This window comes from Girardinichthys multiradiatus, chromosome 6 (genome assembly GCF_021462225.1).
Source record: "Girardinichthys multiradiatus isolate DD_20200921_A chromosome 6, DD_fGirMul_XY1, whole genome shotgun sequence".
NCBI lineage: Eukaryota > Metazoa > Chordata > Actinopteri > Cyprinodontiformes > Goodeidae > Girardinichthys > Girardinichthys multiradiatus.
This window is the reverse complement of record NC_061799.1, coordinates 22619800-22763978: the sequence shown is the minus strand read 5'-3', so window position 1 is coordinate 22763978 and position 144179 is coordinate 22619800. Positions and strand designations below refer to the sequence as shown.

The 144179-nt window shown below is 39.6% G+C and overlaps 2 protein-coding genes across 2 annotated transcripts; both read left to right on the top strand.

The window, feature by feature from the left end:
* Positions 1–37025: 37025 nt before the first annotated feature.
* On the top strand, positions 37026–77458 carry eif2b3 (eukaryotic translation initiation factor 2B, subunit 3 gamma). Its single transcript, XM_047368854.1, has 12 exons — positions 37026–37329; positions 39298–39463; positions 42359–42516; positions 51885–52044; positions 53288–53399; positions 64380–64469; positions 67402–67538; positions 67717–67907; positions 69312–69374; positions 69515–69663; positions 73424–73527; positions 77234–77458. The coding sequence occupies exons 2-12, from the start codon at positions 39316–39318 to the stop codon at positions 77284–77286; spliced, it is 1365 nt and encodes a 454-aa protein (XP_047224810.1). The 5' UTR covers positions 37026–37329; positions 39298–39315; the 3' UTR covers positions 77287–77458.
* A 15276-nt stretch (positions 77459–92734) lies between these two features.
* Positions 92735–122268, top strand: ptch2 (patched 2). The gene is made up of 23 exons (XM_047368800.1): positions 92735–93274; positions 94350–94542; positions 103201–103390; positions 103474–103543; positions 103644–103735; positions 105842–105950; positions 106205–106291; positions 106391–106512; positions 107429–107576; positions 108309–108440; positions 108530–108685; positions 109610–109702; positions 109794–109919; positions 110681–111068; positions 111167–111691; positions 112891–113033; positions 113124–113304; positions 113395–113675; positions 115446–115583; positions 115975–116117; positions 119150–119555; positions 119666–120227; positions 120326–122268. Exons 1-23 carry the CDS (start codon positions 93128–93130, stop codon positions 120358–120360), a joined length of 4467 nt encoding a protein of 1488 aa, XP_047224756.1. The 5' UTR covers positions 92735–93127; the 3' UTR covers positions 120361–122268.
* The last annotated feature ends 21911 nt before the right edge of the window (positions 122269–144179 follow it).

Sequence of the window (144179 nt, the reverse complement as noted above, 5' to 3'; positions counted from 1 at the left end):
TCCCTTTCGCAGGCACAAAAACATCTGCAAACACATGTGAACTTGATCAACAAGCAAAGCAACTCAAACCACAGAGGTTCATGAAGATAGATCTGCACAAAATGTCATAGTTTAAATACTTTTACAACCATAAGAAGCAAATTATTAGCAAAGCCAATCTGTTAACTGACTGCTGCAGTAGTCAAACTTCCTTTTAAATATAAAAAGCAATTTTTCATTACAATTTAGTTGGCTTCATTTGATGTTTTATTTTCTACAGTTTACGTCTTTGTCTTTGCTATATATATATATTTTTTTTGTTTGTCATCATTTCTGCTTACTTTGATAATTTCTTGTATTTGAATTTCATCTGTTGGATAGTATTTAGATTCCTTAGCTCTTTGTATTCTTTTTTAGTTCATCTCTCATTCTTTTATAATACGTTTTCTCTATAATCATCCCATATATACACATGCAGTTGAATAGATGACCTTATTTTGAAAAACTCCAAAAGTAACATAAAATGCTAGATAACAATTGGCAAATGCTCACAGGGACACAGAATTTTATTTTTGGAGACATATTCAATGGTCAATGATAAAAGTAAAATTGAAGTGCTTGAGCACAATGACTATTGTCAAGACTCCAAACAATGTAGGGTTTAAGATGAGAAACAAACATCTTAGTTGAATGAAGTTTGTCTAAATCTGACAGGGATATGAATAGCTTTGTGCTTAACTTTACCTGTCTTAAAATGTCAGGTATTTTGTTAGCTGTCTGTTTTGTCCTTCACTCACCTTTTGTACTTTACTTATCTGATTATTTTACATGAAACGATGAACAGATTTAAATGATGGCTTTTTGTGAACTACTTACATCCTTAACCTTGTATGTTTAACTAATATTATATTTCTTTCAATATTATATTTCTTTCAACTTCCATGTAAGGTTATGACAGTGTAGAGATTGAAGAGAGCTCTTAGATGACCTCTTACTGAATTATTTTCAACAACAAATCTTCAAGAAATACATTTGTTATATTATTTCAAATAATTATTTCTGTCATCCATAAATGAATGCTTAGGATTCAAGAAGGCTTTGATGACACACATTGCATCAATTACATCTTTAGCACTATTTATGCATCTATGTGAGAGCCATGGAGACAAACGAGATGAAACAAATCAGACTGACAAACAAACTGATAAAACAAGGAAATGACTTGTCATATACAGTACTACTGATATAAAGTGGTTTTATGCCTACAGGTGATAACTGTCTCTGACCAAAGATGGTCTGAAGTGCATCATCGCTATACAGCGAACTTTAGCTGTTTCAAAAGCTACACTGTTCTATTTATTGCCCCTTTTCCATTAGTACCTACTCAGCGCAGTCCATCTCGGGTCAGTTGTACTCTACATGGTTCCCTTTCCATTATAATCGATTCCCATTATGATTGATTACCATTTCATTGTGGGTAAGAAGTCCGAAAAATTAACCTGGTGTAATTTGTAGTAACAATAGTCTTGTTGTCAGACTCAGAGTGATAGAAGAGATTAACAGAAGGCTGTGGGCGACAAGCGAAGCACTCTGGAGAAGCACAGGACAGAGAGGGAAGCCATGAAGCAGTATTAAACTGAAGGGTACAAGCTAGAGTACATTTGTTGGCAAGCTAGTGCTACCTAATGCTAGCTGGCTATTGTGCTCATATACACAAAATACCAAGCATACAACAATTTAATGGTTGAAGATATTAGTTAGTTATTATAATATGTATGCTGTAAATAGTCACGCCGCCCCCTACCCCATTAGTGACCAATAGTCTTCTGACATCAACTTTTCAACATGGGTCAGCTCACTTAGAACATAATTGTTCCTAATGGAAAAGCCTAAAAAGCAAGTAGAGCCGTGCCAACCCACGCTGAGTAAGAACATTTCGAAAAGGGGCATATAATGAAGGAAGGAAGGAGGAAGGATTCTTCATAAAATAAAGAACATTATGGAGAACCCTGAGCATCCTCTTCATGAGACTGTCCTACAACAACAGAGTGTCTTCAATCAGAGGCTTCTTCAGATCTGCTGTAAGGCAGACCGCTACAGGAGATCCTTCCTGCCCACAGCCATCATCATCTACAACGGTTCTTTGAAGAAACCTACATAATATGAGCTACAACAACATTCAATTTCCCTTTGGGATTAATAAAGTATTTTAATTGAATTGAATTGATAATGGGTGAAATAAAAACATACTGTGCCATGCAAAGAAAAAACGTCAATCTGGTCAGTCGAATTGAAATTTAAGCTGTGAAAAGTTATGTGTGGTTGTGTTGAGGTGTGCAAACATAACAAAATCATCTTTCCAAAATGGTTTGGGTGTAAAATTGAAGTGATGCACTGTCTAAATAAGGAATACCTCAAAATAAAAAGTAAAAATCTCATTAAAGCAACATTTTCTGGTGCCTTTACTTTTTAAATAGGAGGTTCAATCAGGGACATTAATTATCATTAATTCTTCAACAGATTCAAATGGTTACGTATTTTGGGACATGCTCTGGCTAAGTTGATCCAAATGTAAACTTTTTCCTACCTTCCTACCTTTGCTTTCTTAAGTTTAAAAGTACCTCAGAAGTAGTAACCTCCCCTGTATGGTAACAGGAGAGGTTGATAAAGTATGATGGAGTATGATCAAGTTATATAAAGTATTTACCCAGTTAAAGATTTCTTCTGTTTTGTCATACTTATCACTGGAAGTGATTTAATCAAGTGCTACGTTATTGCATGATGAACAAATACAGGGATGAAGAGACAGATGAAGAAAGATTAGGAGGGCCAATGGATTAGGAAAAAAGAGTAAGAGGCAGAGAAAACATGAGACATCAAGAGATGAGACAGAACCAATTCAGACTAAAGGAGAAATCAGGGGAGAAAGTGTAAGTGTTAAAGTTCGACAGATGTGGGGGGGTTTGTGAAATGCATAATGATGGTTTGGGCCAAGACGTTACATCTTGTGTGTGTGTGTGTGTGTGTGTGCTTGCAAGGAGGTGTGCACATATGCTTGGTATCATCTTCAATGCCTGCGTCATTACCTTGATTAGAGTGTACAAAGGGAAGAGGTGAGGAAACCCCAACCTTTTTCCCCTCCTCTTCATCTTTATCCTTTTCTGCTTCATCTATCTCTTAATCTTTCTCTCTCTCTGTCTCAGTCTGAGTCTGACACACACACATTTCATTTTATAGTAAATGATTCCTGTAAACTTGAACCATTGTTTTTTTTTTCTCCTGCTCATCTCATTTTCTGTTTCGCACAAAAACACTCATGATACTTGTCAAAGCCCCTAGATAAGATAAGGAGATGACTTGAAAAACACCACAAAATCATTAAACTATTGATCAGTCGGGGTGTGTTTACTAGCTGCTGTAAAAAGCTCACAGGAAGTCTAACTTTGTCCTGTGACATGCTTCTGCGGTTGCATTTAGCAGCATTGCATTGGTGTGTGTGAGTGTTTGTGATAGTGAGAGACTTTGTTGTCTGGAGCCTATCCAAACTGAACACGTGTTAGTCAGACATTGCTGTGTTAAAAAAAACAATCCAGAAGAGTGACCTTTGAAAGCCTGTCTAACAATAATTACAATATAAAACAGACTATTTGTCATATGGCAGACTCAGATAAGGTAAAGTAGGTCAGTGAATGAATGTCTACAATAGATTTGATCAATTTCTAACATGTAGGCTATACAAAAATGGAATTTACACTCACCAGCTACCTTATAGGTACACCTTTTCAATTGCTTGGTAATACAAATAGCAAATCAGTCAAACACATTGCAATGACAAAACAGCTAGAATTATCAATCACAATTCAGTATGTAGACCTCTGGACAAGGTGAAGTTTAAACTGAGCATTAGAGCAGTGAAAAAGGGGTATTCAGGTGACACCACGTGTTTTTAACCATTTAGGAGTGTGCTGATGTTTATTTCATGTGTGATGCTCTATTTCAGCCCTGATGAGACCCAATCCTGCCTCCCTTGGTTCCAAGATGACCGTTTGATGTTTTAAAGCTCACATGTGACCAGAATATTACCGTCTTGATTTGTAATTCATTAAAAATGTCCAGAGGCAGCTCAGGGAGGGCCTCATTTTTGTGGGTTTGTGATGGAACTGTTTTATGAAGCAGATGTGAAAAAGCTGGAAGGCTGCCAAAACCACCACATGACCTTATACATCCTGCCTTCTCTATCGCATCATTGCATGTCACCTTATCAACCTTCTGTTATGGAAAAACGCTTGACAATAAACTTTTGTCTCATTGCTCATCATCCTGTTTTGTCTATGTCATGGCAACATGTTGAAAGTGATATTCAGCTTCAGTTTGTTGTCCCCTGTAACCCCTGTAAACTCCACCCACTCACTCTCACTTTCAGATTAATATCGTATAGGAGAAACCATTTCTGTCTGTGGCTATGACAAGCCAAGTTTTATTGCAAGACGACTACTCTTCCCACTGAGCCACAGTCGCATATACAGATAGTAGATATATACACAATAAGCTGCAAGTAATACCATTTAACGTTGACCTTACTCTGTGATTATACATTGCCTACCACTTTGTGGCTTATTTACTCCTAATAACTTCCACTTTGTTATCACACCACTAAAAGCTGACTGTGTAATATTTAGTGGAGAGAACATTTCACTACCGGACGTTAGCTGGAGTTAACATGGGAGGATGCAGGGAGGGCTTATTTTTTTGAACACTGAACTCGACTCAACTGTGTGGATCCTAAGTCTGACTTGTGACCCAGATCAATTGCCGGTATGAAGTGCATATACAGAAAAGTCCTAACTTTATTAGAATCTGAATTTGTGAAAAAGAAAATTCCCAAAGTGTTTTGTAGGTGGAGGTTTTTTTTCTTTTACTCCACCACAGTCTAATCAGTTTCTGTTTGTAAGAAACCTAAGTGAGGAAAACAATCATACAAATGAGTATGCCACATCAAAAGTAATGTGAAACCAGTGATTCTTTTAATAAGCCCACATGGAAAATGCTCACCATTTTACCTGCTTGAAGAACTGTCAATTATAAAGAATGTGTTCTCGAGAACCTGGTGAGCCACCTTAATTATTGTTTAACTACCTTGTCACAGGTCTCTAATATGAAACCATTGGAAATATTGTACAAACAAGCCATTAAGGTAATGGAGTTTTGATGAAAATTCAAACTGAAAGACTCACCTCCACCCCTCGGCCGTCCTATGACTCTACCGTCTCTCCTCCATCCAATCATCATCAGATGTGTCTTCAATCCATCATCCTCTGAGGCTTCACTTTTAGGGACCTCCAGTCACGGATTCCCCGCTCTTCAGCTGAGCTTCGTCCCTCCTCCGCTTCACCTCCACCATCTCCCTTCCATACTCCTCCCGGCTCCCTCACCTTCTTAGGCCTTCACTCCACCACCAGTATCGGATCCCAAGACTCATATAATTCTAAGCTTAAGACGTTCATTCAAACTCATGTCATTCTCAGCAGTCATGTCTTTCATGTCTTCCTCCGGGGTCCGAGTGCCAAATATATTAACTTTTATCAATTAACCTCTCTAATCGCCATCTTTGTGTTTCTTATTCTAAGTCTTTTCAGGTTGAAATGGATATAAAACCAAGATGCTAACATCATTGTGATATATTAAATAAGTAGGGTTTTCTAAACTCAACAGACCTTCACATATTTCCAGATTTATGAGTTGTTTATAAGGTAATTCATAATTTATAACCAGATCCTCTCTAAGAGTTCATCATTCAGAGAAACAACAGTGAGCATGTGACTAGAGGCTGTGTAAGAGGAGACTGTGTTATCCCTCTGAGGAGGAGCGTCTTTAGTCAGTCAGCCTGGTTTGTGAGAAGTCCCCGGCAATGGAACACAGTACCAGAAGAAATCAGACAATTAACAACATATAAGGCTTTCACTAAACATCTGAAAAAATGGCTTGTTGATTCATATACCTGTCAACTAATAGAAATTGTATATGTTGTGCTGTATTGTATTTGTATTGTATTGTCTCCGTTTTCTAAGCAGTAGTGTTTTGTTGTTTGTTCAGTGTCAGGATTTGTTTGGTCTAATTTCGTGTCCTTGCTAATTGTGTGTCTGTGTTGTACTTATATTCTTGTATTTTACTGCTTTTTTAACATCATGCTGGGGGACAACAAGACAATTTTGCAAGCCATTCACAACAAAACTAGCTGTCCAACATGCAGCTACACTACCTTCTGGAAAACAAACACATGGTACACAACTAGTGTTGTTGAGTATAGTCAGGTACTAAAACAATGATAAATTAAAATGCCTTGATTGAACTCTACTTTTTGTAATCAGATTGGGACATTCCTAATGCAAACCAGTCAGAACAGACACATTTTTTTTTTAAATGCAACCAAATGTGAAGAGAACATAGATTTAACTCAGTTTTCTTTTGGGCATCTTTTTTCTTATTCAAATGACGGGTAGTCCATCTGTGAAGGATACAGTGTAATCAGATGCTCAGCTTGCTGAGACTGTTTAGCTTTACATTCTTTCACTCATTGCAAACTATCCATTTTGTTAACTGTTAGCCACCTCTTCAAATATATATCAGTATATGGCTGCTTATGTTATCTGCATGCTTGTGGGTTTGAGAATCTGTGTTTCACAGATACCTGTATAATGTTGAGTGTTGTTGCCTGAGAGAGCTTCTTCAACTTAATGTACTTATTTCACTACACAAATAATGGATTGGCTTTTACCGTTTCATCTTTCAGCTTCATCAGAAAGTGTCATCACTGTTTGTGTTTGCAAGTATTTTCAGTCTTATGTTAGTGACTTGTGCTTAAATTTTAAAATAAGGATGTGCTATTATCTTTTATTGCAACAATATGAATACACTTTAAACCAACACTGTGTTTAGTGTTGTCCTGGTGGAAGGTGAACCGCAGTTGCAGTCTCAAGTTTCTTACAAGCCTCCAACAGTTTTTTGTCCACGACTGCCCAGTTTTTAACTCCATCCTTTTCCCTAGCAACTCTGATCAGCTTCCCTGTCCCTCTGGAAGAAGAACATCTCTACATCATGACACACCACCATGTTTCACCATGAGGATGTGCAGTGTTAGTTTTCCCCAACACAGCATTTGGCATGTAGGCATCAAAAGCTAAATATTGGTTTCACCTGAGCAAAACGCCTTCTGACATGACTACTCTGTCTTCTATATGGCTCGTGACAACCTGCAAATGAGACTTCATGGTTTTCTTTGTCTTTTATCCTTGCCCCTCTTTTATAAAGGCCAGATTTGTGAAGTGTACAACTAATACTGACTGATGTGTGGCGTCTGTCTTTTAGAGATAAAGCATGTTTAGTGGTGCCGTTTGACGAAGCTTCTTCTTATACACTTCACTTCTTTCATTATGCAACAATATAGTTTACAGTTCTTATTTTATCTTAAATAGCTTTATCAGAAGTGCTAGCTCTCCATTGACATGAGCAAGTGTTTTCTTAGTAGACTATTTTGAGCATTATTATAATAGTTTGTGTTATCTTGATGTTTTTACATGAAGTCAGAAAGGGACGGATCGCACCTTTGGTTATTTCACACATTATTCTCACCATCAGCCCAAAGAGAAAATATCTGACTTTTCTTACAAGCAGACCTCCCCTGGTGTAGTTAACCAAGTGTATAGGAAGATTTTCCAAAGTGAAAACTGCAAAACTCATCTTTTATGTGTTGCTCAGTGACTTAAGAAATTTAATGTGGGGATTTTCTTCTTCAAGAGTAGCTATTCTGGGCTAAACGGCCAGTGATTAAGGCCACATTCAGCAAACACAGATAGTCAATGGTAAATTATACAGTTCCTAGAATTGATCATTAACAGCATTTTTACTTGTTAGGCCTTTTTTGAGCAATGGTATTCTCATGGCATGGAAATTTAATGTAAGTAAACAAGGAGAGACCATGGCTATCAGGTTTATTATAAAAGAAACATTTGCACACAAACACTGGCATATCGCCAGACCAAATTTAGCTCAGATCATTTCAAAAAGGTCTCTAAAACAACTGTCTATAAGCATTTGACAAAACTGCTGTGCTCTGGATTATATAATCACGCTACAGAGGAAAATGAGTCATCATGAGGTGGATCTAGGGCATGTAACACATGAGGGCACTGTAACCTCTTTTTACTTATATTGAAATCTATTTTACAGTTTTTTCCACAATATAAAATAAAATATTTAGCTTTGTTTTTGTTGTTGTTGTTTGACTCAGAGTTTATAATCAGTGAATATCAAGTGAAAATATTTTTCAAAAGAGGATGAATCAAATTCTTAGCCTTAGAAAGGCATTAACATAAATCAGGAGGATACCATTTTAGTGTGCTAATTGTCAACACATTTCAACACATACAGTGCTTTGAAAAAATAATTCCCCCCTTACTGATATTTTCTGTATTTGTTTTTTCGTTACACCTAAAGATTAAAGTTCAGCAAGCAGCTTTTAATCTTAGACAAAGATAATCTGATTACATTCTAAAAGCTGTTTTTAAATGCTAAAATAGATGATAAGATCTGTAGAATCAAGCAGTCACTTCAACAGAACCTGTCTGACGCCATGAAGTAGGCCAAAAGATCATAAAAAGTAACTCACCATGCCCTAATTGAAAGAAACAGATAGGAAACACAGTAATTGACATTTACCAATCCAGAAAATGCCACAGTCATTTGTTAAGGCTTTCCGACACCAGCGAACCACAATTAGAGGCATTATCCAAACATGGAGAAAACAGGGAAACATGGAGAATGTTCCTGGGAAAGGCCGACCTATGAAAATCACTCCATGACACAACTGATTATTTATCAGCTCCCAAAAGAACCCAGAACAGCATCTAAAGAACTGTAGGCCTTAGTTGCCTCAGTTGCCTAATGATCCCCAAGAATTTGCGAAAATATTATGTGTTATCTGTGAGCTGAAGATACAAAAGTGGAACTTTTTGGAAGGTGACGTCTGGTTTAAAACTAATGCAACATTTCAGAAAAAGAACGGCATACCTACAGTCACACTTTAGTAGTGGTGGTGTGATGCCTTGGGTCTGCTATGCTCCTTTAGGACCTGGGCAACTTGCTGTAATTGATGGAACCAATAATTCTGCTCTAACAGAAACTTCAGGACACCAGGACAATGATCCAAAGCACAGCAGAAAGTCAACCTCAACAACTCAAAAAAAGAAAACAAACTGTCTGAGTGGCCTAGTCAAAGTATATTAAAAAATGACCCTACAACATAATTAGAGATGGCTAGTAGTTTTAGTGACCAAGGATGGCACAACCAGGTATTAGGTAAATGGGGGATATTATTTTGTTGGATAAGGCCAGGTTCCTTTCGATAGCTTTCCTACTTTAATAAATCAAATCTTTATTTGAAAATTGGTTATTGAATTTAATCAGATTATCTTTAAAATTACTTTGATACAGCTGTGTGGAAAGAAAAAAAAAACTAAAGAAAATGTGAGAGAACAAGTGAGAGCACAGTTACATTTATTAAATGAAAACATTAATGAAAGGTTCACCTTTTTCAGCAACTCAATTCACTAAGTGAAACACATTATATAGATTAATTACACATAAAGTGATCTTTTTAAGCCTTTATTTTTATTAATCATGATGATTTTCCAAATACGGCTAATGAAAACATTTAAGATTAAAATATTACGTTAGACCGATAAAAACAAAAATACTATTTAAAATAATGAAAAGTATGTTTAATACCTGCCTGAAGGTTGTTATTTTCAAAAGGTACTTCTAATCTGACAAACGAGACTCATTGGAATACATACTGTAACTAATTGAAATCATGACTAATCTGTGAGGTTTATTTCTTAAAGTAAGGTGAAATAAAACAAGCATAAATCCCAGTGAGGACTCTTTTCACAGACAACCCCCATATTTCAGCGAAACACAACAAAGTGTGAACCATAGAGAAGTAAAATTCTCTGAAATTTCCAGAGTACACTCTAGTCACTTCCTGTTTCCTTTTAAACCTGTCAATGCAGCAGCCGCCTCAAACCTCGCACTGTATCAACAAAGATGAACTGATTTTTTCATTGTCTAATATGTCTTAGGTCAATAGTGTTACATTTCTTATTAGCATATGTCACATTTTACTTTCTTTTGGGGTTTTTTCCCAATTCTTGCACAAATCTAAATTCACTGGTTAACAAATGTAAAAATAAATGTATCTGTGTGTGAACTATGACTCATTCTAAAGAAAACAGTTCTACTATCTTTTTATTTATATATAGAAACTAGGGCTTCTTTGATGATTACTGTGTCATAATTAACCCTGATGTGATTTCACAATGGAGACAAACTGAACAATAAATCCTGTTAAACTTTCCAAATTAAATGTTTTTCCTATTAAATGTCTGTCTGTTTCTGCTATGTGTATGTGGAATAGCAAACAGACCTTTTGGCCTCTATTCAGCTTTCACAAGCTTTTGTCTCTTTAAATCTGTGTTAAAGTGTAGCTTGTCTTTGCTTGGGTGCTTCCAGTGTAAATGCCAGAATAATGCATGAGTAAAAGTGGGACATTGACGCAGGACATGAATAGATTAAAAGTAGAAAGGAAAAGATGAGTCCAACACACAAAAGGGAACAGTAATAGAGTTTAGACGCATCATTGCATCACAGTGCAGTGAGTCTGCAGATTAATCTGCAGGCATTCCTGCATCTGGACACTTTCAAGCTACACACTGTCCAGTTTAAAATACAGTGCTTTGCTGGTTTTTGTTATATTTGATGACAAAACTATTTTTGGGACACAGGTGATTCCTGCATTTTGCATAAGCTAACAGTGGCTGTTAAAGGCATGTTTTGGACTCAATGTTCATGCTTAAAAGCAACAACCAGACTACTTTCATAGCAGGTGGCTGACTGAATGCAGCTATTTTAGCACATGTGCATCACCTAAGTGCTCAACAAAGTCTTCTAAATCAGGAAAGAGAGGTTTTAACAGAAACGACACAGTGGCACAAAACAACAGCAGGGGAAGAGATTAAAACACAACACCACTGAAAAAATCCTTTCTCATTCAACATTATATACAGTGTCTCACAAAAGTGAGTACAGCCCTCACAGTTTTGCAAATATTTTATCATATCTTTTCATGGAACGACTTTGATATGATGTAAATTAGTCAGTATACCGCTTGTATGACAGTGTATATTTGCTGTCCCCTCAAAATAACTCAACACACAGCGATTCATGTCTACACTCCTGGCAACAAAAGTGAGTACATCCCCAAGCAAAAATGTCCAAATTGTGCCCAAAGTGTCAATATTTTGTGTTGCCACTATTCTGGCCACTATTTCCAGCACTGCCTATGTGCTCACAGAATGTTTCATTGCTCTTCATGTTCTTCCTATTCTTGTATTCTTACAGTTTTCCTATGCAAATCATCAGGCATCAGCTGTTTTTAAAGTGAGGGTTTTAAACATCTAAAATCATCTAAAATTGTATGTTTTTTTTAAGATTATCAGAAAATCAGTGTTTGTGTAGGTATTGAATTTCTGCTTTTCGTGACAGTTGCTGAAAACACTGAACTGTTGAATAATAAATGTTTGATTGTGGTAAAGCATGCAAATTGGGCAGTGCATGCACACCAGTTACGCAGCCACATTAATTAAAAAGAATGAGGAGAACAGTCGGTTGTGACATCAGGAGTGTCCAGGGTGTTGTGATAGTGTGCATGTATTATCACTGGTTGTTCCCAGCTGAATCCAGTTTACCAGCATCGTCTTTTCTTGGACGATCTCAGCTGATGCTGTTTGGTCCTTCATGAATGGCATGAAGACCCCTTTGGGAACAAGACTACATGATATGAATCATCTTAAAAGGTTGTGTTTTCCAATCCTTAAACTATTACTGTCCTCAAAATGGAGCATCTGTTTCATCACATCCATGTGCTTGTTCTAAAAGCAATTCAATCATTTGACATTTTAACAGAAAGAAATGAGTCAGGAAAATTCAAAAGGTTGGAGTCAAGCAGTACGTTTGCGTCATCATGAAAAATATGATGTACAAAATGAAAAAGGACTAACGCTAACCTCAACAAGCATGATGAAGAACAAAAACCAGAAGCATTTGATGATATGTTTCTCTGTTTTCCTGCTTTGCGTCATTTTACATCTTCATCACTGCCTATAATAACTCACACAAAGTCACTGTTCAAGTGTGGATTAAGTGAGACACGCAGCTCATCTTTTCATCATATCCCCCATCAGGAATAAATAAACTGTTAAATGATTAAATCAGTTCAGCTTGAATCATTTATAGAAATAGTACATGCGACATGATTTGTGATCTACCCGAGATGCAGCTCACTACTTTCGCTTAAAATTATTTAGTCTCACACTGACACCTGCTGGACTAACTTTACATTTCACTTAAGACTTTTTTTTTCACCCTACGAGCATGGATGCATTTTTGGTTTTTGTCTGCCACATTCTGTAACAACTACAAAAAAAGCGATGATTGTGTGATTACTATATTAAGTTTATATATTAGCATATGTCTTGAGATAGAAATTATTATATTTTCCATAAAAGATTTGGCATAATTGTGATACTAGAAATTTAAAAAGGTTAATCTAGTTCGATTTACCTGCATAAAGCTTAAGTACATACATATTTGTCAAATAATCCAGGCATTAGTGTACTTCCTTGCTTTGAATATTTGTATAAATCTTTAAAATAGTTTATTTCTCTTCTAAGCAAGAACGTGCCAACTCAGTGTACGGACTATCAAGCTCAAAGAAAATGTTTGACTGTGACAAATCACTCAAATATTTGTGTGAGTGAGATTTCCTGAATACATTAGTTGACTTTGGTCTATAAAACATAAAGCCTGTAGGTCTGAGTAACTCACAACGCGTGATCAATGACAGGGCAGGGTGGACAAGGGATTAAACATAAATATGGCATGCTCTATTGTTGATTGATGAACTGCTGCTGAAATGACACATATTCTACAATGAATGAATGTCTTTTTCTATGTTAAAGGTAAGTGTCCTGGAGTTTTTTTTCTCATTCCTTGTAAATTATGTCTAAAAGGAATCTAAGGTGGATACAGACCTCACCAGTTACAGCATATTGTGTAGACATTATTTAGTTTCAAGAAACCAAAACGTTTCACAGTCTCTGACTCATGTTTTAAAAACTACATAGAAAACAACTCCGGTTTGAACCATCTCCCTACAGGTTACAAAGAGATACATTATCTGGTTGAGTTTAATTTAGTACCCCTTCATTTTAAAATGTATCTTTATTAATGAAATTAATTATTTTCCTATTCTGCTCTGTGTGTGTTCTGCTGACTCTAAGCTGGAGTGAGAAGTACATTGGGACGATGTAATAGTATCAGTTTCAACTCAGATGAACCTAATGCTAGAAGGAATGCTTCCACATTTCGTTAAATGAACCCTAAACTAAACAGCGAACCAGAACCTGTCAACAAAACATCAGGACTGATGAAAATAAACGAGTCACCGAAATCATGGGATTTATTTCTTAAAGGGGACAAAGTTTCTGATCTTCTGTCTGCTAAATGATCTCAGGGTTACCTAAAAACATTTTAATATTCATAGATTAAAACACTTTGCCTGTCTTGATTTGGTTTTTAACAAACCTTCACTTGTGTTTTGTTTCAAACCCCTTTTACTTGTACTCTTTTTTTCTTATTTCCATTTTGTCCTTTTAATGTAATCTACGGGTTCTTAGAAAACTCCTGACCTTTGTTATTAAATAAAGAAGATTTGTGTTAAGAGAGTAGAATCGTTTATTGCACACCTTTTTATCTATGTTTTCTTCCTCATTAATTGATAATAAATAAATATAGCGTATAATAAACAAAAAATATGTGAGTGTCCAGAACAACATTTAATGTCAAAATTCCCTGTTTACCAAGCAACATGAAATCATGACATTTAGGCCTGTCAAATCCCAAAACTGTTACAGGAAGTTTTATTATTCATATTTGATCCTTCAAACATTATCTGAAAAAATGCATTTTTAAAGTGATAAAATTAACAGAAAATTATGAAAGCTGATGGAAAAAACATTTCAAAAGCAATAAATAAATAAAAAAATTAGGAATACTTTGGTGGCCCCCAATGGGGAAAAGGCCACTTATCTATCCAACTTGTTAACTTCTCAAAAGTGCTGTTTTTACTACTGTCTGTTATTTTATTCTGTTCCCTCAACTCGAATGCAAGCTTGATTTGTCCTTTTCACTGTACACACTTTCAGGACAAAGCATGAGCCACTGGTATATTATTGAATCATCCTATTCTTAGGATTGTTAGCAGTTCCTGGAGGGCAAAGAAGGTTTAGCACATGCAGACAGAAACATTATGTCACGGATTTTATAGCAGTTTCTAGAAGCTCACTAGAGACCTACTTCCTGTATCTGCATGCATTGTTCTTATGAGGTTCGGAGGGCGGATGGCTGGTGCATTTCTTTAGCTCAGGTTAGGACTCAAGCAACAAAACAACTTTATTACCAGACAGAAGCTTGATCCTTTCAATAATGTTTTATATCTGCATTTCAGTAGCTCCTTTTGAATGGCATTCATATCTGAAATAATTGCCAGACTGATGCAACATATTTGGACTTAGAAAATATGTTAGACAGTTTTGGGACAGGCCAGGAACTCTTTTCCTTAAGTTGTTAAGCACCCAATGATCAAGCACCATCTTATATTAAAGATTTTATTATTTCCAACAGAGAACTCTGATCTCAGACTAAAGGTTTGCTGGTAGTTCCCTTCTAAAAGTAGAATGGGAAGCAGATATTTTAGCTGTCAGGCTCCTCTTATGTGGAAACGGTTCTCGGTTGTGTTTTTTGCACCAGTCAGACACCCTGTCTTCTTTTAAGGTTAGGCTTAAAACTTTCCTTTTTGATACTGACAGTGGTTTATGTTACCCTTAGCTATCCTGTGGTTATACTGCTATAGGCTTAGGCTGCTGAAGGACATGCTGACCACTTTCCGCATTCTGCCACAGTCTACCGTTACTCTATATTTATGCATTGACCACAATGATTGCTGATATAAACCTTTTTCCTCCGTGTTTTCTTTCTATACAAGATATGCCTGATCAAGAGATTTTGTGTTTAACCTTATCTCTTACCTAGACAAACACTGAACCACTGCTGTTAGTAACTATATGTGTTCTCTTTTTCAGCCTTTATATACAGGTGGGTTTCTCTCCTAGACAAAGTCACTAACAGACGTGCTGCTGCCAAACTTTTGGTGTACTCAGATATTGTGTGTTGTTTTTATTTTTTTCTGTGTCAACTTTTTGTCCTCTCAACCCCAAGCCGATTGCAGCATATGTCCACTCATACTGAGCTGGTTTCTGCAGAAGTTTTACTCATGTTCTCTTCCGGTGTTGCTGCATGTTCTGGAAGGATTGTTTCACTTGATACAGTTGCCGTGGCTTTTTCAGATGGACGATATTTTACACTTGCAATAACTTTTTTTATATTCTATAAAACTATATACACACGACCGGTCAAACGTTTTAGATACACTTTCTCACACTTACTCTTTATTTTCATGACTAATTAAACTGTCTCTTGACTCACCAAAGGCAACAAAACTGTGAATGACACACATGGAATAATGTAGTAAACAAAAAGTGTAGAATAACTCTAAACATTTCTATATTTTAGATTATTCAAAATAGCCACCCTTTGGTTTGATCACTGCTTTGCTCTTTTAGTATTCTCTCCATGAGCTTCATGAGGTGGTCACCTGAAATGGTTTTCCAAAGAGTCTTGAAAGACTTCGCAGACGTTCATTGAGAGATGGCCAAAGGTTAATATTTCAGTCATCACAGTAAAGGGCGGCTACTTTAAGGATCTAAAATATAACATATTTAAAGTTCTCTTACAATTTTTTGTTCGCTACATAATTCCATATGTGTTCATTCACTGTTTAGATGCCTTTAGTGAGAATCTACACACAACGTAAATAGTCACAAACATAAAGAAAACCATTAAATAAGAAAGGCGTTCTAAAGCTTTTGACTGGTGTATATTATTATATATACACAACAAACACACTACTTACTTGTAAGGCATCATGGAAAAATCTAAATGAATCACCCAAGATATCAGGAAGACAATTTTGGACCTCCGCAGGTCCAGTTCATCATTGGGTAAAATTTCCAGATGTCTGACGATCCCATGTTCATCTGTTTAAACGGTTATATGCAAGCTCATTAAACAAATAATCTGTTATTGAATAATGGGTACTAGAGAGAATTCAATTTCATTGAAGTGATCTCAAACAAAACAATAAACTATCCATTTCAGTGGTTAGTTTATCAGTCTCATTTTAATCCTGTAACCAGCACACACAAAGAACCACAAAAAGAAGGAAGTGGATGCATGCTGAAAGCTAAATTGAAACATCTCTCTGTCAGGATGCAATGGCTTGTTATTGTTTCCAGGCCCAGAGAGTTCAGGCAGCAGAATGAGAGAAGTGAGATGAGATGCAGGAATAAGGGGAGAAAAGAATGACCTTTCCACCCACTGGCAGAGAGAAGTGTAAGAAAGCTAATATTAGGCGGTCTGTTTTGAAAACTAGTAGACAAGTCTTTGCATTTGCTCTGTCTCTCCCTCTGCCTCATTTTCCTTCTGCCCACTTGCCCTCCCTCCACCCCCAGCTGCGTTACCCCACTCCCCCTCCTACCTCTCCCCTCCCTGGGAAAACAGGGACAACAAATTAGCCTTCTTTTCTCGGCCAGGCCCGGGGAGGAGGACACTTGGACGGGCCTCAGAGTGTCCGCCTGGAGTTCCCATGGACCCCTCTTGCCCCTTCCCCTTTCAGCCGCCGAGGAAACAGTCATTGTGCCAGCACCTGTCTCTGAGGAAATTGGTAAAATGATGGCTTTGTTAGCCATTTCCGTGGCAACCAGGAGAAAAGAGTGGGGGTCTGGTTAGTTGGGATCCAGGCAGTGACTGTGGTGGTGTGAGGAAAAAAAGTGGCAAAGGGAGGGAGGTTAAGGGGGATTCACAATGCAGTGAGCAATTGCAACGCCTTAGCCTTGCCAAGCCTGTCTGTAGATATGGTGGTGTGTATGGTTTGTGTTTATCTGTGCATGAGCATCTGTGTCTGTAGTTTCCCTCTTCACTGTGGGTGACACAGTAACATCCACCCATGAAGCAAGGCTCGACTGTGACAATAGTGCAACATGTCAAGTATCCACCTTCAGAGCAAAAGACAAACATTTTTAATCATCAAACTGAAACTTTCATGCCAAATGGGACATTACTAGGTGTCCAGTCACAAAACTGGAACATATCAGTTTAGGTTGCAATTGGCTGCAATGAATGAACAGTAAACGTACGAAACTAAATTCTTATTGACCTTAGCACTGAGCAGTTTCTAAACTCAAGAAAATGCTTGGGAAAAAATCTGCTATGTAGTTGAGCACAATTATTAATGTGCTATTAAAAAGTTTTACAATGACCATGAAGCGAGAATTGCATTGATAATCAACTTTTTTCGATTCAAATAAATTGTCATCCATTTATTTACTAAGTCAATAGTAATACATAGATTTGACCAGCAGGTGGTGCTGATTCACTAGATGATTGATGCTTCTTTCTTGGCACATCTTTCACAGTACAAGCTCAGGGCATTACTACAACTCATTTGTGTCCCTTTAAATATGGAGATAGGAAAAAGGCTTCATCACCAAAAGAAGAATGGAGAGAGGAAAGATAGACTAAATAAAAAACGTATTGTGCAATATGATAAAAAAAAAAGATCTGCAGGTACATTATACTCACTAGCTACTATGGTAGTTACCTGTTGCATAGCAACATCTCACTGTATTTAGAAATATACACTACTAGAAAAAAAGTCTGTACACACCTTATTCTATAATGGTTTGTCTTTATTGTTTCCTACATCTAGGAACACTGACTGTTGGAAAACCATTTCAGGTGACTACACCATTAAGTTCATTGAGAGGATGTCAAGAGTGTGCAAAGTAGTAATCAAACCAAATGGGGACTATTTTGAAGAATCTAAAATAAAAAAGATTTATTTAAGTTATATCTCAATTTTTTGTTTGCTACGTAGTTCGATATACTTTTGTTTCATAGTTTTGATGTCTTCACTATTCTTCACTGAAATGTAGAACGTAAGAAAAATAAAGAAAAGTCACTAAATGACAAAGGTGTGTCCAAACCTTTGTCTAGCAGTGAAGATGTGGTGAAAATGATGTCAAGTGTCAGAATTTGAGGTTTGTGAGCTGGACCAAAGCGTAGACTGGAACTTGAAAGCAGCATAAAGATAAAAGATTTAATATAAACAAAAAGGCAAAAACGTACAGCATGACACAAAGTGAACAGGACATGGAACATGGGCAGCAAAACGGAAAACTCACGAGCATGGAAACAGATTACAGAAGCCAAAAACAATTGAGAAGAAACAGGTATCGAAATGAAAGCAAAAGAAGAATTTAGTGAAAAACATGAGAACCTGTGTGTTTATATACTGAGGGAAGTGTGGTGAATGACACAGTATGCAGGTGTGTGAGTAATCAGGGGATAACGAGGAACAGCTGAGACAGAAGGCAGGCAGAGAGGCTGTGGGAGGGAGGCTAATTAATTAAGAAAGACCTGAACAGAGATAGAAAGAGACCCAAGAAATATATCTAAAAGAAAATCACTTAAAGTACAAATAACACAAAAATAGACTTGGAAGTTAAGCACATACAAAATGAACTAATAGGAAGAAACATAACAACAATGAACACAGAGAAATGAATATAACAAGGAGATTATCAAAATACACAAAAGAAAATCAAAACCCAAACACCTCAAGATTGTGACATGAAGTTCAAACCGAGCATCAGGAAAAAAAGGGGAAAGAGGACCTAATTGCCCAAATCTGTGGCAACTAAATGATTATTTCTGAGGAATGTTTCCAACTCTTCAGTGAATCCACACAATGATGAATTACAAAAATGATATATGACCGATATAAACTTCCTCTTCCCCTGAGATGTGGGGCCTCTGCTTTTGTGCTGCAGTCTCACCTGATCTGTTATCTCATCAATCCATGGCTGAAAAAGACCAGCAGGACTCTCACAGCTTGCCTGATTGTCCAACCAGACCTCTGTAGTTAAGCTCTCCTTCCATTGTGCTCTCTGTGGATTAATGTTACTGACTGTGAGCCCCAGAATTACCTACTTGGATCTTACCTCAATCCTCCACTGGTGTAAAGCTTGGACCATCAAGCCTTTTCCAAGTCAGACCAAGCTATCATTACATTACCTGGAAGCCTACTTATATGAACAAGAATTTACTCCTGGTCCTTTTCTTTAGTCTTACCTGTCCTAACTCCCCAATACCTGTCAAACATTCAATTCAATTCAGTTTATGTATATAGCGCCAATTCACAACACATGTCGTCTCAAGGCACTTCACAACAGTCAGGTACATACATTCCAATTAATCCTAACCATTGAACAGTGCAGTCAGATTCAGTTATTTATTCAAATTGGATAAAACGTTTTTCTAACTAACGAAACCCAGCAGATTGCATTGAGTCAGAGACTTGCAGCATTCACTCCTCCTGGATGAGCATGTAGAGACTGTGGACAGTCACTGGCGTTGACTTTGCAGCAATCCTTCATACTGAGCATGCATGTAGCGACAGTGGAGAGGAAAAACTCCCTTTTAACAGGAAGAAACCTCCAGCAGAACCAGGCTCAGTGTGAGCAGCCATCTGCCACGACCGACTGGGGGTTTGAGAGAACAGAGCAGAGACACAAAAAGAACACAGAAGCACTGATCCAGAAGTACTTTCTATGGGAAGGAAAAGTAAATGTTATTGGATGTAGCTCCTTTAGTCGTTTTATCTAGAAAAAGAGAACAGATAAACTCTGAGCCAGTTTTCAAAGTTAGAGTCTGAAAGAGAGCACACATAATTAGTATTGTGACTATGAATCTGAAAATATTATTTAATATTTAATATTAATATTTTATCAAATAATATTTCGGTCTGTTAAGGGTTATTCTGTGAATACCAGCCCAGTAAGGCGGTGGTATTAGGACAACATAGAAAATGGTGAGCCAAGCTCTGACATTATTGAACAACAAAACTCTGCACACACATGGAATGAATTCACACAATTTCTTAAAACACAAGAATTTATTAACAAAAATAAGTCAACTCAAAGTCAAACATATTTCAATCAACAAAATCTTCACTGTGCTACAACAATCCAACTAAACTACTAAGCAGAATTAGAGAATAAAAAAGACTAATGGGTTATGTACAATATAAACAAGTTGATTAAAGATGATTGAAAATGACCAAAAGAGTGGTGCAACATTACTATGCAATGTTTATGTTTGAGAACCAAGTATTATCTTGAAGAATCTGGAAGTGAAGTTAAGTTAGTCTTGGAACTAACTTAGACAACCATTCACAATGCAAGATCAGATAAAATATTATTTTAATAAAATAATGTTTTAAAGAATGATCTGCTGAATAAAACCAACCTTCTGGATGACTAATTCTTAACGGTGTCTCATTAGCTGCCTTTGTTTATTAAAATAAATATTAAGGAAATGGTAAAATATTTAAGGAAATATTTTGGAAAAGAGCCAAATCTTTCTGGAGAAATGGGGCTTAATGATGTTTACTTAGTTATCAAGTTTAGTAAAAGAATGTTTAGGGAACTATTATTTACTGGATTGAAAACTAACAACCTTTCTGGGTAAATATTTTTAACAGGCAATCACATGTTCTTAGCTGTTAGCAGTTAAAGCTAACAAAAGAAGCTGATAGCTTAGCACCAGAATCAAACACACACCTTTAAAAATACCGTCAATAAAATGGTTAAAATGCATAAGCGCAGACTGCGCGTTAGGATCAATCTTCTGTGTTAAAATCACCGCTTAAAAAAGTTTGTCTTAACTTTAAAAACACACAAACACAGAACACAAAACTGAGCACGTGTGCTGCAGATAGCCTGCTAGCACCAAGATAGCTGAGTTTCACACAAACAAAACCAAACTTCATAAAATGAAAAACGTTTAGATCATTTCATCCAAAATCTCTCTGCCCAAACCTAACCTCTGAACCGTGTTGAGGAAAAGCTTTCCAGGGCGGCGAAGTTTGAAGAAACCTCCACAATCAACAAACGGTTAGCTACAGCTAACCTGCTTAGCTGTGGGGAGTGGCTCGTTCTGTCTTGCCACCAAACTGCACGTTACCGTAACCACGGTGATGCGGCTTTCAACAGTAATTCATCAGTACTTAACTCAGTGCATATGATCGATGATCGTGTGACACTCTCGGATCCAGTTGAAGAGTTACGTCTGTTTGCCAGCAAAGAGACATTAGCGCGCTGTCCCTCCCCGTCACGGTCGTCACCGTCGTGGAAGAGAGCGACTTGTGGGAGAAGTGGGGATTTTATACGGGCAGTGGCATCATGGGAAGTCCACTGTTTGCTTGGCTGTGCCGGAAGTAGGTTACATGCACTTTATTTAGAAAGTTCCAGAAAAGTTTGTACCGGATTTTAATGTTGCAATCCATAACTGTGGGTCCCAACATTAGTTACAGTAAAAGCTCAGTCAATTGCTATGTCTAGGAGAGAGAAAGTGTTAAACACTGAAAGACAGGGCATCATCGGTAGAGGGTGAGCAATAAGTTGTTGCCAGCAGAAGCTTGGACGATGCCCCCCTCCAGAAAGGTGCCACGGGTAAACGCAGAGTCAGGCCAGGTGTAGCTTCTAGGAAGAGAAAAGAGAGAGAACATAAAGTTAAAAGCTGGAATAACAGCAAATAATGCAAAATTGGAGAGTAGTGTAGCGAGAGTGAAAGTGGTCATTATGTCCTCCAGCAGCCTAAGCCTATAGCAGCATAACTACAGAGATAGCTCAGGATAACCTAAGCCACTCTAACTATAAGCTTTATCAAAAAGGAAAGTTTTAAGCCTAGCCTTAAAAGTAGACAGGGTGTCTGCCTCACAGACTTAAAACTGGCAGCTGGTTCCACAGGAGAGAAGCCTGATAACTAAAGGATCTGCCTCCCATTCTACTTCTAGAGACTCTAGGAACCACCAGTAAACCTGCAGTCTGAGATCGAAGTGCTCTGTTAGGAACATATGGAACAATCAGATCTCTGATGTATGATGGAGCTAGATCATTAAGGGTTTTGTATGTGAGGAGGAGAATTTAAAATTCTATTCTGGATTTATCAGGGAGCCAATGAAGGGAAGCTAAAATAGGAGAAATATGATCTCTCCTTTTAATTTTCATCAGAACTCTTACTGGAGCATTTTGAATCAACTGAAGGCTTTTAACTGCATTTTGTGGACATCCTGATAGTAAAGAATTACAATAGTCCAGCCTTGAAGTAACAAATGCATGGACTAGTTTTCAGCGTCACTCCTGGATAGGATATTTCTAATTTTGGCAATTTTGGCAGAAGAAAATCCTAGAAACCTGTTTAATATGGGATTTAATTACCTGTCCTGGTCAAAAATAACACCAAGGTTTTTTATTTTATTACCGAAAGTCAATTTAATGCCATCCAGATTGAGTGATTGACTTAGCATTTTCTTTTTTAAAGACTCCTGTCCAAAGACGACAACTTCTGTCTTGTCTGAATTTAGAAGCAGTCATCCAAGTTTTTATGTCTTCAAGACATGCTTGTAGTCTATCTAACTGGTTAGGCTCATCAGGATTTATGGATAAGTAAAGATGAGTATCATCAGCGTAACAGTGAAAATCTATCCTATGCTGCCTGATAATATTACCTATTGGAAGCATATATATATATATATATATTAAAGAGAATTGGCCCAAGTACTGAACCCTGTGGTACTCCACAATTAACCCTGGAGTTTAAAGACGATTTATCATTTACATGAACAAACTGGAATCTGTCAGACAAATAAGATTTAAACCAGCCTAGTGTTGTTCCCCCGATCCCTACAGCATATTCCAGCCTTTCTAAGAGAATATTGTGATCGACTGTATCAAATGCAGCACTGAGATCTAACAGGACAAGTACAGACACAAGTCCATTATCTGAGGCCATAAGAATATCATTAGTGACTTTCAGCAGAGCTGTTTCAGTGCTATGATGGGCTCTGAAACCTGACTGAAACTCTTCAAACAGGTCATTGCTGTATAAATGCTCACACATTTGATTAGCAACAATTTTCTCAAGAACTTTAGAATGGAAGATTGGATATAGGTCTGTAATTTTTCTAGTCATCTCGATCAAGCGAAATGTTTCCAAAGTAAAGTTTTAATTACAGCTACCTTAAAAGCTTGTGGTACATATCCATTTACTATGGATACATTAATCATATCTAAAATGGGGCTGGTAATCAGAGGGAACACTTCCTTAAATAATTTGGTTGGGATTGGGTCTAACATACAAGTTGAAGGTTTAGATGAAGCTAATATTTCTGATAACTTAGGAAGCTCCACAGGATCAAAACAGTCCAAACACAGATCAGGTTCTACAGTTACTTCCAATTTTCACTTCTCACTTGCTGAGGATGAAGTAATCATCTTCAGGAGTATGTCAAAGATTTCATAAGAGGCGACTGTGGCTCAGTAGGAAGAGTAGTCCTGCCATATGTCGATGTGCCCCTGGGCAAGGCACTTAACCTCAAGTTGCCTACCGATCTGCGTATCGGTGTATGAATGTGTGAGCGTTAGTGAGTGTGATTGGGTGAATGTGGCTCTAGTCTAAGGCGCTTTGAGTGGTCTGTATGACTGGAGAGGCGCTATATAAATTCAGTCCATTTAATGGAATCAATTTTATTTAATAAGAATCCCATAAAGTCATGACTGCTGAGAGCTAAGGGAATGGATGGCTCAACAGAGCTATGACTCTGTGTAAGTTTAGCAACTGTACTAAAGAGAAACCTAGGATTATTCTTGTTCTCTTCTATTAATAATGAGAAATAAGCTGTTCTGGCTTGGCGAAGTGTCTTTTTATACAACAATAGGCTATTTTTCCAGATTAAGTAGGAATCCTCTTGGTGTGTAGAGCGCCATTTTCTCTCCAATTTCTAACATTGTGCTTTAAAGTATGCAGCTCTGAATTAAACCAGGGAGCTAGCCTCCTATGAATAATTACCTTCTTTTTCAAGGGGGCTGCATTCTCTAATGCATCACGCAATGATGAAGTAACACTATGAACAAGAGAATCAATTTGTGAAGGGGAAGAAACAAAATTATTGCCCTCCACTGTGTATTTCTGTGATGAGGAAATGAAAAGTGGAACAGATTCTTTAATGGTTGCTACAGCATTTTCTGATAATGACCAACTATAATAAAAAAAAATTTCAGGTGTGGAGTACTCGGTTAAATTAAACTCAAAGGTTATTAAGAAATGGTCAGACAGGACAGGGTTATGAGAAAATATTGTTATGTCTTTACACTCAATGCCATATGTCAGCACAAGGTCCAGAGAATGAAGACAAAGGTGGGTAGATTTGTTAATGTTTTGAGCAAAGCCAATTGAGTCTATGATAGCATTAAAGCCTATATTTAGGCTATCACTTTCAATGTCAACATGAATGTTAAAATCCCCCACTAAAATAACCTTATCTGTATTTAACACTAAATCAGATAAAAGGTTGGAAAACTTTAGAGTAAGGGCCTGGTGGACGGTACAAGACAACAAACAGAAGTGGTTTTAGTGCTTTAAATATTCAAAAGAGTTGTAGCTATTGATTGGTCTGGGGCTAATCAATAAATCGGACTGAAAGATGGTTGCTACTCCTCCTCCTCACCCAGTAATTTGAGGAATGTGAAAATTTAAATAATTAGCAGGAGTTGACTCATTTATAGTAACATAATCCTCTTGATGCATCCAAGTTTCTGTGAGGCAAAATACATCAATCTGATTGTCACAAATCAGGTTACTAACTAGCAAAGTCTTTGAAGAGAGAGATCTTATGTTCAGTAAGCCACATTTAATTGTTGTATTTTTCTTTTTAGTCTGAGTTGTGTTTATTTTTATGAGATTTTCATGATTTCCTCCTTTTAGATTTTTTTTTTATCTATTCAGTTTTGGCCGTGGGCGAGACACTGTCTTAATAGGGTAATGGGTGGGTAGCAGTACAGAAGCTGCAGAGAGGAGTGTTAAACTACGTCCCTGCTTCCTGGTCTGAACCCTGGGTTGTCAGAGTTTTGGAAAACTAATATATTCGGCCAGATTCGTAGAAAGAGGAGCTGCTCCATCCAAAGTGCCGTCTCTCTGGATCAGACCAGGTTTTCCCCAAAATGTTTGCTAATTATCAATGATAACATTAATAGAGATCAGAGTCCTTATCAAGTATCTGAATCACTAACATCTCACAACCAAGGTGTCTGGCAGTCTATCAACTGCTTGATAAGTAGCAAATCCCAGATAATATTAAAACCATACTATTAAGACATATGAACCATTCTTTGAGCTGCACTAATCCCTTCACAGTCTGTTGTTAAAATCACAAACTTCTTAAAGAGATCTTAACCATATTTACCAGCTCTTGGTGTGTTTGTACATTTGGGACAAACAGAACTGTCAAGTCATGACATACTATGACAGCCTCAGGTTGTTTTTTAGTTGGTTACCAAAGTAAATAAAGCAAATAGATGTTTAAAACAGGTAACCATAGGATCATCACTCAGCTGCCTTGACTCTGTATGTATGTGTGTGGTACTTTGTATTCCTAGAAATCTCCACATATATGTGCTTTTCTTTCTCAGTTGACTTGTATCATTGTGTCTAAATGCAAACAACTGTTATTTTATAGTGCCTGATGGAACAAATATTTGTAAACTTTCGGAGTACGGTGATTGGCTATTTATCTATTTTTTTACAGAAGAGTTTTAGAGGTTATGAGGTTGGGTTACTATTGTTTGTAATTATTTTATACCAATAACAATGATATGAGATATATAGTTTCTAAATCACGTTCTTGCTTCAGTCTCTTTGTTAACCAATGTTAAATATCATCACCCATGTGTGTGATAACATATTTCACTCTGGACATATTGTCAGTCCATTACAGGATAAAGCATGCACTAAGAATAAATTAAAATAAAATTCACACCTATAGTACATGTTGAACCCTGTGATGGACTGGAGACCTGTGAAGGGTGTAACCCGCCTCTCGCCCAGTGAACGCTGGGACACCTCCACCCCTGTCCTGATCTTGAACAGGAGAAATGTGAGTTGAGTGTAGAAAATGGATGCATATAGGTCATGCTGAACTCTTTTCACCTCATGTTTGACTTGAGGAACCTGGCAGAGAGCCTGAAGAAACACTGAAGAGTTCAAAAAACTCCACAATGTAAGCAGACTGCAGTAAAGGATATCTTGGATGTGAGAAGGCTATCATTAAGCTGCTTCTTTTAAATTTTCTTTTAAATTCTTAGTATTAAGTTTTGCACTTGGAATTACACATTGCTGCAGGCATTTCTGAATAATGACAGTTTTATGACCAAACGTCACAATTATGTGATGAGATTATTTTGTTTAAAGTAAGACACAATATGTTACAGTGTTGTAAAATGGTGCTTTAACATAAGGTGTATAATATTCATAACTTACAGTGGCAGAAACTTGCATCCGGAAATGTATAATTTTGTCAAAACGTATTATTTGTGTTCTAAATTAATGGCAAATGTGAATTTGATAGATCCTCGTGTTAATGAAATATGTCACATAAATCTAACTGAATATAGCTACAATTATATGCCCCCTCTCTGTTGATGATTTTCTTGTCACACACAAAGATAACCTGAGTAAATATAAAGAGCAATTTTAAAGTAATGGAAAAAGGCTGTCTTAACCATTTTACCTCTATAAGAAAGACGAATATGAATCATTTATTAACTGTAGTTAGGCTTATTTCAAGTTCACTAGCCAGTGCGTGGTCTGCTTACTGCCAGACAAGTAGATCAAGAAAACACTTCAACAGAACCGGTCTGACAACATGAAACAGACTAAAAGATTTTGAAAAAGCAACACATCATGCCCAGATCTAGAGAAATTCAAGAACAGTTGAAAAACAAAGTAACTGACATCTATCAGTCTGAAAAAACAGATTCAGATGTATTTCTAGAGCTTTGGGAAACCAGCAAATCACAGAGGAAGTCATTATTATTTGAAAAGCTGTGTCCCAGTTAAATGAAACCCTAGGGCTGCCTAAAAGGTGTTGTCACACATATTACACCACAAAACAGATATAAATGAACAAAAATATCTAAAACAAACACATATATAAAATGTTGCTGAGTTTGGGCGAGGATTTGTTTTTTTCACAATTATGAATTAAGTGTCAAAATCTCTAACCTCTACCATGTATGAACAGTGATATCATGGGATGAAGCACATAGCACAAGGTGATGTGTGGAGGGTTTCTGACATTTTTTTGCATCTACTAAACAGGAAGAGATAAATAATATTTCCAAATTGATAATCTTCATTACTTACTAATACATTTTATCAGTATTTTGTAACTTAGTACCTTTTGTTACAGCTAGCTTAATGTCGAATTCAAAGCAGCTCCTCAGTCTTTTGGTTTTATGGCAACAGAGTTAATTGCCAAATCTAGAATGTTTAGTAATTTTCAGGATATATGTAATTACCCCTGAGATACTGACATTTCTTTTGTTTTCTTGGTCCTGCTCTTTTATTCAGAAAACCTTCAGCAGCAAACAGATAAATTCACACACATGCACTCCCACATGGAGAGACAGCATGGACACCGACATGCTCACACGCCAGCAGAAAAACACCTTAACCTCAAACCACATGCTAGGTGCAGACAGGACCACACATACCGTCTTGCACACAAAATGTTTGGAATGCTGTAAACATTTATCGCGGTTGAAAAGAAGATTTTTCGGTGTGTATGTGCAGGCATGGGTGTGTGTGTGTTTATCTGTATATACAATGTGTTATTCAAAAGGGAAGGAAAGTATTTCTACACATGTGGGCCACCAGATAGAGATCAAACAGGGGTATAATTTAAGCTTGTTGTGCATTAAATGGGATGGGTTTATGTAAATAAAGCAGCTAAGTCATTGCATGTCTATGAAATTTACCAAAGCATCTTGGAATTGTGTCGTTGAGCCTATTAGGAGAATTAGCCAATTAGGAAACAGAGTTTCTCGGTTTTAGAGAGCATGAAAAAAACATTTCTGTTTTGTGGAACTATGTTTAAAATGTGAATTTATGACCATGTGATAATACTTTGGGTTGATGGTGTGTTTTTTAACCATCCCATGTCTTTCTACATACTTGATGTATACTGAAGACACAGGTAATAAAGTTGCAAAAATAGTTACACTATGCTTAAATGTTGTGTGCTTAGCAAGACTGAGCATGTTTGGCTTGTGTGGTTCAGGGACCTCCCAGACAGTCTGTCAAACAGAATCTGACCAAGAAAGGACACACAGAGAGCTTGCTGGGGGTGAAACATGTGGTCAAACTCTGTCTTCTCTTGCTCAATGTTTCCTTTTTTTATGCCTCCCCATGCATGGTCCTGAAAGGAAAAAAAAAAATACCATGTAATTATCTTTCTGTAGTGCAGTCTTTATATACAGTTCCTTGCAGAAGAGAAGATTTATACCCCTTGGTGATAGACCAACACAAGGAAGTGCATGGGTTAGGCTATAAAACAATATCCCAAGCTTTGAACATCCCATCGCACACTGTTTAATTCATCATTACAAAATGAAAAGAATATAGCATAACTACAAATCTATCAAGATATGGCTGTCCACCTAAACTGACAGGCCAAGTATGTAGAGGATTAAGCAGAAAAGAGGGTCATGGTATCTCTGAAAGAGGTGCAGGGATCTACAGCTCAGGTAGGAGAACTACAGGTCCTTCTCAAAAAATTAGCATATTGTGATAAAGTTCATTATTTTCTATAATGTAATGATGAAAATTTAATATTCATATATTTTAGATTCATTGCACACTAACTGAAATATTTCAGGTCTTTTATTGTCTTAATACGGATGATTTTGGCATACAGCTCATGAAAACCCAAAATTCCTATCTCACAAATTTAGCATATTTCATCCGACCAATAAAAGAAAAGTGTTTTTAATACAAAAAACGTCAACCTTCAAATAATCATGTACAGTTATGCACTCAATACTTGGTCGGGAATCCTTTTGCAGAAATGACTGCTTCAATGTGGCGTGGCATGGAGGCAATCAGCCTGTGGCACTGCTGAGGTCTTATGGAGGCCCAGGATGCTTCGATAGCGGCCTTTAGCTCATCCAGAGTGTTGGGTCTTGAGTCTCTCAATGTTCTCTTCACAATATCCCACAGATTCTCTATGGGGTTCAGGTCAGGAGAGTTGGCAGGCCAATTGAGCACAGTGATACCATGGTCAGTAAACCATTTACCAGTGGTTTTGGCACTGTGAGCAGGTGCCAGGTCGTGCTGAAAAATGAAATCTTCATCTCCATAAAGCTTTTCAGCAGATGGAAGCATGAAGTGGTCCAAAATCTGATAGCTAGTTGCATTGACCCTGCCCTTGATAAAACACAGTGGACCAACACCAGCAGCTGAAACGGCACCCCAGACCATCACTGACTGTGGGTACTTGACACTGGACTTCTGGCATTTTGGCATTTCCTTCTCCCCAGTCTTCCTCCAGACTCTGGCACCTTGATTTCCGAATGACATGCAGAATTTGCTTTCATCCGAAAAAAGTACTTTGGACCACTGAGCAACAGTCCAGTGCTGCTTCTCTGTAGCCCAGGTCTGGGGAATGCGGCACCTGTAGCCCATTTCCTGCACACGCCTGTGCACGGTGGCTATGGATGTTTCTACTCCAGACTCAGTCCACTGCTTCCGCAGGTCCCCCAAGGTCTGGAATCGGCCCTTCTCCACAATTTTCCTCAGGGTCCGGTCACCTCTTCTCGTTGTGCAGCGTTTTCTGCCACACTTTTTCCTTCCCACAGACTTCCCACTGAGGTGCCTTGATACAGCACTCTAGGAACAGCCTATTTGTTCAGAAATTTCTTTCTGTGTCTTACCCTCTTGCTTGAGGGTGTCAATAGTGGCCTTCTGGACAGCAGTCACATCGGCAGTCTTACCCATGATTGGGGTTTTGAGTGATGAACCAGGCTGGGAGTTTTAAAGGCCTCAGGAATCTTTTGCAGGTGTTTAGAGTTAACTCGTTGATTCAGATGATTAGGTTCATAGCTCATTTAGAGACCCTTTTAATGATATGCTAATTTTGTGAGATAGGAATTTTGGGTTTTCATGAGCTATATGCCAAAATCATCTGTATTAAGACAATAAAAGACCTGAAATATTTCAGTTAGCGTGCAATGAATCTAAAATATATGAATGTTAAATTTTCATCATGACATTATGGAAAATAATGAACTTTATCACAATATGCTAATTTTTTGAGAAGGACCTGTATTAGCAGTGCACTCAAAAATGTGGGCCTTTTTGGAGGAATTGCAAGAGGAAAAACATTACTAAAAGAAAGCCATAAGAAGTCAAGTGTAAGGTTTGTCACAAGCCATATAGGGGACACATCACCATCATCATTAGCCATCACCATCTACAACGACTCTGGTAATAAAAACTCATTTAACATGCGTTACGACGACATTAAATTTCCCTTTGGAATTAATAAGGTATTTTTAAATAGAGTTTGGAAGAAGGTGCTCTGATCAGATGAGACCATATTTGAACTGTTTGACCTACATGCAAGACAACTAGACAGAAACCTGAAACTGCACATGACCCTAAACACATTTTACCCACAGTGAAACATGGCTGCTGCAGCAGCATCATTTTCGTGTCTGTGCACTGTTACAGCAGAGTAGTAAAAGATTTAAATCTTTTAACTGTAACAAAGTCTGCATTTTTGACAGTGATTTAAAGAGGAGATCATTTATGCTTTCATGGCAGAGAGAAGGATCTGACAGAACACTGACCATGAACAAGGGCTAAATACAATCCTTGCTATGCTTGTATGTCTCGCTGCACGTGTACTAAGGTGTCTATGTGTTGCAATGCCCACATCTAAAAGCTGGAGCAAGGGTTCAACCACACATACACACATGCATGCACACTGACTCGTGCAAACATACACTTTGGCTCCACACTCTCCCTGGGTGGTCTGTGCTGCAAATGTTTATGATCCAATCCAAGCTAATCCAACTGGCTTGTTTCAGTGAACTGAGAATTATTTACAAGATGCAGCAGCAGCAGGACCGAGGAGGCAGAGGAAATCACGGGAGATCTCTAGGCTCCATTTCTATTCACTCTGTGATTAGACCAATTCCAGTGTCTAGATGTCTGGTGGCACCTATTTCTCTGGTGCTGACAAGTGATTTCAGCAATGTGTTTAAGTTTTTCTCTTGTCTGTACCACAAGAAAGTCCATGTTATTAATTAGACTGATTTCTGTAAAATGTATTTGAAATTTATTTATTTTACATGAATGAATTATTTTTTTTTAAATAAACAGACTATTTTCATTTCAAACACACTAAACTTAGAGATTATGTATCAGCTTTATGGTCTGCACGAAGTGACAGTGTCATACCTGCTTGTGTTTTTGTACTATTACCTGGTCTAGTCCTTTGTTTTCCATCTCCCTGCACCCCAAGTCCTCACCTGTTCTGTGTTTTCCCCTGATTGTCTTGTCACGTTTGTTATTGTTCCCCCGCTGTTCAGTTTTGTGTTTAAGCCCGTTTGTTTCCGTTGTTTCCTGCTGGTTCCTTATGTTATGTGTATGCACGATCTTGTGCGTTGGCTACCATGTCCGATCCTGCCGGGAGTAATAAAGTGTCGTCTTACCTGCAAACTTCGAGCTTCTGGAGTTCTTCCTCGCATATTGGTCCAACAAGAAACCGCATTATGACAGAAGGAACCAGCCAACAGGACCAAGCGTGAGGAATGGTGAGGGAATTCAAGAGGGGCGAGATTCTGGTCAAATTATTTTCTCACCTGGTGACCTCTCCCAGCTCACCATGGAGAAGGCTGGAAATAGCTGGCAGCCTTCAAGACTGGCTCGAGGTGAGGGGGGATTTTTTGATCCTCGAATTCACCATGCCATCGAGGCCGGGCGACAAAGGGCCCTATATGAAATCGTCGCGTCTATGAGGAGATCTCCTGCTCCCTCCTCCACCCGCCTCGACACTGTTTTCCGGCTCATGGTTTAGCTCCTGATCAGCCATCCTGCTGCTTCCGACTCCTAATCCTGTTCCTGATCCAGTTCCGGAGGGGTTCATGGATGAACGGCCTCCACACCCCAATCCTGTTTCTGGTCCTGTTCCGGAGAGGTTCTTGGATGAAGAGGACACACCCTCCCCGCCTGCTGTGTCTCGGCAGCTCCGCTGCAGAACTCCACAGCCTCGCCAAAGGTCCCAGCGGTCTCCGCACTGCGACTCTGAGCTCCACCGCGGGTTCTCCTGGTCCGTCAGATCATCGGCTCCTACGTCACCGGCCTGCTCAACTCCTACGTCGCCAGCCTGCTGATCGCCGGATCTGCCCGGGCCAGCCGCCTGAACTCTGGATCTGCCGAAAAGGCCTCCAGGCCAGCCGCCTGAATTCTTGCCCTCCTTCCGAGGCCCCCTCCGCCCACCCTGGTTGGATGTATGTTTTGTTTCTGTTTTGTGGGCGTCTGGGATCCGCCTCTTACCTGCAAACTTCGAGCTTCAGGAGTTCTTCCCCGCATATTGGTCCAACAAGAAACCCCAATATGACAGACAGTGGCTCAGGCGGTATGGGGTCTGTCCTGTAACTGGTGGGTTGCTGGTTTGAACCCCTGGTCCATCTATCTAGTTGTTGCATCCATGGGCAAGACACTTCACCCGCCTTGCCTGCTGATGCTGCCACCAATTGTATTGCAGCCATACTTCTGTCAGGCTGCCCCAGGGCGGATGTGGCTACAGTGTAGTCTACCACTGTCAATTGTAAGGCATGTTGCATCTGACATAAATTCTAATCAGGCAACAGTTTTCCATCTCTTATTTGAAATACTGTTCCCTTTCTATCATTTTGAACCAGTCTGTCTGTTTTCCTCCGAGTAAGTATTTTTATCACTATAACTGCCACTCACAGGACATTTTATTTTTTACATAATATTCTCTGTCAACCTGAGAGATAGTTGTGTGCAAAAATCCCAGTACCTCAACAATTTCTGAAAACTCAATCCAGGGTTAGTTGTTTGGCAGCAACAACAAGTCATATGATTCCCCTTTATTCCAAATTTTGATGCTCAGTTTCAACTTCAGAAAGTCGGCCTCTAGACGTCCAGATGCCTAAATGCATTGTGTTGCTACCATATGATAGGCTGATTTGCTATTTGTGTTACAAACAAGGAAATAGGTGTACTTAACAAAGTTATCCATAAGAATAGATTGCAGTATAAAAGAGAAAATTTGTGTTTTTGAAAATTCAGAAACAGTTATAGTCTTACAAGATAAAATAGGAAACCTTTTCCCAGATCAAAACCCTAATTCCTAACACTTACTTTTGTAGTACAATAAACTTCATATTAGAGGACACTACCTCACAGTTATGACAAGCATATTTGTCAGTTTAATTACATTCAAAAAGTATGATCTACTTACAGATTAATTTTAAATGATGTCTCCCAAAAGTCATTTGCCAGATTAACCTCTTTTGAACAGTTTACCTGTGACTCTTTGTAAAAACAAATTACACCATAGTTTAGCAGATCCTAACCCCCAGAGAGTGATAGTTTTTTTAGTCATCCTTTAAGTTTCTTCAGCAGTACTCATTTGTTGATTGTAAATTCAGTGCAGTATTAACATGAGTGGTTACATTATTTTTGATCACTTAATTGTTTTAATTATTTAATTCATCGCAAATTGTAGGGTGGGCACACTCATAGACTGGTCGCCGGTTGCTTTAGCTCATCTCAAGTCTTATTCCCAGTTCAATATACAGTGTCCTACAAAAGTTTTCATATCCCTTGAACTTTTTCCCATTTTGTCATGTTACAGCCACAAACTTCAATTCATATTTGTTGGGGTTAAACCTAAAATACTAACATAAAATACTGTGTTATTGTGAAGGTAAAGAAATATGTAGGCATCTAGTACTAACAATTTTAATTTAAACCAATTTTAATGTGGCTGTATGTTTAGGATTGTTGTCTTCCTGGGAGGTAAACCTTGGCCCCAGTCACAATCTTCCTCAGCATGTTTGCATGTTTGCGGTGACCTCCACAAGTCCTGCATGCATTGGCATGACTTTCCATATAAAGGCCAGATTTGTAGACAGACAAACTTAGTTTTTCTGTCAACAGATTCACCAATCTTAGCTGTGGATCTCTGCAGCTCTTCCAGGACTACCTCTCCTTCCTGCTTCTCTGATTAAATCTCTCTCTGCCCAGCCTGTTAGTCAAGGTGGAAAGCCATGGCTTTGTAGGTTTTGTCATGATGAATTCTGAACCAGGAGACTCTAGAGCAGCACACCAGAGAAACAGAAAAGGTTTAAACAAGTTTATTGAAATTGTGTTTTGGGCAGTATCAGGGATCGGCTCATTAGGGATAAGAGAGCGGTTACTATCAGGCAGGTGGTTCTTAATGTTAAAGGTAAGAGTTCCAGGCATACTTGTAGGTGAGTGTGTTGGTTCTGGGAAGAAGTGAGTAAGCCACGGAGACTGAGGGTGACAGGCAAGCATGCTGTGCAAGCAAATTCCTCCAGATGGTGAATAGCGTTGGAGGGTGGACAGGTAGGGCAGGTGAAGTGAGGAGCGATCTTGGAGTCTGATCTTGTGGATCCAGAGCAGTCCTTGGACTGAGGTAAATTCACTGAAGTATTTACCATTCGGCAGGAGGCGGGTTTGCTGAAAACCAGCAAGGTAAAGCCAGAACCACAGAGGATTTATCCAGAACAGAGTCTCATTGTCAGCAACCTTCAGGGAGGAACAGAGCTGAGGTTTGCAAAGGCAGGTTAGCACAAAGGCAAGCACAGATCAGGGTTTGTAGGTCTCATTACCACTCGGCAGAGTAAACAATCCGACGCTTCCTCCAAGGTCTCAGCTGCAAGGTCTCCTCAGTGATTGCTTTTGATGTGGTGTAGCTGTACAGCTGTCACACCTTTCTGTCACACCCTGGCCTGACATCACCCCCCTCAATGGACGCCTCCAGGTGTGGACGGAGCCGAGGCTTCAAAATCTGCGATGAGGGTTGGGTGCACAATGAAGCTCCCTGGTACCCACTGGCGATCCTGAGGACCGTAGCCATCCCAGTCGACCAGCTACAGCATTCCCCAGCCTCGACACCAGGAGGCCACGATCCTTCGCACATCATATATGGGGTGTCCATCACGTCCCGGACCGGTGGAGGGGGTTTGGCCAGAGGGCACAAAGGACTGGGTAGGATTGATTTAATTTGGGAGACATGAAAAGCAGGATGGACTCTGAGGTGTGAGGGAAGCTGGAGATGGATGGAGGAAGGACTGACGATTCGGTCAACTTTGAAGGGGTCCAGGAACCTTGGAGCAAGTTTGTGGGAGTAGGCCTTCAAGAGGAAGTTTTAAGAAGAGAGGCATAACTCCTGACATGGGACATAGTTGGGGGCCGGTCTCCTCTTCAGGTCTGCGTGTTGTTTATAGGTGAGAGATGATTGTTGTAATGCAGTCTTGGTGATGTTTTAGGATCTCTTGAATTGCTTGAAGTGGCTTCTGATGGATGGAAGAATAGGTTCTGGGCTGGAAGATGGAAGGAGTGATGGTTGATAACCAAGGGATGCCTCGAACGGGGACAGACCAGTGGCAACGAAAATGTGAGAGTTATGGGCGTATTCAGCCCAAATGAGATTCTCGCTCCAGGTTCTAGTATTATGGGTGCAGAGGCATATCAGGGTATTCTCCATTTCTTGATGTAGTTGTTCACTCTGTCCGTTGGTCTGAGGATGAAAACCAGAAGAAAGTTTGGGTTGAGCTCCAAAGATTAAACAGAAATCTTTCCATACCTGGGATATGAACTGTGGGCCTCGGTCAGAAATGATTTCTATGGGGAGACCATGAATTCTGAAGGCATGGTTCAGGAGGATCTTAGTGGTGATGGCAGCAGGTGGCAGCTTGGAAGAGCGATGAGGTGACAGGCCTTGGAGAAGCGATCAATTACTGAGAGTATGACAGTTTTGTGATGAGGAGGTAGACTGGTGACAAAATCCAATGCAATATGGGACCAGGGTCGACTGGGGATGGAAAGTGGCTGGAGGAGACCGGCTGGGGCTTGCTGAGTGTTCTTTTTATGGGTGCAGATATAACATGACTTGACGTATGACAGAAATGTTATTGTGGATGGTGAAACATTTTTCAGCTTTGAGGAATTGACAATTCTCCAACAGCCTCTGCAGGACCTTTCTGACCTGGATGGTATGATCCAAATCTTTAAAAAAAAATTTGAATATTATCGAGATACACTAACACGAACACATTGATGAAATCTCTCAAGACGTCATTGACCAGGGACTGAAACAATGCAGGTGTGTTGGTCAGACTGAAAGGCATGACCAAATATTCAAAATGCCCCAACGAGGTTTTCAATGCTGTCTTCCATTCATCACCCTCTCTAAATCATTGTTATTGCCATGATCACTGATGATGGTTTTTTTTTTTTCTTATCAAATTACTTCCTAGCTGAGCTGTGATAAATAAATTACTTTGATTAAAAAAAATAATAATGGAATTTTATTTAATTTACTTAATTTGTTTACGTATTTTATTTTTCATGCTCTAGTTATTGTAAGAAAGTTGTATTTTTGAGTTAAAGTGTAATATTACTGAATAAAATGTATAATAAAACAAACATACTGATATTTTTATCTTAATTATTTTCATTTTTTTTTATTTTCGATATTATTATAATTACAGCAAACAATGTGTCAACGACAGTATATCTAAAATATAATATAAATTCTTCTCTAGGAACCACAATACGGAGGGAATATGTTTCCTTACGGACATTGTTTTACTGAACGCTCCAATGTGTCATCATACAATGCTATCAGTTAGCTTGTTTCACAGACTTGTTCTAAAGTAATTTAGGACGTAGTTTAGTTTTTGTCAGCACAGTTAATCTATTATTTAGATTTGAAGAGAGGTGACTTCTTACATTCACACTGTCTCGAGAGCAGTGCTGTTGCGCATGTCCGTTAGCTAAGCGCTAACTGCCACAGTGACATCAAGAAACTTACATGCTTCTGCCACCACTGTCATACATAGACAGCCGATTATCTGGGGGTCCAGGAGACTGGCACAGGTAGGTAAAGTTTATTTAGTCGGTTTTAAATGTTTTATTTTCTTCTGAGAGCCTCTTTGATGGCTTTAGGTTCGTTTAATCAGTAACACAACAGACCAGTTGCTGCTGTTGAAATCATAATCGTCACTGTTTGCTGTGTTGATGCCAAGCAATACTTAAATGTTCGAGGGAAAGTTGCAGATATACAAAGAGAGTATTCTTTGCAGTCTCATCGGATAAGTTTAATAGAACCGTCTCTGCAAGTTACGAAACGTTAAAATAGTTTGTTCATGCTGTCTTCAGCATTGATGATTTTAATGTACTGTTGCACAAATCGTTTTTCACATAGTTCAGGCAACTATTCTGAATATTTTAAGAAGCTGAAATTAAGAGCCAGTAAATGTTTATTTTACTCACACAAAATTATATGAATGACCTTTTCTAAATGTAACTGACCCATCTCCTGGCTGAAGCTTCTAATAAAAGCATTCATGCTCAATTCTCTTCCAATTTACAAACCTTAACCATATATGATCATGTTTCCTTTTTTTGTGTGCTAAGCAGAATGCATCTACGTGTATATTTAAAGTCTCTAAAATATAATTTAACTGTAGATATTTGTTCGGTTTTTAGTGAAACTTTGAATTATTTCTTTACCACCCGGGTGTGGAGTACATTTTGTTTCTGTTGTTCTAAACAATCATGAAAACAAAAAATTGGACATGGTTGTCATTGTTTTGATAATGTACATGAGAGTGCAGAGCCCGAGAGCTCTCACTAGCACACTTCAAACTGAATCCATATTTAATTTGACTTAAGGTTGACGTTTTCACTTTTGGACTCTTGGCCATTTGTCTGTAATTTAATCTCAATATACAACTGTTCTATTGAGACCTCAGAGGTTTGTTAGAGAACATTAGTCAACAAACAGAATCAAGAGGACCAAGGAACACACCTGACTACTCAGATAAAGTTGTGGAGATGTTTAAATCAAGGATATAAAATGATAAGGAAAGCTTTAAATATATATATATGACAGAGCATTTATCTTGTTTTAAAATATAACAATCCATTGTTCGAAATGGCCATTCACCTTTACTGTTATGCATGGCAAGGAGAGCATTAATCTGGGAGGCTGCTATGGGTCCCATGGTGACTCTGGAGTAGGAATGGGTACCGAATTTGGTACTTTTATAGGTACCGGCCAAATTCCGTCAGTACTACCGAGTATCTATTCACGTAAAATCAAACGGTACCATATTTCGGTACCCAAATGCATCATCGTGACACTGAGGGGGTGGAAGAGTGGGTGATTTTCCATGCTGGACATGAACACAGAATTGCACACACAAGAGCGTAATGACATCAGCAGCCGCTGGTACCGTCAACAAAGCATGGCTGATAGAAAGTGCTCAAGAGTATGGCTCCACTTTTCAAAATGCAATGTAATACCTGTGAGGCAAAGTGCAAGACCAGCGGCAGGAATACTTCTAATCTGAAGAAGAACCTGGTTAAGCACAAGATTTTTCTCAAGGCTGAAGAGTGCACAATTTTCGACAGCCTGAGATCTATGGCTACAACTCCTGCATTAGGCACCGTTAGCCCACCTGCGTCTGTTTGCGATGCAGGCGTTGTCTACTGCCAGCAACATGAACAGAGAAATGAAACAACTGAGATGTTGTTTTCATATATTCATTAAAGTTTATATATTGAGAAATAAATATGTTAAACGGAAAATTTTGGGGGATTTTATTATGAAACGAATTAACATTTATTACCACATAAACACTCACAAAAGTACAGGAAACTGGTACCATTGAGTACCAATACCGTTACCCAGGTAACGTGCATCGGTTCAAATGTGAAAGGTATACCTTTGTCGCATTTTGATGAATCATGTTGATGGCATATGAGGTACTTTGTTTTCTCTACAAATGTCTGTGTCACATCAGTCAATCATTTTCTCCTTTTTTTATTTGTTTCTTCTAGCCTTTCCTGTCAGACAACATGGAGCTCCAGGCAGTGCTAATGGCGGCCGGGGGTGGCTCACGTATGACGGATCTGACATACAACACTCCCAAACCCATGCTACCTGTTGGCAACAAACCACTGATGTGGTATCCCCTGAACCTGCTTGAGAGAGTGGGATTTGAAGGTGAGAACTAAGGTCATACCTGTGCCCCCTACCCATTCCCTCCTGGTTTAATACACCGTTTAATACCTGAAACTGTAAATAACTTTATTTCTATATTCAACCACCCTCAACTTGCTTAAAAAGTGTAATGTGACTTTTCAGGCTCAAAAGCTTACATCCTTTAGCAAAAATCTAACATCTAGTTTAAGTTGTGTGAAATACGGTTTTGTAAACTGTGTCTAATCCCACACATTGTGTGTCAAACCTGAAGTCAGAGGCTTTGGGTGAGCTGTGTGCCTCTCAGTGAGATTAAGTGTCTCTGTGACAGGAGCTAGGGAGCGCATTCTTGGTTTCCATATAAAATGTAAAGAAACAAAATGTTGGTTTATGTGGCCCACATGAAAAGTCTGGAGCACAAAGTGGAAAAACTTACCTTGAAGCAAATAACTTTACCTCTCACTTACACATAAGGACTTCAACTTGTGTGTCGATGTTGAGGTTTAGCTTTACTGTTGCTGTTTTAAAAGAGGAAATCCATGTTATCCACTTTAGTCATTTTGTTGTGGTTTAATTTTCAGTGTGGCATGTTTGATCAGTAAGGTTTGAAGAGGACATACAGTCACATCATTACAGTCTTTTAATGTGAAGAAGTAAAATTACCTTGTTTCAACTTATGTTTAAGCTGGTAATTGAAATCTCTGGTTGAAAGGTTGATTAAATAACAGAAATTTGCTTAGAAGATTCAATTTATTAGATAAATAAAATGTTCTGAATAAAAAGAATCCAGAATGCTGCAAACGGGGGTCATTTCAAAAAACGTTAAGACACTGTATGTCAGTCTGTGTGTTTTGTTTTACTTGTTTGGACATTTGGATGTCTATGTTTAAATATTCTGTTAATTTAGCAAGGGAAAACAGAAAGAAAATATGGTTTTGTAAAGTAAAGCAATTATTTCCACCCAAAATGACTAAAATCCCACCTAGGTTTCATCAGGTGCACACAGTGAGAATGTTGCCTATAATTTTTGTAGAGGCTTTGCCCTGTTTATACCTCAGACATTCAGCATTGTGTGTTCCTGACTATTAAGGCGAAAGATAACATCATGGTGAAACTACATAGCTGTCTCAGGCCTTTTAGCAAGAGGATTGCAGCAGTTCACAAGCCTTTAAGGAAATCTAGGGATAATTAGAAATCAATGTAAAGTGGTCTAAGAAACATAAAGGAGTCCAAGTGAAGGACATTCAAACACATGCCCAGATCTGGCTGTCCTAGCAAGTTCACCCCCTCAAGAGCAGACTGAAAGTTGCTAAAAAAAAAAAAAACATTTCTAAAAACCATAGAATATTATCATGGATAGTACCTACAACAGGCTCCTGCTACTGTTTTAGGTGCATGCTTCTACAGTCAGAAAGAGACTGCTCAAATTTAGCTTCCATGGGAGGTGTGCCAGGAGGACGCCTTTGCTTTCAAAGAAAAACAAAAAGGCCAGTTTTACAAAGAAAATGTAGACAAAGACCAGGGCTTCTTTAATAATGTTGTTTAGAACATGTTCTTTTAGCCTCTTTACAGAAGAGGCTAAAATTTAATTTCTTGGACACCAGAACAAAGCAAATGTTTGGCATAAACCAAATACTGTAATCCAGAAAAAGAACAAACTGTGAAACATGGAGGTAGAAGTGTCATGGTTTAGAGATCCTTTGTTGCAGAGAGACCGGGCCAGCTCACCATCAGAGAATCCACCATAAATTCTATGGTGCATCAGAAGGTGCTTCAGGAAAAAAAATGGGAATAAATAAATACAGCTGAAGCAGAACTGGACCCTGCAGCATGACAATGACCCAAAACAACAGTAAATCCCTTATGGACTGGCTGAGAATTAAGAAATTGAAAGTCCTGGAATAAGTCAAAGCCCAGATCTTGGTCTCCTTGAGATCCTGTGGAGTGACTCCTTCAAACATCTCACTGAAGAAAGGGAGGAGTGGGCCAGAAATTCCTCAGACTGATGGCTACAAGAATTCTCCTTAAGGTATTTAGGCAAAGAGGTTAACGCTAGCTATTAGGTTGTAGGGTGTCCTAACATTTTTCTCAGCTTTTGTTTAAAGTAAAAGAAGACTAGGTATATTTTTGTTGTTTTAAATGCAATTAAATCAGATTCCTTCTAGAGATAAAGAGAAGATTAGATATCAATATGTAGCCATTACTTAAAGAAATAAAGAACCAAAGATAGATTTTATGACACATTTGTTAGTAAACATCAAATATTGAAATGTTAGGGCTTGCCTTAAGTTTTGCAAAAAGATCATGTTTTTGTTCTCAACACAAACTGGTGTTGGAAAAGCAGATTTTCATAACTAAACTTTGAAAGCGCTGCGGTGAAACCAAACCTTTATTAGTTTGTCTGCGCATCGTGAGCCATAGTCAGGTGTGTTTTCCTGTCTGGACCTACAGTCCAGAGTTCAGACATTTTAACTGCTACAGGTTCACGAGACTGGCTTGATTAAGGAAAACTTTTTATTTTCCAGACTTGACAATAAACTGGACTGTTCATTACCTGTAGTATTAGTCTAAAGGAAAGTTGTTCTCTATAAGTAGTCACTCTGTGTGGCCAGAAGTTTACTATGTGCTGCCTGCTAGCCAGAGCTTCGCAATTAGATTTTACTGGCCTGACACAGCTAGTTTGAGCAAATGCTCGGTAGAAACAGTTTAACGTTGACGACTCATATTAATTAGAACAGTCAGACTCTGCATTCTTTGGATTTATTAAGTAATATAGTTCTGTTGTTATCCTCAAAGCTCAGAGATTGATTAGAAGATCAGCGTACCTTTTGCAGAAATATTTATTTTCTTTGACTTGTCCCCCTTTTTGACTTCATGTTTATTTAACAGATGCATGTTTTCTGTGGGCTGTTTTTTTAGAGGTTATAGTAATCACCACCAAAGACGTCCAGAAGATGATGAGCACAGAGCCTAAAATGAAGCGGGACATAAAGATGAAAATGGAGGTTGTTTGTGTCCCGGAGGATGGAGACATGGGCACTGCTGATGCTCTCAGACACATTCAGCAGAAGATCAAGGTCTGTTTACTGGGTTTGTTGTCAGAAACTTTTGTTGTATGATAAATTGCTCCTGTCACAATAATTACATAATGTCCAGATTATAGTTATTTAAGCTATCACTGTTTTGCATGATCTCTAAATTTTCAAACTAAATAAAAACGGATGGGTTAATCCTTAAACTTCATACCTATGTTTTATTAAATTTCCAATTTTTCCAATCTTGAGTTGGTTCATAAGGAGGCAACCTGCATGGATATGATCTCAAATTATTTAAAAAATTGCAGAGGTGGAGGGGAACAATGATGAAGACTGGAGGGGAAGTTTAAGAGAGGTGAAGAGGTGTTCTGCATGGCTACCACTGATCCATGCCTGGTTCTCCACCGATTGGCAGCCAAGGCTGTGCCTCATTTTCCCCTTTTTTTTAATTTTTTTAATTTTCAAAGACACACTCACATTCACACACACGAACCCATGGTGGGTTGCTATCCATGACCTCCCAACTCTAATTTCTAGGCCCTGCTCTGTATCCTGCCTGCTGATCCCACCATGCCTCCCCTCATCCAATTCACTTTAAACATATGAGATCATGGTAAAGACTCCAATTCTCTGTGCTGCCAGTTTACCCAGTGCACCATTCAGTCTCATGCAGTGGATGTGCACATCTGTAGGACATTTGTGTTTGGGTACGTTGGGGTGTATAATCCACGGCTCTGACCGGCTTCCTCTAAACATGATGACAAATTTGTTTGACATTTGTGTATTGCAGAACTGTGGATTCCTTGCACAATCAGTTGGCTTTGTTTGTGATTTATATGTAGTTGGAAGGTTGGACAAAACATGTTTTTTAGGGTGGCAGTTGCTTAATATGCTGTGTTATTTTAAAGGAGACAGAACGTTTACAGAATTGATACTTTAAATTGTGTTTAGCAGCCATCCCTAAACTTTCTATTTACATTTATCATTGCAGGGTTGTAAGGGGTGTGGGTCAAGGTACACCCTGGATAGATCTCCAGTCCATCATAAGGCAACACAAAGACACACAACCATGCATGTACAGCCTCACTAGCAATGGCAGTTTTGAAAAACCAGTTCACCTAACATGCTTTTTTTTTTAACTGTGGGAGAAAGACAGAGTACCTGGAGAGAACCCACACATGCACAAGGAGGACATGCTTACTGTATCAGTCTCCTTATGTATTCCTAGAGAATTGGTCTGCAACTTGTCGCTTTAAAGCTGTATGTGGCTCTTTAGGTCCTCCTCAGTGTGGTTCTTAGAATGATTGGCCAAAAATAGCATAGAACTCACCAGTCATTTCTAATATAAAAGTAACATTTTCACAGTTTTGGTGTTTTCATGCAATATCTGTTTTGAGTTAAAACCACCAAATAACACACATTTGTTTGTTAATTTTATGCCATTAGGCTGCAAGCTAATTGCTTTTTTCTCTTTTCATTGTATATAAAAATTGAGCATTACATTCGATCAAATATTACTGACTTTCTAAAGTCTAAAAGTAACATTTTTGAGGTTCATGTAGATTTTATGGCCCTGCACAAAATAGACAAAGTATTTAGTACAAGCAAGGGAAAAATTGATTCTTGGCTTCTAAATGTTGCTCACACATGCCCTAGACAATAGAAATCCTTACTTTCACTCTTATATTTCCAAAAGGCTGGCAGCATTTCCAAATCCTGCATATTCCATGACAGGCTACAAGCCCCAAAGAAGTAAAACGAGAGCGATCAGGCTGCAGGCACCGTTCTCAGGCACTCATTACTCTGAGGGCTTTTCCGGTTTGTAAATTCCCCTAGCCTTAACCACAAACTACATTGATAAGTTTTCTACAGTAGTATTGTGATTGCGTTCTGTTCAGCCCACTCCATCAGTGGCATGTCAACCTGGAGGAGTCTCTGCAAGGTAACTTTCTTTACTTCAACATGCGGTTAACTGTGTTTGAGAAAGCTGCTATAAAGTTCTAATAACATTTTATATAAAACACCAGTGGCTTTATCGTTTGTTTCTAAAGGAAACTAAATCTGCGGCTATAAATTCATTAATAGACACACACTTCTCTTCTGCTGAGGGCGCTTGCATGTGGAGTTTACTAAGGTGGCAGGCTAACGTTGGGTCGCCCGTAGACTGTTGGAGATAGGCACCAGCTCCTCCGTGACCCACTATGGAATAAGCGGTTTAGAAGATGAATGAATGAAAATTTCCATTGCTCTCCTTACAGTTGAGGTTTCATGAAAGGAAAACCTGAATATGGTACTTAACAGATCATGTCCAAGGCAAGAAGCTGCAGCAACCAGTAAGGTCTCTCTATGTGTGCTCTTTCTTCCTGCATATCGGGGTGGAAAGCACTTAGGGAAACCCTATATTTGGTTGATCGCTCCCATATTCACTCTGTGTTTTTGGCATTGCAGAAATTAATCGAGACTCAGACCTTAAGATGTGGAAATGCCATTTTGCAACCAATTGAAAAACTTTACAATTGGTTGCAAGGCCTTGTGTTTCAGTAACCTGTGCCTCAGTGTGAGTGTGAAAAACATTAAGGTTGTTCTCGACACATTTTACAGTAAGAACATGTTATGTATAAGTTTTACATTGTAGTGTTACGCACTTTTTCCAGGACATGTCTGTACTGATTGTTGCTGTTACTGTTGAAGATTTCCTTGATCGAAACTTTGTATATCCTCGTATAAACATACTTAAACAAAACTAGCCACTGCTTGCTCCTATTGAGAGTCGCTCACACTCTAATCCTCCAAGCAGTTCGTCAGATTAGAGGCATTGAGTTACAGACACTCACACTGTGCGAGGTGATGAGTGAAGAAGTGTACCCACAGCCTGCCAAATCCAAGCAGACAGATCTCCCCATCTGTCAAAGCGATGCATCAGCACAGCATAGAAACCCCGACACACCTACTTGTGTCTTTTGGCAAACACCGTCCCATGAGGGGATTTGGTTGAAGCTAAAAACAAAATACTTACAGGAATCAATGTACACTTAGCAAGCACAGTGGGTCATTCCTCTTGATTAATGAAAAGAGAGATTACAGGCAGCATATTTTGATTTGTTCTCTCTTCAAACACTGAAGTAATACAAAGGTGGACGGATATGCTGATTAATGCTTGGATCTTTCACAAAAAGCCAAACTAGTGAAAGGAGTACTTACCAGGCTCATTTTGTTTTGTATGTTTAAACCCTCCTTGACATTTTTTTTTACTATCATTCAGGTTTAATTATGTCGGAAAATCAGGGTACGTGAGCCAAGAGAACCAAATGTACAACGAAGGTTCCGATTCAATGTTCTTTTGGTCTACAAATGTTAGTCGGCTTTTAAGACTCAAGAGAAAAGGTGAAGAAAGAGAGGCGTGAGAGACGGAGCAGAGAGAAACTGCAAACATACAAGATTGAGTGTCTGTTTTCATAATATAGCTCTTGTAGCTTTGTTTCCTTTTTAGGGACTATTTGTTTAAACTACACGGTCATATTTGAAAATGTAAATGAAAAACCTTTTATGTGTCGTAAGAAAATTGAAGTCAGTGTCAAGACTTTCCTCTGTTTTAATACAAATATCGTTAGCTAATTGATGGTGTTAGACAAAATATATCTATTTGTAAGAGCAGGTAGTTGCTAAGGTGACATTAGCAAACCGTTTATTTGAAAGGAGGAATACATTGATGTTCACATTTTTATCACGTTAACACCACAAACTTTAAGGTAATCTTTTTTGTGATAAACCAACATCAAATAGTGAACAGGTCTTTTGGGGGTATGCTCCACTAGCTTTACAGAGATACTGACTGAAAGCTTTGCCAATTATCTTTTTCAAAATAAATCAAGCTTGGTCAAATTGGATGGAGAGCACTTATGAACATCAATTTTCAACTCTTGCTAAAAATTCTCAACTTGATTTAAGTCCAGGTCTTTCTGACATATGAATGTGCATTGATCTCAACACTTTCATTCTGGTTCTAGCTGGAAGTTTAGGGGTTTTATCCTACTGGAAAATTAACTTCTGCCTTTTTGTTTTCATGTATTTTGCCACATCTAAGAGGTTTTCTTCCAGGAATGCTCAGAATTTATCTCCATCCATCTTCATATCAACTGTGGCCAGCTTACCTGTCCCTGCTGAAGAAAAGCATACATTTTTGAGGTAGGGCATGAGATGTTTAGGGAGTTTTCCTGTTTGCAGATTTTCTGACCTGTGCCATGTTTCTCTGCAGCTCCTCCAGTTACCACAGGCCTCTAGATACTTGTCAAATAATGCTCTCCTTGCCTGGCCTGTCAGTTTAGGTGGATGATCATATACATTTTTGTTTCCATTTTCAGATCATGGATTAAACAGGGCTCTGTGAGACGATCAAAGCTTGAGATATTGTTTTTAAACCTAACTCTATTTTAAACTTCTCCACAACTTCATCGCTGACCTGTCTGCTGTGTTCTTTGCGCTCTAACAATCCTCCAAGGCCTTCACAGAAAAACTGAAATTATTCTGAGATTAAGTTACACACAGGTAGATTCAGTTTACTATTTAAGGGACTTCTGAATGCAATTGGTTTCACTACCTTTTATTTAGGGGTAACATAGTAAGGGAGCTAAATATATTTGCAAGCCATGCTTTTCAGATTTGATATTCATCACCCAGTTTCTTTCCACTTCACAGTTATGCATAACTTTGTGTTGGTTTATTATTGGTTTGTGGTTGAAAGTTCAAAGGCTATTAATAGTTTTACTAGGCACTGTAAATCCCAAACTGTAGACCAAAAACAGTTCATAATTTACTTTACTGTAACAACCTGCAAGCAAAGAGCCTGCTGGTTCCAACTGGCTGCCTTAATTCATTTGATTTTAGACTGATATTAGCTTCAAGCTCTTTTAAGATAAAAAATGAGTCCAAATATTGAAAGTAAGTGATAACATTGAGTTTTTGTGTAATAATTCTTTTTTCCTGGCTTAGAAGACAGAGATGAAAACCTAATTGGGTTGCGTCATGTTTTTTTACTGTTTAAAAAACGTTTTTGTGGAAGGTCAAGATTGTGTACGTAGTTCTGGGTTGAAGTCACCTACCACTTGAATAAGTATGTGTCTGTGTGGGATTTTGTAAGCATTGGTGTGTGGTCCTGACCTGTCCACTGATCCTGGCTGTGGAAAGGCCAAAGTGTCTCTCCCTCTCCAGCTGACTCCACTCTGCTGTCGCCTCACAGTGTGTGGCTGTGTGTGTTTGCGAATGTGTGTGTGGCCTGTGTGTAAGCACGCTATTGTCCATTGATGTGCGCATGCTTTTGTGCTCTGTCGCTGAACATGTGTGCAAACTTGTCAGTGTGTGATAGAAACAGAGCAGAGTTGAAAGATATGAGTCTGTAGACCATCTGCGGACACCTTCAGCTTTAGTCAGGCCGCTTCCTGTCGCCAGGTCCGGATAGAGGTTATGACTGAAGTTAATTTTGGTTAACTTGATGATCCTTAATCCTGCCGATACTGCTCTTAGATTCACATAAAAACTGCTCTAAACCCATTTTTCCTCCAACTGAAATCACCATTACCTGGCCAATTAGAGGTCTGGCTCATGCTTGGCTTGAATCGGTGTTTCACAATATTGTAAAGAGAAAAATCATAATACAGAATCTGAAATGCAGCAAAAGTAATTTAAAGGAATGTTAATACTTTCTAATAAGGGCCATGAAGATACACATTTAAGAAGAAACAGAGGATTAGTAATGAACCGTAATTATTAATTAATTAACTAATCATGAGTTATCTATTAACTAACCATTAACTAATAATAAAATAATCATAAACCAACATGGCTAACCAATGACTACTAAAAAATGTCATCATTATAAAAAGGTTTGTTTTAGATTAACTCTCACTGTGTTTTGCTCACCAAGTGTTCACTAATAAGGAGGCTCAAGTCAAGAATGTTCAGTTTTTATAGGCAACCATAAACCAGTAACACAGCATTTCCTTATGATGAGGACCTGAAGAAACATTGATTCATTAACAGTTAATCACCAAATAGTTTAGGATTAGTTCATCACTGTTGGGGTGACTGTGGCTCAATGGGAAGACAAGTTGGCTTTTAATGCAATTGTTGTGGGTTCAATTCCAGCTTCTTCCTGCCACATGTCGATGTGCCCCTGGGCAAGGCACTTAACCCCGAGTTACCTACTGATTTGCGTATTCTTGTGTTAATGTTAGCATCTTAGTCCGATTGAGTGAATGTAGCTCTACTATAAAATGCTTTGAGTGTTCAGTATGATTACAAAAGTGTATATACATTCAGTCCATTTATCATCAGTCAGCATTTAGTTTCAGCTAGTTCAGAATTAATTCTTCATGAATATTTAATTTTAACTAGCAGTTAGTTCATGATTAGTTCATCATAAGTTAATGTTAACTCGTAGTTTGTTCATGAGTAGTTCATGTTAACTAGCAGCTTGTGATTAGTTAATTAATAGTTAATGTTAATTAGTAGTTTGTTCATGATTAGTTAATGTTAACTAATAGCTGCACTGGGCAAACAAAAACTAAAAGGTTATAAATTGTATCATTTGGTGATGGACTTTTGAGGTCTTAAACATACTGATTAATTATGGATGCAGTCAGCAACAAAATAAAAAAAATCCAAATTTTGTGGGGTTTTGTTTTTTCCTTTTCTTTTTCTAGATGTACATCTGTTCACTATGCCCCCTTACTCTAAGTTTCCTGCAGCAAACAGAGCAACCATGTCTCTGTCATTAAGGCTTCTGGTGCTAATGGTGGGATTAGTTCACATGCTGACAGCCTTCATTGTTTGACTGACAAATGGATAACACAGATGCACAAATGCAGGCATGCCCACATGCATGCTTCCTGCTGATGGTGGAAGATTAGAACGTTGATACGAATTCACAAGCTACGTATTTATTTCGATTTTAAAACATTTGTTGCTTTGAACACCTTGTCTCAGCTATTGTCTGTGGCGGCTGAGAACGGCAGGAATATTGGCAATAGTTAAATATGATGGAAAGAAAGCAAAGTATTGAAGGGGAAAATGTCGTCATTGTGAGGTTTGCTTAAAAAAACATCCTCAGACAGTTAAAAATCTCAAATGGTGAATAAACCATAAATAAAGAATTTTGCAGCCTAGCATAATTAAACATTCCTATAGTGTAAAATGAAATAATTTTTCCTGGAAAACATTTGGTTGTAAAATTTAGCTTAAAAAGAATTAAACCAACAAAGGACAATTCATTCATTAGTCACCCTTGTTGAAATTGCTTTGATATGAAGCTAAAAAGAATCTACAAGTAGCAGCTTATTTCTCTTATTCAGCTATTTGTCTGTTTCACAATTATGCTCAGTGCTGAACATTACACAGTCCTTATGTCCCAAGCAAGACATGTTTATCTAAACGACTGTCGCCATATACATAAATATGTAGTCTACACACATGCTTAGATGACTCAACTAGCAAAACAGTCTTTGTAATGACATCAGAACCGTATTTATTTCATTTCTATTTATTCTTTTCTGTCAGTTTGTAGGGGTTTGTGTTTGGAATATGAAAAAAATATTAAATTATTTTTAAAATGTAATATCTTGATTCCCCTACATAAAATAATAGCTTTTGAATAGAAATGATTCCTATAATTGAGTTGAGCAGAAGAACATATCTGAACAGATTTTAATAAATTTTTACAATATAGTTTGTGTGAAGCATAACCGTCATTTAATAACTGCACTGACATCATTAAACACGTAAACTGACGTAAACTTTATCCCAAGTTGTTACACGCCACTCAAAAAAATTATCGTACTCGTCGTCTTCCGTTTATCCGGGACCGGGTCACGGGGGCAGCAGACTCAGCAGAGACACCCAGACGGCCCTCTCCCCAGACACCTCCTCCAGCTCCTCCGGGGGGAGCCCAAGGCGTTCCCAGGCCAACCGAGAGACATAGTCCCTCCAGCGTGTCCTGGGCCGTCCCCTGGGCCTCCTCCCGGTGGGACGTGCCTGGACCACCTCCCGAGGAAGGTGTCTAGGAGGCATCCGGTATAGATGTCCGAGCCACCTCAACTGGCTCCTCTCGATGTGGAGGAGCAGCGGCTCTACTCCGAGCCCCTCCCAGATGGCTGAGCTCCTCACCCTATCTCTAAGGGAGTACCCGGCCACCCTACGGAGGAAGCTCATTTCAGCCGCTTGTATCTGGGATCTCGTTCTTTCGGTCATGACCCAAAGTTCATGGCCATAGGTGAGGGTAGGAATGTAGACCAACCGGTAAATCGAGAGCTTCGCTTTTTGGCTCAGCTCTCTCTTCACCACAACGGACCGGCACAGCGTCCCCATTACTGTGGCAGCCGCACCGATCCGTCTGTCGATCTCCCGCTCCATTCTTCCCTCACTCGTGAACAAGACCCCGAGATACTTAAACTCCTCCACTTGAGGCAGAAACTCCCCTCAAACCTGATTTCAAAAATAGGCAACAACACAACCCAGGTAATGTGTATGTTTGCTCCATAGCATTAAAGCTGTTTGAATTAGCTTTAAAAGGCATTATGTGAAGTTCAGAAAACAGTATTTATAATTACCACTCTTATTGTGAAGGTCTAAAAGAAGTTGAATCTTACTTCATCTGCTGTGATGACCGCATAATAAAGAAAAGTGGTTTCAGGCAAAGAGCCTGTCCTGCTTAGTGCAAACAGACCATCGGCTACAGTCTCAGTAATTAAAGAAATCTGACTCACTGACAACAACTTAATCTGACAAAAAGTATTCTGAAGATTCCTCCTGCATGGAGTGAGGACAAAAACATCTTCAAAAAGCCTTTTTTTGTACAATTACAGAGTCAGCTGCATTGAAGGCTTTGTTCTTTTTGGTTGATATTTTTCCACTTTACATTCAGTGCCTTCTGCTTGCATCTGAGATGTGGCGTTTGATGGGCAATCAAAAAATTATGGATGGCCAAATATGGTTTTGATGGTAAATTTGATTAAAAACGGTGACAGTTACAAACTGTTAAGACAAACTTTTAACATTCCAATCATCCCTAAAAACTAGCCTAGGAAATTAAGGTTGTTTGTGCAAAACTGTGGACAGCAATAGATAGAATTTGCTCTGTAGATGACAAGATCTCGCTGCTTTAGCAGATTGTATACATGCTCTTATCCTCCACAATCGACTATTGTCATATTTCAGGGTCTTAGTCTTGTGACTTTTGAAGTATCTTGCTGAAAAATTCAAAAGAAATATTTTGTGAATAAAAGCTATCAAGGGTTTTTTAGGAGTGATAAACTGCATCCAGCAGTGTGTTTTAGACATTCTGTCCTATTTGACAGAGAAACTGTGATGGTTATAAGACTGTCCTGACTGTTGTTTCTCCCTCCAACATCTTTCTATAGACTGACATCCTGGTGGTGAGTTGTGACCTTATAACCGACGTGGCTCTTCATGAGGTGGTCGACCTATTTAGAGCCCACAATGCAACACTGGCCATGTTAATGAGCAAAGCCCATGAGTTCACAGAGACGGTGCCAGGCCAGAAAGGGAAAAAAAAGACAGGTAACAGCAACGTGAATAACTGTTGGAGATATGTTGTAGTCTATTATTGGTGTGTGAAAAGATAGATGGTGGCTTTTGAATACAATTCAAGCAAAATATTTTTGTACATTAGATAAAAAGACACCAAACCTCTTTTCTCACTCTGACATTAAATCAGAGGAAGCGTTTCCTGTTTTAGATCTGTTAGGATTAGCAAAATTGTCGTTGTCCATCTAGAATACCAATTTGTGCCTAAATTTTTATCTTCCTGGCGGATGTTATACAAGTTCAATATTTGCACATATTGTCAAACATCATGGTGCCATTTATTTAGTGAAGTGCACGAGTCCCTCCTGCAGCAAAAACACCCCCTGAAAAATAATTCAGCACCCTCTGTACTTCACAGTTGGGACGATGTCCTCAGGCTTGCAAACTCACCCCTTTATTCCTCCTGATCTAATAATGGTCATTATGGTCAAACACTTCAATTATAGTTTCAGCAGAGCACAGGACATATCTCTGAAAGTTAAGGTCTTTATTCCCGAGTGCTTTGGCAAAATGTAATCTGGCTTTTTCTGTTGTTTTTGGAGTGGTGGCTTCTTCCTCTCTGAGTGGCTCATATTGGTACAGGACTTTTTTCATTATAGACAACAACACCGACTTAAACCAGCATTTTCATAAGGTCTTTTGCTTTTGTTCTGGGGTCGATTAGCATATTTCCCTTCCTGAATGGTTTGATGGCTGGACATTCCCATGGAGTTTCATATAATTGTTAGAACCGTTGAACTGTGTTTGAAGGGTTGCCTTAACTACATCCACAGATGTGCCTCCATTTAACTTAAATGTTGTGGATTTACCTATCAAAACCTTCTAAGCCATGAGATTGTCATCTGGGCTTTCCCAAATTGTTTAAAACCAATTGTTCTTTGTTTATGTAAATGTCTGAATTAAAAAAAAAAAAGTAGTAAAGCTTTCTCTGAAAAAATGCTAGCTTTGATTTTTTTTGGCATTTAGCAAACAGAAGAAAATGTTTTTGCAATCCTAACTGACCTAAAGTTTAATCAAATACAGTGTCAGATGGTGAGAACAAAAGGTCATGTGTCTTTTTATACAGTGTATATAAGCATCTGGTTTAAACCTCATTTTTGTGTCCAACTGGAATTGAAGAAAGTGGTCAGTGCATGAGATGTGATATATTCACGTTGGTGTGCATTGTATTGTATTGTATTGTATTGTATTGTATTGTAATGTGTATTTTTGCCAGCTGAGCAGAGAGACTTCGTTGGTGTGGATCAGTCAGGGAAGAGGCTGCTCTTTATGGCCAATGAAGCGGATCTGGAAGATGGGCTGTCAGTGAGGAAGTCTGTCATAAGAAAGTAAGGCTTGCTTTACAGTTACTGAACCCTGTCTTATTCATATGTGTGTGATTAATTGTACCTATTTATGAACATAAATACACAAATGATGCTTCATTTAATGCTCACCTCAAAGCAGACCAAATGGTCCCTATAATACTTTTGGAGGTTTCACCGCTTACAATGTTAATGATTAAAAGTACCAGCTATCAACCCTTTAAAGTTAGTTGATGTAAAAATGTAACCTGCTTAGTATGTTCTATTTTAGGATGTCAATGGTGGGCTCACCAGTTGGTAGGTGTCCAAGTAAAACTAGTAGAAAGTGAAATCTGTTCACTGAGAGATTTTTACTGCTTGGATCAATTACCAAAAACCACTGACATTACATTCTCTCAACAAAAGAAAAGTTGACTAAATCCCACTGCCTTACTTTAATCAAAGCAAGTCATTCTCTCATTCACTTCAAGAGTACGTCAGAAATGTCAAACAGAACCGGGCCTGGGGTATAAGTGAATTCTTGTGACTGCTTAACCTGCTTGGGCAATCCCAAAAGCACCTGAATTCACAAAGCTCAAGTTTACAGATGCACCAGCCTTATACACGTGAAGTAAACACATGATAATTCAAAAGTTACATTAACAAAGTCATATTTTGTTGCTTATTTTGTCGTTTCTGCTGCTTGTGTCTGACTTGCATTCATATTTCATTCCCCCAGAGTTTTTATTTTGAAAGAATGCAGTTTTACATTTTTTCCCCCCCACATAGCCACTCATGAGCCATACATTACATTCCTGTCACCCCTCTTCCCTGACGCTACTGTGTATCTGTACTGCAATAACTGTAATAGCAAGGCTATTGGCAAGGCATGGGAGTGAGGTCAGCAAGGCAACATAAGGGTAAAAACTGAAGTGAAGACATGGATGTTTCTCATTCATATGTCTGTTTTATACTTGTATTGGATGATGTTTGCAGTAACAAACTATAGTATGATTAACTTAATTTCATACTGTAGCCAGATGTTGCAGTTTGTTGACCAATTCTAAACCCTTTTTAAACATCCAGTATTTTATTTCTATCAGTTTCCTCATTTAAATCTACTACATCTATCACCTGCTATACATAGACACCAGGGTTATTGCGAATTTAAGTGAACGCTGTACCAAACAGAGGGAGTCAGATTTTTCCAGCCTCTATTTATTTACCACCTAGCCCTTGAAAGGCTACATACATTCACGGGAATTCCTTTCCAGTTGTTTCCTTGTTTCAACAGTGCAGATATTTATCTCACTTCTTGTTGAGTAGCTTTGTATTTTTCTCTTTTTGTTACAGTAACGGTACACTCTGTGTTTTTTTTTTTTGTTTTGTTTGTTTTTCAGTCCTATAATGCGCATATGTGTGAGAGCGGGTGCTTTGGGAGCTCGTAAATATTTCATGGAGCCAAAGCCACTGTAAATTCTAGCCAACAAAAGAGGGGGCCAGAGCAGCTGCTCGCATGCTTCCCTGCACAGGGAACTGTTGGGCCACACTCGCATATAAACACACACACACACACACTCACATTCTGTCTTTTTTCACAAACCAGAGATGCTTACACGAGCACGCATAGGAATACGTAACACAACGTCAAAGTGGACTCTGATGGAAAGAAACCAGCCACATGTTGTCACAGTGTTATGGAAACACATTGATCTCGTAGATAAACATTTACAGTTTGCAGTTAAATGCCTAAAACCTTCAAGTCACCTCTGTTCAGGTATATACTCACATGTCACAACACAACGAAAGACAGATAAAGAAAAAAGTTGCCTGATGCAGTAAAAGAAGAAATCATGGAGTTCTGATGTTCTGTAACTTGGCAGTAGGTAGTTTTACAAGATCTCACCGTTTTCAGCATCAGTACTGACAGACGTCACAATTCACTCACACAAATCACCTGAGTATTTCTTATATGAATATCTACAGGGGTTGGACAATGAAACTGAAACACCTGGTTTTAGACCACAATAATTTATTAGTATGGTGTAGGGCCTCCTTTTGCGGCCAATACAGCATCAATTCGTCTTGGGAATGACATATACAAGTCCTGCACAGTGGTCAGCGGGATTTAAGCCATTCTCCTTACAGGATAGTGGCCAGGTCACTACGTGATACTGGTGGAGGAAAACGTTTCCTGACTCGCTCCTCCAAAACACCCCAAAGTGGCTCAATAATATTTAGATCTGGTGACTGTGCAGGCCATGGGAGATGTTCAACTTCACTTTCATGTTCATCAAACCAATCTTTCACCAGTCTTGCTTTGGGTATTGGTGCATTGTCATCCTGATACACGGCACCGCCTTCAGGATACAATGTTTGAACTAATGGATGCACATGGTCCTCAAGAATGGTTCGGTAGTCCTTGGCAGTGACGCGCCCATCTAGCACAAGTATTGGGCCAAGGGAATGCCATGACATGGCAGCCCAAACCATCACTGATCCACTCCCATGCTTCACTCTGGGCATGCAACAGTCTGGGTGGTACTCTTCTTTGGGGCTTCTCCACACCGTAACTCTCCCAGATGTGGGGAAAACAATAAAGGTGGACTCATCAGAGAACAATACATGTTTCACATTGTCCACAGCCCAAGATTTGCGCTCCTTTCACCATTGAAACCATCGTTTGGCATTGGCATGAGTGACCAAAGGTTTGGCAATAGCAGCCTAGCCGTGTATATTGACCCTGTGGAGCTCCCGACAGACAGTTCTGGTGGAAACAGGAGAGTTGAGATGCACATTTAATTCTGCCGTGATTTGGGCAGCCGTGGTTTTATGTTTTTTGGATACAATCCGGGTTAGCACCCGATCATCCCTTTCAGACAGCTTCCTCTTGCATCCACAGTTAATCCTGTTGGATGTGGTTCGTCCTTCTTGGTGGTATGCTGACATTACCCTGGATACCGTGGCTCTTGATACATCACAAATACTTGCTGTCTTGGTCACAGATGCGCCAGCAAGACGTGCACCAACAATTTGTCCTCTTTTGAACTGTGGTATGTCACCCATAATGTTGTGTGCATTTCAATATTTTGAGCAAAACTGTGCTCTTACCCTGCTAATTGAACCTTCACACTCTGCTCTTACTGGTACAATGTGCAATCAATGAAGACTGGCTACCAGGCTGGTCCAATTTAGCCATGAAACCTCCCACACTAAAATGACAGGTGTTTCAGTTTCATTGTCCAACCCCTGTATACACTGCTCAAAGAAATAAAGGGAACACTTAAACAACACAATATAACTCCAAGTAAATCAAACTGTCCACTTAGGAAGCAACACTGATTGACAATAAATTTCACATGATGTTGTTCAAATGGAATAGACAACAGGGGGAAATCTTTGGTGATTATCAAGACACTCAATAAAGGAGTGGTTCTGCAGGTGGGGACCACAGACCATTTCTCAGTACCTATGCTTTCTGGCTAATGTTTTGGTCACTTTTGGATATCGGTGGTGCTTTCACACTCGTGGTAGCATGAGACGGACTCTACAACCCACACAAGTGGCTCAGGTAGTGCAGCTCATCCAGGATGGCACATCAATGCAAGCTGTGGCAAGAAGGTTTGCTGTGTCTGTCAGCGTAGTGTCCAGAACCTGGAGGCGCTACCAGGAGACAGGCCAGTACACCAGGAGACGTGGAGGAGGCCGTAGGAGGGCAACAACCCAGCAGCAGGACCGCTACCTCCGCCTTTATGCAAGGAGGAACAGGAGGAGCACTGCCAGAGCCCTGCAAAATGACCTCCAGCAGACCACATATGTGCATGTGTCTGCACAAACAGTTAGAAACCGACTCCATGAGGATGGTATGAGGGCCTGACGTCCACAAATGGGGGTTGTGTTCACAGCCCAACCCCGTGCAGGACGCTTGGCATTTGCCAGAGAACACCAGGATTGACAAATTCGCCACTGGCACCCTGTGCTCTTCACAGATGAAAGCAGGTTCACACTGAGCACATGTGACAGACGTGACAGAGTCTGGAAACACTGTGGAGAGCGATCTGCTGCCTGCAATATCCTTCAGCATGACCGGTTTGGCAGTGGGTCAGTAATGGTGTGGGGTGCCATTTCTTTGGAGGGCTGCACGGCCCTCCATGTGCTCGGCAGAGGTAGCCTGACTGCCATTAGGTACCCAGATGAGATCCTCTGACCCCTTGTGAGACCATATGCTGGTGCGGTTGGCCCTGGGTTCCTCCTAATGCAGGACAATGCTAGACCTCATGTGGCTGGAGTGTGTCAGCAGTTCCTGCAAGATGAAGATATTGAAGCTATGGACTGGCACGCCCGTTCCCCAGACCTGAATCTGATTGAGCACATCTGGGACATCATGTCTCGCTCCATCCACCAACGTCACGTTGCACCACAGACTGTCCAGGAGTTGACGGATGCTTTAGTCCAGGTCTGGGAGGAGATCCCTCAGGAGACCATCTGCTGTCTCATCAGGAGCATGTCCAGGCGTTGTAGGGAGGTCATACAGACACGTGGAGGTCACACACAATACTTAGTTTCATTTTGACTTGTTTTAAGGACATTACATCAAAGTTGGATCAGCCTGTAGTGTGTTATTCCACTTTAATTTTGTGTGTGACTCCAAATACAGGCCTCCATTGGTTAATAAATTTGATTTCCATTGATGATTTTTGTGTGATTTTGTTGTCAGCACATTCAACTTTGTACAGAACAAAGTATTTAATATGAATATTTCATTCATTCAGATCTAGGATGCGCTATTAGTGTTCCCTTTATTTTTTTGAGCAGTGTATATATGTATATATATATATATATATATATATATATATATATATATATATATATATATATATATATATATATACACAACCAGCCATCTGTTCTTTCATCCCTCCATCCTCGCTCAGCCTCAACCCCTGTGCAATATTTTCCCCCTTCCCTTCTCTATGGTTTCCACATGGCTGTGGTGTCTTCGCTTTAAACGGCCTGCACATGTGAGTTTGTTTGACCTGGAAATCGCTTAAATGGTGTGAAAGCACTCCAGCCAAGCTTAGCCTGGTACATTACAGCTCCACCTATCAGAACATCTTGGAGGCAGATCTGGAGAAAGGATCAGCATTGTAATAATATACAGATTCCAATTAAATTGGATCAGATGGCAAGAGTTATTAAAGCAGAACCACTGCTCAGTATTCTTAACTAACCCTGTTTTGACTTTAATATGATGATAAAATAAACATTACATGGCAGCCAAAGACTCAGTGGAGCAATGTGTCTCTTTGTATCTGTTAACAATGATTACACAAGATGGTTAGGATTAGATTTGATCAAACCAAATATCACTTATTGTACCCTCAAAACATTATAAAATACAGCAACAAGACCTTATCATAGTAGCATATTTACTTTAAATTAGGGCAGTGCAGTTAATTAGGTTTGTATATCAGTTTTAAATTTATATTCAAACTGACACAACAAAAAAAATGTATAGCAATAAAAACAATTACAAAAACTTTTTGCTATATTTCGCTTTGCAAGTATACTTTTATTTTCTTCATTTAATGTAACAATGCAATATTTTACAAACTTACAGAGAAATCATGATAAATAATGGTTTTTCAATATTGACCAAACTAATAATTTTTTGAGATTGCTGTTTGTTTTATTTATATATTGTAAAAAACAAAAGCTGTGAAATGTGCTTTGAGCAATGTTTAACGAGATCAGTGATTTAATTAGGTTTTCATAGCCTTTCATTTTTCGATTTTATAGATGTCATGAACTGTCTTTCCCACAAAAAGGGGATAGTACAATTAGTACAAACAGCAGTTAATGATATTGGCCTGCTCCCTCTCTATGGCCATAATAGGACAAAAAGATGAGAGATGAAGAGAAAGCAAGAAAAAAAAATCTCTTATTTAGAAAGTGCAAGGGATAAACATAAGATCTTGATCTGCTCTCAGATCTGTTATTGTTTGTTCAAACTGAGTAATCGACAGATTAATGCAGAACACTTATATTCATAATGGGATGAAAACTAAAAGCCAAGGCAGCACTGTTTTAGCACATTGAGACATGAGAGTACAAACAGGATAGATCAAAGTTTACACTTTAATATCCTTTTACAAATGGTGCTGTATTGAGTCATCTCTCATTTCTTTATATGTTGCTTCCAAAGATCCTGATCAGTAATTTAAAGTTGTCTTTAGTAATGGTTCTCTAGGCTCTCTGAAGGTTACATTTTGTCTGTTTGTTTATTGAACATATACAAAAGCCAAATATTATTAAAGCGTATAAAGGGTCTATGCCTTAAGCCAATTAAAAATCTTAACCACTGAAATTGCATTAGAAGGCTCTTGGCTACTAGAATGTTTAAAGCCCGAGTTTGAGCTGATTTCCTTATTCTAACCTACAAGAAATACAAACAATTACAGCGTTTGCCCAACATAATATCATACTTTTTAACCCACAAAGTAATTCCTAATAATCTATTTTTTGAAGACCTACCATACCTTGCCATGTTGGGTAGTATTTTTTTACAACGATATAAGGAAATCCGATCAGTGTAGTACAAGGAAAAAGCTGGTTGCTAAAGAAGCTGTGTTCAGACGACTGTATCCAGTGACAAAAATGGAAAGTTCAATGGAAGGATAAATGGGGGAGAAACAAGTTCAAAACTAAACGCGATAGTCTAGAGATACTTGTGCCACAGAGTCTGTTCAAGGGTTTCAGGAGATCCTTAAGAAGTGAACTGGAGCTGGAGTCAGAGCTTCAAGAGCCACCACAAACAGACGTATCCAGAACATGGGCAATTGTCACATTTCTTGTGTCAAGCCACTCCTGAACCAGAAACAATGTAAGAAGTGTCTTACCTGGGCTAAGGAGAAAAATGACTGGACTGTTACTCAATGGTCCAAAATCCTCTTTTTAGGTGAAAGTCAATTTTGCATTTAATTTAGTACTCAAGGTCCCATAGCCTGGAGGAAGAATAGGAAGACACTGAATTCAAACTATCTTGATGTCCAATGGGACATTTCCATGATCAGTGATGATTTGGGGAACCATTTCATCTGTTGGTGTTGATCCACTGTGTTTTCTGAAGTCTAATGTCAAGTCAGCCGTCTACCAGACAAGCCACTGAAAGAACCTCTACCTGCTTGAAGGACCATGTCATCACTGTGCTCAATTAGACAGCAAGCTCAGCTGACCTGAACTCTATAAAGAATCTATGGAGTATTATCAAGAAGATCACAAACACCACACACAACAATGCAGACCAGTGGTGAGAAATTAATTAAAGCAACCTGGACTTCCTTAGCACCTCAGCAGAACCACAGGCTGATCATCTCCATGCCACACTGCATCGATGCAGTATTCAAAAGGAGCCCCAAACCAGTACAGTACAATGTATGTACATAGTTTTCACTAGCCCAAAATTCATGTATAACAAGACAGTCAGAGACTGTATAACTATGCCATCCAACATAGGGTCAATGACGCCATAGAAAAAAAAAATCCTGGATCTGGATCACCACCAAAATGAATCCTTCTGTAGGTTAAGACACACCTCTGATTAAAAGAAAATCATTAGAATTCGTCTGTAACCTTTTCCATAAAGTTGCTAACACACACACATACAGACAGACAAACTCAACTTAAATCATTACCTCCTTGGAGATAGGTAATAATAAAATAGCCTTTCACTGCTCTTGTGTAAGTTTAGGTTTTCATTAGCCATAATTATCAAAATTGGCAGTCCTTAAAATATTTATCTGTGTAATGAATCCATATAATATGGGAATTTCATTTTTTGAATGAAATTTGGGAAATTATTGAACTTTTCAGTGGTTTTCAAATTTTTTTAGATCCACCTAAATACAAAAAACAAGGGTTGGCTCAATACTTTTCTATAGTAAGTAACACAAACATTTGAAAAAACTATAGTTCTTTAAAAAGCTCTTTGCTGAGTCTGACATTCAACATCACATTCAAGAAAAGCTGTATTTTGTTAAATGGCTACAAGGTTTTTCTTTTTGTAATACTTTGACATTGTTGTTTTTAAGATTTTGAGAATTTTAACAATACTTTTGCATGATTTTCTTGACTTTTTGGCCCACTAGTCGGTGCACACACACATCCAGATACAGTCACACTTGGCCTAGTCCAAGTATCCCACTGCAGGTGCCAAACACTGTTGTCCCATGCTGGGTGTTCCCATAAATTTAACTTTATGCTCATTCTACCCTCACCAAAATGCACACCTGGGATATGTTTTGCAAATAAATACATTTGCAAAACACACGCAGAGCACGTCGGTGCGTGCATCACCATATGTTTTTATGCTTTTGAAATACCTTTTACTCAGATGCATGTATATTACGTTTGATTTATGGATTTCAGCATCTGGTTGTAAAATATGTGTGACCAGGCAGCGATATTCCTGAGCTGCATCACAGCTGCTGTAGTTGTGCTGCAAAGCTGGTGAAATCTATTCTGTCTCTCTCTCTCTCTCTCTCTCTCTCTCACAATTTTTCATTTGTTACATAATTCCATATGTGTTCATTCACTGTTTGTTGCCTTCAGTGAGAATCTATGAGCAATGTAAATACTCATAAACGTAAAGAAAACCAGTAGCGTACATGCATACATAACAACTTTTTTTACATCCCTCCTTCCATTCATCTGTCCACCCGTGTGTCTTTCTGTCTCTCAAAGTATCCACCAGTCCATCCATCCTTCCACTTGTCTGTCCGTCCTTATGTCCATTAACCCATTAGTCCGTCTTCTCATTCGTCTGTACATCCATCTATTCCAGGGGTCAGCAGCTGTTACAACTAAAGGAACCATTTAAGCCTTTGAACTTACAAAATTAAAATGTGTAGAGCCCTAAAGCCTGCATGACCTTTTAAAAAAGATTACTTTTCAAGTTGTAGAAAAGTATAAATTGTATAAAATGTTTCATTTTGCAATCAAAAAATCCTTAATTTTTAAAACAAAGAAAAACATTGAACTTTTGCATTGACCTAATGAATTATCTTCTTTGAGAGGACATCTCTATATTATACACCATTTGTAGCCAGGACTAAGAAAAAAAACAAAAACAATTAAGAGCAACTGTAGGGACCTTAAGAGCCACTCTTGGCTCCAGAGCCATAGGTTGACCCCTGACCTACCCCCACACACATCTCAGTTGACCTTCTTTATCTCAAGAGACTTTTGTTAATATTTACCTTTTTGTTCATTTGATTATTTTTTTGTTATTGAACAATATATTAGAAAAATGCGCATAGTTCTTTGTGACATACTAAAATTAGTGTCAATATTTCTTGCTTTCTGGCATCAGTACGTTTTACCAACATACAAGGCAATTGTTTTGAATTCATCGTTAGCCCCATTTAATGTGAAAAAAATAAAACAGATCAGAGTAAAACTGTGAACAGCAAACATCACGTCTGCTTTTGATTTTTGCCAAAGCCATGTTGTTCTGTGATAATATGTCCCAGACTTCGCTTTGTTTTTTACGAACTTTTAAGTCGGTACAGCATGCTTTGAAACAGCTAGGGGTAACAGAGGGTATGTGGCTTTAGTAGTAAAGGGGCCAAAACATACAACAGCTACTAGGTGCTTTCAGGAACAACGTTCCCCTCACTTTTATTATGTAACGACTGAGAAGAGAGAGGAGGAGGATAGGGCATCAGGACAGGGTGAAGACCGATTTCTCTCCTGAATCCTGGAGGATGACATGATTTTCTTTGCCTCTTGCTTCATAAATGCCACATTTTAACTGGAGCTACACTATCTCCGTATGGGGAAGAAATGCGTGCATGAGCGGATGCACAGTAGGATGTGTGTGTGTGTGTGTGAGTGAGTGAGTGAGAGGCCTCAGTCAATATAAACATGTCTGACTGGCAGCTGTCTCGTGGCACCAGATATGTGAATGCACATCGGTTGTAGCTGACATCGGGTAATAAGCAGATGTCACTGGTCTGTGATGTTTATGTAAAGTAAAATGGCTATTTCTTGTTTTCTGTAAGCCACTCCTGCCTGGTGTCCCACAATGTGGTTGATTAAAAACTGGTTTCAATAAATGAGGAGCAAACATTGAAACATTATGAATAAATCAAAATAAAATGTCCGTCAGGTCACACTTTTGGAGGTCCAGAAGTGTCATAGGTCAATAGAAAAACAAAGCCTTAAATAATTTTGATACATTTTTCAATAAATTAATAAAAATGGAAACAATTGGATACAAAAATAGATCATTAAACAAATATGACATTGATAACTTCAAACAAAAACTTCTAGAATTATTTCAAGCGTGTCTTCAAGTATTTAATTATTCAGAGGTTATCAGGAATGCATCAAAATCAGTAAGCAGGGCTAACACCGCTCTAGTCAAAGTGATTGGTCTTAGTTGGATTGATGTCCCAGGTTTACCAATCAGAAGTTAGGACATTTTAAACAGGCTACACTCGCCAAAAAAGTCTAGAAATAATGACAAATAACACAAACATATTAATTTCACGTGTCATATCTTTTGTATTTCAGTGTCAGTATTTTCAATAATCTTTTGATGATGTAACATTGTGGATTACGGTTTTGTGTTATGCCTCCTATCTTGGTCATGTCTCCCTTGGTAAAGAGGCTTTTATTCATGGATACTAACTGGTTAAATAAATAATCGTACTGGCATATTTAAATATTTAGAGATTATTTCATTTATTTCTTTCCTCGTTTTAATGATTATGAGATGTATAATTTATAATTTAAGTTGATCAATTAATTAATCTACATTTTGGCACTTCTGTCACCCAGTGAGCATCTGGGGTTATAGTGTTATTTGTGTTTTATCTGTGGTTTGGGGGAAGTTTTGTGAACAGATGCATCATTAAATAGAGCATCTTAACTTAAAGGTGTTAATTTGAACTTATGTTTTCTTGTGTGTGTTTATAAAACTGAAAGCTGTAAAATTACCCTTTTTTTTCTTTTAACCTGCAGACATCCCAGGATGCACATCAAAACAGGCCTGGTGGATGCTCACCTCTACTGTCTGAAGAAAGCAGTTGTTGACTTTCTCACAGAAAACAAGTAAGTATTCCACTTAGCCATTTTAGTATGACTTTTGTGACAGTTCTTAAAGATGATGGAAAGTTCTCCCAGTTTGTGTTTGCCATGCAAAGGTCATTTAGCAGCATACATGTGTACACAGTCACATCAGCTTGAACCCTCGATCACTGCCTGATCTGTTGCAACTGTTAAACGTGGTTCCATGGCGCGGAAGGCTTTGAAAGGGTCTGTTAGCTGGTATTCTAGGAAGGTGTTAATTTGTTTTACTATGTGCCACTGAGACAGGCTGTTAGGCCTTTAGCCTCCGGAGTAAAGCAGTGTGACACTGGCCTTCTGTTGCAGCCCAGTGTTTATATTCCCCAGCTGGAGGATCTACGCAATATCAACGTCTCGTAAATCTGCAGGGTTTGTGGAAAATGATGTGGCTCACCTGGTTTAAGAAGAAAAACCTTCCTAATGCAAACAATTATTGTGGTCCTACTTTTGTAGCACTCATCTTAGCCATGAGTGTCATCCCTATTTCTGGCTTTTAATGATGCATTTTAACTCTGTTTCCCAGAGTGGAATACCGGGTGGAATACCACATTTAACTTAGTAAATTTTAAAAATATAAAATTAGCTTCAAACTTTTTTTTTTTTGTTATTGTGGATTTTCTCTAGTTCACAAAGTGTTAAACTTATGCATTTAGTCCCTATGAATCCCCAGTGAATCAAGCCATCATTCTGCCTGAATATTTGACCACTCTTATTGGTCAATGGAAAATGGTGAATTCCCATGAACCCAGCCTTTTAAACACAGTCCGCAGCTTTTTCGTAGAACTTTAATTTTAACCTTCCATTCAAAAAAACAGTTTGGTGGGGTTTTTTGGGACCTGTTGGCGAACCTATTTAGTCCGTACTATCCGACCGACCGACCGACTCGACTCAACTCACTCTATTAGGTACAACTGTCCAACTGCTCGGGCAGAAACTCAATGCATTTAGACATATAGACATGGTCAAGATGATCTGCTGCAGTTCAAACTGAGCATCAGAATGGGGAAGAAAGGTGATTTACGTGACTATGAACGTGGCATGGTTGTTGGTGCCAGACGGGCTGGTCTGAGTATTTCAGAAACTGCTGATCTACTGGGATTTTCATGCACTACCATCTCTAGGGTTTACAGAGAATGGTCTGAAAAAGAGAAAATATCCAGTGAGCGGCAGTTCTGTGGGCGCAAATGCCTTGTTGATGCCAGAGGTCAGAGGAGAATGGCCAGACTGGTTTGAGCTGATAGAAAGGCAACAGTAACTCAAATAATCACTTGTTACAACCAAGGCATTCAGAAGAGCATCTCTGAACGCACAACACGTTGAACCTTGAGGCGGATGGACTACAGCAGCAGAAGACCACACCGGGTGCCACTCCTGTCAGCTAAGAACAGGAAACTGAGGCTACAATTCGCACAGGCTCACCAAAATTGGACAATAGAAGATTGGAAAAACGTTGCCTGGTCTGATGAGTCTCGGTTTCTGCTGCAACATTCGGATGGTAGGGTCAGAATTTGGCGTCAACATCATGAAAGCATGGATCCATCCTGCCTTGTATCAATGGTTCAGGCTGGTGGTGGTGGTGTAATGGTGTGGGGGATATTTTCTTGGCACACTTTGGGCCTGTCAGTACCAATTGAGCATCGTGTCAATGCCACAGCCTACCTGAGTATTGTTGCTGACCATGTCCATCCCTTTATGACCACAGTGTATCCATCTTCTGATGGTTACTTCCAGCAGGATAACGTGCCATGTCATAAAGCACGAATCATCTCAGACTGGTTTCTTGAACACTGGATTCAAATGGTCTCCACAGTCACCAGATCTCAATCCAGTAGAGCACATTTGGGATGTGGTGGAACGGGAGATTCTCATCATGGATGTGCAGCCGACAAATCTGCAGCATCTGTGTGATGCTATCATGTCAATATGGACCAAACTCTCTGAGGAATGTTTCCAGTACCTTGTTGAATCTATGCCACGAATATATAGTACCTAAATGATTAAAGGACAATAATGACAACATTTTGCTGGTGTATTCTTTGTATATTTCTGGACACTGCTGCATGAAAAACATAAATGCCAGTCCAAACCTCAATTTATTGAAATCTGATATGACCAAGGTTAAGCTATCCCTCTTAAGATATTTCCTGTCCAATAAATTCAAACAAATCTGAAATCACCTCTGCTCACCCTGATAGTATTTTGAGTTAAAGAGATGTAGATATAAATCTTACATCAATCATTGCATCACTAATGCCCACTCGCCCCCTACCATATATCGTCTCTCTTGTTAGATGACTCACTCCTTTCTCCGGCTCCTTTCTTGGAATCTCTTTTCAGCCGCTCCTCTCAGGCTTTCCTCCTTCCTCCGTGTTCTTTCTCCGTCCATTGCTCGAGGACAGAAATAGACAAAGTAACTGTTGTTTTTCTCCTGTCATTCAAATGGAAATTCTAATCTCCTTTTAAAAGAAAGTAAGTAGAGGGGGCCTGGAGATGTTGGGTGGTGGAAAGGAACACCGTAGCAAAGCAAAGCCCGGTGCAGTGATGAGCAAACAGATGAAGATGATTTGAAGTGAGAAATAGGAAAGAGACTTTATCTTTATGTGCACATCATTAGTTGTACCAGTTCTTTTTGTTTCATACAATACAAGACTGCTTTTAAATAAAAAAAGGTCTATACAATGTTATTGCGGTCTGGTTAAATGCTGAACAAGGCATCACACTGTTTGTATGTGACATGAAAATTACTTTGAAGTTTTGACTAAAAGAAATAATCGGCCCCTTAATCCATTTTCTGTACCTGCTATAACTGAAAATAGTTGGCAGTTCATCACAGAACCTGAATATGCCTTTTAAATTATTTTATAAATTCAGATTAAATTAAAACATTTTTCTTTTGTGTGTCCTTTTTTTGCCCTAGGTCCATTTCATCAATCCGTGGAGAATTAGTACCGTATTTAGTTCGTAAACAATTTTCCAGAACCACTGACAGTCAGAAGGTGAAAGAAGATTCTGAGGATCAGACCCCGAAGAAGAATGACAGCTCTACAAACCATGGTTTGTGTTTTCAATGAGATCAGATCAGAATAACATTTACCAACCTCAGCGGCATAGCCAATAAAAAATAAAAAAAAAGTCTTTTAAAGCTCACAAATGAACCAAAAAAGTCAAAGCCACCTGCGATATTTGGTTTCATTATTTCTAAACCCCTGCCACCTTTTCTGGCTCTTCTTAGAGCTCCTCATCTCATCGCGGGACGAGCCTCTGCTCCAGCTGGCCCAAGAGAGGTCCTGTTGGAATGACCACCGCGGTGACATGAGTGAGGCTTACCATGGAGGAAAGCTTCGCTGCTATGTTCACATTATGGACCAGGGCCTGTGTTACCGTGTTAACACTCTCGCTGCTTACATAGAGGCAAACAGACAGGTATGTCAGAGAATAAGCCTGCTCCTCGGATATCCACATCCTAAAAGAACGCGTTTCCCCTGTGTTTGATATATTTCATTGATCATCAGAACTTTGTGGCCAATTTTCCATTCTTGGCTTTTCTAAAGCTTTGATATGCCAATACAGATTTTTGCCCATTCTTATTTCTATTTAGGAGCTCAGAAAAAGAATAAGAACAGCATTAAAAATGTCTTTTGAATAGAGTTCATGCCATAATGAGTCATTAATTATTTATATTAGAAGCAGAAGTGATGTCATGCCATGTGTGATAGACAAGTCGCTGTAAAACTGGGCTTTATCGTTTTGAAACAATAATGATTAGGGAGGGGACATTTTAAGTTGTATTTAGCATCTTATATTAGCACTTAGCACTGCTTGCTAGCACTGATAAAGTAGGCATCCCTAGAGAACGCTGTTTCTTAGAAAACAGCGTTCTCTAAGAAACTGAAGGGTTTAGTCCCCAGAGAATGAGGGCCCTTTCTTTAACTGTAAGATTACCAAAAGACAGTCAACATTTACAAACATAGCATGTTCAGTTATAGAAGGATTTTAAGCTCAAAAGTATAAAACAGAGAAACCTTGATGCACTCAGTTTAGCCTTCCTGTTATCTGCTGAAAGTGTCCCTCTCACTCGCTCTTGGAACTTTGAAGGAACTGTAGACATGTCATAGAAAATACATTTCTCTTTAAAATGGCTTCTTATACGTATGTGGCTTCTCTGACTTTATTTTTAAACACCTTGCTGGTATTAAAATAGCAAACTTTTATTCTTTTCTCTGTAACTAATCACCCTGAAGTGTGTTCAATTCAATTCAAATCAAAGATACTTTATTGATCCCCGAGGGGAAATTAGAATTCCAGTTCAACCCATCCAAACATACATCATGACACAAGACAAGGGGGGACGGGTCACCGAGGCTTTGCTGCCCACTCACAGGCGCTGCCCTTGCTAGATGAGAAAAGAGGCCACATTAGGTAAGTAGAGGGGGGAAAAAAATCATATTTCACACTTTATCCTTAGCAGGATACAGTTTGAGATTGCAAAAAACCTCAGCACAAAGAAGCAACAAATTTACAAAACAACATCATGCCAGGAACGGTGAAGGTGGTGTGAGGAGTGCAAATGTTTATCTTGAGCATGTGTGTGTGTTGCTGTCACAGTGACCTGGTAGGGCTTTCTTTGAGTTTCCAGTCACAGGTCAGGGCTGATCAAGGTGTAAATTGGCCTGCCAATTTCTCAATTTCTGTCTTCTTCTCTATATATTTGCTGTATTTCTTATTTACTGGTAGATCCTGTTGACCTCAATTTGGTGATCTGGTTCCTTAATATGTTTTTCTACTATTTAATGTTTTGTCTGACATCGTTGGTTTTCTCACGTTTAGGCCCCGAAGCTGTTTGAGGAGCCACCAGTTCACCCATCTGCTTCCATTTCTGAGAGATGTCAGGTGAATATTACCCACAAGTCAAAATCTTTGGTTTCCAAATTTCAGTTATCTCAGTCCAATTTATGCTTCATACCAGTGCATCTATTGTATTTAATATGCATGCTTCAGAGTAGGACCTACTGTTTTGGTTCTGCTTTTAGGTGGGATCAGACAGCATCATTGGACCTCAGTGCCAAATAGCAGATAAGACTTCCATAAAAAGATCAACCATTGGAAACTCCAGCACAGTGAAAGAGAAGGTCAAAGTCACTAACTCCATTGTCATGCATGGGGTTACCATAGAGGAGGGGTGAGAACACACACACACCTGTACACACACTCTTTTCCACATGTCCATTCATCCATCCATTCATTGGTTTTTTTCAGATTTCGTATTTAAAGTCTGATCACGATAGAGTTATTTACATTACATTTTCTGTCAATGTTTAAATTTATACTTAAAAAGTGGTTTGTGAAAGACTAAAAACACCAGAAATTTTAATCAGGAAAAGTATGAAGTTTATGAATGGAAAATGTGTAGGAACCCTATTTAAGCCTGTTTAAAATCATTTAGTGATTAAGTTATAAGAAAGAGTGTACTGTCTAGTTTCTCATTCGCTCCACATCTCTTCTCCGATTTCTTTTTTTTTTTTTTGCTGCAAATTGTGTGTGGGTGTGTGCGTATGTTTTACGCAGATGCTAATGTATGTATGTGTGTCTTGAAAGGATGTGTAGCTGGTTTTGTTTTCTACGCTCTCTGAGGTCAAATAGAAATGGCAGTGTTAACAAAGCATCCATTAGTGTGCAACCAGCTAGAGACCACAGCCAAAAGAACACAGCTTCTGATAGAGAAACCCAACACTTGTGTCTAATATCGGTTAGGTTCCAGTTTTCTCACCTGGACCCAGTTTCCCAATGGTGAGCGAATTGTTTCAATACAGTTTGGCCTAACTTGTTATACATGCACAGCTTTCCAGGTGCATATTGGCAAAAGGTAATTAATAAATCATTAAATAATTAGTTATGTCTCATAATTTAAATTAAACTGGATATTAATAAGCAAATATACCAATAAGTATTTCAAAGTATCAATAAATTACTGAATACTTAATGAAGGTGCACAATAGGCCTAATTGCTAAAGCTCAGTGCTTTCCTCTGGCTGAGTCAGATAAGGGGTTAATATGTGGCATCTATTCATGGGGGCCAATCAGTAGAACCAACAAGAAAAGTCCAATTTATGAAAGATTTTTTTTTTTACCTCCTTAATATCTTTGTGCCTAGAGCTAGCTCTGTGTATGTGTTTGTGTTTCTATAGGTGTATGTGTGAGTAGGGTAGCCCCCCCCCCACTGACTCTCTTGGTTAAACCTACAGATAAACAGATCAAAGTAAACATATAAAGTAAATTCCTGATTTGCTGCAGTAATCAACAAATAATTAATAGAGTACTTTACAACACAACTATAAATGTCTATAATGGTTAATTCTACATTTGCTTCCAAGTTTGAATGAACACTTGAATAATTATCTATCTATTGATCTATCTGACGGAGGCAAGCCTCTTGAATTATTTAATAAGTTACACAATACCAAAATTAACTATTATTTTGCTTTTTACTGATTTTAATTTTTGCATCTGTTTGTGATCTCAGCTTATTTAATTGGAAAAAATAAAATGTTCTCTTTTTTTTTGTTTTAGAGAAATTGTTAGAAAAATCAAAAGCAATGAACTAAATTTAAAAGAGCATGATGAGCAACATTTTTAAACTTCAAAAAGTCATCTGAACTTTTGCTAGCAGTGGGAATCGTAAGAACGCAGTGCCGTTGTACAGAGAGCAACAGAAACTACAGTAGAATTAGCATGTAGATTGATCTGTTCAGTCTCTGAGCCAAGAATCATTTTGGAAGGAGGACTCAACTTGGCCTCTGTTCCAAATTTTAATGCACTCATTCACAAGGTCCTTTTCTTTTATCTCAATTTCTTACTCCTCCTCCCTTTCTTTTCATCATGGCCCCAACGCCATCTCCCTTCTCATTCGGTCTCCAACCATCCCTCCTTAAGCTCTTTCAGGGAGCCCGGCCAGCCAGCGCGGGGACCCTCATCATGCCCGTGTAGGTGCACGCACAAAGCCATGAAAGAATGAGAGACAGGAGAAGGGAAGAAAGGAGTGAAGGGAGAGCAAGCTAGCACGCAAGAAAGAAAATTGCAATTCTTTCTTTTATTGCTTTGAGGACATAAGAAGGATGGAGAAAGAGGGAAAGAAAGAGCCAGTATGAGGGGATTAGCGGACCCCAGCCATGTCGCTGAAACCCCTTGCATTTCTGATTTCTTTGTTTGGAGCTGACCAAAGCTTGTTGACAAAGCTCTGCGTGTTTGGGGAGGGGGATAGTAGGGGTCAACTTTATAGGATGGGCACACAGGAGGTGGGGGTTGATGTGTGTACATGTTTGTGTGTGTGCTTGTGTAATAGGGAGGGAGGATGTGGGGGTCATGACAAGGAGGAGCCCTGGTGTTAGTAATTAGTGGTGTTTCAGCTCCGAAGCTTCTTTGGTGGTCTCCCCTTCTCTGTAATGTTACAAAACTCAGAATCTTGTAATCTCCCGTCACCAACTACCACCACTACCTCCTAGGTAGTCACTTATGCACAAAGACACAGACACACACACAGACATTTCTCCCTTTCCCGTCCTGGTCTAACCACCTGAATGAAATGGGCCAATACAAACCTGTCTGTGTGTGAGGTATGGACAGCCAAGTGTGTGTGCGTCACTGCCCGGGCAGGACCCGCGTGTGTTCTCCACTTGGCTCCCATGGCTTCTGCTACACACACACATTCTGCATCTCACACACTTGGACATACACGCCCTTTATGGTTTTCCGGGTGCTGGACACACAGGCATCGTCTGTGTGTCTCTCCAAGAATTTTATGGTGATGGTTTGGCTGAATGAGAGTACGCACGGCGGGTTGGCACGGCCCGCTCAGGTGGAACTGCAGCACAAGATCTTTAACTCAGGCAAACACACACACTCTCACAGCATAGGCTGTTATTACAGTAGCTGACAGTAATGCTAATGTCATGTCATTAAGTTCAGTTGATTGGATATTTCTGAGTTTTCATAGCAGGTGTGGAAAGGTGAGGAGGAGTAAAACCCTCAACTCTGTCCGCTCGGTTTGCACTGCAGCTGTGTAAGGAAAGCTGTGCATAAAGGTTCTCTGATGTGTTTGCAGGAAACATGTAGCTCAGTTGAAAATTAATATTTCAGCACTAATGGGACGCGAATTCACCTGTTGCAGGTGCTACTTAAGCAGAATTTATAAGTGGGATTAACTTAATTCCTTACAGGGAATTAACTCACTCTTGAAATTTGGAAATTTGATTTTGTCCCTTTCCACATCTGTGTAAGGACAGAGGAAATGGAAAGTATGGAAAATGAATTGTTTTCCTATACTTTATTCCCTTTTTTATGCTATCTACAAGATAGAAATTTGAATTCCTGAAAAGTAAGGAGGCTTTTAGTTTAGATTTTATATTTAAATGCTGTGCTTTATCTTTGATTTGCCACATCACAGATCAAGCTTTTGTCCAACTCATTGACCATTTTGGTTTTATGTGACGGACAACACAAAATGAATTTGCCACACTGCTGAATCAGAAGCTGCCTTCAGCACTGTGTTGCCATACAAGTCGTGGCACATGCAGATACCAAAACTGAACAGGGGAAACATTTTGAACCAAGAAATCTAAGTCTGGAGTTGAGGGAATTTCTGGTGGAAAAATCTGAAATAGGAGGAATTCTTCAAAGAGGTTTTGCCACTCTCAGAAACGTTGTTTTGCCCATGTATTACCTCAGCTATGACCAAGCACAACCAAAAGTCTTCATCTTTTTTTTCCCCCAACCAATAACTTTAACATCTGTTTCTACTTTTCTCCCTTCCTACCTGAAGCAGTCCTAATCTGTTGAGATTTGCTCTCCCCTGTGTATAGACAGCCACCTCTAAACACTGAAGTGTATACGTGTATGATTCCAACAACCTTACATTTAATAAAATGTGTGTGTTTGATTTCCAGATGCAACATCCAAGGCAGCGTAATCTGCAGTAATGCAATCATTGGCAGGGGAGCAGACCTCAAATATTGTTTGGTTGGAAATGGACAACGAATTGAGGCAGAAGGTGAGACTCAACAAAATGAACACGCCCATACTTTAAAAAATAAGCTCTGAGGGTTCTTTCTTATTCCATTTCTTACTTACTTACTCTGTTGTTTTAGGCTTGTTTTCACATTCTTTTTATAGGCACATATTATTAAGCCCTGTATCAAAGGGCACTTTTGTGACATTATAGTAGTGATGAAGCAGTTTCCACCAGATGCTCTTCATTGAGGATGATATATTAAACTACAGCAAGCCAACATTTTACTTGTGTATCGTCTGAACCGTCTTTTTCTTTTTATCTTCCAGTAAGTCAGTTACAGCAAAAGACAAGCATTACTTGTTCACGTCTTGTTGCAGGTGTCAAGAGATGAAAGAGTGGGTTGAAATTAGAGATGTGCCCATCTAGCTCTTCTTTGCCGGAGCCAATTTCTGTTTGTTTTTTTTTGTTTTCTGACGTTCTGATCTCAACCTTTTAACCATTTTCTTTATTCTAAGGACTATAACACATGAAAGAAAAAAATAATGCTGAGTTTCTTTGATACAGACAGTAGTTTTGAATCCAACAGAAAATGAAGGAATTAAAAGAATATTCCCATTCATGCATTAAAGCATATGGACTTTAAATTTGTCGCATTTAATGAATAGGAGATTAAAAAGTTAGTTTTTTTCAGTAATTGACCTGCCAAACACCAATCAGAGCTGATTAAACAAAAAATTGGCCGATCCCGATCTCTGATTGGTGCATCTATAGTTGAAATGTAAATGTGTGAATGTCAATGATGTCTGTTAAATCAAAAAACTAGATAAATATGTCCTTTCATCACTTCAGAAGATATTAGTCAAAAAAATGGCCGTAGTAATTTCAGATTCTTAGCAAATGTTTGTGTGGACAGTAATGATATTTTAGTATACTCATTTCAAAAAATAAAATAAACATTTTGAGGTCTTTTTGTCGTTTTGAGATCATCGTTTCTGTAATATATGGATCCATAGTTAAAGCAATGTTATACGGCTTCATAATAAAATTATGCTAAAAAAGAGGCACTATAAACAAACACAAAGTTGATGAAATACTAGTAATCATTTGCAGTATCAAACTGGAATTGCACCAATGGATCATTACAGATAAACACATCAAGCAACAGGATGTACTTTCATAAGCTTTGATGCATAAATGAGGATCATCTCATAATTCCTTCATTTATAGCCAGATTGAAAACTCCTGCCTCTGTCAAAGAATCTGTAGCACATTTCCTTTTTCTTTTATGAGTTATAGTTCTTAAAATAAAAAGAAATCTAAGTCAGCAGGTCAGCCCTTAAAGAAAACTGGAAATTTGCATCACGTGTAGAAAAAGCCTGATCAGTTCATCTCTGTAAACCCTCTGTAGAAAAATATAAAATTAGTTCCACCTTGCAATATACTCTTTTGTTTAATTTCCAGTGCTTCCCTCTAGCTGACTCAGATAAGGTGTTAATGTATGTGTGGCATCCATTTAAGGGTGCCAAGCATTAGGGCCAACAAGGAAAGTTTCTTCTTTCTTAAAATCTGATTTGTCTGATTTCTTTTTTTATTATTTCTTAATCTCCTTGTCCCCAGAGCTAGCTCTGTGTGTGTGTTTGCGTTTTTATACGTGTATGTGTGTGTATGTTACATTGACGGAGAGGTTAGAGAGCACGGCCAGAACAGGACCACCCGGAATTCAACAGCAGCAGCCTGCAGCCACGTCCATGCACACACACACACACACACACACACACACACACACACACACACACACTTTAACTTGTGAACATGTTAGAAAAAGGGAACAAGCTTGGCTACCAGACTAAGAAGCCTAATTGAGTGAACAACAGGGTGCTTTAGGCAACAACAGTTTGAATTGAATTTGAGGTAAAATCATCTTAAAATGAAGCAGTTCAGACCGCTCTGCAGCAAAGCTAAGCCCATATCAGCTTTTTGTTGTCTTTTGATCTCTTTTTTTTTTTCCTAAACATGAACTAATCACTCTCATTCACTGTTGTTTTATGCTGTATATAAGTCCCCCTGTGAAAGTCAGATTTATTCAAAAAACACAAAAATTGCAGGTGTTTTGTCAGCATGCAAGCATTATTCTTTTTTTTTTTTTTTTTTTGCATTTGGAAAATGAAGGACTTATTTAAACCCGCTGGTGCCTGTTTAACTCGTTTTAGTATCAGTTTCTAAAGATTCAATGTTCTTTTTTGATTACTCTTTATACAACATTAAATGGCGCATAAAGCTTTCGTCTCCTTTTCTCTGTTTTGTTGTAATGTTTGAATAAAAGATAGCTCCTTGTTGCCAATCTAGCAGTCTGACCACAGGCTGTTAAAGACATTATACACCCACCCTACCGCTGAAGCTGTTAGCAGCCAAAGACCACCATGACAGCCTGACAGACACACACACACGCTGCATTCACAATCTTTTATCAGCTGTTGATTCTTCTTCTATTTTTTTTGTTTCAAAGCTGGATACCTCATCTCTTTGTGCTTTGATGCACATTTTTATCATCACCATAAAGAGACGCAACATTTTTCGTGTCTTTATGTTTTTTTCACAGTTTATATATGTTATGTTGCAATCGGGTTAAAATAAAGTCACTCCAATCAATATTTGGGTAGATGTACATCAAGCCCAGCATCCTCTCTACTTCCCATCACAGCTTCAGCAGGAGAAATATGTAAGCACGCATGGTGTCACTACAACCACAACCTATACTGGTTTTTGGAGGCGTCTCTGGCTCAAACAGCATACGCTTTTCCTCTTTTACACTCCAGTCCCTCCCCACCTTCCCTTTCCTTCCCTCTCCTGCAGTCCCATGCTTCATTTGTCCTCCCCTTTCACACAACAGTGGCTAAGCTCATTCTGAGCAAAAGATTCCTTCACACTAAAACCTGTCTGTGGATGGAACATTGCTCTCTGCCACCATTTGTTTTGGATCAGCACCGGTACTTGGTGGTGAAGGAGGGATCCAAGGAGGAATTGTGGCTGTACTCCATGTGTTAGAGACGTTTTAGGTTAAAAGAGATCATCACACATATTAGTCCAGCAGTTTGGGATATAACAAGTCGAATTACAGTAAAGATATTGAGATTGTCTGAAATCTCTTGCATTTTTCTGCAGGATACAGTCTTCTGCAATCTTGTTGTAAGAAGGGAAATTATAAATCTTAATAAACCTAAACAAACAATATGACAAAATTAACATGGTCAAGAAGCTGCAAATGAATGTGATTTGTTGCTTATAATTTAGATATTTTTTATATTTCTTTTTTTTTTTTTATCACAAAAGAACTTAGACATGCCCTGCCTGTCTGACCTCTGGTTTAGTTATGTGTGTGCATACAGTATAAATGAATATTTAGCTTCAAAGTAAAGATGATTTGTGGAAGTTGGAAGCATACTCTCAACAAAACATCATAATGTGACATTCAGGCACAACAAAAAAATAGAATATATTTTGTATTTAAATGAATTTCAGAATTGTTGAAACGGAATATAAATATAATTGAACCATAAATGGCTCCCAATATCATGCATTGTTGCTAATGTTGCACTCGTCATGGGTTCTAGGTAGTTAGTTTAATCTCTTATTTCCCTGATAAATCTGTGATTTTAAATCACAACTATCACCAAAGATGGACTCGTAAGATATTTAATTACTTATTTCCACCTTTCATCACTAATTTTGTTTCTTTCCTTTTCAGTTGAGCGGACAAACGAGGTCATCGTTGGAACGGACCAACTGATGGAGATCTAACTTCTTTGCAGAAAAGGAGAAACATCACTCTGTTGACCTGAGAGCAGCAAAGCTGATAGAATAACTGGTCCTCTAGCTGACCTATCAGAAGCCTGGAAGCTGTTGGATGGTCCAACAATTTTTGGGGCTTTTTGTTTTTACAATAAGTCTGAATAAAGACAAGTTGACTTCAGTGCATGACTGTGTTTTTGTATTTTCATTCTGCTTTAACGCCATAAACCGATAATGACCAACATATCTTGGCCATTCTGTCACCACTCTTAGCCTTCATCAGATCATTGCTGTCCTCTAATAGTAGTTCTCAATTACTCAGTTTACAGTGTTCCAGAGGGAGGAGCGTGGACACACACACACCACACACGCTGACATCTCAGTGTGATGGTGTTTACACACGCACGCTGTGCAGCTGTGAGCAGAAATGGGGAGAGAAGGCAAAGGGAGGGGTGACCACAATGATATGTGTGTGGGGGGGTTAAGTTTATTTGTACACAAAAAATGGTGTATGTGTCGGCCTTGGACCACCCAGCTCGACCGTGTATCAGTTAACACCGACACCCCACCCTGACACACACACTAGCCCAGCACACGAGGAAACTGACTCATGACTGATGCTTTTCTTTCTCCTTCCTTTTGTCATCTTTCACATTCTCAATTCCTCTTGCTGTCGTAAGATTTGTTGCATTTCATTGGTGGAGTTTTTCCTTAATTACAGATTAGAAGTTTCTTAGTCATGTAGGAAAGAGATGAGAACGAGATTTCACCATGTCTAATTTACGGCCCCTATTTCCTATTGTGTCTATGGCCTTGCTTGTTTCAGTCAGTTTAACGCCTGAGAATATGATGCATGAGAGATATATGTCATCTTATAACATGCATTATATTTTATTGATTCATAATGGTAAGAAATATACTTTAAAATGCTGGATAATGCAATATTTACACTGCTCATATCAACAAAATGCAAAATAAATAACTCAAATATTACACTACTTATTGTTTTGAGATGATGAAACTGAAATGCCACGCTAAGGAAAATGTAAGGAAATGAAAACGTTTAGGGAATTTCCTTAATGAACAACTGAATTGCCAGAAGTGTCGTTATATTTTAGTGGCAAAAAAATTTATGTAGTTAATTGTATGCTAGTTTAAAAAAAGAGGAACTATTCAATTCTATTTGGCAGGAAGAGTAAGTTAAAGCATAATTTTTATACATTTATTTAAAATGAAATGGTTTAAAGCTACAGGGTGCAACACAAATTAAGAGAGCAGTCTCTATTTGAATGCTGAAACTGCATGTGTTGCCCTCTGCAAATTTAAACTTCGACAGCTGTGGGTCAGTTTGCCTATTTGCAGTTCATACTGCCGATTTGTTTCAACTTACATAGATTTGGGACCCATAAGTAAACTAAACTTTGCATGAAAAAACACAGAAATTTGTGTTAAGTTGAGTGTGGGGCAGCATCTCCCTCACTAGAAAAACAAGGCTTGTAATCAGTGGAGGTGATCTAAGGTCAGAGAGATACTAGGATAAGATTCTGCTGTCAGGTGCTAACCCCTTACTCCCCACTTAACGTTCAAACTCTATCCTCCAAGAGGTCAATGCAATGTGGGGTTTATCAGAGACTACCTTCTGAATTATCAGAGACTACCTTCTGAATTAAGGAGTGGATTGGATGGAATGAAATGCTTGCAGTCCTGACCTCAACACCATACTTGTGGAATCAGCTTGGATGTGGTGTTTGATTTAGAGTGACCAGCACCACCACATTGTCCTGCAACAAAGGTTGATTGAGGATTGGGGTGATATCCCACAGTCGTGCATGATCAAGCTGGAGATCTGCATGAGGTGGAGGTACCAGACTCACTATGGAGGCCCCTGTTTAACTAAAAAAACTTTAAAATTGCTCAAATCTCAAATTGAATTTGATTATATATAGATATATATATAGATATATATACAGTGCGTTGCAAAAGTACTCTGCCCCCTTGAACTTTTCAACCTCTTGCCACATTTCAGGCTTCAAACATAAAGATATAAAATTCAAATTTTTTGTGAAGAATCAACAATTGGGACACAATCATGAAGTGGAATGAAATTTTTTGGATGTGTCAAACTTTTTTAACAAATAAAAAACTGAAAAGTGGGGCGTGCAATATTATTCGGCCCCTTTACTTTCAGTGCAGCAAACTCACTCCAGACGTTCAGTGAGGATCTCTGAATGATCCAATGTTGTCCCAAATGACTGATGATGATAGATAGAATCCACCTGTGTGTAATCAAGTCTCCGTATAAATGCACCTGCTCTGTGATAGTCTCAGGGTTCTGTTCAAAGCGCAGAGAGCATCATGAAGACCAAGGAACACACCAGGCAGGTCTGAGATACTGTTGTGGAGAAGTTTAAAGCCGGATTTGGATACAAAAAGATTTCCCAAGCTTTAAACATCCCAAGGCGCACTGTGCAAGCAATCATGTTGAAATGGAAGGAGGATCAGACCACTGCAAATCTACCAAGACCCGGCCGTCCCTCTAAACTTTCATCTCAAACAAGGAGAAGACTGATCAGAGATGCAGCCAAGAGGCCCATGATCACTCTAGATGAACTGCAGAGATCTACAGCTGAGGTGGGAGAGTCTGTCCACAGGACAACAATCAGTCATACACTGCACAAATTTGGCCTTTATGGAAGAGTGGCAAGAAGAAAGCCATTTCTCAAAGATACCCATAAAATGTCTTGTTTAAAGTTTGCCACAAGCCACCTGGGAGACACACCAAACATGTGGAAGAAGGTGCTCTGGTCAGATGAAACCAAAATCTAACTGTTTGGCCACAATGCAAAACAATATGTTTGGCGTAAAAGCAACACAGCTCATCAACCTGAACACACCATCCCCACTGTCAAACATGGTGGTGGCAGCATCTTGGTTTGGGCCTGCTTTTGTCAGCAGGGACAGGGAAGATGGTCAAAATTGATGGGAAGATGGATGGGGCCAAATAGAGGACCATTCTGGAAGAAAACCTGTTGGAGTCTCCAAGAGACCTGAGACTGGGACGGAGATTTATCTTCCAACAAGACAATGATCCAAAACATAAAGCCAAATCTACAATGAAATGGTTCACAGATAAACGTATCCAGGTGTTGGAATGGCCAAGTCAAAGTCCAGACCTGAATCCAATCGAGAATCTGTGGAAAGAGCTGAAGACTGCTGTTCATGAACGCTCTCCATCCAACCTCACTGAGCTCCAGCTGTTTTGCAAGGAAGAATGGGCAAGAATTTCAGTCTCTCAATGTGCAAAACTGATAGAGACAAACCCCAAGAGACTTGCAGCTGTAATTGCAGGAAAGGGTGGCGCTACAAAGTATTAATGCAAGGGGGCCGAATAATATTGCACGCCCCACTTTTCAGTTTTTTATTTGTTAAAAAAGTTTGACACATCCAATAAATTTCATTCCACTTCATGATTGTGTCCCACTTGTTGATTTTTCACAAAAAATTAGAATTTTATATCTTTATGTTTGAAACCTCAAATGTGGCAAGAGGTTGAAAAGTTCAAGGGAACCAAATACTTTCGCAAGGCACTGTATATACATTGCTCAAAAAAATAATGGGAACACTTAAACAACACAATATAACTCCAAGTGAATCAAACTTCTGTGAATTCAAACTGTCCACTTAGGAAGCAACACTGATTGACAATCAATTTCACTGCTTTTGTGCAAATGGAATAGACAACAGGGGGAAATCTTTGGCGATTAGCAAGAAACACTCAATAAAGGAGTGGTTCTGCAGGTGGGGACCACAGACCACTTCTCAGTACCGATGCTTTCTGGCTGATGTTTTGGTCACTTTTGAATGTTGGTGGTGCTTTCACACTCGTGGTAGCATGAGACGGACTCTACAACCCACACAAGTGGCTCAGGTAGTGCAGCTCATCCAGGATGGCACATCAATGCGAGCTGTGGCAAGAAGGTTTGCTGTGTCTGTCAGCGTAGTGTCCAGAACCTGGAGGCGCTACCAGGAGACAGGCCAGTAAACCAGGAGACGTGGAGGAGGCCGTAGGAGGGCAACAACCCAGCAGCAGGACCGCTACCTCCGCCTTTGTGCAAGGAGGAGCAGGAGGAGCACTGCCAGAGCCCTGCAAAATGACATCCAGCAGACCACAAATGTGCATGTGTCTGCACAAACAGTTAGAAACCGACTCCATGAGGATAGTATGACGGCCCGACGTCCACAAACAGGGGTTGTGCTCACAGCCCAACACCGTGCAGGACGCTTGGTATTTGCCAGAGAACACCAGGATTGGCAAATTCGCCACTGGTGCCCTGTGCTCTTCACAGATGAAAGCAGGTTCACACTGAGCACATGTGACAGACGTGACAGAGTCTGGAGACACCGTAGAGAGCGATCTGCTGCCTGCAACATCCTTCAGCATGACCGGTTTGGCAGTGGGTCAGTAATGGTTTGGGGTGGCATTTCTTTGGAGGGTCGCAGGCCCTCCATGTGCTCGCCAGAGGTAGCCTGACTGCCATTAGGTACCGAGATGAGATCCTCAGACCCCTTGTGAGACCATATGCTGGTGCGGTTGGCCCTGGGTTCCTCTTAATGCAAGACAATGCTAGACCTCATGTGGCTGGAGTGTGTCAGCAGTTCCTGCAAGATGAAGACATTGAAGCTATGGACTGGCCCGCCTGTTCCCCAGACCTGAATCCGATTGAGCACATCTGGGACATCATGTCTCGGTTCATCCACCAACGTCACGTTGCACCACAGACTGTCCAGGAGTTGGCGGATGCTTTAGTCCAGGTCTGGGAGGAGATCCCTCAGGAGACCATCCTTCGTCTCATCAGGAGCATGTCCAGGTGTTGTAGGGAGGTCATACAGGAACGTGGAGGCCACACACAATACTGAGCCTATACAAACAGAATATTTCATTCATTCAGATGTAAGATGTATTATTTGAGCGTTCCCTTTATTTTTTTGAGCTGTGTGTATGTATGTATGTGTGTGTGTGCGTGTGTATATATATATATACACACATGGCCACTTTTATACAAAAAACTGCAGAAGTACAAAAAGGTGAAAGAACAAAACGACCAGTGCCAAATTATGACAAAAAAACCAAGCTCAATGTGGTCTTTAGGTCTCACCACAGAATTATGTCTGTCTAAAAGTGGCTTAAATCCCACAAATAAAACACTTCAGTGTTCAGTTCTTTTGGAAGACTGCATTTTCATGTCAGATTTTATGCATTCTCAATGTTCAAGAATTTCTGTTTGTTGTCTTTTTTTGTTTTTGTTTAAGGAAACCTTTTTTAATGGCTTGACTTTATGCTTTGCCATCAAGCTATAAATTCACAAAAGCAACAGTTAGGATTCACTTTATCTCTTTCATTCCAAAGTTTTGACTTTTTCTTTTTAAGCAAGGCACCTCTCTGACCCCTTTGACCGCATGATGGGATCTACCCAGCTGGTTATGTTTGGGTAGAAGTTTGTGTATTTGTACAAAGACCACAGAGTCCCTTCTCTACACCTAGGGCTGAACCCCTCAAGTGCAAGAATGTGTGGAGGCCTACCTCTTAAGTCACTGTTGGACAAACACCTGTAAGACAATGACACCATGCCATTGCAAAGATACATGTACAAATCTCCATGTTTAAATAGGTTCAGTTACAGACCCGATTTCCTGCTAATCTATGGTGATCAGATATTATTTTGCTTGGTTTAAATTGGACATTTTTAATATACTTCCTTAAAAAATTACACAAACCCTTTATAATCAAAGTCTGATATCAATTAAGTTGAATGTCTGGAATATTGATCTCATCAGTTAAGTAGTATAGGGAGTTGTTAATCAGTATCAGCTGTTTTGGTGGTAATTAAATCAACAACAGGTGCACTAAAAGGGCAAGAAATAGAAGACTTCAAAAACAGGAATGGTTTTGCAGGATGCCATGGATTTTTCCCTTTTCAGTAGTAGCATTTGAACAGGGACAGTGTCATTACTGGTAGCATGAGGCAATACCTGGACCCTACAGATGTTGCACAGGCAGTCCAACTCCACCAGGATGGCACATCAATGATTTGAATTGTTCCTAGGTTTGCTGTGTCTCCCAGCACAGTCTCAAGAGCATGGAAGAGATTCCAGGAGACAGGCAGTTGATCTAGGAGGGCTGGACAGAGGTTCATAATGCATTGGAAGAATATATATATGCTACTTTGTGCAAGGAGGAACAGAGTCAGTACTCCCAGAACCCTACAAGGTGACCCCTACGGGAACAGTGGTGGGAATTTCTCTGACCAAATCATCAGAAACAGACTACATGAGGGTGGCCTGAGGCCCTGACATCCTCCTAGGCCCTGTGCCTGCTGCCCAGCATGGTGGTGGTAGGTTGATGGTCTGGGGCTGCAAACAACCCAGATATTATAGGAATATCTTTGCAGGAATATGTCCTTAAGTCTGTGATTATCGATGTGGACAGAATTTAGCTGAACTGCAATCCAGTTACTTCAAGAAATTCATATCACTACATATGATTACCCATCAAAGCAAATCCTTCTTCTATCTTGCTCAAAGTTGCTCTCAGAAATCAGTCATACGGGAAAACCACTGGAAAAAAGGTAGATAAAAAGATCCAGTTGGTTGGTTTGTAGCTTAAACAAGCAGTTCATTTCAGGCAGTAAAAATGCAGCACATTTTGTAACAGGAAACTTTAAAGATTTTGTTTCAAGGAGAACCTGCTGCTCTGGTTACTGGCTGAATGCAACACATGTCAACAAAAAACTGTTTCTGGTGCATGGATCTGCAAAACCGACATTCAATTATCCAACTGTGTTATGTGTTATGTACTAAAACAGTTTAAATACAAAAATGCCCAAAAAAAGTCTGCTAATCAGGGTACGTTTAGTAAAGCCTTGAGGAGAACAGAGTTGTTTGTTTTCTTTTTTGTTCTGGTTCATAAACGCTAAGAAAAAAGAACAAGTTGGATGCCGAAAATTACCAAATATTCTATTTTGCTCCTCTACACAGAGTCTCATATTAAACTTAAATCTAGATATTTCAATTGCAAAATATTGTGAACAAGCTTTCCTTCGCTGATGAGATGTTGCAAATGACCTCAACCTTATTGCTTCAAGGAAGAACTGAACTAGACATATTTGTGAGATCATCAGTCTGTGTGAAATTAATTGCCTGTAACGAGACAAATTAGGGAAACTGTTAAAGCAACTCTTCATGTCTTGGTTTCTGACACGTCTTATGCCAATGCATGAAATCCAGCGTGTGGAAATATAGAATAAAGAAGCTCAGTGCAAGACGGACATGGCGGACGGATGAAAGGAGACAAATGTGTGACACACAGACATCCACAGATGCACAGAGTTGTGTGGGGTTGGAGTTCTGGCCTGGGGGGTGAGGGTGGGGGTTGTTGCCTGAGTAGATGGGTGGCTTCATTGCTTGAGGGCTGATTGTGGGTGAGCAAGAGACACGCTCACACAGAGCGAGTGAGCAGGCCACCCAAGTGGTAGTCAGTCAGAAACCTGCGTGTGTTTGCTGCTGACCCCTACACATTAGCACAACACTTCCTCAATTTGTCTTCTGTGTTCTTGGACCACAAATGAATTTCCTCCCTCCCTCTTTTTTTCACACACTACCTTTCAAGATGCTAACATCCTCCTCCTTCACTGGTATCGCCAGACCCACCCCATCTCTAACCTAAACTTCTGAATACATACGCACACAGACGCTCTTTTCACAAACTCCCCTTGTTTATGTTACTTGGCCAACAAAGAGAATGTGTGAAGATAACAAGCTAAATGAAATGCCTCAAAAACCCTCACAAACTCTCACTAAGCCAGATATATTCCTGTCGCTGCAGAGCCCCCCTTTGCTAATTAAGCCTGCATTGGGCCACTGATTGATTGGAATCGAGCCTTTTGAAGTAAAATTGCAGTAAAAGATTGACCTGCTTGACACCCACAAGGTTCTTATTCCTTTCTAATCTGATTAGCACAAGTGTTGAGGTGGGACTCTGAACGCACAGGTTGTGTTAAATCATTTGAAATGTACCCATTTTTGTCTCCATAAACATTCTTTTTCTTTTTGTCTATAAGTTCATATCAGTTTCTGTTCTTTAAGATGTTTTTTTTTTAAAACATCCTGGTCTAAAATGTTCTGACTTCTTTTCCAGCAAAATGAAAAGAAAATCTAAATGATCAAAGATTTGTTCTCTCAAACTGATCAAATCTGATTTTCATAGAAATATGGATAGGCAGATAGATGGATACGCATGGCCTGTGAAGCTCTGTGCTTCCTCTTAAGTCCACAGGTCCAAAGTTTGCATTACCACCTGCCAGCTGCATCTGACAATACTTCTGATACAACCATCTCAAACAAAGACTTAAAGAAAGTGTGTTTCTCCGTCTCTTTCTGTGTTCTATGTGTTTTGCCACGGAAAGGCAACCATTCATTACGATGACAAAGGAGCAAAGAAATGCATTATCATAATTAATCTTGTGCAAGACTGTGGGTGGCAGCTTTCGACTCTGCTTCTGATTCTGAAGGAGGATCTCAGTGCTGAATGCCTCCCTCTGCCGCTGAGCAGCTTTTCGTTTGACCAAAGAATTCACTTGACACTTGCCTGTCTCACAGGTAAATATTTTAATCTAATTATATAAAATCTTATAAAATAATTTTACTGTCAAAATCAGATTTGACTTAAAAAGTCTAAATCAAACTCATCAAAGTTAGCTTCCTGACTGTTTTTTTATATAATTAATGTGATCTGTTGCTTTATCATTTTTGCTGAAAAATAGAATTGATAGAGATCATGTGTTGACCTTAGGGACATTATCAGTCTTTTCCAAGAACACAGACATGTAGTTTTCCAGCTTTTGTTATTTCATAAATGATTAGTTGAGACTTAAAAGTGGACATTTTTAGGTCTATAAATAAAGTCCCTAGAAATATGCATTGTGAGTGGGAATGTTAAAGGTTTCTCACCACCTCGGACTGCAGGATCCAGACGGGTTGTCTTTTATTAAAAACCTTTTGCTAAAGCCAAAGTAAAAAAAAAAAAGAATATTGTTGCAGGAGGGTGAACATTATGTGGAAATGTCAACGTATTCAACTATGAATTTAAAGACGCAATTGGGTCTTCAAATGGATAGTGACCCTAATTAAAAGGCCCAATTAGTTAGTCAGTGTTTTGAAATGACCATCATGAAGCCTCGAAAGATCCCATAGAAGTTTGCAGGCAGAGCTGAAAAGGTGTGTGTGAGCAAGGTGGCCTTTTAACCTGACCCAGTTACATCAGTTCTGGTTGGTTGGAATGAGACCAGATTTCTACAAATGAGAAGTTTGTAGATGTATACCCAAAACGTTTGATCCACGTTGTGCAGTTTAATGGCAACACAGTCAAATACTAAGGAAACATAAACTTCTCACTTTAAAAAAGGTAATAAAAATTTGATAAAAATATGTCTCCTTTCTGACCTTTAGCAAATATAAATCATTTTTGTACCCCAACTGGCCTAAAACAGTTAAAGTTTAGTCTGATTTAAAATGTTATGTCTCTTTCATACAGTGTATATTTTCTTATGATTTCAACTGTATGTACATTTGATTTACTTTCAGCAGTCCAGTTAAATCAATTTGTTGTACATTGTACATATGCAGAAGTTGCACTAAATGGGACGTGCATGTTGGTTCATTGTCCATGAGTTAGTCCTATTGTGGATAAAACTAAAACTTTTTGTAAAAGTTTTTTTTATTTTTCTGCACATGTCAGGTTTTCAGTTTGTTGAATATTTTTCCAAATAATGTTACGGACTTTATGTTTTCTGTTTTCATGTTTTTTTTTCTGTCTCTGTTTCGTTCCTAAGCTTTTAATAGTTCAAGTCTTAGTTTAGAGTAATAATCGGGCATAAGCTGTAAACAACTTTCTAAGTTTATTATGGGTGAGATCAGTTGTTCCCGAAAATAAGTTAACATAACATATTTTAAACTACTGGCCAGATAAATAGCTCTCATATCAAAGAATTTTGTTTCTAACTTTTCAAATCACCTTTTAAAAATATCATCACCTCTTCTTCATAGTGGATTTGATGATGTTTCTTGGATATTTTAAGATATATATTTTTTTCTTCCAGGAGGCATATCTGATGACCTCTTTTTCTACAATATTTTCAGTAGCCTATGAAATGATTACTTTAACATAATTTTCTTGGAAGATCAAACACACAACGTCCCCCAGCTTTGCTAGGTTATGAGTTATTTTTATGTAAAATCTTTTTTTTACCGTCATATAGTCCTTCTAAAAGCAAAAGAAGAATTGCAGTTGTGACCAATCTAACTGCCTCTGTGTTAAAAAATAAACACTTTCTGGGCCTGAACAATCAGCGACTCGGCTGCTGGAAGACGGCTGACTGCCAAAGCGGTTCCATAACTCTGCCTATAGCGAATACAGAACCCGCCACAGACAGCAATTCAAGCATGGATGAACGACTGGACGGGTGAGGTCACTAGGGAAAGATAAAATGAAGGAATAGAGATCATGTGAAGGGAGAGGGACACGATGGCAGAACAAAAATATAAGAAAAAAAAACAAAGGGAGATTAGCATAGTCTGAAAAGTTCAAATGCAAACAAAAGAGAAAACTAGGATGGAAGTATAAGAGGATGAAGCAGAGGAGAGGATAAACAGGAAGTTGGGAGAGAGAGAACATATGGGACAAAGGATGTGGAGAGGTGAAGGAGGGATCAAGGGGTTTGTGTTTGGAGGCTAGGGAGGTGTGATGGCAGATATCTATGCAGCGCATGGTCATCTACCATGGTTTATTTATCCAAGGCCTCTAGACCAGGCCTCGGACCTCCCTGAGTTTGTTAGGCTTGAAGGGGCCCCTTACCACACAGCCCAATTCCTCACATTCCACATTAGCTCGCATTTCTAGCTGCCTGTTTGCCTCTACCATTCAACCTGACCCAACCCAGTCCAAAAGAACCCGCTCCAGCACAGCAAAGAAACAGGCTGGTCAGCGCCACCTTTAAAAATCCAGTGGCTCTAGAGATGGTGTATTTGTAGACGTTTATCAGTGGACGACTGCAGAGAGTTGTCATGCAGCAACAATATCTTACATTAGATTCAGATTTATTGCATCAGTTTAATTAAGAAATTTCAATAATCGTAAATAAAACTTCCTGACTTGCTTTTTTCTTATTGAAAGCAAAGTAAGAATTCTGTCATAAAAATATAATTTACCTTGTCCACTTCTAAATTGCCTTTTACTGTTTTATCAAGTGAAGCACTTTGACAGTGGTGGTTTTAAATATGGGCAACACGACTTTCTGCCGAGGGCACCACAGCACAGGGGGCACCACGAGACAAAAAGGCCCCTGCCCCCGGAACTTTTATACATAAGAAAAAACATATATAAAAGCATTTACATGACTTTCTTTGTACTGAAACTGGTTTACAAATGCACCAGTTGGAAACACACAAAGGAAAACCTTCAATATTTTAATGATATATTTCAAAGATCTTATTTATTACTGTCTGTGGCTTGTGTCTGAGCTGGGATCATATTTTATGTAAATTGATTACATTTACATAGAACTTTTCTAGGCCTACAGACCGCTCAAAGCACTTTACACTAGAGCCACATTCACCCAATCGCATTCACAAATGTTCACACATTCATACACGACTCAGATCGATAGGCATGTGCCCCCATGCCTTGCCCAGGGGCACGTGTGTCAGTAGAAATCTGGAATTAATCCAACATCTTTCAGATTCCAAGACGACCACTCTTCCCACTGAGCCACAGTCGCCTAATGTAACAACTTTTTTAAGTAGATCACTGAGAACTAATTCCCTGTGGTTGCTCTGCCAAGCGTGTAATAACTGCAGTGAGCTTAGCTGGAAGTGGCCCCCCAAATAAAATTGTACCCAGGGCCGCATTCAACCTTGCTCTGGCCCTGAGTGTGATTGTTGTGAATAACAGCAACTGAAGCATTTATGTTCAAATCTGTCTCCATCTTTTCAATGATTATTGACACAGGTTTTTATGCCAGGATTTTAAAGTAGGATTGACTAAATGCAGATCTGGCAAATCTTTATTAAATGTTGCTGATGAGGAACACTGCAACTATTACTCATTTAATGGGGTTAAATTATTTGAACTACAATGTATTGTATTTTTAATTCAACCTGTTTTAAAAAGACATTACATTAATTTTGTTGGGATTTTCCACAAAACATATGATTCGTGAGAAAATATATGTCAAAAGCATTGTTTTTCAGTGCCTCTAGGGGACACTGTATTAGGTTGTGGAAGAGGAAAAATGTAAAAACTGGTAATATTATCTTCTCAGGATGTTCTTTCTGTTTCCACATGTCTTACCACACTAAACCCTTGTTATTTTGACATGCAAGTTTTCCATCCAGAGGCCATGTAAACAGTGATGATGGAACTAGCTGCTCAACATCAAACTGTGACATCAAACTCACAAGCACTTCCATTACTTTTGTATAAAAGCCCAGTGAGCTTTTCACACCCTCACCTATGTATGCAACAAACTGCTCCATTTCAGCTTTAGATTGGTTTACTGGCACCTAAAAGACATCAAATTAGCACCAGCCGCCTGACAAATGTTCCACACACCAGCTTGGAATAGTGTTTAGGTAGGGAATGACCGTAATCAGGAAAAATGTTTGTTCTTCACCCTCCATCCAGTCATGAATCGGGCCAGCAGGGGCTAATATCAGCAGAGCACTAAATATTAAGTCTTTCTTTCTTTCTTTCTTTCTATCTTTCTTTCTTTTTGTATCACCTTGAGGTGAACTGCTTTCTGAACATATGAAATCATGCAAGGTGAGACATGGAAGCCATCCAAAAATCTGCACAGAGATAAGGCTGTCACAGTGAACCAGGCAGCACCAAGGTGTTGACAAAAAGGAAACAATCATCCAGTATACACCCCCTCTCCCCCATGTCTCCCCTTTTCTTTTTTGTGTTGTTACTGGACTGAAGGGTAATATTTTGGTTAGATTTTGGCCACAAGAGATGAAGTTACAGCTCTGCAAATTCCCTTGTGAAAATATTAATATCTCCTGAACTTTCTTTTCACTTTTTGTCAAGTTAAGACCACAAATTTCAGTCTGTATCAATGGGATTTTGTGTGATAAAAAAAACACAAAGTAGCGCATCACTGTGATGAGGAATGAAAATGACACATGGAGTTCAAAACCTTTTACTAATAAAAGTTTAAAAAGTGTGAATCCATATTCACCAACATTTAATGTGGTTATCCTAAGTAAAATCTTGTGCAATCAGTTACCTTCAGGGGTCACCTGTTATGGATGTATGATTCTGTGGCCTTTTCTAATCATCTCTTTGCTGCCCTAATTAAATATATTTGCCCTTGTTGCTTATCTGCCGCACCGCTCACTGCTACAGCTTACACAACATAACTGTTGATATCACATAAGATGCAACACATAGTCAAGGATAAACTGATACAAGAGGATGAGACCCTTTAGGAGGGTTAAGAACAGGCATAGATAAAAGCAGGACTGACGCTCCATTCTTTGCTCCTCTCGGTTCATCCCTAAGATGGGCTGAGGGGGGCCCGGTACCGAAGGTAAATGTCACTCTGTATCTGCTCAATTGTATACTCTATACACTGATCATTTTGGCATTAAATCTTGATTTTATACTTGACCATTTATCATTATTTCACAAAGTAAATGCTTTGCTGGTTTTACTGGTTGGGTCTCGGAACTGGAGAGAAACCGACCCGGTGGGACAGAGGGAGGAAAGAGAGTAAAAACTTCCATTTTACAACACACCTTATGGGTTAATAGATTCAACCTGTGTGAGTTAATCTTAGTGAAAATAAAGCAGTTCTGTGGAGGCATCAGACTTCAGAAATTTGTTAGAGAACATTAGTGAAAAACCAGTATCATGAAGATCAAGGAACTGAATAGGTCAGGCATAAAGCTGAAGAGAGATTTAAAGCAGGATTAGGTTATACAAAAACAATCCCCCAAGTTTTGCACTGTTCAATTCATCATCTGAAAATGGGACCGGGTACGGCACAACTACAAATATACCAATATATGACATGCAGGTAAGAACTATTATTTGTGCTGTGCTCAAATCTGGCCTCGTGGAAAAATTGCAAGAAAAAAAAAAACATTATTGAAAAGCATGGGAATTCTCATTCTGCAAGACATGTAGGGGAAACTTAGCAGTGGTAAGGTGAAGCCAAAATTACATGTTTGTACAAAAAGCTGTGTGTGGTGGAAAATTTGTGATGTATACCACCCTGAGCTCAACAGTTCCATGATAACACATAGGGATGGCAGCATCATGCTGTTGGGATGCGTATCTTCATCAGAGACAGCAAAACTAGTCAGAGTTGATTGGAAAATGGATAAAGCTAAATGCGAGCAGGAAACCTTTTAGACGCTCCAAAGACTTTAGACTAGAATGGAGGTTTAGCTTTCAGCATGACAGCCACCCGAATAAAAACCAGATCTACAATGGAATAGGTCAGATCAAAGTATTTTCAAGAATTAGAATGGCTCAGTCAAAGTCCAGACCTGAATCCAAGTGAGAAGTGTGAAAGATATGAAAACTGTTGTTCACAGCTCTCCATCCAATCGGGCTGAACTTGAACTGTTTGGTGAAAAGGGATGAACAAAACGTTTAGTATGGAAACAAGTACTCAGATTTCTATTTGGATTACATATCTGTAAACAGTGTATCATTTTCCTTCCAGTTCAATTTAAAACCTGTTTTGCCTTGATCTGTCACATTAAATGCACATAAAATACACTGAAAGTTGTAGTAAAGTAACAAAAGCTCCAGATAGCTTACTTTAGCAAGGCGCTGTGGGAGCACTACAACACCAAAGACCCAAATCTGTCTAAAAACCTCATGCTTTGGGGATTCTATCTCAAATGAGAGGCTCCCGAGCCTTTTCAAACACGAGATGGGCTACAATGATAGGAAGAGTGTTAAAAGATCTGTAATTCCCACACACAAAGCGTTGGGGGAAAAAAAAATCGGAATCACATGTTTACATTCCGGTCTGAAAAGCTGAATTAACTTTTCTTCTCTCGCTGATTGGCCTGCGCTGATGAAACAGCAGAGCTGAGAGCTGTTTGCGTGCATGTCCGGCGTTGTTACATCAATTGACGGCATGTGCAAACTGGAAGGGCACTGGGAAAAGGCTGTGCGCGTGAGCATGGGCGCGTGCATGCAGAGTTTATTGAAAGAGTTCCTCTCTCTCTCCCTCCCTACCTCCCCCCTCCTCCCTCCAGCCCAGGCAGCGGCAGCCTGGGTGGTCCCCCTCTCTCTCCACTTTGGTGAGCTGTTGCTTAGCAGCTAATAATAGGCGCTGTTTGCAAAGTAATTTGCCTCTTCCTTGGCCAATGGGAGCCGGAGCACTTTTCCATCAAACCTCCCTTTTCAGGATTTGCCGAGAGGCGAACGTCTCCAAATGTTACCGCTACGGGATCGGAGTTAGACTTGACGGGCGGACACAGACTGTTAGGCTTTCTACTACTACTACTACCATTACTACTACGGCTCCTCTCTGAGACGCAGTTTCACCAACTCTCGGGACGAATGAAGACTGAAGGATCTATACGGATTTCGGCGCATAATGTCGGGATGGAGTTTCGAGACTCGTTTGGCTCAGTGGAAGAGTAGAAAAGCGAGTTTGTCGCCGGTGGTGCTAGATGCGCTCCACGTCTATGTTGGATTATTGTCTCCTTTTCTGAACTGCGAGCATCGATTCCCCTTCGCACCATTCCGCGTCCCGATCACCCCCTTTGGACTATGGCCTCGGATCGCGGGGTCCCAGGGTCCGGCGTCTTTGGAGATTTACCCCCGAGCTATAAGCGCTCCCAGCCGCCTGCGCACCCAGACCTGCAGCGGAGACCCAGCTACTGCCATGCCGCTTTCGCACTTAAACAGATCTCAAAGGTGATGCATTTTAATCACACTCTAGCTTGGATTTACTTTCATTCAAGCCGGCAAACGTGATCGCAAAGTCTCTTGTTTTCATCTAACCCGATTTGCATGTACCACAATTGGGGTCTTGGGTCCCACCAGAGCTCCCGGTAGAATCAGGATTGGGACAGATAGGATAGAAACAATATGCTTTATTCTTTCACTGAAAAATAGTCAATCTAATACGAGAACAGCTGTAGGTTTGAATGGACATGCGGCGTCTCATTCATGTTTGTTCCTGGGACAAATCAGTGGAGCGGCTTGTTGTGCAGCCGTGCAGTGCGTGCTTTCCCCAGGTCTGTGCGAGCCAGCGGAGAGGAGCGCACTGGCCCCGGGTCTGTTTGGAAATGTGGTGGGTCCTGTAGAGGAATTCACTGATTGAGTTTGATCCGACAAAGCATCTTTGGACCGCCCGGATGCTTGGACGTGTTACAGCACCACTGAGAGAAACCACAACACCAGAGAGCTGTGTCCTCTGCAGCAGCAACAGCAGTGACATTTTTAACGAATGGCTCCCACAATTTAAGTTAAACTGTTGAGGAGAAAGCTTCGAAAGGCATACAACAGAACGGTTTATATAAGCTGGAAGACTATTTGTTAATCGCTGTTCTGTCCGTGTGCAGGGTTTTAGTTTGTACTTTTAGTTTGTGGCTTTTAGAGACTGAAAAAAGGTTTCCTTGGTGCACTGAAATTAAAACACATTTTTTGCAGTAGGCTACTTTTCTTTATTCCCATAACATAACTAACTGTCTTTATAACTTAGAAATTTGTATCTTCCTATATAATTTATAATTTGCTGAAATTATTTCCACAACTGTGCCATTCCCATCAAAAATGTCACTGGGTACCCTGAGCACCAGCCAGTGCTTTGAATTCATCTTTATATAGATTAAAAACTGAATTCTAGTGCAGAAAGATTCTGTAGCCTTTTGCTAAGACTGAAGTATCCATGTTGGATCATGTTTTTAAATGCATTATTTTACCTGAATGTTGTAACTTTGTAATAATGTCCCTTTTTCCAACCCCTCCACTCCTGCCTGACATCCAGGGAAAGGCAGTAGGTCAGAAAGCTCCTCTGTGGATCCGGGCGAGGTTCCAGGCCTTGCTGTTCTCTCTGGGCTGCCACATCCAGAGCCACTGCGGGAAGGTCCTCTTTATTGGACTCTTGGTGTTCGGGGCTTTGTCTGTGGGACTCCGGGTGGCAGCTATCGAAACCAACATTGAGCAGCTGTGGGTGGAAGGTGAGTTTCAAGAGACGCTGGTTTGTGTTTGGATGTGGTTGCATGAAGGAGCAATGAACGTGAAAGTCTTCAATTGTGCTGTTATTTGTTGGGTTCTGGTTCCACAGCTGTTGTGTGGGCTTTAAGGGTTGACAGATCCAGTTATTTTCCATTAACAGGAGTGTGAATGAATATAATGACCAGTGGAAAGATGCAGGGTGGCCATATTAGTGTCACCTTTGTGTCATGGGAGGGAAATCGTTTGGTGACAGAGCATCCAGTTTGTCTGGTTTTCTGACAAGAGTGGAAGCAAGGTTGAGTGTTTGTGATAAATCAGAGCAGATATTTTTCACATTTCCTCTTGTTTACATGGTGAATATGTCTTGTGGATACTTATGGATTCTTGATTGTCATATTCTATAACGCCAGGCTTTTCTTTGGCTATGTGTCGCAATTTGCTAGTACAGCTTTTCCTGCAAACAGAATTCTGACATCTTGACTTTAAAATGCTTTCTACCTCTACCTCATGCAAGAACATACTTTTGCTTATACAATGAAAGCTTCCCTTATAAAACCTCCAATTCTCATCCTTCTCTTACTTCCAAGTTTCATATATGCATTTGCTTCTGAAAACGAACTTATATATATATATATAAGTTTGTTTTCAGAAGCAAAGGCAGCCTCATTTAGTTTTTCACACTGGCCAAATTCCTTTTAAACCCTCAGGCTTTCTGTGCTGTGCCTGATCCCCACAGCAGATGGGACTGTGTGAATGGTTAGCCATCTTTGAGGGCTCTGACCCCTCCCCCCAACCCTCACCCCCCCCTCTTTCAGCTCCCTGTGTGGTCCCTAACTATTCTTGGATTCCATTCAACAAGAGGCAAGCAGGCACCACCTCCCTGAAACCTCCCCTCCTCCCCCTCTTCTCTCCTCCCTCCTCCTCCTTCTCTCCTCCTAGCAAGAAGAAAAAAAAAATATAAGTGAATGCAGCTGAAGTTTACCCACCTGTTTTGCACGCTCTAAAAGCGCCACAGCAGTTGGTGAATATAAACACACTCTATAGGGTTTTTTAAGCCCACCATGTCACTGGAGGACAGGAACAGGCGGCTCCCACAGGGCCCGGCTCGGAGGTGTCAGTCTTGTCGCCCTCTGAACGCTGCTGGGTGTCGGCAGAAGAGTGTTGGGAGGCCCGTACGCTTGACTTGCACAGGAATTTGAATAAGCTCCTCTGGAGCACGCTTTTAAAAAACAATCTGTGTTAATATTAGGTAAAATTAGTTTGAGTCTAAAGGAAAGAATGTGTACATTTTGTACATACAAGAGAAACAGCAACAATAGAAAGATTTGCCACTGTTTCGGTTTCCTTTGGTTAGTGTAAATCTTTCGGATTACCTCTTGAGCTAATTGGCCAAGCTACCCCCTTAAAGGAGATGTTTGGATGTTTGTGTGCCAGTTGTTTTGCTGTAGGATTCAGAGAGCTGAACCAGGAGGGGAGTAAGGGGGCTGCTGCTGCTGAAAGGGAGCGCTGTGCCTTTAAGAGGCTGTGGCCATGTTTCTAAAGTTTCTGCCTGCCTTGTTTCCACCAATAGCCCATTGACAAAGCTGCTAGGGCCTCAATGGAGAGTAAAGTGGTTCGGTAACAAGGAGAGGTTAGTTCTCTCTGTTTCTCTTTCACACACTCATGCGCTATTGTATGTGAGCCAGAAAACATGAAGGGGTTTGGAGGGGGGTGACATGCTCACAAATAAAACAGGAGATTTTAAATGAAGAGACTCAAAATATTGTTCTGTCCCTCTGAGTGGATTTCAATGATGCTTGCTGTGTTGCAGCTAAAAGCATGTTTTCTTACATTTGTCCTGATTTGTTCGTATTACACTTGTTGGGAATTAACAATGTAAATATTTACACTCTGGATGTGTTGAATGCATTGGCTTCCGATTATATGTTAACATTTTTATAAACATACAAAGTTCCCATCTTTCTCACCTAGACGTGTTCGGCTCCTGGCTCTGTTCCTGTCTTTCTGTCTGTCTGTCTGCCTGCTTGTCTTTGTTTTGTGTGTGTGTGTGTTCTTGTACTTGCTGAGTGAGAACCATTTTTCGTATTTTTATCGCAAAGTGAGGACATTTTGACAAAGTGAGGACATTTTCCTGGTCCTCACTTTTTCAAATTCTGTTCTTGGGACAGGGGTTAGGTTTAGGACTAGAGTATGAATTGAGTTATTGTTAGGGTTAGATATTAACTGGTTAGGGTTAGGGTTAGTGTTAGGGTCAGGGTTAGGCACTAAAAATCAAGGAAAATGAATGGAAGTCAATGGGAGTAACCGAAAAGTCCTCATAAAGATAGTAAAACACGGATGTGTGTGTGTGGGTGGGTCTGTTTATATTTCTACCTGCTCTGTGAAGTCAGGCCACCAGGGCTTTTTTAATTGCTTCCTCCCTTCCACAGCAGCATGAGTCTAAGGAGGACTAGACATAGAAAGATGTGACAAAAACCTTGAAAGGTTTTAATTTTCTTACATTTAGTCACTTCAGTTTTTGTGGTTTGACTCAAGTCTTCTCATGCATCTGCAACGTGGAAATGCGGTTCCTAAATTGAAGGATCAGTTTTCAGCCTCACACCTGGATAGGTGAGACGTAAAAGCCGCAGCATCAGGGTGTTTAGTCTGAAAGAGGGATTATGACCTGTTTCTTGCAAGGTCTCTTAGAAAGTCACAGTTTGCTTTTAAATGTCCCATTACGAAGAAAGTCCTTCAACCTCGTTTAACATTTTAAAACAGAAATGCACCAGTCAAGCTTTTCCGATATTTTTTTCTAAATAATACGAAACACAAGATAATTGTGTTGTATGTTCTTTAATGGATGTTGTAGTTTTATATTCAACAGAAACATTAAGGATTTATGCATCAAAGCAGACATCCCCCTAAATCTTATTTAGGTAGATTATTTTTTTGGTCTATTGAAAACATTTTGAATAAAATCACAGCTGTCAGTATTTGAACACCGTTTAAGAGACAACGGGCCGATTTCGAGCACTTGGCCCTAAGATCGCTGCATCTCCATAGTTTAAACTTTGAACTCCGCTACCACTTTTATACTATTTTCTCTGAGCTGATGCTGTGACCTGGTCAGCAGTCTTTATTGTTCACAAGCAGAAAGGAAAGATCATAAAAAGAGGTGCAGGAAGAAGACATGGATGAGTTGAGACAATAGGGGGATTGGGGCAGGAACAGGGTGGAAAGTTTATGGCCTGCTCAGGCTTTTCCTCTCTTTTAGCTGCTATTTTTTCTGACTCACTTAAACAAACATCAAGTGTGAGCCTGTCTTTCTTTATTTCCTAACAAAGTCCTGCTACACTGTTTGCTTTCTTTATCCTAAAGGTTTACCAGAATGTGGCACTTTCCTTTCTTACGTTGTTTAGATACTTGCTTTCTCTGCTTGTTATTCTTAATTTACAATGCCCTGTTAGAAAGGCTTGGTTGGAAAAGAGAAGGGGTGGAGGCAAAAAAAAAATGAAATGGGCTGCACGTAAAGAGGCGGTATTTACTCTGACATCAACTAAACTCATCTTTCTTGGTGAGGTTCGGGTGGGACATAACAGACATATACACAGACTCAAGCTGTCCAAATATGAATGCAGTGAGACAGGGCCCTGCAGCCGCGCCACATGTCCCATAAAATGTCAGCGTGGAAAGAGGGGGAGTTAAAGGCCTTATGTAGTCCGAATGGGTGTGAATGCACAGGCACCGAAGTGCTGGTTTAGCTCGATGTGAAATTAGAGGGGATATGAGGAGATCAAGAACTAGATTGATTAGAATCAAAAAGAAAGGGCTGGTTTAGAGAGAAACATCTGAGTTTACGCAAATGAGCGAATGCACACGTGGGCATTCCGGGAGTTTGGTGCTGTTTCTCTAAACAAACCTCGGAGCAGTGCGGCAGGTAAATGCTATAATTCATTGGAGTGCACACAGCGGCCCAGTTCAGACAGAGAAAGGGAGCTCTATGAGGCATTATTGGAGGTGAATAGTGCGCGGTGGTGCCCCAGCTAGATAAATAAACTCCCAGCGTTCAGGGCCCAGGACCTCACTGGTAGAGAGAACAAACAAGGCCAGAGTCAACCTGGGTCACTTCTAAATGTTTACTTCACCCCCTTTCTTCCATCCTTCAATTCAACACTACCTCATTCCATCCTCTTTCTCAGCAGTATCCCCCCCCCATTCACCATCACCAACACACATGCACACACACTCAACAGACAGACCAGGACCACCCCCTAACAAATAAACACACTCCGGACAGATATAGGCAGATGACAGACACATGTTCACCTACATTTATTTTGCTACAGCTGCTTTCTCAAGCTCAAAAACCAAAACTAATCATGTTCATTAGCTAGTCAAATGTTCACAGTGTTTAAAATATATAGGATGCACAATATTATTGCAATATTGTTCTTTGATTCTTGGATTTTATTCTTTGCGATGATGATATTGGGTGGGATTTACCTCCATTTTCCTCACTCTTCTCTTTCATTTCCATCTTCACAATATCCCTACCACTGTCTACAAGTGTTAGCATCCCTGTCACTAAAATCTAGATCAGGTTCCAGTTCAGTAGTAAATGAAAGTCCATCACAGCAACATTAAATGTTACCTGCATCATACAGCGTTAATGTACGGCTCTTAAAATGTAATTGCCTTACAAATTTAGCATGCTCTCAGACCCTTCGCAAAGAGAGTTTTGCACACTTGGATTTTACAATATTTTATATATTTTGCTGCTCAGAAAATGTAGTACTTTTTGTTTTTTGAGCCTAGTCATTAATATAACAACATGGTGTTCGATGGTCAAGACTTTGCAACACTGAATGCAATCTTCTTAGAAAGCAGGATTATAGAATCTTAATCTGTATACTGTGGCACCCCTTCCTTCTCTTTTTGCTGAAGAGCAACCTTTGTCTCTCATCTGCACGGTATAAAGCAACACCAGTCACCTTGGAGTTTACACCATTTGCATCTGTCCTTACTCCACTTAAGTATAAAAAGTAAAGAGAGAGGGCGATGGAGACAGAGACTGGACATTTTGTTAGTACTTGGGAAAGGGAGAAAAAAAAGAAATCCTTCTTGGGCTCAATAAATTCATTTCTCATCTGAATGAGACCAGCAACGTGGAAAAATTTTGCTTTTCAGACTGGGATGAATGTATGTTTCAACCACACATTAAGCAGTATTAGCGGTCAGTGGAGTGTCTAATGTGACTATTTTTCACAGTGGCCAACACTGGCCATGATTAGCATAATTAGCAGAGGCAAGCCTATACATATGGAAATGGAAAGGGCCTAAATGCCAGCCGTGGTGGAAATTTATGTGTGGTGGCTAACACCACTGACACATCTGAATAGAGTGTAAGTGAAACTGATTTTCCTGTTGTTTTGGCTGTTGATACAGTTTCTTCAGTATAGGTGTGAAAAGTGGAGCAGCAGAATTACATCAAGCAGAAATTAGAGATATTGTTTTCTCAATTTCATGGACCAAATATGCTTCTCCACTAAAGTAACAGTATACTTGATAACTCATAAACAGATACACTGTATTTCTATAGGTAAGACAGCAACACTTCGGCTCCTCTTTCTCACCCCCAAGTCTCACCCTCATACAGCCAGTTCCGGCATTGTTTTACAGGGCTGGCAAAGTTTTGGTCCAATTGAGGGAAAAAAGACATTTTTACATTCTGCTGTTTGTTGGGAAACATTTGAAAGAAATTGAAGGGTTGAATTACAAAGGGTCTGCATTCAGTGCAGAGCTGTACTGAAGGATTGTATAGGAGGAATAGCCCATCTGCTGGGAGGTGCCCTGGCTGGGGGAATGCCATGGTACATGGGTGTTCCTAGATCCACAGCCTGGATTCTGGTGGGTCCAGATATAGGAAAAAACACCTAAAGGGAGTGTTGGGATGTTGCATTTAAGACCAACCAACTGATTACTCGCTTTATATGAACACTAAAGAGAGTTTTATGTTAGTTTAAACTAACTTTTTCTCAATGTTTCTTTGTTTCAGAGACTCCATCTCTTGTTGACACGCTTTATAAATGAGGCAAAAAACCAACTACGTAGCAAGTGAAAGCATACATGTCACTTTAAGCCTTCTTCGTTTTGGGTCTTCCTCCATAGCAGCGTGGGGGCTTTCAGGGGCCCCCTAATCCAGCTAATCTACCACACTTAAGTTAGAAGGTGGCCCGATCTGACCTGGCAAGGTCTGGAACTGGAACGAGTCCTTTAAGACGCCACGAAGAAAATAACAGAATCAACAGTATATAAAGGGTGTCCTGGCATCATCTTAGGTGTGGAAAGCCACAGTGATTTAGGGATTTCTTGATGTTTGGCTATTAGGATGAAGGGTCAGGTAGAGAGGGAATGACCAAGGTACATCCAGACATCTGCACAAAACTCTGCATTTGTCAACAAAAGACAGTGAAACCTTGTTTGCGTCTGTTGTGAGATTTTCTTTAACTCTTCAATTTCCGAATATCAGAATTACTGTAAAAGCATCTTTGGTGGTGAAACTGGTAAACAAGTACATGTTGCACCGAACATGCTGGCCTAAAATTTATAAGGCTCTTAAAAAAACACCAAAAACCCAAAGAATATTTCTTTATATATGGTCTTATAATTTTGTTCTGTTTTGATTAACAAAGACAAAATGTCATAGTTCTGTGTTGTAAATGTGAGAAAATAACTTCTCACGTGTTTCCACACTCAAAGGAACTTTCTTCCCAGGGTTAGAACATTTCTGGGAGCTGTCTCTTTAAGGCTGTTAGAAACAGAGGCTGAGGGGAGAGGGAGAGTAGGGGGTAGACTGAAAAAGAGTGAGAAAGAGACAGGGAACTTTGGAAAGAGAGAAAGGGGGAGAAAGGATGAGAGAAATGAGAAAAGGTAAAAAAAAAAAAAAGAAGAAGAAGAAGAAGAGCTGAGCTGAGCTGAGCTGAGCTGATTCAAGCAGTAACGAGAAGGGTCTTTGTGACGCTCTGCAGAGTTTGGGTGTTTTGGGGCCAGACCTGGGGCTGAGGAGCGAAAGCGAGAAGGAGAGCAGCGAAGAGGACCAGCCGCCTGGGTGGTCCAGATGGGAGGAACGAGACACAAATAGCTATAATTTACTTCAGGAGGCCTGTAATTACAGAGCCAGAGTCTCTCCAAGCCACCCAGTTCCTGTTGGGATCAAAACCCCGCGTTGCAGAGGTTAACATATGAAACGTCAAAAAAGGTTTTAACAGATGTCAGAGAGATGTCCGCAAACGGAAAAGCTTCCATTTAGTTGTAGCCATTTTTGATTGGGAAGCTGTGTGGGGATGGAATACGAGTGGAGTCAAATTGTAGATTTGCGCCCAGTGGAATATTTATTTTAAATACAGGTAGATGACAGTGTAACTCATTTGCAATGTAGGAATACATTTAAAACTTTTACAAGTTGGATTTGTCCAATTTTGAGAAAATCTCACCTAATCCAAACAAGCCATAATCCAAACAGGTTGATTGGATGTCTTGAAAGCAAAGCCTAGAAATATTGGACTTGTGTCTCCAAGGCCCAGAAATCCTAACCTGATCTCACACTTTAGCGGCGTACGCTGCTAGTTTGTTTTTTCTTTTCTCTCCATCAATTATAGCAGCCTGCTCTGGGCTGGGGGAGGTGCAGCGAACATGTGGGGAAAAAAAGATACGAAAACTAGACAGATGGAAAGATATAGCAAAGCAGTTTGGGTTAAAAGGTGAAGGGATATAGATGCTCAAAAACAGGGTAAAGCCATAACTGAGCGAGGCGCAGTAGTAATGAGTAAGAGAGTGAAAAAAATTCAATTTGAGACGGTGATAGCCCTTCGCCTCCTCGTCCCCATTTTTCCTCTCTCCCCCGCCTCCCCTCCTTGTGTTTTTCTCTCCGGGGTTGTCATGTAGTGGGACAGCAAGAGGGGCAGACAGGCTCTCTGTGATCCAGCGCGGCATGTTTCATGTCCACTTGGCACAGGCGCAGATCCCCCCGGCTGGCAAACTCTTTTCAGGGCAACCTCCTGTAATTAAGGGGCTGGGGTCTACCACACAGCATAGCATAGCTCTACTTTTCTTCTCTAAAAATTTTTTTCTGCTTCTGACTGTTTTCTGCTCATCACAGCCTCTTTTTTTCTTAAATGTGTTCAAATGTCTTTATCTTCTGGTGTACCTTTGTAGTCTTTTGTGTTTTGGTCTTCTCTCTACATAAGAAAAGTGTATTTTCATGTAAACAGTCTTGAATTTTAACAAGAAAAGCTAGCCATGCTTCCATAATGATGTTGTTCCTACTGGTTCAGAATGTTTGAGTCCCTATCTGCAGCTACGAGAGCTACAGTAGAAGGTTTTTTTGGGCATCAGAAGCCTGGTTTTACAAAGTAACAGGGCACATCTGTTTTGCAGAAGGAATCAATGAGGAGCCGTATTAGTCATTTCTCTTGGCTAGACGCTGCCTTGTGTGAAGTGCCTTCAAAACCAACACTGGTGAAGGCCAAGGGCGTTGGTCAATACATATATATGCATGTGTGCGTGTGTTCTTCTGTGTGTGCGTACTGTATAAAAAAACTGCAATAGGGTGCAAATGTGAGCTTTTTTTGATCTATGTGAAGAATAGCTACAATGGTTTTTCTTTCTTTGCTTTCTAGCTGGCAGCCGGGTGAGCACAGAGCTTCGCTACACCAGGGAGAAGCAGGGAGAAGAGTCAGTATTTACCTCGCAGATGCTCATCCAGACCCCCAAAGAAGAGGGCACTAATATTCTAACACAGGAGGCTTTGCTGGTTCACATGGAGGCGGCGCTGTCTGCCAGCAAGGTGCAGGTGTCGCTGTTTGGAAAGTGAGTGGAGGGTTTTCTTGCATTTACATGCATCTGTAATAAGAAAGGCAAACTGAACATTAATTATTTTTGGTCACTTATAGATCATGGGATCTCAATAAGATATGCTACAAATCCGGAGTTCCTATTATAGAAAATGTCATGATTGAAAGGGTAAGTTGAAAATTAGCCTATGCTTTATTTCTTTCAAGCACACGTTTCTTACTGATACATAGTTTAACTTGTTTTTTCCCTCCTTATTTCCTGATCCCAGATGATTGACAAGCTTTTCCCATGTATGATAATCACCCCATTGGACTGTTTCTGGGAAGGGGCCAAACTACAAGGAGGTTCTGCCTATTTACCGTAAGTTCTGGAATATCTGACCTAACATAAACCTTCCTTATAACACATGATAGAAGGCTCCATCTGATCCAACAAGAGGTCCACAACTTGCAGGATGGAGACATACAGTTGGGCTTTGAATAGTCTGTCAGTGGGTGCTATGACTGACAGCAGTGGGCAGTAATAGAGTTCTTTTAGGATCTAGAGAGGGAATGGAGTAGGACAGGAGGGAGAGGGGTGTTCTGACAGAGAAATTCAAAGAGAGAAAGGTTAGGGAGGGATGCAGGAGAGGGAGAGGAGATGGCTGGACCGGCAACTGGGTGGTGGGTTGGTAGTGCGGAGGGCGGGGAGGCGGTGGCATTGGTGGTGGCGGTGGCAGGGGAGCCCTTTGGGTCAGACAATGGTAAGCATTCTTTCAGTTTACGAGTGAGTGTCCATCAGGCCAGGGGCCCCAGAGGAGGAGGGAGGTGGGGGTGGCGATGGTGGTGGTGGAGGGGTTGCTTTGTCAGCTCACGGCTAACACTCGGCATTCTCATGGTAATGCCCCGGGCTCCCAGCTCCCAAGTTGTCCAACAAATAAAATGGGCAGTATTCAAACCTCAAGTCCCCCGAGATGGACGGAGAGAGGCTACAAGACAGTTAACAGTGGAGTCTGGGCGTATTCGCAGATTCAAATTTTTTTTTTCGAGCCCTTTTTCTTTTTTGAGGAACAAAGTTCTCTTGAGAAATAGAGTCGCTGAAAGGGATCTCTCTCTTTTTCTTTCTTCTCTTTTTTTGTCGTCAGGAGTGATATTTCAATTGAGTGTGTACTTTAGAAAAGGAATGTTTAGATCGCAACAGATGTTTCTACGCAAAGAAATATTTTGTTTATGCATCCGTCTGAGCTGACAGCGCCATGTTGCATGACAAGCCAGCGCGTACAGAAACAAACACAAAGTTTCCCATCCTTAGCATCCCCTAGTTGGCTTGTGTGATTGCACAAGAGTGGGAGAAGTGGGGTCTTTGATGATTCACACGTCATCCAAGCATTCCTGTAATCCACCGAATGTTTGCGACATCTGTTGTTGTTTATTAAGTGCTTTTATTACTTGTGTTCTATGAAGAGCTGAAGAAAATTGGGAATGGTCACGGTTGACTTTTTATATAGATATGTTTAAAATATATATATATAAAAAAAAGAGAGCACTAGAGGGGAGAAAGGCGAAAATCAGAGGGAGACAGACTGGGCAAGAGGGTGACGAAGAATGTGCAAAACAAGAGAAGGGCAAAAAAACTTTAGAGAAGGAAAAAGCAGCAACATATGAAAAAACAAAAGGACCCAGGCCTGGTTCAGTCAAGCAAAAACTAGCTGATAAAGAAGTGTCTTTGCAACCAGCAGCAAAATGGGAGTCTGGTATGTGGGAATAGGAGAGGACCCCTGTTCAGGAGCCATTGAAGGGAGATTGAATCTTGAACCAAAGTACATTATGAATTATTAAATTTCTATCATTCCAAATTACAGAACAAAGGCGCAAAAACGAGCCAGCAATAAAGGATCATTTCTGGAGACCTAAATAGTTCTAGAAATTGGACCAAAAGCAGTAAATGCAATTTTAGTCCTTATATAATTTTAAGTAGCAGGAATAAAATAAACTATTTAGTTAGTTTTAATGTTTTCAATAAAACTTTGCAAATTGAATAAACAATTAAATGAAAGATATTCACAAATACTCTGTCGTCCAAACGGTTGCTCATCATTTAATCTATTTTTCCTCTCCCTCCCCATTTTCTTCCTTATCAAGATGTTTGGGAGGCAGGGGTAATTGTTACGACTCAGTGCAGGCCACTGAGGAATGAAAGTGAGCAGGCAGCCACCATTCCTTTTTTTCCCGGGCATTGTGGCAGCGTGAAACAGGATAATAAACGCTATTTTATCCTGTATCTGCAGCTCGCCTCCTGCGTGGCCTCCAAGCAGCAGAAGAGCAAAAGCAGAGACCAGATTAGGCGTTTTCCTGCTCGCAATAAAGATTAGCGACTAAGCAGTGGAGATTAGATCCGATAGTTTAGAATTTCTTCTCTAAGTTAGGATTTTATGATTAAAGCGGTTTGGATTGTTGACCATTAAAAGTACTTTTTTTGGCTTTGCAGGGGCATGCCAGATATCCAGTGGATGAATTTAGATCCTGTCAAGCTGATGGAAGAACTGGGCCAGTACACGTCCCTGGAAGGTTTTAAAGAGATGCTGGACAAAGCCCAGGTAAGACACTGAAACACACCCGAATGTACTGAAAGGAAGACTTGCTTTGTTTACTTATAAACTGTGGCAGTATTCGACATAGGCAATGTGGCTCACTGCTAGGGTAAAATATCTTCATAGGTGTAACAAGGAGCCAAATTTTTTTCTTTTTGCAATAACATCACAAAATCAGAAAGTCACACTGGGAACAAATAATACAAGAACATAGATACTCCGTCAAACAAAAAGGCTCTTATAACACTTTTTTTCTTCAGGTGAGTCACGCCTACATGGACAGACCATGCCTCGACCCGTCAGACACCGACTGTCCCCTCAGTGCTCCCAATAAGGAACAGGAAGAGGTGGGTTCATGCTTAAAAAGTCCAGCTGTAGATGTTATATACTAGGTTGTAGTAGCATAGCATCACTTTTCTAAAACCTATAATTTTCTGCCTTTTCAGACTCCGGACATTGCTGGGCGTCTCCAGGGTGGATGCCACGGCTTCAGTCAGAAGTTCATGCACTGGCAGGAGGAGCTCATTCTGGGAGGGCGGGTCAAAAGCAGCCAGGATACTCTACTAAGGTGTGTACATTTGCAAGGAAAAAAAGAATACGCATCAGATTGGAGTTTAACCCATATAAACATTGCAGACTAATGTCAGAATGCCTCATATCAAGAAAAATCAGGTTCTTAAACAAACTCAATCTTTAATAGGCTGGTTAACGAGTTAAAGATGATTGACAACCAAATAAAGCCACGAGGCTTAGTACACCTTTTTGTATGAACAAAGTATAGAATAAGCAGATAAACATATTGGCTAGTGGTTGGTCCAAGTCTATTAGTTTCCAAAGTAGGGCCCACTATATGTTGAAATGTTTTATCTCTGCTTAGTGTAGAATTAATCAGTTGCTGTTTTATCAAACTATTTGATCATTTGATCGGGCGCAAATAAACCTTTAGTATAGCACTGATAGGAAGCTCCGACGTAGCAATATAAATATAAATAGCAATGGCTAACAAGTTGTATTGTCTCAGTGCTTACAAATCATTTGTATTTTGTGTGTCAGCCTGTTACTGTTTCGTTTTTTTACTGAGTACCCAGAATGCTGCCAAACAAACAGATAATGGGGGCTTCTTCAATGCCAATTTAGCCAAAAGTTGTTGGCCAGCTCAAATCTTTTATTAGCCGCCTTGGCAGCAACTTGAATAACTTCTTCCTGTCTTACCCCAAGCATCCAAAGACAGGCCTTCTAGGATTGGAGCCTCTACACAATAAAACAAACTAGACAGCACCAATGTATAGTTGTTGAAATAGACAGCAGGTAATCAATGGTAGAAGATAGAGCAACATCTTCCTGCACGTGTGGCTATGATTACCCTCGTTGTTTGTCTTTCAAGATGGCCTGTGGGTTACTTTAAGTGACGTCATTCCAAAGCACGGTAGAGTGAGATGGATGATGCTCAACACCCAGGTAATCCATTGTTCTGTTTTCTGCAGTGCGGAGGCTCTCCAAACTATGTTCCTGTTGATGAGTCCCAAGCAGCTCTATGAACACTTCAAAGACGACTACGAGATCCACGACATCAACTGGAACGAGGAAAAGGCCACCGCCATCCTTGAGTCCTGGCAGAGGAAGTTTGTGGAGGTGTGAACGCTCTACCATTTTATGCCATACATTCGTTACAACCTTTAATTTAAACTTAATATGTGTTTTACTCATTTACCTCTTTCTGTGTAGCTTTGTTTTCCTTGTACACACACATGCACACACACTCTGACTGCAGTATTCAAATTCCATCAGTCTTCAGCTCCCTTTTGAGTGAATCGCAGGGCAGAACAGGGCAGTGGGCTTCTGTGCATATGTGTGTGTGGCAGGGCAATCATCTCTCTCTGTCAGAGCCCTAGTCATAGGAACAAGCTGTTGCTATGATAGCCGACACCGACCACTGAGAGGGTGGGTGGGGGGCTGGGGGGGATAAACTTCAAATGTAAACTGACCGAGACACAAGACCTCCTCCTCGAAGCATTAAATAAGAGGACCAGATCTGTTTGAGACAGCGAATGATGACTTCATGCATGCAGGTACATTTTCAGAAAGTTTCGGTTCATGCGTGGCATGGTGTATGCAATGAGCGGCCATCTGCACCATGTGATACCATCCTTTTCACCTTTGACCTCATAACCTCTGGCATCTGTGGTCATTACTCCTCAGTTGTCATACTTATGCGGACACACACACAAGCTGCCACATGTAAAAACAGATTAATGCTCACATTCAGACACATTTCAAAAAGATAGATGGGTCTTTTTTCTTCTCACATTTTTCTTTACTTGCATTCTGCAAAGCATGTTTTGACAACTAGTTATTTTTTTGCAGGTCGTCCACCAGAGTATTCCTGGTAATTCCAGTCAGTCCATCCACGCCTTCTCCACAACCACCCTCAATGACATCATGAAGTCGTTCTCTGACGTCAGTGTCATCAGGGTGGCTGGAGGATACTTGCTCATGGTGATTACCTAATCAAATCTGAGGTTTTTAATGAATATAGAAGTTTAAGCAAGAAGATGTGGTGTTTACTGAGCATTTCTTCTACCTAGTTGGCCTACGCCTGTGTGACGATGCTCAGGTGGGACTGTGCCAAGTCGCAGGGGGCTGTTGGACTGGCAGGGGTGATGCTAGTAGCCCTGTCGGTGGCAGCAGGACTGGGTCTCTGCTCCCTACTTGGCCTCTCCTTCAATGCTGCAACTACGCAGGTACAACACAGAGGAACTACAGAGCAGTGATTCCCAACCTGTGTGTGCATGTGTGGGGGGACTTTTATTGAATCAAACGCCGCTCGTACACATACATGTGCTTTTTCGCGAGCGTATAAATGTATCAAGAATACTAGGAAATAACAAACATCACTACCATGTATTTGTTTTGTTCACACTGAAACAAACGTGCATAAACTGGAGGAAAACACCACATTGGCAGCAGCAAGGTGGGGTACAAAGTCTGGGGTGGTTGAGGGGGTCATTTGGAAATCTTTTCACACAGGTTGGAATCATCTTTCAAACACAGTCAGATGACGTAAAGGCCTTAAAATACCAATGACAGGTTGCCAGTAAATTTTGCATCATGCTTTGGGAAACTAATGCATTGATTCGGTAATTAAGTCTCATTTACTGAAAAAAGCTTGATATGAAAATAAAAAGTGTTATACTCGTAGAATACAAATATGTCATCTGTAATTAACTATCCTTGGGTTAAATCAGAGTAAAGAAAAAAGGCCAGTAGGATTATTAGAAAAGAAGTTTTAGACTATAAAAGGACAAGCTGTGTTAAGCACGTCTATGTCTACATACACGTCTGATAGCCAGACCAAGGTATTAAACGATTAGAGTGGCTGTTAATGTTTTAGAAAAGTACATTTTTGGATTATTTAACCAAAGGAGAAATTATAAATTGTCAAGATTTTTGTCGCAATCAATGCATGAATCCTCAGCATTTTTTATTGGTGGCCAAAGGGCGGCTCTGAGAAAAGAAGTTTAGGAACCACTAGTTTAGAGGACAATTTGGTCTTAAAAATATGTGTGGGGGTTCTGCCTTTGATTTAATGCCCAGAATTTGATGTTAACTTTGTTCAAATGTTCATTCTGACCCTTTGCCCTCCATTGATGCGTTTCCCATCCCAGGTGCTTCCCTTCCTGGCGCTAGGGATTGGTGTGGATGACATGTTTCTGTTGGCTCACTCCTTCACAGAGACAGGAAGTAATATCCCCTTTAAGGTACTTTTAAATATGTCCTCCACACAGCTCTCCTCTCCTACGCTCTCCTTTTTTTTTTCTTCAGTCTCTGTGTTTTTGTTTTTGCGTAAAGGAGCGAACAGGAGACTGCTTGCGTCGCACCGGCACCAGCGTGGCTCTGACTTCCATAAACAACATGATCGCGTTCTTCATGGCTGCCCTGGTGCCCATCCCGGCCTTGCGAGCATTCTCTCTACAGGTAGGTTTTTTTTTATTCCACCATCACGCGAATGCACTAAGACATAAATGCGGCGAGTGTACAATTGCGCACCGTGAAGCCCAAAGCTCCTTTGCAAATGAAAGAGAAAACTTAAAAGACGTGACACTTATTCATGGCAAAGAAAGCATTTGTTCCTGGTTTTATTGCCCCTGCACCTAGAGGGCCTGGATTTTTTTTTCTGTGGATACATGTCTTTGCACGTGTGTATAATGTGAAATATTCAGAGCATAGAGAGCAGTGAACAGACTTAAAAAAGCAGACAGAGAGAGGAGGGAGTAGTGGATCAGTATATCACTGGCCCGTCAAAGCGGCTTTCTCTGATCTGTGACTAACTGTGGGTGGTCTGAGACACACAAGCGCACAGATAAACGGACAAGCAAAAATGTGCTCACACTCGAAACCACATAGTAGAATGTCAGCTCCAGGGTCTGAGTTGAGTGGGGGGTGGCGGTGGAAGCACTGGTGACAGGAGATGGTTTTGCTCAGACTCGCAACATATATGTGCTCTCTTCTTCTTTTTTCTTTTCTTGTAAGTCGTTCTTTCTCTCGTTGCTCTGTCTTTTTAACTTCCTCCTGACTTGTTGATTCAGAACAGGGATTTACTTAATTTACTGGGCTGTGCTCTCAGATCTTAAAAAAAAAGTTTTGACTTTCTCCTGCTGGGCTTATACATCTGTAATTTTGCACTCTTCTCACTTTGTTTTTCGTCTTTTTCTCCGTGCATCTTTCTCTCTCCCCAGGCGGCCATTGTGGTTGTATTTAATTTCGCCATGGTGCTGCTCATCTTCCCTGCCATCCTCAGCTTGGACCTCCACAGGCGTGAGGACAAGCGTTTGGACATTCTCTGCTGCCTGTACAGCCCCTGTGCCAATCGCGTCATTCACCTCTCGGCACAGGAGCTTTCGGAAGCCGGCGAGCAGTCTCACACGCCTGGGGCGGGCACGACTCATGCACACCAGTATACTGCCGGACCGACAATCACCACCAGCACCCAGATCACCACAACAGTGCAGGCATTTACACAGTGTGATGCAGCAGGCCAGCATATTGTCACAATTCTGCCACCGACTTCACAGATCTCCACAAGCTCTCCCTCCATCATTGTCTGCCCCACTACACAGACTCACGGTAAATGAGGCCTCTGGAAGAATGATATAGGAAAGGACTTGTATTTATTATTTAAAAAAACCTAACACTTGCTTTCTAAATGTTATTCCTTCTCCTAGCTGTCTCACCTTCTCCAACCACCACCTCTGTGCCAGACCCTTACGGCTCCCAGCTCTTCACTCCAACCTCCAGCTCCACGCGGGACCTCCTAGCCCAGGTGGAAGACTCCAAATCGGGGAAGAAATGCGTCCCACTCCCCTTCCTTCACTGGAACCTGTCCATCTTCGCCCGGGAAAAGTACGCCCCCCTGCTCTTGAAGCCCAAGAGCAAAGTTGCAGTGGTGGTCCTCTTCCTGGGGCTGCTGAGCCTTAGCCTATACGGGACCACTATGGTCCACGATGGCCTCTATCTGACCGACATCGTGCCCCGCGACACCAAGGAATACGACTTTATCGACGCACAGTTCAAGTACTTCTCCTTCTACAACATGTACCTGGTGACCATGGATGGGTTCGACTACGCCCAGTCTCAAAGGCTGCTGGTTCAGCTGCACAATGCTTTCAACTCTGTCAGATATGTGGTCAGAGATAGCGACAACAAGCTGCCCCGCATGTGGTTGCACTATTTCCAGGACTGGCTGAAAGGTAAAAACCTCAGAGAAACAGTATTTGCATAAACTTTCTCCAACCTCCTGAAGGTTTCTTTGAACAAAACAACATTATTTTCTTGTAGTCAAGTTTATTTTAGAAATGCAACATTTTATGGTCCATTTCCTATCACCAGTATTTAGTATAAAGCTTCTGACCTGCTGTTATCAATTCTTGTCGATTCAGATTTCCTTTAAAGAACTATATAGCATAAGAAGATTTAAGAACAGCATTCAGAGGCATATTTCTAGTCTTTCTGCTGTGAGGGTTCTTTATTTTTTATATAAGGAGCACAGGTAATGTCACACCACATGAGTGAGAGAAAGGTTTCTGTAAAATAGGGTTTTAATAGTATTTTAAGGCAAAAAAATGACATTATTTAGCATGTTGTACTAGCGATTAGCACGCTTAGTGCTGCTGGCATTAATGTGTGCAAGCTCTCAACAAATCCAACAGGTTGAAAGCTTAATTTATGAAACAGAGCATCTTTGCTGTACTTGTTTAGTCTTCCTCTTTTCTCAGTCTCGCTCACTCTCTCTCAGCATGAATGATTCGTAGACATGTCTCTGCATGTCATTAAAAATTAACCGTGTTTTTGAAATTGGTGAGATATCTCTTCCTTTTTTTATACACCTCACTGGTGCTGAAAACAAACAAGTGTGATTCTTTACTCAGCAACAGCATCCACACCGAAGTGTGTATTCAGCACAAGGTGTTAGCACTTAGGTATTGTGTATTCCAGCTCAAAATCAACCAATTCTGTGCATGTCCAGTTTTTCTTTTACTAAAGACAGCATGCAGTGAGCAGTGGGTGTGGGGTTGAGAATGTGGAAAGGGTGAGCGAAAGTTCAGTCATGCTATCCAACTCTCCCCTCCACCTGGGCTCAGAGGTGGTGTATTCGATAGGTTGAGGTCATGGGTTATCTTTTCATGCGTGTGTATATATGTGTGGTGTAGATGTCCTTTGGTTATAATGTGTCAAAGGCCCAGTCAAGAGGAAGTAATAGTTAACAGGTCAATCAGGGCCAACTGTGTGGGGGATAAAAGGAAACATGATATTTCACATTTTGAACGTCACCTCATACGAAGACAGACATCTGGAAAAACTTTATATTTTAAGTTTATAGGAATCCAGGCATTTCCAGGTAATATCCACAATAATTCTTCCTCTTTGTGTGTTTTTACCTCACACATAGGTCTTCAGGCTGCTTTTGATGCTGACTGGCAGGCTGGCCGGATTACAGCTGACAGCTATAGGAACGGCACAGAAGATGGAGCTCTGGCGTACAAGCTGCTCATCCAGACAGGCTCCAAGAAAGAGCCTTTCAACCGCAGCCAGGTATCTCAAAACAGATAACCAGATGTCATGGTTGTAGTTTAGTCTGTGGCTCAGGGTAAACTAAATGCATTGATCTTCATTCTCCTTTAGCTGACCTCTCGCCGGCTGGTGGATGCCGAGGGTTTGATCCCCCCAGAGGTGTTTTACATTTACCTGACCGTGTGGGTTAGTAACGATCCTCTGGGCTATGCCGCATCCCAGGCCAACTTCTACCCTCACCCCAGAGAGTGGATTCATGACAAGTATGACACCACAGGAGAAAATCTGCGCAGTACGTGTTTCATTTCAAACAAATAAGTTTCTATACTTGAAATACCTGCCAGTACAGACAACAATATAATATTTTCCTCTGATCATTCAGTCCCATCAGCGGAGCCTCTGGAGTTTGCCCAGTTTCCCTTCTACCTGAACGGCCTTCGGCAGGCGAGTGACTTTGTGGAGGCCATCGAGAGCGTGCGTGCCATTTGTGATGAGTTCAGCCGCAAGGGCGTGCTCAACTACCCTAACGGACACCCCTTCCTGTTCTGGGAGCAGTACATCGGCCTCCGTCACTGGTTCTTGCTGTCGATTAGTGTTGTGCTGGCCTGTACCTTCCTGGTCTGTGCCATTCTCCTGCTTAACCCCTGGACTGCTGGCATCATTGTAAGTCTACCATCCTGCTACCCTCCTATTTGCCTCATCCTTCCATTGCTCATCTATTCTGTCATTTCCCATTTCTGTCCTAAAGATCATTAGTGTCTTCCTTACTCCAATCTTGATTTTTCTTTCTATTCACTCCTCAGCAAAGCTCACCAACACTGTCTAGGGGCCCTTGTTTTCCTCTGCAGAGGGCCACGCTCAAACAGACCAAGACATTGTCATTCTAGCATAGACAGCCTTTTCCCTCCTTAAGCCTTTACCTCCAGCTCACTTGCTGTTTTTGTCAAAGGGAGAAGAACAGATCAGTCCAGTTGTGACCTTGGCCTGCTCATGTCATCCATCAGAATATATGTATATATGTGTGTGTGTGTGTTTGTGTTCTTGTACTTGTTGCTGAGTGAGAACCATTTTTTGTATTTGTATCGCAAAGTGAGGACATTTTGACAAAGTGAGGACATTTTCCTGGTTCTCACTTTTTCAAATTCCGTTCTTAGGACAGGGGTTAGATTTAGGACTAGGGTATGAATTGAGTTATTGTTAGGGATAGGGTTCAAGGAATCAAGGAAATGAATTGAAGTCAATGGAAGTAACTGAAAAGTCCTCATAAAGATAGTAAAACACGGATGTGTGTGTGTGTGTGTGTGTGTGATTCAGTGAGAAGGAAACTATCTGACTGCACAAACTGAAAGATCCCCATTACACACACACACACACACACACATATATAAGTAACATTTTGATGTCCTCTGCAGGACAACCGCTAAGCTAGTGTCAGTGGTTAACTTTATTTTAACAGCACTACTTCAGCAGCACTGATTGAGGCAGCAAAAAAGAGCTGCATGTAAGGATGGTGCCAGAGGGCCACAATTCCCCTCCGCCTGTATGTGGTTGAGCAATAAAGCTGCTTTTATCATTTTCAGTGTAACTGCGCCCCAACTCAAGACCCACGCTTGGATCAAACGCTCTAAACTAAAGATTTATGTGGAACACATAGTAACCATATTTTTTAGATATACGTCTCTCCTTTGTCTCCCTTTTCATATAGAGATGCACCAATCAGAATTTTGTGTCCGATATCTGGTTTCTCTGGTTTTCGTAACGCTTTGACTTTTTGTTTTTTTCTAGTTTCTGTCGTGGGTGATTAGTAACTCTTTATATTAGGAGCAGAGGTGATCTCAAACTGGGTGTGTGACAGAGGAGTAATGCATCTTTTGATTTCATATTGAAACACCTCACAGATACTGAAATTAGCTAACTTTAAGTCTTCATCATATAGTTACAACTTCACATCCAAGACTTGTGTGGTTAGTGTAAACTGGTAGCACTTAGTGTAGTGTTTTCAATAATCGTAAAAGATTAGATTTTTATCATTTCCAAATTATAAATCGTCTAATTCTGTTCACTAGCTGAATTCTTGGTGAATCTCTAATATTAATGTTTTTAAATTGTGGTTTATAATTTCAGCAAACTTTTACTGTTGCTCATCTGTTGCTTTAGATCTACCTGGTAATGGCATAGTACTGTCAATCATTTTGTCCACCTCAGGAAAAATGGGACACTGCAACAGTGAGGATGGGAAATTTGACCCAATGTGATTAAGATCACAGGGTGACCACATTGTACTATGAGTGTGCAAAAACCCAGTCACTATTAAATGACAAACTCCCTGATAATGATGTCTTTCAGGTCTGTTTTTTTGGCTGTACTGTTGGCACACTTTTCTTTTTTCCACACCTGAGCTGTGACATTTTTTTGTGTGTCTGTGTGTTTCAGGTGTTTATTTTGGCCATGATGACTGTGGAGTTGTTTGGCATCATGGGCCTAATTGGCATCAAGCTCAGTGCCATTCCTGTGGTCATCCTGATTGCATCGGTGGGCATCGGCGTGGAGTTTACGGTTCACATAGCCCTGGTAAGTTGTTAAACTGGAACAGCAACACTTGTGGATTAACAGTTAAACATCTGCTTCACTTGAAACCTGCATGAGTGATGGAAAAAAATACTCAAAACTAGAACTTTAATTTGTTCTTCACAAAGCCAAAATCTGTTCAAAGCAGAGACTCCTGTAGTTTTATTTGTTAAATAGAAAGTAATGAAGGTGAAATGTTTGTGATTAAGGATTTATTATGGCTTCTTCCTTCATGCTGGCAAACTTGCATTGTAGCACTGTGTGCTGCCTCATAGTAAAGTGCAGTAATCCAGCAGATCCGCAGCCTGCCAAGTTTTGCCACAAACACGTTTTGTGTGATTGGAAAGATTTCCAACTTATCCCTCTTCCCCACCTTTCCCTTTTTTTGCCACAGGGCTTCCTGACAGCAATTGGCAACAGGAACAAGCGTTCAGCGGTGGCCCTGGAACATATGTTTGCCCCAGTGGTCGACGGTGCAATCTCCACGTTGCTGGGTGTTCTTATGCTGGCAGGATCAGAGTTTGACTTCATCATGAGGTGAGATTTGTGTTTGTGTTTCCTCTAATTTGGATGCAAAGGGAAGCCTTCTTGGGGGGCTCAGGGCTTGATGCAGGTGGAAGTGTTATTCGTCTATTTCTGCACACATACATGTAACTACTACGCAGCTGGTTCTGTCACTCCAGGGGCACGTACACACACACACACACACATACACATCTCCAACTTCAGAATGCAACAAATGGGGAAAACATCAGTGGTGTGTAGCAGCTGCTTGTAAACACTGAAGCTTTCTGCTGCCCACTGGGTGCTGTCTCTCTCTGACTCCCTCGATCTGTGTCTCTTTCGCACACACTCGGGGAATCTGTAAAAATTCCTATCATCCATTTGGCATTCTTTCCCTTCCGTGTCGGATCCCATAATAAAAAGTGGAGCTAAATTTGAACTGGTTAGCCAGTCAGATGGTGTGCAGCCCACCAACAAAGAGCATTCCTTCCTGTCTATCTCCGTCTGCCTTCTGAGTGCATGTGCGTGTCCTCCGAGTGAAGTGTAAATCTCGTGCATGTGCGTCGTAATGCGCACATTCGTTTTTTTCTAGCACTTCATGGGCTAAGTGGAAAAAAAAGGCGAATAGCTCCATGTTTTTCAGCAGAACGTGGTCTCGGCCCAAACCCCAAACCACAACCTTGAGCTCACAGACTGCAACGGGCCTTCATGACATAAAAAAGCACAGTTTTTCTGAAGAAACTCATACAGAAGCAGAAAGTGAGGCAGGGAGTGGAAGGAGGAGGGAGGATGGCTGACTTGCACAGATATGTGGTTCTTAAGGGTGGGTCAAAGATAGTAAAGGGATCCTCCACATAGATTCAGAACTGAACTTAAGTAAATTCAAATGTACTTTAAAAAGAATACAGAAAGCACTAGAAATTGTTTGCCATGCAACATATGGTCAGAAGATGGGAAGGGGCAAGGCAGAGGGGCAGAGGCTCTGTTGGTGGTCTTGTTTAGCTGAAGTTGGGCAAACGGGGTGAGCCAAAGCAGGCTAGCTGGGGAGCAGCATAAACACGCTGCTGTAAACATCTTCTGGCCTTAATATGTACTGAATAAACAAACAAGCCCTGTTCAACTCTGTCTTTTTTACAAAGAGTGACACATGTACCTTCATATATCTACATGCATGACTCTCAAGCCCTGACCAGAACTGAAAAAGATTAGAGCCACTGTAAACTACAAAATTCCTGACATTGAGAAGTTGCTGATGGGGGTTCCACAGTTGTCTCTTTTGTCTGTGAATAAAGTAAAAAGTGAAAAGCAATAATGGCATGATTAAGACTTCAGTGGTCTAATGGGATTTTGCTTTGATTTGAGTTTTTACCTTCATTTTTTTTTTATCTTTCCTGAAAAGACGACCTTTAAGAAGCGTCGTTCCTTAACAACTCCACAGCTTATCTTCGTTATTTTGCCAACTTCATCATATTTGTTGTGCTTATTTCTTTCACCTCTTAAAGTCTGGTTTGCAGACTTAAAGCATCTGTCTCTCTCCCTTTGGGTTTTCTGTTAGTGTTTAAGTGGAGTCCTCTCTAATTTGCTCGGGGGTGCTCTTTCTTGTGGCGTGCCTCCACCCCCGGCCTCCCCGGAGCTCCGTCGAGATACACGCACACATGCGCAAAACAGGCACGCATACAGTGGGAGTTGCAACAGAGCAGAGCGAGAGAAAGTTGTGCCGCAGCAGCACAAGAGGCATCAAAGCATGTTTAAGCTGAGTGGGGAGTCAGATTAGCCTCTCCCCCAACCTCTTTGATACACAAACATTAGGTTTTCCCAGCCTTTCTTCCCCAAGCTTCCTCATGTATAGCATGTTTCTGTGTGTGTTTAAATCACGGGCACACCTGTGTTTGGGTGTCTTTAACTTTATGGTCTTGCTCCTTTTGTGGATCATAAAAGGAAAAACTGAACTGCTTAGATTAATAAACTGATTTATTTGTGATTTTAAATTTCCCTTAAATTATGTAGAAGTACTAAAAGTTTGTCTAACAGTGAGTCAGGGTGTACACTGGCAAAAAAGTTTAAATGCTGATAAGGCAAAGAAAGTTGGGTTATAGTCTGGAAATAAAGGACTTTAATTATGTTTGAGCAACAGGGTGTGATCTGGCTGATGCAAACACAAGGAGGAGGGAAGAATGATAGATCTGTTCAGTCCAGGAATGGCTGTGCATCATCTACATGAACAATTAATTATTGTTTTAAGTCACTCTTACTCAGACACGATCCAATCAGCTATTTGTGGCCAATTTCTGATGTCCAGTCTTTGGAAAGGTTTGACACGCTTGCTGCCGATTTTGGCATCTTCATAAAACAGTCAGCTTGTGAGAAGTACACAATATCAGAAGATACTATGATCAATTAATATGTACTTTTATTAGGACCAGATGTAACATCAAACATTTGTGAAAGACTAGTCCATGTAAAAAAAAAGTTTTGCTATTTTTTAAAACAAAGACAAAACAATTAGAGATGTTACATTATAAACTGCCTTTAGCATCTTATGTTAGCCTGGTTAGCATTACAACACCACCAGTCTTTGTGTTTATATTCTAGAGAATGTGAATCCATACCTTTATTCTGGGATTTCCAAAGGGCTGCCGACATTTGTAAATCCAGCATGTTCCATGACAAACAAAAGTTGAAAGCGTAAAAGGAAACAAAGAAAACAAAGCAACTGTACTGTAACATGTTGAGTTTTCCTGTTATCTTAAGTCTTGATCTTCCTCTCTCGCTCTCCTGCAGCCTGAATGAACCGCAGACGGGTCTTAACATATGGAAAATAAGTTTACATTAACATAGCTTCCTAGATCCCTTTGTTTCATCTGACCTTATTTTTAAAAACCTTCCTGATACTGAAAACAGCTCATTTTGATCCTTGTGAAAATTGTTTTGTAAAAGTGACCCGGTAGCTCTTATATATGATGTGCTCTGGGATTTCTTGACTGATCAGCGCCATTCAAGCTAAAAATTGTCTAATGTCTTCTTTTTTTAACCTAAGTAACTCTCTGTATCTATTCATCTTGCAGGTATTTTTTTGCCGTGCTTGCCATTCTGACTGTGTTGGGGATGCTGAATGGCTTAGTTCTCCTCCCAGTCCTCCTCTCCATGATGGGCCCTCCAGCTGAAGTCACCCCGGTCGACAACGCTAGCTGCATGCCGACACCTTCCCCCGAGCCCCCGCTGCCTCCTCCAATGGCCCACCACGGATACTTCACGGGCCTCAACCACCCACGCTCATCCCGGCCACAAGCATTTTCTGAGTCGTCAGATTCTGAATATTACTCTGAGTTGACGACGACATCTGGGATCGGGGAGGAGGATTATAAGTACTGTGACAGGAGCGCGTACCAAGCGTCGCACACTGCAGCTCCATCTGCAACGTCTCATATACTGGTGGAAGCCAGCAAGAATCCAAGCTTCCCCAAACTGACGGTAAGCACTATGACCACATAGGTCTGCAAAGATATACATGTAACATGTAACTCCACTTAAATATTGCATTTTTACCCATGTGTAACATATAAATGTTGTGTTTGTAATAGGTGCTGAAGCCGTTTAGAGAAAACGCAGCAGGTGGGAGGGTTGAACCAATATGTGAATCCACCCACAATATGCAATCACCTCCCCAGGTGACGTGCTGGGATGGAAACAAGCAGGAGCAGCAGAGTGACCTTCAGAGACTGCAGGCTCAGTCAGCTCACGGCTTACCCAGCGACAAAGCTAATTTTCCTGGGAGGACTTATCAAAGTGGCCCCAGGCTGCAGAACAGCAGAGGGCCTCTGCCAAACAGGACTAAAGGGCAGAGCTATGGTCACAGCAACTCTTCCCTGCCAACGCAACAAGGCCCCACTGGGGGCCCTGTTACCATGGTCACGGCCACGGCCTCTGTCACAGTGGCCGTGCATCCGACCCTACCGGGGGCCACCTATCAAGGCTACATGCATGAAGGTTTTGACATGGACAGCGAGTTGGACTGTTTTGAAGCTGCTAAAAGGACTTGTGGTGACAAAGCAAAATATTCTTCATGCAACAGAGACTCTCTAGAGCTCCAAGACTTGGAGGCAACACGGGTCCAGACAGAATATCAACTAGGCAAGTCACAAGGTGAGCTAAGTTTCGCTGCTGACTTTGCCACCTACCACCAGGGAGTTAGAATTGAGAGCTTTATTGGCTAACCCTTTCCTGTTTTCTGTGTGCTGCAGGTGGGCTGAGGATCCAAGCATCCAAAGACTGCTAAAGACTCAATCACTGTGGCCCTCTCACTTTGAGTCTCTGGATCCCAGAGCACCTTCACCTTTTACTGTGTCTCGAACTCTAAACTGTACATAGACTTCACATAAAAAATGAGAGAATTCTCGTCAAGGCCACGAAAAAAAGAACTGTTTTAAGAGTTAAATAAATCTATAATTATATATATTTTAATACTAAAAAAGAGGGACGCTATTTAAAAGAGTACTGTATAACTTGGGTATTCTCTCATGTAAGATGTACAAGATTATTTTCACATGGGGTTGTGGATTTGTTTTCCATCCCACTGTGTATGGAATGACATGTTCTATATGTTTTCACAAAAAATTGAGATTTTTTAGGGTATTAGAGTATTGAACATACATGGTCAGTGTTTTAATTCTATTTGTATTATTATTATTATTATTTTTCTTTTTGCTGCTACACTTTGAATTTGTTTTCAGGCAGTTTGCCTTAAAAAGTGCAGTCCACCCTTAACCCACCCCTCTCCTCTTATTTCATGGTATTATACTATGAAATCCTTCATCATACACAATCTGTTGGGTCCACGTTCTCTGCCGCAAGTTGCGGAGAATTACACAGCAGATACTCTTTTCCTAACAGCAGTAACCATTGTGCCTTCAGTGTGTGTCCCCTTTCTCATTATCCCAGCAATTAAAGGTCAGTATTAGGTTCTCCTTTTAGGCTTTTAACTTTGTTTTGAATTATTCAGCCATCATACTGGAAAGCAACGCTCCTAATTTTGACTTGGTTTCAACATCCTCTGCAGTTCTAATCTACTTGAAGGTGCTCAGATAACTTATGTTTATTTCTTTAGCAGTTTTGTAAGCTCATGTATGGGATTGGGGGGGTTGTTTTAGTCACTTTGTCGAAAAAGTGTTGTTCACCTTATTGTTTTATGTCAAAAAGGGAATTTTGAAATGCAAAGAGAAATATCTTATCTGAATATTTCCCCTTTTCAAGTGGTTACAGTGTCATGTTGCTGTGACTCTCAAACGATTTAGTCAATCTTGGTGCCTGAACTCGCTTTGACTCACTTTCTAGTAGTTTGTTTTTTCCCCCTAAAACAGAGAACAAAGCTTCAGTCGTTCAGTATTGGTCTCGTCACTGCCAGGTTAAACTGCAGGGATAAACATGCAGATCTATTGTTTTTGTCATGTTTCAAGTGGCAGCTTTTTCCGTTTTCTTGCCTTTTGTAAATATGACAGATGAGTCATTTAGCTACTTCAGTTGGGAAATCATGGAGCAAAAGCAAGCAAAACACCATTTTCCAGTTCAAGCAGACCACGTTAGATGCTGTTTAGGGAGGGCTAGGGGGTAGGGGGTGGGGGTCTCCTGCATTGGTTTGTAGTTTGTTTCAAGAAAGATGTTAATGTCATGTCATATAAATTATTTATATTAAAATTTTTATTTTTGTAGTTTGTACAGATGTTAGTATCTAGACTGAAGTTCTATTTTTAAAGAGTAAATATATATTATATATAAATATATCTATTTGTTCCTGAGGTTTTGTTTTATTGTTTTGTTTGTATTTTGGGGATGGGGAGGGGATGACAATACATTTGTGTGTGTGTGTGTGTGTGTGTGTGTGTGTGTGTGTGTGTGTGTGTGTGTGTGTGTGTGTGCGTGTGTGTGTGTGCGTGTGTGTGTGTGGTGTGGAGCAAAGGTGGCAATTGGAGGACCATGAAGGAGAAGGTGTGTAGGAAAAGTGACACCATGTTTTAAGGTTTCCTCTTGGCCCTTTTTTCTTCATTGTCATTTCTTTTAAGATGTTCTTGTCCACGTCTGAAACACTGTGATTTCTGAAAACTATGCTCAAGAAAACCCATATGTGACCATTATGTTCCCTCACCTGCTATAGAAATTAAACTAACAAAATAAATTGTATGAAAAACTGCTTTCTTGTGATGTTTCCCCCTTTTTCTTTTCTTGCCTGTTCTTTGTGATTCTGCAAAGACATCATAGGTCAGTGCTGTTATCACATGCTGTTCAAACTCTCTGTGTTTGCTCGGTAAATGTACTCATTCAGCTGTCCCAGCCTTTGTCAAGGTGCATTGTTTAGGGACTCTAACAAAAGGTTTGATGGTAGCATGTTGATATTTTATGACTTAAAATCTAACTTTTACCTGGCTTTCAATTATCTCAACAATCACAAGCACAACTATATTTATTCTAATCTCATTATAAATGCACATTATGAAAGACAGAAATGTGTTCATTCATTTAGAAAATGTGCCTTTTTAAATTGAACCCCTCTCTGCATGCAGGGTAAAGCAATTCCACAATTAAAATTGACTCAAATTCATTTCATGGGATAAAAATGATATGCAGCTTTCGTTATGAATATAGAACCTATCATTTTCAGGATGAAGGGAACTTTTCCAATAATACATCACACTTGTATTAATAATTGCATGTTAAAAAGGATTTGTATGGTTCTCCACAATCAAAAGAAAAGTCGCTTTGGCATTACAGCAATCAAAGCGTTCTTATAACCAGTGTTTTTGGTAGAAATTATATTTTTTCACAGAACACTGAACATGACTGAACAGTCATGACATGCTTGCTGGTCATTCTGTGTAACCAAATCATTTAACTGTACAGGAGGGGAGTTCAGTCAGTGAGCAGGAGTCAAGAAGCTGACCCCTATTCAAGGACAAAGGCAGCAGATTGTGTACATACTGGTTGTAATGCATTCCTCCGTAACAATCTGAGTGAAATCATACGTTCCAGGCATTGTTCAGTAGAACAGCATACTTTGATTAAAAAGTTGAGAAGAAAGGGAAATATATGTAAAAAAAAAAAAAAAAAGCACAGCATTATGCCAACTGAGAAATGGTACCATTTTATGAAAGTTGGATTGCTTTTTTTTGGTTTGGTGGCTGTGCACAGTATACCAGAAAATCCCCCAAACGTTGAGTTCAGCGCACAGTAAACTGAAGCATGGTGGCATCATGCTATGGGGATGTTTTCATGGACCTATCACATACCAGGGGTCATGAATCAATTTTAACATCAAAATACTTGAAGAGGCCATGTTGCCTTACAGTAAAGAGGAAATGTTCTTGAAATGGTTGTTTGAACAAGACAATGACCCCAAACACACCAGTGGGTGAGCAGCATTTTTGGTTCCAGACCAACAAGATGAATGTTGTGGCCAGTGCAATTCCAGGACCTTAATCCAATAGAGAACTTAAAAGGTGATATCAAACATCCTTTTTCTGAGGCAAAGCTGAGAAATGCAGAATTATGGTATGTAGTCCAATCATCTTGGGCTGGAAACCTGTTCACAGGTGCCAGAAGTTGTTTGACTCCATGCAAGACAGATGTGAAGTTCTAGAAAACAATGGTTATACAACTGAATATTAGTTTAGTTATTTGCAGAAAACCTAAATCTTCAAACATTTTTCAGTTTATACAACATAATATTCCCTTCTCTTCAGTTTCTGTAGAGTGATAACAAGTGAATGAAATTGTAAAACAAATTAGCAATTAACAGTTAATTTGAAATAAACAAAATTTGATATGTCTTGCTTTGGAATAGAATGTGTAATCTTCCCAGAGCATGTGCATGTATTGACATTGTGTATGTTGCATGGAAGTTAAAGTTATATGGACCTTGAGCTTTTCTAACTTTTTAAACTACACTGCCATTATTTTGTACACAATTGAATGTTATTTCTTTATTCATCTTACTTTGTGTGTACTTGTAAAGTGCCACACAGTGTGAAACAAGTCCACTTCGTTAACAATGAGTCAGCATTAAAACTGAACTGAAGCTCTGAACTACCTGCAAACTGCTTGCGATCCCTTGCTCTGACTCTTCTGTCAAGAGCTCTGTCATTTTGTGTGAAAACAAAGACACACAAAAGCATACACATTCTTAGTGTTATAGTTAGCAAATATGTATTGCAACTTGAAACTCAGTACTACAAGTCCTTTATTCATCTCCAATCTCTAGCTATAAAATCAAGATTTATGTTAATGCCCAAATGAGTAGTCACCTTTCCCTTTTGGGATCCCATGGCTATAATTAAACATTTCCTCCCCTCCACGCCCTCTAATAGACAGATACACTCACTTATACACACAGGCCCACCTGTGTAGATGAAAGGTAGACCCTGTAAATTCCTATGCTTTCCACATAACAACTCCTCATTTGTCGGCTCAAGCAAAGCAGCCCAAGTCTGAATCTGATACCTCAGTCTTTTGAAGTTGCTTTCATGTCCATTTACATCCAAACCAAAACAGTATACACACACACGGTTGCAATTTAAACTAACAATATGGCACAGTGCAAGTGAAAAGTTGGATTTCACTTACCTCCTCTGGAATTTTAAGAATATGCGCTTCACAATAAATATTATTTTGGTAGGAAAAGTTATGGTGAAAGCACATGTTGAATTAATGTCACAGCTTAGTAAGACATATTTGCTCATGGGTGAGCTGGAGCATATATAAGGTTATTTTTGGTGAGATACATTTAGCAAAGGTTATAAAACTTCCCTTTAAACGTTGGTAAAAATAGGTTAATCTGAAAGCCAATTTAATACTAAAACATAATCGATTGTTCAACTTTTTTCATTATACAACTGTAAACTTTAATGAGTTGTTTTTATGTGATAGACCAACACAAAGGGGAAGTTTGTGAAACATTGAATGGTTTCAAAATTTCAACAGTTAAATGTTTAATCCATCCGAAAATGCAGAGTGTGGCACACCTGCTTACTTACCAAGACATGGTTGTCCTAAACTGACAGACCTGGCATGGAGAGCATTAATTGTTAATGTAACCAAGAGGTTCATTATAACTCTGGAGGAGCAGCAGAGATCCACAGCTCTGGTGGGAGAGTCTATTTAAATAACAAATGTTAGTGTTGTACTCCAGGAATATGGCCTTCATTGAAGAGTGGCAAGGAGTAAACCACTGCTGAAAGCAAGCCATAAGAAGACAAGCTTACAGTTAACTACAAGCCAAGTAGGGGACACAGCAAGAGGGTGCAGTGGACAGATGAGACCAAAAGGTACATTTTGGCCTACATGCAAAACACTGTGCATGGTGGAAAACTGTCATTGCTCATTACCCTGAACACACCATGACCCCTTGTGAAACTAGGTTGTGGTAGCATCATGCTGTGGGATTGCTTTTCCGTTTGGGAAACTGGGAAGGGGGATGATGAGAAGATGGATTGAGCTAAATACAGGGCAATCCTAAAATAAAACTTGCCAAAGGCTACAAAAGACTTGAGACTGGCAGGGGGGTTTACCTTACAGTAAGGCAGTAACACCAAAAATTCAACCTGAGCAACAATGGAAAGGTTTAGATCAAAGCTTACAAATGTGTTACAATTTCCCATTCAATCTCTAGATCTGAACCCAATTAAGAATCAGTGGCAAGTCTCAAAATTTGGAGTTTCAATATGCTCTACATCTAATCTGACTCAACAAGCGGGTTGAGACAAAAACACTTGCAGTTGTAGCTGCAGCTAAGAGGTACTATAAGTTAATGACATAGAGATGCTAAAGAGAGTACAAAATAGAGTACTTTTTCAGATTTTAACTTGTAATAAAAAATCTACCAACCATAATCTTCCTCTCACTTCATATTCACACTGCTTTGTGTTGGTCTATCAGATAAAACACCAATAAAATAGGCTGAAGTTTTTGATTATGATTAGACAAAATGTGAAAAAGTTTACCTGTTGTGAATACCTTCACAAAGACGATGTTTGTGATTAGGGATGGCAAAATCCTCATTGACGTTTGAAATTACCAAGAATTTGGTTATTTTGTCATTGTCAGGGTTTTCAGTAGCGGAGGACACGCAGACGAACAGGCAGCATGACGGTAAGTGAAATGATTTAATGAAAAGAAACTTACTGAAGAAGACATTGGCAAAAAACAAACATGGACAGGCTGGCAAGACAGGCTTGGCATGAGCAAAGGGCAGTACATGAATAGAGATAGTGATCCAAAATGTTTCCGCGAGGAATGAACAGAACAGATGTGTATATATGGAGCAAGAACCATGTGAAATGAGGAGACTGAATTCTAGGGGCAGGTGAACCAAATGAAGATGATTGAAGACAGGAGAGAACAAAATGTGGCTGGAGCAAAACAGAGACTCTTGAATGCAAACGTAAACACAACTAGTAAAGCATAACCAGATCCAAAAAACCTAACTTGACAAAACATGAACAAGAAGACAAAAACTAAAGCATGACCAGGAAAATAACAGAAGCATGATTCAAAACCTATCAATAATAACCTTCTCTTTTCCAGTGGTTATAATCAGTCTGACAGAGAGAGGTATCCCAATCCTTGTGGTTTTTAGTATAACTATGACCATCAGTGGGCTCTAGATGGACAAACTTTATCAGTTTATTATTTTACTTAGTGCCCCTACACGTGGCCCATTCTGGGGTGGCCGAGCTCTGGCACTCGGTAGTTTGGTCTGGCCTACCCGGCTGCCCCGCGCGTTCCGGACCCTGTTTGGGGTGCCTTGAGACGACATTGTTGTAAATAAGCGCTATATACATAAATAAATAAACTGAAACTATTTCTGTAGTTATGCTGCTATAGGCATAGGCTGCTGGAGGACATAATGACCACTTTCACCCTATTTGCTACATTCTCACACTACTCTCCAATTTTGCATTATTTGCTGTTATTTCAGTTTTTAACTTTATGTTCTCTCTCTTTTCTCTTCTTAGAAGCTATACCTGGCCTGACTCTGTGTCTACCTGTGACACCTTTATGGAGAGGGGCATCATCCAAGCTTCTGCTGGCAACAACTTAACGCTCACCTTCTACAGATGATCCACATGGCCCTGTCTTTCAGCGTTTAACCCTTTCTCTCTCCTAGACATAGCAATTGACTGAGCTTTTACTGTAACTAATTATATGTGCCCTCTTTCAGACTCTAACCTTGAAAACTAGCTCAAAGTTTCTAGATGAAACGACTAAAGGAGCTACATCCACTAACATTTAATTCCCATAGAAAGTACTCCTGGATCAGTGCTTCTTTGTTCTCTTTGTGTCTCTGCTCTGTTCTCTCTAACCCGCTGTCGGTCGTGGCAGATGGCTGCTCACACTGAGCCTGGTTCTGCTGGAGGTTTCCTCCTGTTAAAAGGGAGTTTTTCCTCTCCACTGTCGCTACATGCATGCTCAGTATGAGAGATTGCTGCAAAGTCGATGCCAGTGACTGTCCACTGTCGCTACATGCTCATCCAGGAGGAGTAACTGCTACAAATCTCTGACTCGATGCAATCTGCTAGGTTTCCTTAGATAGAAAAACTTTTTATCCAATTTGAATAAATAACTGAATTTGACTGCACTGTTCAATGATTAGGATTAATTGGAATGTATGTAACTGACTTTTGTGAAGTGCCTTGAAATAACATGTGTTGTGAATTGGCACTATATAAATAAACTGAATTGAATTGAATAATAAGAAGAACCCAAAAACACCCACAAATCATGACAGTCATGGAGCAGACGGCATGTTTTCCATTAGTCTGATGTTTTACACATATTCTCACCCCAAGTTCAACACTTCAAATTAAACAAAGGGGCCTTAAACAATTAAGTGGGAGCAGCTGTACTCTAAATTCAGGCAGGAATGGAAAACCATTTTCCTTTCAAACTTCCACTGCTGGCTTTTCTTAGTATTGTCAACAAAGGGTTGTATGTCTTAATGTTAAACACACATCTCCCAATTGTCATGAAATTTGCTCCTTGTATTAGAAAAGAAAACCATATAAATACACTCACTCACAAAAAATATGGAGGCACCCAGATGGAGTGATAAAAATGAAACAAAACTGAACATGTTTAAAAATGGGTGAGTAGTTGGTAAAGTTTATTTATATAAAACATTATATATACAAAAATCACAAAGTAATTCACCTTAAACTATGAAGAATACAATAAGGCAAAAACCTAAAACCATACAGATAAAAATAGAATATAAAAATAATTAAGAGCATGTCTGAATAAACAATTCTGCTACTTAAAAAAAATAAACAAAAAAACATTGTCAATACAGCGTAAAGGCAAGGGAGGAGGATTCCACTGTCCAGACGTCACTGTTTGTAAGGACATCCGTATTATTGACTTTCTACCTCTGTTTAAAACAAAACTCACTTGTTTGGGAAATCACTCTTTCTGTCATTTTATTGCATTTTAACTATTTTATGCTGACTCTTTTATCGTAGAGTGTCCTCGAGTGAGCTGAACGGCACCTTTAAATTAAAAAGTATCTCCAGAGGTTTTAGCATGGGTCAAAGGAACAGTTTCTGGTAAGCTTAGCTGAAGGTCCGATTTGATCTGTAAGGCTAACAGGTCAGAGATGTAATTTGTTGCTCGGCCATGCAAATCTTTAAAAGTTAACGTGAAGATTTTAAAATAAATTCTAATATTAACTGTTAACCAGTGAATAGTAGGGCAGAAGTCATGTGTGTCCTTGTATTATGTCCAATCAGGGCTTATATTCTCATAGATTCTCAGAGTCCTCTTAGAGAGCTCCTAACTTAGCCTAAAAACTCCTGCCAAGTCTTTTTTTAAGAGTGATTCAGTTCGCTGCTGAGAGCGACTCTGAGCAAGAAGACAGCTGAAATTCTTATCTTAGGGAGGAGGTGTGGTTGACCAGACATTAATACGTAGACGCTTCTTTGACTGGGTTGGCCCGCTGCTGAGATGTAACCATGTGTCTACCATATTGCTGGAGGCAAGGCTGTGATGTGAACTAATACAAATAAAGAGACTTTATTTCACAAATTATATTTTAAGAGATTTACATTAATGCCTCACCTTATTTATTCACACACAAACCTATGTTCGTAGGTACGACGGAGAATTAGGGCCAGGGTAAGAGAATATTTTTTTTTTTATTACAAGAATAAAGTCAGAATTTTTATGAGAACTCTTACAAAATAGCATAGCTGAAATAAACAAAATGTATTTTCCTTTGGACACCTAAACAGTTTGAACAATTCTATGTCGTTCAACGCTCGATAGGGGGTCAATGTATTAATGTATATAGTTGACCCCGTTGCTAGGTGTGACGCTGTCTTCTAACAGCTGTGATTGATTGTTGCTATAGACAAAAAAATAAAACAAAATGTACTCCCAGTAATCAGTGGAGATAAATAAACCGATCATAGAATTTAGACTGGATAAGGAAATGTGTATGCCATGACAAAACTTAGCAGACCTCAATCAATTGTCACAAAGCATCAACATGTTTCAATGTACCGCATTTATTTGCTCATCATTATTTAGATTTTCTTATTATTGTGTTTACTCTCCATGCTGGTTGTTTTTCTTCTTCACCTATTTGATATTAATGTGGACACTCACCTGTCAGCCTTTAACTGTGATTGTCTTTTTGTATAAATAGGTTTGAACAAAAGGTCGAGAAAACCAAACTGGATAAAGGAGCAGAGCCTGCTGTTGCACAGTTTGTGGAGGAGAGTGTTGAAAGATAGATTTGGTCCTAGAATCACTAAGATGCAGACTTGGGAGCACATTGCCAAGCAGATGTCATTGTATTTCATGTTGTCTAGAGTGTGTATATATATATATATATATATATATATATATATATATATATATATATATATATATATATATATATATATATATATATATATAGCGCACCTGATTAAAAGCCGCATGCTCTAATTTTAGAAAGAAAACCAATTTTGTACTTGTACAGGCTGCAAGAACAAAATTGTCATTTTTTTGTACACCTGCTTGTTAAGCCGCGGGTGTCCCACGTTGTAATACGATTTACACAGAAGGATATTACACGTGGGGAATTTAACTTTATCCATATGGTAATATAAACAAATGCATATTGCAAATTCTTTTTTACGAACAGTGGCTAGGCTACCTTTAAATATACGTACGTTCTTAGTAACACACAAATTTTGTTGCTAATGCTTTTTTACTGAACAGTGCACAAACAACATTCCAATATCTCCAAACTGATGTACACTGCAGCCTAACAGGTCAAAAGTCATTGATCGCCTCCTTCATCTTCTTCCTGCGCACTGAAACCATCAAAATCCTGTTCTTCAGTGTCTGAATTGAACAGCCTCAGGATCACGTCACTCACTTCAGCCTCTTCATTGACGCTCTCACTTGAGCGCCACCTGATCCCCTTAAACACGCAGCAGTCCAATCTTTCGAAACCCATTGATGATTTTCCATGTTGATGAGGGTGAATATAAATGTCTGATTTACAATACCAGTAATTGAATTGTGAAAGTGCTCTTGATTTATCGCACAAGTTCATTGGACCTCTGTGAACTACTCATCAATTTGATTGGTCTACTGTTAACAGGCAAAATGTTTTTGGCGGCATGAAAAAAAAACATGCATTAGCCGCACCGTTGTATAGGCCGCAGTGTTCAAAGTGTGGGAAAAAAGGAATTTACGGTATATATATATATATATATACACCGGTACATAAATATTTTGACTTTTTCAAGTTTTTCCAAATTATTTTTGAAAGCATTTTATTTTCTATAAATATTATTTAAATTCTTCTGTACTATGTAGTTCTTCTACTGTGCTATATAGTTTCTACATCTTTTCACTCTTTATTCATGGTTATTCAATATTGTTTCAATTATTTTTTTATCCTTCCTAATATTACCTTACTAGAAGTGCACCTTACCTTGTCCTGCTGCTGAAACTATTTAATTTCCCCCTGGGGCGTTTATCTTATCTCTATGATTGTAGGATGGTTATAAAATTTTATGTGCTCATTTACTCGACTTTTTAGGATGTATTGCTTTAAGTAATTGTGAATAGGAAATGTTACCTCTAGTAGATGGCTGGAGGTGCTGAGCAGGAAAATAGCCGATCCTAGCAGTTGGTTTTTGGTGGAGATTCTTTTGTAGTGGACCAGTTTTGCAAGATGTTTCCACAGAGGCAAGAGTGTAATTGACCGGGGGATCAGTGATGGAGAAAACAGCCAGTGGAGAGCGAAGGGCTTGCTGCAGACAACCAAGGTGTGGAGAAGTATCTGAAGACGATCTGTCATTGAATGGATTGCATGGGGAGTCCAGGCTTGACGTAAGCAGCGGTACCAACAACAAAAACAAAAACAACAACAAGGAAACCACATGGGTTAATTATCAGGCAAACAATGGTTGTTTTGCAGCTCCTTAAAGCACCTGGTGCCGCTCAAATGCACCTCTCAGCAGAGATCTTCTGTTCAGACAGAGTACTCACACAAGCGACACAGGAGCACACACCAGGATCGTGACAAACCCAGAGTCCTCAAATGAAGAGTACAACTGTCATCTGTCTAACTGTGCTAAGAGATGTTGAATTGATGTATTATTCCTGCAAGAGGAAGCATGTAAGAAGAAAAGGGATTGGTCCTAAAAGAGTACTCTGAGGGACTCCACATCGTACCTGGCATGATGTGGTTGACATGAACACTGAAGGTTCACAAAAAATAGGGAGGTTGAAACATTTCCACAGTACTGTTCATCAACAAAGGAGTTGCAACAAAATTACTTTAGATGAGAAGATAAGCAGTCTGACTTCCTCCAAACTGTGTGGTATGTGTGTCTCCCTGAAGTCTGCTTTCTCCTTCGCTGCACAGCTAATTCCTCCATTCTTTTGTGCTGCACCGTAGAAACACATACACCACCCCCTGCCTCACAAACACACAGTGCATGTTTTAGGCACACACAAACACTTTTCTTTGCTAATCAGCTCCATTGAATTCCAGTAACAATGGGCGCTCATCCTCTGGCCACCCAAGCTGTACACATATACACACACACACAAAACAGCATGACCAGATCATGAGATCAGACTTTTGTTCTTTCTTCGTGTTTTCTCTTCCTCCAGCGGTCTCACCTTCACACTCAGGTCAGGAGCTGGCACAGCATGCTCGTGTTATCTGGGCTATCAGCTCCTATCTGGGCCCACACACTGCTCTCACACCCACAGAGGAGTGGAAAGAGCCTGTTTAGCCGCTCTCAAATTCACTGGCTTTGTGTCACAAGCAGAAGGTTTCATGTTGGAAAATAAATCTGCAATGTATGCAATATAGAAACGGTAAAGTTTCATCTGCTATCAATATTGCTGCTTTTGTAGCATTCCTTGCTAGATCTTCAATTGTTTCTATCAATTGATTAAAGATGTGTGACAATTTGTAACTGATATTTTCAAAGTGTGGGAGCAAAGTGAAATAAAGACTTGCAGTACAGCTTTACTAAATCTTGATTTTTGTACCTCAGCTAAGAAAAATTCAAAGCAGCAACAAAGAAAAGTTAGTAGAGCTGTTATTTATCAGAAAGAAAAGCTGTTATTTATAAGAAAAGACATACATGATATCTCTTGTTTACAATTTGAATGTTGACACATATTTTTGCTTCTCAAGCGCTTTTAGAATTTTAGGATATGATCATATATTACATATTTGCATTTTAGATGTGAGATCAAGTAAAAGGACAAGGCATAGGGGAAATGTGTCAAAGATATTAGAAAAAATGCTGAGATGATTTGTACATTGCAAATGACGATTTAATTTAAACATTGTAGGTTTAACTACTTGTAGAATCTCAAAAACACCCTATTAAGTATTGAGTCTGCACTCGCATGGAGGGTATAGCAGGCGGTGAATTCAACAATGTATATATATTTTTTTCTGAATAAATGCAGTGGGTCTTAAAAGAGTATACACAAAAAAGTGACTTTGATAAATTATCTAAAGAATGTTTCACATATAAAATGACATAAAATAGATCCTTTACAGTTCCAGGAGCAATATAAACAAAATATTTCCCTTATAAGGGGAAAAAAAAAAACTAAACCATGCTGTGTAAAGATTCAGGTCCTTAAACAATTACTTTAATGAGGCACCCTTTGAGTAACTTTTAGCATTCAGTCTTCCTTAGTTCACACATGTCACCACCTATAGAGAATCTGATTACCCATAAAGCTCTCCTACAGGATCTCTGCTATCCTGATGTTTGCTTACTTTCATCCTTTAGCTAAAGCCAGGGTTTGCAGAGAAGTTACAAAGGATAAATAAAATCTATTGAACAAAGGTATCAGTCAGGAGAATATATACCTACGACCATAATTCAGGCCCAACAGAAATCTACCAAACCTTGCTGAGGAATGTGTTATGGTCTAATAAAACCAAACTTGACCTTTTGGGATGCACATTCATAAGGTTTTTTTAGTCTACACACAACACTACATTACTAAAAGAACGCTACATCCACAGTAAAAGATAGCGGTGGCAGCATCATGTTTTAGAGTGACTTTTCTTGGTTTTAACCAGAGATTATTATAGGTACTTTTTGACAGGTTAAAACTAATCAGAGACAAATCAAAGAACATACCATTAAAGGAATTTCATCTTCTATATTATATTCTTCATACATTTCACAACCTTTGATTTTAGTACATATGTGAGAAGCATTAAAGCATGTAAAAAGGATTGTGAGACCATCATTAATTTCATTTAGTAATTAGCACAGCTAATGAGGTTTGAGTCTCTGTAGACCACAAATTTCCAGATATCGCAATGCTTCACAACATTTTCCCTCAGAGATGTCGAATCCTTCTTAACAATCCGCTGTCATGTTCATTTACTTACATAAGCACTTTCCATTCTGAGCCTGTTCTCAAACACTGCATGCTCTGTGAAGCTTTGAGTTCCTTGATGCTCTGTGTATTTATATGTGTTCCATGTGATGTGATTGCACACTGCTCTGGATTTATTGCTCCAACTTGCTCCTTCTAATCATCTCTCACCGTAACAGAGGAAGAACGGGATCAATATTTACCCCAAGCCCTCTTCGACATAACAAATGTGTTTGTAATCTATGCCCTGTATATGTGTGTGTGTTTGTGTGTGCGTGTGTGTGTGTGTGCGTGTGTGTGTGTGCGTGTGTGTGTGTGTGTGTGTGTGCGTGTGTGTGTGCGTGTGTGTGTGTGTGCGCGTGTGTGTGTGTGTGTGTGTGTGTGTGCATGTGGTATACCTTGGCCGTGACCAGGCCTGTTGAGGGGTGGCAGGAGGAGCAGGAGGAGGAATGTGAAGTTCCAGGCAATCATGCAGACAGGCGGTAGGGTCCGTATAGTGTAAACATGTTTTAAATAAACAGGAACAGCGTAATGCCCTTTTAATTGATTCATTCTGTGCTTTGCTGTTTACAGAAGGGTCTAAATATGAGCCTCACAAGGCAGAGGCCTTGTGTTTATAAGTGGTTTGTTTGGTTCAAACAATAACAGTTTGAACACCAGATGTAGCTGTGGATAAGTTGTGATGTGTTGTGCTGTAGTACTCCACAGTTTGAAATTCCTGCTTCTTCTTTACCTCCGTCTCTCTGTCTTTGTCCGTATGGGGCTCAGTGTGAGGGTTCATAGTTAGGGTGGAACAAGGAAGCGACAGCAGCTCTGCAGTCACCAGCAAGCGTGTGTTGACATATGTGTGTGTATGTGTGTGTGTGTGTGTGTGTGTGTGTGTGTGTGTGTGTGTGTGTGTGTGTGTGTGTGAGAGTGAGTGAGTGAAGTTTAAATTGCAGCCACAGTGTAATAATATGGTGGCATGGCATTGAGGGGTGCGCAGAAGGAGGGCGGGGGTCGGTAATTAAACATATGCAGACACAGACACTTACAGAGGGCAAGAGACACACACAGAGGGGGAGAAAGAAAACAAAACTAAACACATCCAAGTGGGGTAGTAAAAGCTAATGAAAGCTCAGTGCTAGGTTGGCACAGACGGCCATTTCAAGTGGTGAAGAGGAGAGGGGGAGGCAGTGGAGGAGGAGGAGAACTGGGATAGGCTGGGGAGCAACAAGGCAAAGGCTTCTACAGAAAGTAAGGCCAACCAGAGAATAATTTTAATTGACATCGGCTGCCAAATCATTGTTTGGGCAATAGATAAGGCAAAGAATGACACATTTGTTCCCTAATGTTCTCCAACAAACCTCAGAACCATTGCATTTATTTCAAGATTAAATTACACACATGTGGACTCTATTTACTATTTTGTTGATTTCTAAAGGCAATCAATTACAATGAGTTTTAATTAGGGGTAACAGAGTAAACAGGGCGAAATAACCCTAACTCTTACCCTAACCCTTATGACACACCTTCCAGATTTTTAAATGAATTTTTTTTTTATTCACGCACAGAGAATAGAATAGAATAAAATATAATTTAATTTAATTTAATTTAATTTAATTTAATAATATAGGTTATCACACAGTTTCAAACATTTTTTGGTGTCTATAAGACTATTTATTTTTTCTTGAAATGTTGACTTGTCAATAGATTTTAGTCTTATGTTTAAAATGCCTTTTACTTTGTCAATATTTTACATTTTCTGTCAGTCTTTCTATACGTGTTTTGGGCTTTGGTGAAACACAGAAATGATCGGTTAGGCAGGCATTTTTGCAGTGTGGCTTAATGCTGTGGTCTTGGGAGAGAGCTATAAAACTGGTGTAAGTTTTTCTTTGAAAACTCTGAGCTCCACATGTTGAGGATCTCTCTACTATGCCAGTAAACATCTGATTTCTCAGTTGAGTTCCTGTATATAAAAAAAAGGGAGGGAAACGAAACACTTGTGGGTTCTGAGGATTAATTTTGAAAACACACTGACACATTAGTGTTTCTATTCAGAGCTTGTGGTTTCGATTGGTGTTCCCTTTAAGAGGCCATGCCTGGGCCTGCTAGGTTTCTATCTTTACAGTTCACATTAAGGATTTGACTGAATGCAAGAATAGAGTTTATCAGTTAATTTCACAGTCATGGCTTAGGCCTTGTTTCTGATGGATTTAATTTTGTCACAGGACAAGTTCACATTATGTTTAGGCTGAAAGTTTGCTTACTTAGTGTTTTCTGTGGCGTGACCCACTCTGCTCCCTTAACTTAAAGTAAAAACTGAAGAAGACGAAGCGGGAAATTGTGACTGACAGAGTGGCCCTGTGGACTAGTTACTGACCAAATAGAGAAACAGAGGAACCATGAACTGCATGGGAGACATGTGTGTAAGGCTGTGGGAGAAAAGCAGTGACGTTAATTGTATTTCATTAGTGCAGCATAGTAAACCACAACCCCCTCCCCAAATCCTTACAGTGTATATACCTCAAAGTAAGAACAAGTTTTTTTAATTGCTACTACTATAACTTCAAGGTTTATCCCTCCTGTGCTTTATTTTCGCAATATTAAATAAAGGATCTGACTCTTTCATGTGGATATCCAAACGTATAACTTCATTTCATTAAGCTTTTAGCAGCTCTGTAATTAAACAAAATGTATAGATGTGCATAGATAAACTCATGTCATGGCAGGCTTTGACTAACCTTATTTTGTCAATCCCCACTCACTAATATCAAATAGTCATCAGATCTGAAGCCATCTTTATTACCGCCAGTGGCAGGCAGGTATTTATGAGGAGCATGGCTCATCGTCCAGGGCAGCAAAGTCTTGGGGGTGGCACAAGCACTTAGGGGAAAAAAAACATTATGTCAGCTGCACCCCAAATGAGTTTCCTGTTGCATGTGTCGTCCATGTGGAGTTTGTAGTTCATGTTGGGCAAAGTCTAAGCACTCTCAGCAGATATGGCTATGCAGCTGTATGATGGTGCTAAAGTTGGTATCTAATTTTCAGCTTCAGTTTGGTGCTCAGCCCAATTTACCTGCTTTTCAGGGAATCTGGACTGCATTTAATCATCTAAGTTCAAAATCTAAAATTGACTTATTAACTGGACTGCCCTACATTTAACAGCCAATATTTAAAACAGAGTTTGAATTGCATCAAAACTGAGAAGCAAAACACATACCCTGGTCAAACATTGGTTGGTTTATTCTAATGGCAAATTCTGATTATAGATTTTCTAAAACATAGTTTTTGATTTGTGCAATTTTTACTCTTGTTACTACTTTTGTTAAAAAAGTAATTGTTTATGTTCCCTGTAATATTGCTATTGTATCTATTTTCCTATATCTGTATCTATAAATCTATCAACTGAAAATTAATTGCACCTAGCGTCAAAGAGATCAATATGTTTTAGTTTTTAATGATTATTTATTGGGGGATAATGTGTTTGGCTGTATTTGAGGGATGGAGGAGTAAGAATAGAGGGAAGAAGGAGAGGGTTGCCTGGGCCACCATTCGTGCACTGATTACCACTCCTGCTAGCTGCTAATCTCACTGATTTCAGTTGGTAGCACTGTTGCCTTGCAGCAAGAAGGTACTGGGTTCGATTCCCGGCCGGGGTCTTTCTGCATGGAGTCTGCATGTTCTCCCTGTGCATGCGTGGGTTCTCACCGGGTACTCTGGCTTCCTCCCACAGTCCAAAGACATGCTTGTTAGGTTAATCGGTCACTCTAAATTGCCCTTAGGTGTGTGCATGGTTGTTTGTGTGTTGCCCTGGGATGGACTGGTGACCTGTCCAGGGTGTACCCTGCCTCTCACCCATACACTGCTGGAGATAGGCATCAGCTTCCCCGTGACCCACTATGGAATAAGAGGTAGAAAATGACTGACTGATTGAAAAATTGCTGAAGCTGGATGCACAGATACAGTAGATTAGTTGCACTCATAAAACAGAAAAATATTACTCCAATATTACTATTGACTCATACCAGGTGCATGCTCTCCCCCTACATGTGTAAGATTTCTCTGGGTACCCTGCCTAAGTCTATGATGGTGCATGTTAGGTTCAATCACGTTAATTGTTCTTACCTGGGTGTGTGTGCATGTTTATCTTTTATTTGTGTTAACCTGTGTTGGACTGCCCCTATCCAGGATATACTCCAATCCCTCTTGTGATAGTGAACAGTATTAGGAAGGTACAGAACATGAATAGATGGGATTGAATCATTCTACGTTAAAACTGAGCATCTGCCTATTACTATCCCAATTTGCTACTATAGTGCCCTCTGCTGGCCATTTTGCAATTCAATTCAATTCAAAAATACTTTATTAATCCCAAAGGGAAATTAAATATTTCTTATTATTTATTTAATTGCAAATTGCATCACAAACTCCACTTTTTGATCAGACTGAGGTGTGTCACAAAGGAGATATCTCAACATCAGGCATGAAAAATTGTTTTTCCATTAACCAGGATTTGATGAATATGAACGTTTTATACTCTCAAAATGCAAAATAATACTTTTAAAATTTATTTTTATTTCACCTTTCCTTGCATTGGTCCACATGGGAAATTTTTTTTCCAATAAAAAATAGTAATGCTTGATCTGAATCTTGCAGTTGTTTTTAAAAACAACACATCTGGCTATTACATCTAGTATTTTATAATTGACACACATAGTTAATTTTTCCTTTTTAAAAAAAAAGTTAAAATAACTAGTTCTGTTGAATGCCTTTCTGTATTACTTTCCATTTCCTTTTCTTTTTTGTCTTCCTCGGATTTTAAGTGTGCTCAGCTCACAAATAGCATACGCATGTTTATTTGATCTGTGCAGGGGGAACAGAACCTTGGCCTCTGCCGATTTTCTTTACACTGAGAAAATTTGATATTGGACAGATGTAAAAATGGGAACAGTTCAACAGACTCAGGGCCAACAGACACAAATCCCCACACCCCCACACCCCTTTCCTCAGATCAACCACCTGAGGAACTGACACATCTGAATATCGCTGCTCTCTTCTTGTGACTGCAGTCTTCTCCCAGTAAGACTCGTGTAGTGGCTATAGAGGCTTGGCCTGCTCTCAGTTTGATCTTTTTTCTTTAGTTAAACATTAAACTCTTACAAATTTGAACAAACAAATGCCTAACAGAGCTAACTGTGCACAAACATGCACTGTGTTTGTGTTAGGCAGAAGGCCCACCCTGAAGGCTCTGTGTGACATTACTGGTATTAAATATTCAGACAATAAATGAAATGCATCAAAAATAAAGGAAATTAAAGAAGAGTTTAGAAGCATTTGGTGGAAATTACTGCAATATTAAGTAGGTCACTAATGTAACACAAAACGAAATAAATTACCAGTGTTGGGTTTTGTCAGAAATGGAGTAACTCTAACTTAAGCTGTAGAATCAACTTTCTATTTAATTTCCTTGAACAGAATGTCTCTGGACCCAGAGCATCAGCAGTGTGTTATCCAGAGAATAGCACTCCGTCAACATTTTCAGAATACTTTAAGTGTGAACTGCATTCAATGGAACATTGTATAGTCACCACATTGAATCTGGAGGTATTTATACTGAATGTATCTGTCCCGTTTTAGTTGGTCTTGTGTTGGATGTTCTTGTTGCTGCCTTTTGTACTCTGTTAATTATTTCGCTGTTATTCGTCAGACCTGATCCAACGTTGTCAATGCTAGTTTCACAAACACAATGAAGGTTTCTTAAATCTCAGCTTTTATTTTTTAAAGAATCTCTGTTCAGTGTAGAATAATCCAGATTTAGGTCGAAAAAGTCTAACATGGACCTAGAGATGATCAGATACAGTCCAGACTTGTTAAAAAAGCACAATAAAAGCCTTTAGATTACAACTTCTGTGTCACCGGCTATTTTATATATATTTCATTATAGTTCTTGCACTGTGCACACCTCCTGTAAATAAGCAATTGAACACTTGTACAAAGAGCAAGTAACATGTTTGGGGTTTTGTGCCACATTGTACTGCCCTCTGCCATAACTGCCCGGGGCAGAAAGCCATGTAGCCCCTATCAAAAACCACCACAGAATATGAGGCTCGCAAATGGAACAAGAACACAGAATACAAAAATGTAAACCAAAGAGCACAAGACAATATTCAGATTTGAGGAAAATGTGGAAAAACATATACAGTTATTAAATACATCCAAGTAGAAAGTGGCAAATAAATTAGATAATAAACAAGATTTGGTAAACAAAAAACAAAAACAAAAAAAAATTGTCTTTCAATTGTGTGTCAGTAGTTAGTTTGAGTTTTGCTCCAAGACTCCTGAAATGCTATTTTTTTTTTTTTTTTTAGATTTATGAAAATGTCGGCTTACTTTGAAAGGTCTGAAGAATACAATTTAAAAGTTTATATTATATGAAACTATTAGTGTTGGATTTCAATGAATCCATTTAAACTAACTGACATGTTTTCATTTGCACATATTTAAAATACAATTATATTGTATGTACCACTGTGGAAGTGCTGAACTCAGGCTGTGAAAATGATGGACTTACTGACTGAAGGGGAACAGGGGGAGGTGCCTGGAGGAAAGAGCATTAGGGGGAAGGTGGGGGGACAGGAACAGGAGGAGGGGAATGCCACCCACTAAGTCAGTTGTGGAGAAGTCCTGGGGGTTGGGCTGCCCACAGGAAACAGTTGTGGCTCCATCCCAGGCCTCACACCAAGCAGCCCTGGGCCACCCAGTCGCCGGCAGACAGACCCACCAAATGGCCCGGACAGTCGACCGACAGGGATTTATTTATTTTTCATCCCTTGGTGGCGGCGGGAAAATTGCTTATAGCACAAGCTGTTTATTAGAACTTTGATTTGTCATGTGTCAGCGTTCGCTTGAGGGGGAATGTGTATACACAAGTCAGGCTTGTGTATAGTAGAGTTAGAAGGCTTGGAGGATGAGAGGGTGTGGAGCGAAGAAGCTTTTTGGGGGGTGGGGACTCCCACCCTGAAGGCAAAGGCTGACATGCAGTTTGGGTCATTCTCCAGCTGTCCCTACTTGTTGGTGTCACAAGGGACTGGTTTGCAGAAGGTGTGTGAAAAGAGAGACAGCATGTTGACAAACACAGGATTCCTGTTTTCACATGGATGAAATGTAGTATGGGCCAAATGGATGAGTATTTAGGAGGATTTGGCCACAACTATAGGGTGTCAAAGGAAAAACAGCCCTTAAAGCTGAAATATATGACACAGCAGTTAATGCCTTAAAAGGTTTATTAGGTTTCTAAAGAAGCAGCTGCAATATTTTAAAACAGATCCTTTAAAATTATTCTGGAAAACCGGAATTTCACCAAACTGGGAATACATCTAATTAATTTCTTTATGAAAGTGTAAACAGCTAAATGCTTCTAAAGTGCAGCTTGCTCAATGCCAATACCACTATGAATCAAGCACAAAATTAAACTAATGAATCAACAGTTCCCCCCCTTGTCTCTCATTAGTAGCTGTCAAACCAAATCTTTATGAGAAGTATTTCTGCTCAGTAGGGGGAAAACGAATGGATGCAGCTTTTCAGCCCTGAAAACTGAGATTTTTATTGGGTGCATTTAGGCTTAATCCCATTTCCTACCATTAGAACTCCCTCTGCCTCCTTTCCTCTGGGACTTGAATCAGATGAAAATATTCTGCTATAGGATACTGCTTCAGAGGACGCTAACATGTCTTAATTTCTCTAAACACACATAATTTTATATGCCTATATGTTTCAGATAACCAGTTATCAATCTTGCAGCAGATATCGGCAGAGATTATTTATTTTATGCTTGTTGAGGAAGCAAATGGAAAATTACTGAATTTATACAACGCTTTTCCAGTCATACTATCCCAATAACCTATAAAACCTAACATTTAAAGTATAGTGTATGTATAGCCTAATGTAGGTTTTTTAAGGCAAGACGCTTTTTGTTAGACTGGAGGTTTTATATTCATTTATTGTTATTTACTGCATTTTGTTGATTGATGAAAATAAATGATTAACACTTCCATTTTGGAAAACGTTCTTGTTTACAGCATTTTTCACACCTGCCTAAAACTTTTGCACAGTACTGTATTGTTGCATGTGTTAATGGCTTACTTTTATTTAAAGCATGTTGTGACATTTATCGATTTATCTGAGGTGCAACATGAATAAACTTTTCTTTACTTACCTACTTCATATGGCAGTTCAGGATTCTAACTGCAAAATGCTCCTTGTCAATTCATTAACATAAAGGTGTGCTTTGTTTTTCCCTTTGACAATTAATAAACATTAATTAAATACAGTGCCTGACAAAAACAAACAAACAAAAAGAAACAGTATCATGAAGACTAAGAATCACACTGGACATGTCAGAAATTAGCTATAGACATTTAAAGCAGGGTTAAAGGGTTAAAAAACAATATGCCAAGCTTTGAATATCTCACAAATATAAATCTTTTATCTGAAAATGGCAGAAATTGTGCCACAACTACAACTCTAAACAAACATGACCATCCACCATAGCTGGTGGCTGGGCAAGGAGAGGAATAAATACAGAAGGTGCCAGACCAACAGGCGGGAGAATCTGCTGGCAAGACAACAATTAGTTTTGAACTCTAAAAATCTGGCCTACTTGCAACACGTTATGTGTGATGGAAAATTAACACTTCACATTACCCTTAATACACCAGCCCCATTGTGAAATATGGTGGTGGCAGCATTATGCTGTGGGGATGCCTTTTCTCATGGAAAATGATGAAAAAATGGTTGGCGACAAAAACAAATCAATGCCGGAAGAAACCCCATTAGAGATCAAAAAGACTTGAGGCCGAAGTGGAGGTTCACCTTCCAGAAGGATAACGACCCACAGAGGTACAATAAAATGGTTTAGATAATTGATTCTCACTTCGGGTTCCACCAAAGTATATATTAGGTTTTCCAAGTGCCACTACCCTGACTATAATGAAAAACATTAAAAACATGTTGGGATTATGAATCTGAGAATATTATTTAATATTTAATATTAAAATATTAATATTTTATCAAATAATATTTTGGTCTGTTAAGGGTTATCCTGTGAATACCAGCCCAGTAAGGCGATGGTATTAGGACAGAATAGAAAGGTGTGAGATGAGCTCTAACATTATTGAACAGCATAAACTCTGTACATATATGGAATGAATTCACACAATTTCTTAAAATACAAGAATTTATTAACAAAAATAAGTCAACTCAAAGTCAAACATATTTCAATCAACAAACTCTTTACTATGCTAAAACAATCCAACTAAACTACCAAGCAGAATTAAAGAATAACGAAGACTAATGGGCTATGTACAATATAAACAAGTTGATTAAAGATGATTGAAAACCATGATCAAAAGAGTGATGCAACATTACCATGCAATGTTTATGTTTGAGAACCAAGGATTATCTTGAAGAATCTGGAAGTGAAGTTAAGTTAGTCTTGGAACTAACTTAGGCAATAATCAGCAAACATTTAGACAACCCTTCACAATGCAAGATCAGGTAAAATATTATTTTAATAAAATAATGTTTTAAATAATGATCTGCTGAATAAAACCAACCTTCTGGATGACCAATTCTCAGCGGTGTCTAATTAGCTGCCTTTATTTATTGAAATAATATTTAAAGAAATATTATTAAGGGAATAGTAAAACATTTAAGGACGTATTTTGGAAAAGAGCCAAATCTTTCTGGAGAAATGGGGCTTAATGGTGTTTACTTAGTTATCAAATTTAGTAAAATTATGTTTGGGACACATTATTGACTGGATTGAAAACTAAACCTTTCTGGGTAAATATTATTTAGCAGCAAGCACGTGTCCTTACCTGTTAGCTGTTAAGCTAACAAAGAAGCTGATAGCTTAGCACCAGAATCAAACACATACCTTTAAAAATACCGTCAATAAAAGGGTTAAAATGCATAAAGGCGGACGGCGCGTTATAGCCGATCTTCTGTGTTTAAAGCCACCCTTTAAATAAAGTTTGTGTTATGGATGTATGATTCTGTGGCCTTTTCTAATCATCTCTTTGCTGCCCTAATTAAATATCTCTGCCCTTGTTGCTTATCTGCTGCACCGCTCACTGCTACAGCTTATACACCATAACTCCTGATCACATAAGACGCAACACATAGTCAAGGATAAACTGATAC

Coding starts and splice junctions, on each gene's coding strand:
- ptch2 (XM_047368800.1), top strand. CDS start 93,128: ATGGCCTCGGATCGCGGGGTCCCAGGGTCCGGCGTCTTTGGAGATTTA. Junction 107,577..108,308: donor GGCAGAGGAAGTTTGTGGAG/GTGTGAACGCTC, acceptor ATTTTTTTGCAG/GTCGTCCACCAGAGTATTCC. Junction 109,920..110,680: donor TGCGAGCATTCTCTCTACAG/GTAGGTTTTTTT, acceptor CTCTCTCCCCAG/GCGGCCATTGTGGTTGTATT.
- eif2b3 (XM_047368854.1), top strand. CDS start 39,316: ATGGAGCTCCAGGCAGTGCTAATGGCGGCCGGGGGTGGCTCACGTATG. Junction 42,517..51,884: donor ACATTCAGCAGAAGATCAAG/GTCTGTTTACTG, acceptor ATCTTTCTATAG/ACTGACATCCTGGTGGTGAG. Junction 53,400..64,379: donor AGGAAGTCTGTCATAAGAAA/GTAAGGCTTGCT, acceptor TTTAACCTGCAG/ACATCCCAGGATGCACATCA.